This window comes from Spermophilus citellus (assembly GCF_964194105.1).
Source record: "Spermophilus citellus genome assembly, chromosome: 7".
NCBI lineage: Eukaryota > Metazoa > Chordata > Mammalia > Rodentia > Sciuridae > Spermophilus > Spermophilus citellus.
This window is the reverse complement of record NC_138188.1, coordinates 34412885-34534780: the sequence shown is the minus strand read 5'-3', so window position 1 is coordinate 34534780 and position 121896 is coordinate 34412885. Positions and strand designations below refer to the sequence as shown.

General features: G+C 36.5%; 2 protein-coding genes and 1 pseudogene across 5 annotated transcripts; 1 reads left to right on the top strand and 2 right to left on the bottom strand.

Moving 5' to 3' along the window:
- Positions 1-376: 376 nt before the first annotated feature.
- NCK1 (NCK adaptor protein 1) lies at positions 377-81049 on the bottom strand. 3 transcript variants are annotated; one of them, XM_081300897.1, is made up of 4 exons: positions 80912-81049; positions 19582-19825; positions 5496-6208; positions 377-3484 (listed from the first exon to the last, which is right to left on the bottom strand). In XM_081300897.1, the coding sequence occupies exons 2-4, from the start codon at positions 19805-19807 to the stop codon at positions 3290-3292; spliced, it is 1134 nt and encodes a 377-aa protein (XP_081157023.1). In that variant the 5' UTR covers positions 19808-19825; positions 80912-81049; the 3' UTR covers positions 377-3289. The 3 variants fall into 3 exon arrangements, with proteins under 3 accessions (XP_081157023.1, XP_081157024.1, XP_081157025.1); XM_081300898.1 differs by lacking the exon at positions 80912-81049 and adding an exon at positions 80583-80722; XM_081300899.1 differs by lacking the exons at positions 19582-19825; positions 80912-81049 and adding an exon at positions 17599-17745.
- A 6727-nt stretch (positions 81050-87776) lies between these two features.
- SLC35G2 (solute carrier family 35 member G2) lies at positions 87777-89015 on the bottom strand (the record flags this gene model as incomplete). The annotated part of the gene is made up of 1 exon (XM_081302396.1): positions 87777-89015. One exon carries the CDS (start codon positions 89013-89015, stop codon positions 87777-87779), a length of 1239 nt encoding a protein of 412 aa, XP_081158522.1.
- A 3872-nt stretch (positions 89016-92887) lies between these two features.
- On the top strand, positions 92888-112777 carry LOC308652765 (phosphatidylinositol N-acetylglucosaminyltransferase subunit P-like; annotated as a pseudogene). The gene is made up of 3 exons: positions 92888-92989; positions 112202-112460; positions 112611-112777. The product of its transcript is annotated as a phosphatidylinositol N-acetylglucosaminyltransferase subunit P-like (transcript).
- The last annotated feature ends 9119 nt before the right edge of the window (positions 112778-121896 follow it).

Genomic DNA, 121896 nt, shown 5'->3' with positions numbered 1-121896 from the left:
CTCACAGGATCTCTTGCCTCAGCCTCCCAAGTAGCTGAGGCTACAGGTATGCACCACTCTCCCAGGTTTCGTTCTTTTTATTTTATTTTTTTTATTGATTATTTAAAGCATTACATAGCTATACCTTTATTGTTATGTGGTACTAAGTGAGCATCAAAACCAATGCCTCACACATGCAAGGCAAGCACTCTACCACTGAGCTACACCCGAAGCCCCTCATTAATTCTTTCAAGCACTGTATGGTCAACTAGTACTCCTATAAGGCCACTATGTTTGGTTAAAACCTGAACAAGGCACTCTGTCAAGACGAGGGGGTAAAATTCTGGATTTCTTTATAGGAAGGGTCTGGGCCTGCTGGGAGAAAAAGGTGCCTTTTCCTACTTTTCACAAAGGAACTACATAGACAGTGGCAATCTTGCTTCTTTGTTACCTTTGGATAACATGACAGAGCATTACAGCTAGAAATAATTCATATGACATTTATCTATAAGGATGACCTTATTCTAACAACCCAGGTCGCTCAACTGCTAGGCCTTTTTATCCTTCTGGTAATGGCAATAGATTTGCACTCACCCTTCCTGCTTTCTGCGAAACAGTCTTTAATACCACTAGGTACATGTGTGAACATATATATCCAGCTGAATCCTAAGGACCTACAAACAAATAAGGGTTACAGCAGCAATAGCCATTCTTCTTACTAAGCTCCTTCCTAGATTTTGGAAAAGTTATTTGTAGAAGTGGGTTGGGCAGGGCTACATGTGTTAGGTACATTTAAATTTGATAACTAATCACCTCCTATATGATAGAAAACTTCACTACTTTTCCTAGGACATTCCTCCTAGTCTAAAAGTAGCGCAGAGCAGTACTTTCTGATACACACACCACCAGTCTGGGTATGAGAAAACTTGGTTCCTAACACAAATCCTATTATTACCTAGCTATGCAGCTGTTTTGTAAGGTTGTTCCAATTCCTAAAAAAATTGCTTCAAGTAAAATTTACACTTATAAAAAGTCATTGTCGTAAGATTAACAATGAAGTTCAAAGTACTTCCCAGTAAAGCTTCTATCCCATAATGAGCACACAATAGGTATTACTGGCACGTATTACCTGGGAACTCTACATGGCATGGGAACATGTACCTTGCTTCCAGGGTTACACCACTTCTAGCTACTTCCTCAAAATCATGCTCTATTAATATCAGTTCAGTGGGGGATTTGCTATAAATAGTTGATATTTGTTCATATAAATTGCTCCTTTTAAAATTAAGCATTCATCTTCATTTTTCATAATGAAGAGTTGGTAGAAAAAGAGAAAGCATCATTAAATGTTAAAAAGGATGTTTACTATCTAGTCATTCTACTCTCTTACAACTGTTTTCCTTAATTTATATTCATGTGATTTTACAGCCAAAAAAGCATAAATAACTTTTATTTCCGTTAAACTTATCTAATAATTTAATAAAGCACTGAGAAAGATAATATGAACTGAAAGATTTTAAGAACAGATATACACCATTGTCTTAATTATATTTGCTGACTTTTGTTGCTTAGTGGGAAAAGCCAGGGCTGCCACCCAGTGGCAACATTAGTCTTCAAATGATTTTAAGATTTAAATAATTTTTTTAAAATATACATTTCACAACTTAAATTTTACCATCAATAACTCTGATGTATTATTTGTTTGTAATAGCAGAAAATGGAAATATTCATATACTTAGGTAATATAGGAGAAATTTCTGAAAATATGACTTTTTAATGTTTCCTAGTTATGTGCTTTTAATAAGTATTTTGAATTAAAAAAATGATGGTTACTTTGCTTAGTAAATTTTCAGCATAATGAGAAGTATGACCACAAAATACAATGGTTGTTTCCTGTGGCCTACAGCAGTAGATTCAATACTTTACAGAAGGGCTGGGGTTGTGGCTCAGTGGTAGCGCCCCTGCCTAGCATGCACGAGGCACTGGGTTCGATTCTCAGCACCACATACAAATATATAAAATAAAGGTTCGTCAACAACTAAAAAATATTAAAAAAACAAAAACAAAAAAACTTTACAGAAGCCTGTCATCCATTCACCTAAACTACAACTTGTTAAACAAAAATAAGACTTTAAAAATAATGTAATTTTATCTAACCATAAGCACATTCCATTTCCCCCACTCAGGTTTATATCAAATTTAGTGTCTCAGTCAATAAAACTCAAAGCTGAAAAGAGGAGGTGCTTGGGGAGCAGCTTAGTAGTATAGCACTTGCCAACATGTATAGAAGGCCCTGGATTTGATTCCAAGCATGGAATTGGGGTGAGATGGGGTGGACATTGAAAGAAGGAAGTAAAAATAGGAAATACTATCTCTTACAATGTATGTTTGGAGAGGAATAAAACCAAAACGCCCTACATATCTTATTGTCTCCTATTTCCCCAAAACTTGTTCATAATTTATTTCACACAGGCATCAATATAACATGTTCTAATACAAGATGCTTTGGTAAAGTAACACTAGGAAAAAGAAAGTAACACAGAGCAGCCATTTATATTTTTAAAAGCTCAGTATCTCAGAGATTGCTTTGTTCTCGAGTAATAAGAAAAAAAAAAATCAAAAGAAAATTCTTAAGAATCGAGTGATATTTTTTGTTTCAACAGTTGTAATTAAAAATTATGTTAAGATGTTTCTAACCCATGCCCCATCTGTTTCATAGTACAGTGAAAATAATGAATGAACTTTTAAAAATAACAGCATACACAACATACTTGGTATTTACAATGGCTTGTGACAAATACATACCTGAAAATAATTTCTAATTTTCCATTTATTATTGCTATTTAGTCACAGAAAAGATTAACACTCTCCAAGAAATTTATTTGAGCATATGCCATATATAGATATAATTTTATATGAAGAGAAACCATGGCAGAACTAATGGGGTGCCTTTACAAGGAAATCAGTAATGGGAATAAAGAAATTCTTCCATATAAAGACTTCTGATCTGTATTACTCCTTTTTTTTTCCTCCAAAATATAAAACCTTAATATTAGAAGCAAAGAGAAAAACAGCAAAGAAGGAAACAGTAAAATAGAAGACCAAGGATAAGAACTGTTCTATGCAGATGCATTGCATACGTAGTATATAATAATGTATGGGCTGAGTTATAATAAAAATACTTATGTATTATAGTCAATTCTGAGAGTTAGAAACAGCAATTTCCAATCAAGCATGATTGGACTGACACTTCCTGTCTTCAATTACATGATGAATTAAAGCTGTAGAGCAGTCATTTTGATCAGCAATATCATGATAAATGCTTGACAAGATATAATTTTTCTCCTTGTTCACTTGTAAAAATTGGTGCCTTTTTGTAATGTTCTACAAGTTCTTCCATGGTGCTGAATTTACGCTGCCCAATGCAGTAGACAGTCTCTTTTAGTTGGACTTTAAAATGCTTGTTTTTCCCCTGTGCTTTTAGTGATACTGAGAAATCATTTGGCTAAAAGAGAAAAAACAAATAATAGTCAACATTTTGAAAGTCATATATTTGCATTTTCATATTAAACTAATAAACTGCTAAACTCCAAGTGCTTAATAAGTACAAGGCACTATGCAAAATTTTACATTATTTCTTTTACCTCTTAAACTCTTTTTACAGATGAGAAAAATGAGGCAGAAAAGCCAACTTGCCCAATATCACCCATTTAGGTAACAAAAGAGGACTCAAAACCATGCAATCAAGAGCTTCTGAACATCTTGGTGTCCACAGCATAACAACTACAGTAAATATTTTAGTTTAATATCTAAGGCACAATAACTGTCTTCTCTCCAGGCAGTCTACTGAAGAAATACAGGAGAAAAATCTCATACATCCACCCCATCTCCTTTCGATTTGTAGCTAATAGTAGGTGACGAAGAGGTAATACTCTGAAGTCTCAAAAATAAAAGAAACAAAGTGAGTGAGAATCAGTCTAAAGTCTAATGGAAGGTCACAAACTCAAAAGCCTACAAGGGCCAAAAAAGTAATGTAAACAGGTGTCAAAAGTGGATGGACAGAGAGAATGAGTGTACAGGCCAATCTAAAGCAGACACTTGTCATCTGTGATTGTTGTCCTGTAGAACAATATTCAATGTTGGCAGGTCTCATCATCATAAAAGAAAATTTTGAAGTCTGGATTCTTATACAAAATATACCTATTCAAAACCTCTACCTTAAAAATTATATTGCTCAAAATAAGGGTATATTTTGTCTTATATCTAGCTCTACCCACAAGGAAATACATAGTATTCTATACTCAAGTTCATTCTTTTTTAATTAGTGGGTTTTTTGTTGTTAGGTTTAAAAACAAAAGCAAACACCAACCAACCAACCAATCTTCTGAAAAATCTATATCAACATTGGAAGCCTCTTTTTATTCCCAAAGTTTCAAACAGTGGGCCAGACCAGACATCTGGCCACTACTCTATCAACCACCTGATCTTCTGAAGGGTTAGGTACAAGCCCCATCTCCCGGAACTTCCCTAAGGAAGTTCAAATAATTTTCTTTTCTCTTTCAACCTTTTATATAAATATACCTTCATTTTTGTATAAATTATGCTCACCAAAGTCAATACTAATCATGACTTGCTAAGTGGAAGAATAGTGCTATCAATTACCAAAGGAAAAGAGGTAATTTTTAAGGAAAATTAGTGTCAAATTTTAATATGTAAGACAATACCAAAAGAGACCAAATAACTATATTCTTCCTCAATTTTTATGGTTTTATAGTTTTATCATTTTACTAGTACTGTAATATAATTTACTTTTTATTGCAAATGTATTTCTAACAGTGTTAAAATATAATTTTTTTGCTTTTGTTTTACTGTACTAGAAATTGAACCCAGTATCTCAAACATGGTAAGAAACTGCTCTACCAATCTTTTAACTCTGAAACAGGCCTTCCTTCCTAAGTTGCTCAGGCTGGCCTCAAACTTTTGATCCTCCTGCCTCAGTCTCTCCCCAAGCCATTGAGATTATAGTGTGTGCCGCCTCATCCAGCACTAAAATAGATTTATAAAATATATAATAAAAGTGTATTTTAATTTTCAAATAACCAATATGAAGAAACTTAAATATCAATTTTTAAACTTAGGGAATTTCTATGTTTTAAAGACTACAGTGATTATTTTCTAATATATTGCATCTGATAGCAATTTAAGAAATATTTTCCTGGTTTTATCTACTGCATTATTCTACTTTAAATGAAGATGTCAATGTTTAACTTTCTTCCTTTTTCTGTTTAATGCAACAGAACACATTCCAGGAACACCAAATCAACACAACTGGACAAGGCCAAATAAATTCAGTATAATATCACTGCTATAGCTATGTTTTATTCAAGATACATATAGTTAGAAAAAACAGCAACTTTACCTTCAGAACATTTATGCTTAGGTCTCAGCATACAAATTCTCTTTATTTATTTAATAACCACAGCTCTGTTTCCATTTACCTTTGAAAATCAACTTACCGAAGATTCACTATCACGAATGAGGAAATCCCCTTCATGCCCTCTTTCATTTAATGCCATTTCTGCTTGATGCCTGGTGACTTTGCCATAATACCAAGGATTGCCAGCAAACTTTCCAGTGAGTGAAGGCCTAATGTAATCACACTGTGGAGGTGATGGCTCCAAACCTGAGGTTAATGGATTATTCTGCATAATGGTAACGTAGTTTTTTGGTACCAGACCAACCATTCCATTGATCTTCCTGCATTTCCACCATTCTGGGTCATTTTCTGGTTTTTCAATAACATCCATTACATCACCTTTCTCAAAATTAAGTTCTTCATCATTGGATGAGCTGAATGGGTAAAGAGCCTGTACCACATGCAACACTTGCCCACTATTTAAGTTATTGACAACTGCTGCTAATTTCTCTGACAGAGAACCCACATGGTCACCCAAGGGACTGTCACCTTCTTCAGTTACATAGTTTGAAGGGAACCATCCAATTTGTCCATTGTAGCTACCTCGCCACCACCCATCACTACATTTCTCCATGACGATCACTTTTGTCCCTTTTATCAATGATAATTCATCCTCTCTCTCAGCCATGTAGTTAAATTTCACATAGGCAGGCATATTGAGGTCATAGAGACGTTCCCCTGGGTCAACAAAGCTATCATCAGCAGGAGATGCAGAATCTGGAACACTAGGTTTTCTTTTCACTTTTCCAATGCCTGTTTAAAAGAAGAGAAGGTAATAAGAATGTAAGTGACTACCAAAAACACCAATTTATTATTTAAAAAGAATCCTAAATTCTATGTAGTTTTTTTGTTTTGTTTTGTTTTTTAGTTTAAAGCCTTTACATGCAGATAACAAATGTCTGTGTAGTATAAACATCTTTTCGGAAATGAGATAAAAATTCTTTCCTGGCACCAAAACAGGCTGGCAGACCAATGGTACGGAATAGAGGACACAGAGACAAATCCACAAAATTACAATTACCTTATATTAGACAAAGGTGCTAAAAGCATGCAATGGAGAAAGGATAGCATCTTCAACAAATGGTGCTGGGAGAACTAGAAATCCATATGCAACAAAATGATTGAATTCCTTTCTCTCACCATGCCCAAATATCAACTCAAAATGGATCAAGGAGCTAGGAATCAAACCAAAGACTCTGCGTCTAATAGAAGATAGTTGGCCCTAATCTTCATCACGTGGGGGCAGGCCCCAAATTTTTTAATAAGACACCTATAGCACAAGAATCAACAAATGGGAGGAATTCAACTAAAAAGTTTTTTCTCAACAAGAGAAATAATATGTGAGGTGAATAGGGAGCCTACATCCTGGGAACAAATCTTTACCCCTCAAACATCAGATAGAGCTTTAATCTCTAGAGTATACAAAGAACTCAAAAAGTTAAACAACAAAAAAACCAAAAAACCCAATCAACAAATGGGCCAAGGACCTGAACAGACACTTCTCAGAAGAGGATATACAATCAATCAACAAATACATGAAAAAAATGCTCACCAACTCTAGTAATCAGAGAAATGCAAATTAAAACTACTCTAAGATACCATCTCACTCCAGTAAGAATGGCAGCCATTATGAAGTCAAACAACAATAAGTGCTGGCGAGGATTGGGGAGGGGGTACACTCATGCATTGCTGGTGGGACTGCAAATTGGTGCAGCCAATTTGGAAAGCAGTATGGAGATTCCTTGGAAAGCTGGGAATGGAACCACCATTTGACCCAGCTATTCCCCTTCTCAGATATACCCAAAGACCTAAAAAGAGAATACTACAGGGACACAGCCACATCAATGTTTATAGCAGCACAATTCACAATAGCTAGACTGTGGAACCAACAACCTAGATGCCCTTCAATAGATGAATGGATAAAAAAAAATGTGGCATTTATACACAATGGAATATTACTCAGCACTAAAAAACAACAAGATCATGGCATCTGCAGGGAAATAGATGGCATTAGAGCAGATTATGCTAGGTGAAGTTAGCCAATCCCTAAAAAACAAATGCCGAATATCTTCTCTGATATAAGGGGGGTGACTCAAAATGGGATAGGGAGAAAGAGCATGAGAAGAAGATTACCACTAAATAGGGAAGAGAGGTGGGAGGGAAAAGGAGGGAGAAGGGGAATTGCACGGAAGATGGAAGGAGACCCTCATCGTTATACAGAATACATGTATGATGTTGTGAGGAGAAAAAAGAAAGTGTGTCACATTAGATTGGGTAGAGAGAAGTGATGGGAGGGGAGGGGAGGGGAGGGGAGGGGAGGGGAGGGGAGGGGAGGGGAGAGGAGGGGAGAGGAGGGGAAGGGAGGATAGGAAGAGTGACAGAATAAAGTAGACATTATTATTGCTGTATGTATACAGATGACTGTATGACCAATGTGATTCTGCAACCTGTACAATCAGAAAAATGAGAAATTGGGCTGGGGATGTGGCTCAAGCGGTAGCACGCTCGCCTGGCATGCATGCAGCCTGGGTTCAATCCTCAGCACCACATACAAACAAAGATGTTGTTTGTGTCCGCCGATAACTAAAAAATAAATATTAAAAGATTCTCTCTCTCTTTAAAAAAAAAAAAGAAAAACGAGAAATTATACCCCATTTGATTCAAATGTATGAATTGTCAAGATCATCGTACTGTCATGTGTAGCTAATAATAAATAAATAAAAATTGTGATACAAAAAAGAGAGAGAGCTCATGTATAATGACATAATTTGGTGTGAACATACTTTATATACGGAGTTACGAAAAATAGTGCTGTGAATGGATAATTATGAATGTAATGCACTCCACCATTGTCATGTAATGAATGAACGAATGAATGAATGCATGAATGAATAAATAAATAAATAGATTGATTCTCCTTTCCTAATCACAGATTTAATCTCAGCTATGTGAAGGTTTACCTTTTCATCTTGGTTCCTGTCAAAGACCTAGAAGCAACTACATAATTATAAAGTTGTCATACATTAATAGACTTCCTCTTAAATGTTAATATACATTACTTTTTCTCATAGCTATAATCTAAGCATAAAAAAGGCTCCACCAAACTCATACTAATCTCATTAACCTGGATTTTATAATTAGCTGTATAGACACAAAAGAAAAACTTAAATTAGAACTTAATATGAAATATAAAATTGTAGTAAGTGATGTCTGAGTGGGTAATCTTCTCATTTGCTTTTTTAGTTCCCAGAACCAGCAAACTCTATCTCATATTTATTTTAAAATGATGTATTATTTACTTTTTTGTCTCCCTCCACCCATTCACATGTAACCTCCACAAGGGCAGGGAATTTTGGTTACAGACATAATTCCAGGGACCTTATTAAATGCTCAAAACTAGCAGATATTCATTTATTTTTGAGAGAGAGAGAGAGAGAGAGAGAGAGAGAGAGAGAGAGAGAGAGAGAGAGAAAATTTATTTATTTTTAAGTTTTCGGCAGACACAACATCTTTGTTTGTACTTGGTGCTGAGGATCGAAACCGGGCCGCACTTATGCCAGGTGAGCGTGCTACGGCTTCAGCCATATCCCCAGCCCCAAACTAGCAGATATTTAAACTTCTAAAATTCCTTCCTACTGTCTCAAAACTTTCTCATTACCCTCACTCATTTTCTTCAGCCAAGTCCCTAAACTTTGGTCCTTTTGAGTTCAAAATACAACCATTCCTCTTTTGAAACTCTTTGGCATCCTTGTTTCCATCTTATTCAATTTTGTTAAGTCTACAAACATATTAGAATCTTCTACTCCAAAATAAAGTCACTTCTGCTCACAAACTCTTGAGAATCTGAATCTTTATATCTGCCAGTGCTATCAAAATTACCCAATTAAAACATTATGAAAATTGTGCCATCACCTTACTGCCAAATCTGAATCTTTTAGAGTCCCCAGTCTTCTCAATATCTTCATGCAGCAACCAAGATCATAGACCTCTCTCTCCAGTATGTTTTCTTTCTCTGAACTTTCCTCTGAGTATCCTGTTCTCTCTCCTGACTACTTACATATTCTTTTTTTATTTTTAAAGGAAAAGCATTCTTTTTTCTTAACCTTTATTTTTTTTTAATTTATTTTTATGTGGTGCTGAGGATCAAACCCAGTGCCTCATACGTGTTAGCCAAATGCTCTACCACTGAGCTACAACCCCAGCCCCTACTTAAATATTCTTGTATAGCCTGTGTGGGTTCCTCTAAACCTTGCTATTATGATGTACTTGTGTGTTTTCCTTTATATGAAAGTGAAATTCTCGAGGACAGAAAACTAAATCTTATTCCCTTGTATCTCCAATGCTTGGTAGTACCCACATTAGTAGTAGGAACAAAGTGAATGTTTACTGAATAAGTAGGTGAATAGGGTAGGTTCCTGGGTTAAAAGTATTTTCCAAAATGACATACCTGGCCTCCCCTCTATTTCAAGGAAATTATACACTTTCATTTTAACTTCTATGTAGAAGATGCTCAGATCTATTTGCAGCTCTAAGCTCTTTCTGGAATTCAAGCACCAGAATTCCAATTGTCATTAGATAGCCACAGATTATATTAGCATCTCAAACCCAGTACTATGTCCACATAAAAATAATCTCTTTTATACTCATAAATCAATTTTCTCTCCTCTAGTTTTCTGACTTTTGGTTAACAGTTTCATCATTCTTAAAAATTTCTACATCAGAAGTAATTATCACAGTAGGGAACTCCAGGGCTCCCACTAAATACTATCAGATTTAACTTTTGCAAAACCCTGAAACTTATTAAAAAAATGTATAAAAACTAGGGCAAGGATTAGTGAAGAAAGCTAATGCTGTGTGCTGTGGGTCATATTAAAATGCCTGCCTACCATTCCCCACACTCCAAGTCAGTATAAGGCTGTAAGGGCACCAACCTGCACTCCCAATGCCTGAGGGAGTGACACAAATTTTTAAACAATTGTGATTGTGGGTTTCAACTTGTCTGGCAATTCCCGGAAGAACTGGCACAATGGTTTGCCTTGGGTTTGCCTTATTGGAGCATTCCCAGGGTTAGGGTGTCTTCCTGGGTGGCTTTTAACTAAATCTTTGCATTGATTCAGCAGCCCGAGGCAAGGAACAACAATTGAAACAAGGAACAGATCACAGAAAGCCTGAAAAGGAAGATGATGGGAAAAAATATACATAGAATAATAAGGGATTTTTTTAAAGCTCTTGTAAATACTAGATGTTATGGTTTGGATGTGAGGTGTCCCCCAAAAGCTCACATGTGAGACAATGTAAGAAAGTTCAGAGAAGAAATAATTGGGTTATGAGAGCCTTAACCCAATCATTGAATTAATCACTTGATGACTGAAGGAAGGTGAGGTGTGGCTAGGGGGAGGTGGGGCACTGGGGGTGTGGCTTAGAGGAGGTGGGGGCACTGGGGGTGTAGCTTTGGGTGCACAGTTGTATCTGGCAAGTGGAGATCTCTCTCTGCTTTCTGATGGAACCACTTCCCTTCACCACACTCTTCTACCATGATGTTCAGTCCCACCTTGAGCCCTGAGGAATGGAGCCAGCTGACTATTGTCTGAGATCTCTGAAACCATGAGCCCCCAGAATATTAAGAAAATTCCATGTATAATGGCATTTAGAAGAATAAAATAATATAGAAATAAATTTAGCCTAATAAGTATAAATTTACACAATTATAAAATACTGCTGAAAGAAATCAAAGAAAACTAAATAAATAGACATCCTGATGCTAAATTTCAGATTTGGCAAGGGACTTTAAGTAGCCAAAACAATCTTGAAAATGGAAAAGGTGAAAGACTCATCAGTTTTGTGCTCAACTTACAACAAAGCCAAAATAATCAAAATAGTGTTGTGCTAAGATAAAGGCAGACAGATGAACAAAACCAAATTTTGAAATTCCTGAAACTCATCAGCTATGGATGAGTTGTTTTTGTCAAGGGCACTAAGACCATTTGATAAGGAGAAAGAATAATCTTTTCAATGAATAGTACTGGGGAAAATCCATATACAAAAGAATGACACTGGACTCCACATCATATATAAAAATAAACTCAAAATGGACCAATGACCCAAATTTTTTAGAGCTAAAACTATAAACTCTTAGAAGAACATACATCATGATTTTGGATTTAGCAATGGATTCTTAAGTTATTGACACCAAAAGCACAAGGAACTCTCCCTCTCAAAAGAAAGAAAAATTATTTTCTTCATTGAAAATTAAAAACATTTATGCACAAGGATACTTTCAAGAAAATGAAGCCAGATGTTGTGGGGCATGCCTTTAATCCCAGTTACTCAGAAGGCTGAGGCAGGAGGTTGGCAAGTTTGATGCCAGCCTTAGCAACTTAGTAAGACCCTGTCTCAAAAAATAAAAGGTCTGGGTGGGCAGGCCATTGATAGAGTGCACCTGAGTTCAATCCCTAGTATTGCAAAAAACACAACCTACAAAAATAGGTTGTATATTATAATTCTGATTAACAGTCTAGAGCATAAAAAGAGCTCTTAGAAGCCAAAGATAAAAACAATTAGAAAAGGATACATAAATAAATATTTTTCCAAAGAAAATATACAAATAGTCAATAAGCACAAAAAAGTTGCTGAACATCATCAATCATTAGAAAAATGCAAATCAAAGCCATGCAATAACTTCATACACACTAGGATGGCTATAAACAAACAGATAAGAAAGAGAAATGTTGGAAAGGATATAGAGAGACTGGAACCCACTCACGGTGCTGGGTAGATGTAAAATGATATTACAGGAGACAATTTCACAGTTCCTCAAAAAGTTAAACAATTACCATATATTCCAGCAGTTCCTTCCCCAGGAATATACCATCAAAGAACTGAAAATAGATATGCAAACAAATACTTACATATGAACATTCACAGCATCATTAATCATAATATCCAAAACACGAGAACTTGAATTTTTAAAGAGTACAATTCAGTGATATTGTCCAACAGATAAGTAGAAAAACAAAATGTGACATCGATCCATAAAATGGAATATTATTCAGCAATTAAAGGGATAAAGTACTGATACATGGATTAACATGGATTAACGTTGAAAGTATTATGTTAAGTGAAAGGCACGAGATCATATATTGTATGGTTCCATTTGTATGAAATATCTGGAACAGGTAAATTCAGAGAGACAGAAGGCAGATTAGTGGTTCCCAGGGGCTAAAAGAGAGAAGGGAAGTGGAGAGTGACCGTTTAACAGGTACAGGGTTTCCTTCTTCAATGTTGTTTTGGAATTAGAAATGAAAGGTTGTTGATGTTTATATTCGATATTAATGAATTGCATATTTTAAAATGGTTAATTTTATGTTACATGAATTTTACCTCTTCTCTTTTTAACCCTTGTACTCTAATACTAAGTTATATCCCCATTGCCCACCCCTACCAAAATTTTTTAGGTGTCTTAAAGCAAATCCTTAAGAGTTTTCTTACCATATCTCCTTAGTATCAACACTGTTTCCATTACTGTCCTTCTAGTTCAGGCCTATTATGTAGTACATGACCTTCAATACCCTTTAAATGACAGCAATTTCCTTCCTAATCTCTCCCTAATTCAACCCATCATGCATCCTCATCAACCAGTCTAATCATTCTATAAATACAGTTACAATCACACTAATACCACTGCTCAAAAGTCAACAGTAGGGCTACAGATGTAGCTCAGTGGCAGAGTGCTTGCTTAGCATGTGTGAGGCCCGGGTTCTATCCCCAGCACTCTAAGTAAGTAAATAAGAGAAATACTCTGCCTAGAGTCTACTGCCCTCTCTGTAGAGTGTTCTCAACCTTCCTTTCCAATTCTATGGTACAAACTATTTTCAAAAAGCATAAATGTTGAATCAGCCTTTGAGTTTTAATTCCAGCTCTACTACCTAATTAATTATGGGATCTTGAGCATGTCATTCCACTTTTTCTGCGCTTAGAAATATAGAAAATGCCACTTATCACATAAGAGTGTTGAGAGTTGAATAAAATAACACACAATAACTGTATAGTAAATACAGCAAATGTCAAATAAAAGCATATTTCTAATAATGCTCTTCACTAAATCTTAATGAAAGTGGGCTGGCTTTAAATTCCCTAAAATGTTTCCACTCTTCATGACTTAGTTTACCCTGTTTGCTAGTTTCTTTCCTAAAACCTCATTAAAACTCCAGTCTCCCAACTCATAGTCATTCAAAAGCATCATATCAAATAATAACTTTATTATTAATATTCTTGCTCCATGTTTCTCAATATCCTTCATTTTCCATGCCTACTCCCAATGACATGTGTTAAGCTCTCCTTTTTTTTTTCAAATATCCTAGCACCCTGTATTTCTGAGGCACCTGCATTAGAGACATTGGTCTTTTAAGTCCATCTACTAGAGCATAAGCTTTCCAGGAAGAGTGTTGTATGCCTGGCTGATCTTTTGCATTTCTTATACCATCAGTGTCTGCACACAGCAGACACTCATACTACATGTTTGTTAAACGGAATATGGGTATACAAATACAAAAATATTTTTCTGAAAATGAAGACTAGTGTAGAAATAATTTTTAATTCTGAAAGAGATAATGTCTAAGATGAATTATATATGATCAAGAAAGGAATGAAGAATTTTTGGACAAATTCAACAACTAAAATGTTACGTGAGAAAACATCAGGAAGAGCCTATTTTACTCTTAGAGGCCAGAAATATTTCAAAGAAGAACATAAACTTAGAATATTTGTTTTCTATACAGCACAAAACCCTTTGTGATGTCTTCAACCTCAGACCCATTTCTCCCTGACAAAGACACTACAACTAATTTGCCACAGGAAGCTATCAACCTCCTCAGGGTTATTTAAAACCCATGCTCTTTGAAGGGTCTGGGGCTTGTACTTGATGTTTTTCTGCCTAAAACACTGCCCATCCTCATTCTCCAAGAAGTAGTCTAGATTATCTACTCATTGAAGATTTCTCTCTCCCCCTGCAAAACAGTTCATATATTATTCCTTTGTGCCATTACTATTCTTTGTATTTTAACTGGAAGACCCCCTATATACCATTATTTGCTTCCTTGAGGTCAAACATTTAATTACCTTTCTATCCTCTATCCTCTGTGTCTGACCCATATTCAATGTTCTTTAAATGTTTATCATGTGACTAACTGAACAAATGCAAGCATACTGGTAAGCAATTTTTGAGAAGGGTCTGTATATCAGTCTTTGTTTCCAAAATGATGGAACTTCCAATCTCTCATCATCAAAGTATTTCACAAAGCTGTATAAACAAAATGTGTTAGCATCTCTCAGCTTCTCAATTATGTTATAATCAGCAACAATTAGATCTTTTCACAACAGGTCTTCCTTCAATCAATATATTCTCTTTTCTAAATCCTTCCCTGTCTTGTTTGTTCAGGCTACTGTAACAAAAATATACCATAAATTGGGTAACTCATAAACAAGTGAGATTTACTTCTCACAGTTCTAGAAGCCAAAAGTCCAAATTCAAGGCACTGACAAACTATATCTAGTGACAGCCTGTTTCTCATGGATCGTACCTTCCTTTAAATGGCAGAAGGAGCAAACAAGGTCCATTGGGCCTCTTTGATAAGGTCATTAATACCATTCATGGCAACTATGCCCTGATGACCTTGTCACCACCATTTAACACTATTACATTGATGATATAAATTTCTGAATATACAGCCTGGTTATTGTTAGCTTTGCTTTTGAAAAAAATAGTATTAGTACAGCCTCCAATCTTTTCCTCACTACTACCTACTAGTCTTACTTCTCTATTTCTATAGCAATGTTTCTTAACCATAACAATGCATTATAAGTTCCTCAAAAGTTTGTAAGAATCTGGATAAGCACTGTGAATGCTTCACCTTATGTAATAGCCATTCCTATTCTAGGGCAAATCTTTGTACCAATAACTCTTCCCCTTGTACCTGGTTTCTAAATCCTTGATATACTGGATGCCAGTATTTGGTAGTATCACAGTTTCTCAATAGCACTGTTAAAGTGTATCTATCCAAGTGGATAAACTACATCATGCTTTAATTAGCTAGCACACATAAAAGGGAACCATTGCATCCCTTCACCTGAGTATCTCTATCATGGACTATGATGAAATTTTAGCACTTAACATTACCACAACAGCTCTTACTAAGTCTTTACTCATGTAAACTGCTACCAGGCTAGGGCCTCACCAATCTTAGTTTCTTGTAATACTTACTGTTCCAGCATCAGGTCTTTCTGGCTTGAAGCATGTCATTTTTTTCTACATCTAAGTCTCTGAGTAAATGTTCAACAGAATGGGTCCACAGAAAGTATCACTTATGCTTTTTCAAATTCCTCAGTAAAACTATTATATGTTCTTATTTTGCTACTTCTTTAAGACCAATTTCACCCTCATGGATTTCCCCTGATTCCTATGATACACATAAGACCACTTAAATTGTTTACCAAAACTGTAAGACTTTTAGAGTTAGAAGGGACTTTCCAGGATCATCTAGTCTTGCCTAACTCTATTTACAAAGAACAGGAAATCAGAAAAGTTTAGTATCATACCCTAGGCTAGTAAGTAGTTTATCTGGGAACAGAACTAAGGAATTCTAAATACAAGTATGTGATACTCTTTCCATTACAGGCTTTCTTGTATTTTTACTTAAATGAAATAAACTATTGTTTATTATTATTTGTTTTATCTAAAACAATGTTCAATTTTTGTTTTAACAAGTATTCTGGTTACCACCCAAAGAGAGCACATATCCTGTTTCCTTTACTTATTTAAGTCCGTTCAGGGAATAGGTGAATGGCTAACCTATCTCTACTCTGAAAAGCTGGCAAAATAAGCAGAAATTTTAAGGTGCCACAGGGATTGAGGAAAGGAATATTTTGGCTACAAATCTTAGATCCTGGCCCTGGGACTATAAATATATTTAAGAGTAACAATTAACTTCCTAAGACTCAGACAAGAGAATAATTTTATCATTTTATTAATAAGATGATAAATACTAAATCACTGTATCACAATAATTTTTATACCATTTCTGATTGATTTATGGTCAACATTACTTATGACCACACCTACATATAGAATCCATTGTATTGGTAATAACTAACAACTATCATCTACCTCCCTATCAGAAAATAAGCTGTGTAAGAGTTAATGTTAGTTTTTCACTCTGATTTTTGCCTGCTTTGGGTAGACGTACATAAATGTTTTCATAAATAAGTTCTCTGAAAAGAAAACTAGTCCCAAATCTGGAAATGTACAGCTAAAAAAATGTAATAATTCTCCAAAAAGTGAACAGAAGTTATGAGACATTCCACAAAAATACCTCATGTCCTAGCCACCAAAGCTAACAAAAGAAATAAATGAATCCTCATATTAAAATTATAACATTCTTTTTCAACAAAGTGCTTACTCCTCTTCGTTTTGCCCTTTTCCCTGGAATCTCTCGTCAGGTTACCCTTTGTTTCCTTAGATTCCTTGTGCATAAGAGACTTCTACAACAACTCCTCTGTTCATTTTTTAGAAATACCAAGCAAATAGTCAAGGAGATCTAATAAGTTCACTCCTAAGGATCATAAAAAGATTATCAGCAGACATACAGACTAGACTTTTTAAGTTAGTACAAGTATTTTACTAATGCTTTTACTAAATGTTACTTTACACAGTTTCTACAAAATCTAGAAGTAGCAAAACACTATCATGTTAATTAATTCAAAGGATGAGGATACAGGAATTTGTTCACTCAATCACTTTTTCTAATGTTTTTAGTATGTTTACAATTGATTTATTTCACTTCAAATGTCTGTGCTAAGTTGAAAATTACTGAATTAGAATTAACTGCATATAATCCAAAACATTGGATGTCCTTTTCCTATTTGTTAAATTTTCAGACCAAAGCGTTTTAAAATTATTTTATTTAGTAAGTCAAAACTAATTCTTGATATATTACCATCATTTAGCTTACATTACATAAACAATACTAAGTACTAACTTATATAAACCCAAGTTCTTTCCATAGTCTCCCTTAAATTCACCAAAGTGAAAAATCTAAATCAAAAACAACAAAATTACAGATTAAAAAAAAAAAAAAAGAATAACTTACTGAAAAACTCTTTTAAGGTGTTTAACCAATCCATCTGAATAAAAATCCTGTGTTCTCTTGTAAGTTTGTTAACACAGCTCAGGATAATTCTCAGTCAGCTTCCTGGTCTGTTCTGCAACACTGAAACTTCCCACACCCAATCCATGTGACCTGGCTGACACCCAAGCAATAGAAAGTTTTTCTGAGGCTTCTCTCTTTCCAAAACCCTCCCCCAACCCCAAAGTAGAAAAGAAGCTATAAAGCAAGTAAATCATCATGGCCAAAAATGTGACCTTATTATTTACAATTATTTTGGAAGAAGAAACATTATAGCACATATATATTTTTTAATAATTAAAAATATATTCACACGTTCATCCTTTTGTTTCCTCCTTTTCCTTAACTCCCAAACATTTTAACTAACTAGTTAGACTAGTATCTATACTAGTATAATCACTGTGAAACAAGTTAATTATATGGGACATTTAAGTTACCAAAAAGGGGTACAGGGCTGGGGTTTAGCTAAGTGGTAGGGCACTTGTCTAGCATGCATGAGGTCATGGGGTTTGATCATCCCTCGTACCCACCCCACCAAAAAAAAAAAAAAAAAGCCAAAGGGGTGCAGAAACTCTTGAAAAAAAGGAGAAGGCAGACAGATGCAAAACAAGATTCATATCCTTATACAGGCTAACTACAGATCACTAATGTAAAGCCATGTTTCTGAACACCCTGGAATATAGGTAGCAATAACTATAATATTATAATAAAGTTAACAACAATTTCTTAAAATAGAGATAAGTCTTTGGCTCAGAGACTGACATTATAAATACTTAATGGAATTCTAACTTTCAATTGTACTGTATTTTAGCTTTCGCTGTACCATAGTTAAAAACATTAAACATTTGTTTTATATTGCTGACAGTTAAAAGACCTAGAATAACAATACTGTTGAATAAGAAATAAAAACTAATATAAAGCAGTGAGTCAAATAATTTTACATATTTGGGGACTGGGGTTGTGGCTCAGAGATAGAGCACTCGCTTACCATGCGTGAGGCACTGGGTTCAATCCTCAGTACCACATAAAAATAAAATAAAGATACTGTGTCCATCTAACTAAAAATAAATATTTAAAAATTAATAATAATAATATTGCGTATTTGTCAATCATGCTACAATGATCCCAAACTATCTTTTACAGGAGGAATTTTTCTTTTCTTCTAGAACAGTTAAGCAACGGCATTTCTGCCTGAATAACAAAATTAATTTCTATCCCTCCCAATTCCTTCCTGTCAGCTAAGAAGAATTTAATTAAGAACATTAAAAAAAAAAAAAAGCCAGTCTTCAACGGTACATATTTCCTTCCTATCAGCTTAGCCAAGTCCAGCGTGAAGTAGCTACTGCTTGCTGCCTCTGAGCCTCACTTAAAGCCAGTAAAATCAACAAACTTAGAGGAAGAATAGAGGGGGTAAAAAGGGAATCAAAATAGGAAGGATATCAGACTTTTAGATGCTAATGATCCACAAATGTTTTAAAATAAAATGGTTTGTCTTTTAAAGTGAAGTTCAAAATGTCAATTCATTAGATATTAAAATTTAGTAAAGTGCCATTTAAAATAAATTGCCTCGATTCCCAAGAAGGCTATACTGTGTTGTACTTACTTTTCCCTGCCTCAATAAGAGGCACAATTTGCCTCTAAGTCTAAACTCCAACAGGATACTCCGAATCAAGGAGCTATAAGGTCAGAGTTAATTCTGCTCTTTAGTACCACTTGACCTTTGAACTTGGACCTGGATTTATAGAAACTACTAACTCTTATGACTGTCACAAGTCTCCTAGCTTGAACACCTGCTATAAAACCAAACTTATCTAATGATTAACTGAAATTCCAGTCCTGGCCTTTTCAAGTCAATTTTTCCCACTGGTGTCAATTTTGTACAGTGAACCAAGTTCCAGAATCCATTTAAAAGGAATTTGTTTTTCTTTCAATACAAAAGCAACTTACCTAAAGTGTCCTTTAGGTTTTTTACAATAGATGCTTTCCGAGCACTGTTTTTTCTTTCCACATAATTAGAAGGCACAAAACCTGTTTTATTCATGGAATTTCGAACTCTCCACCAGGATTTAGAATCATCCAGAAGCCATAATCTCTCATTCTTCTTGATGTCCAACTCTTGTTCTTGCTGGGCCACATAATCAAATTTGGCTACTACTACCACTTCTTCTGCCATCTTTTAGCAGCTTTAGCACTGTAAACAGAAAATATTTTTATATGAAATTCAAATAGTGGTAGTCTACATGCTTTTTCAAAAAAGACATCAAGACTACTGAAATCAAGGATATTGAAAGGCTAAAAGTAAAACTACAGAAAAAAATACAACAAATAATAATTTTAAAAAACTTGTAGTGTTATATTAACAGTGATGTTAAATTAAGGCAAAAACCATTACTAGCTATGAAGTTCACCAAACAAATGACAAAAAGTTCTATTCATATAAATAAGATCAAAACTTTTATATACCAAATAGCAGAAACCTGAGCAGTGTTTTTCTTTCCACATAGTTTGAAGGCACAAAACCAAAATAAATATACTGAAAGAACCATAAGGAGAAACTGACAAATCTATAATTACAGAGGGTAATTTTTAATATTTACCTCAGTAATGAAACAATCTAAGAGACAAAAACATTAAGGAACTGATATCACAATAGTAAGTTTGATCTAATAGACATATACTTCTAAACAGAAGAACAGATATGGAACATACCACAAAAATAGATCAAATACCAGGCCATAAAGCATGTTTCGCCAGGCACAGTGACACGCCTATAATCCCAGCAGCTCGGGAGGCTGAGGCAGCAGAATTGTGAGTTCAAAACTAGCCTCAGCAAATGAGAGATACTAAGCAACTCAATGAGACCCTGACTCTAAATAAAATACAAAACAGGGCTGGGGATGTGGCTCATTGGTCAGGTGCCCCTGAATTCAATCCCTGGTACCTCAAAAAAAAAAAAGTCTCAAAAACTCTCATGTAAATAGTATCCCCTTCATCCATATTCTCTGGCGACCATTAAAAAAAAGAAAAAAAGACAGCTTTTTAAGAAACCTTTTTGGAAACATCTAAAAACACATGAATTTAAGAGGGAATCATATAGGGTTTGGAAAGTACTTAGAAGTAAATGATAATGAAGACTATAGTCCCACTTTGTTGATGCAGCAAAGGGACTATGTAGAGGGAGATTTTAAAATAGTAAAAGAAGAAGAGCTAAACATAGGGCTGAGGAGTGTAGAGTGTAGTTCAATGGTAAGAGCCTACATTTAATATGCTTGAGGCCTTAAGTTCAATCCTCACCACAAAAGAAAGGAGGAGCTAAAAATTTAAATTAATGAACTGAGCACTTATCTTAAGCAGTTGGAAAAATAAAATCTAAAGAAAAATAGGAAGGGGGGCTGGGGATGTGGCTCAAGCGGTAGCGCGCTCGCCTGGCATGCGTGCAGCCCGGGTTCGATCCTCAGCACCACATACCAACAAAGATGTTGTGTCCGCCGAGAACTAAAAAAAATAAATATTAAAAATTCTCTCTCTCTCTCTCTCTCTCTCTCTCTCTCTCTCTCTCTCCTCTCTCACTCTCTCTTTAAAAAAAATTATTTAAAAAAAAAAGAAAAATAGGAAGGAAATAATACAAATAAGAGCAGAATTGCAGAATTTAATGAAACAGACAATAAAGATATACTAGAAAGTCCCAATAAATTGAAAATGTAGTTCTTTATCAAAACTAATATTTGAAAACATTTCTGAGGCAAAACTGATCAATTAAAAAAAGTACACCCAAATACCAGGAATAAACAAAGAATCACAATTATAGATGCTGAAAACATTCAAAAGATCCAGCACTACTATAAGCAATTCAAATCTGAAATCAAGTGAAACACAAATTTATAGAAAAATAAAAAGAAATAATACTAAATCAGTCATTAAGCAATCTTCCCACAATGCAAATGCTAGGTGATTTTTTAACATTTACCTCAGTAATGAAACAATCTAAGAGACAAAAACATTAAGGAACTGATATCACAATAGTAAGTTTGATCTAACAGACGTATACTTCTAAACAGAAGAACAGATATGGAACATACCATAGGTAAGTTCTAGGAACAAACCTTTCCAATTTATATAAACTATTTAAGAACAAATAAAAATAATTATAAGCCAATTTCACTCCTGAAACCAGATCAGATCTTTGCTTTCTTCAGAGATTTATTTGTGTGTGTGTGTGTGGGGGGGAGCGGTAGTGCTTAGATTGAACCTAGGGTCTACACATGCTAGGCAAGCAATCTACCACCAACCTGCATCCCCAGCCTGAGAGATACTTACATAAACAGCCACCAATTGCCTAGCAAGCAAATAAATTCAGCTTTTTATTTGGATATTGACCAGTAATCTCTTTTCAACAACCTTTGAAGCAAGTTTCTTTTTTTTTTTTTAATATCCTTAGAAAAATGCATTTTGATCCAGAATTAAAATGGCAAGCAAAGCCTCAAAATGAGTCACACATTGTTTACTCTTAAGCATGTAAAAAACTAATGCAAAAAAATGATTTGATATTCAAGAAACAATGATGAGGGCTGGAGTTGTCGCTCAATGGTAGAGTGCTTACCTAGCATATGTGAGGCTGAGTTCGAGCCCCAGCACCATATAATATTTGGAGGGATTATACAAAAATTTTAAAAAAGGTATTATCTCTACAACTAAATAAACAAAAAGAAACTATGATGAGCAGAGAAATCAGGAAAAAAATTATTTGTATTACTGCAACTTGATTTTGAAGTAATTTCAAACAGAAGATTTTCAACCAAGTAATTTTCAATTACTGGTACACTAAGGGAAAAAGTTACAACAATAAGCAATAGGCTATCTGAGAAAATGAAAAGCTAGAAGCAGAGTTTTTTTTTTTTTTTTCAAAAATACCTGGCAGCAACTCTGTGCCCCATAACCACCCATTTAATCCATTGGCTTAATGAAATTCAATTCTAGGTCCCAAGAGAATCTATTTTGAAACCTGACAAACTGATATGAAAATTTATCAAGAAAAGTAAACATGTAAAACTGGCAACAAATGTTCTGGAAAAAATGAGAATTGGTATGCTAACATTACAGGTTAGGTACCCAGCATTTCACAATGTCTGTTTTCCAAAATACCCTTCTACCAGCACCTCTTCTGTCACTAGCTTAGTCATGCAAGTTGGGAGGTTGATTCTACTTATAAAAGTAACTCTATAGACTAATCCAAGCCCCACCTGAATATTAGAATCACTTCCTGAACTTATCACAGGAGACCTACTGGGAAGTAGAGCCAGAGTTGCTAAAATAAGCACTGAAAGCTGCCCCCTGAACCTCCAGTTACTTGAGCTAATAAATTTCTTTACTAAGATAACTTTAATTGGATTTTCTGTTATCTTCAGTAAAGGCAGTTACCCTATCAGATATCAAAATGTGCCTTAAAAAGAAAAATGGAAGTCCCAAAAAACCAAAAGCCAAATGTTGTCTTTGATATGAGAATACAGAAGCATAATGGCAACTGGGTGGGGGAGGGGGGAAGCATGGGAGGATCAGAGGAACTTAGATAGGGCAAAGGGGAGGGAGGGGAAAGGAGGGGGCAAGAGGAACTTAGATAGGGCAAAGGGGAGGGAGGGGAAAGGAGGGGGCAAAGGGGTAAGAATGATGGTGGAATGAGTTAGACATCATTACCCTAAGACATGAATGGCGTGAAAATATTCTGTGTACAAATCAGTGTCTTGAAAAATTGTGCTCTCTGTGTAATAGGAAATGAATTGCATTCTTCCATCATGTATAATAAATCAGAATAAATTTTTAAAAATAAAATATTTTTTAAAATGAAGTAACTTAAAATAAGATGATACTAGTACAGAAACAAATAGACCAACAGAATATTCATTGAGGTCTACAAAATACACACATAGGTGGCTTTAGAAGCCCTCTTCTCTAATATACAAGTTTTGAGTTCTTATTTAGGCTTTTTAAAAGTAGAGTACTTCAAAGTAGGTGATGTATAATCTGAATATAGAAAAAGACATCGGTGTATAATCCCTCCAAATATTTAAATGTCTCTCCTAGACCAAATTCAAAGCAAGTAACTTTTTACAGTGATTTCCTCTGGTAAGTTGTTTCAAATCAATCAATCTAGTTTTCACAAAAAGAATTCTCTAATTTTAGCACAATTGTTTTGTTGTTTATATCATACATAAAGTTTTGACAAGAAGCACCTTTGAAGAAACTTTACATTTGAATCCCGGTGAGCAGATTCAATTTAATTGGGGAGAATCAAAATATGCCAATGTTATCAACTTATTATGCTTCACAATAGAAATGGATAGAGTTAGGCAAGTCAGTTAAGAAATTTCTACTCTGTACATACAAACATGAGAATTTTATATATGATAGGTGGCATTTCACCGAGAAAATTAAGTTATTCGCTAACTGATACTAAGACAACTGGTTATCTATTTGGGAACACACACACACACACACACACACACACACACACACGACAGAGGACTTTCACTTCTGGGAAGTGAAATTGTGACACAGTGGTCAACTCCCTAGGTTATATTTTTACCCGACTTGAGATGAAGGTCAGTAAAATAGACACATAAATTGGCACATACAAAATAATAGCAACCTGTGCTCTCCAAATAATGGGCCAAAAAAGAGATATCCTGGCAAGACAGAAATCTTTTAGGCAATAATTGCTCTGACTCCAGACAAACAAAACAGAGAAAATGTGGCCCCACCCACACCAGCAAAGTCCACGTAGGAAACCTAGACTTCCAACTTTTCAGAGGCTGTAATGAAAAACTTCAACCTCCTTTTTACCTACCAGACAAAATCAGCAGATATCAAAGACTTCAATATATTCAACCAAAGGATCTATTTAATGTTTATAGAATCCTCTATCCCAAAATAGCACTTTATCAAGTGTCCAACAAATAAATACCAAGAGAAACCATAGCTTGGGCCATAAAATAAAACCCCACAAAATTTAGATGAATTGAGATCACACAGTGTGTTCTCCAAGCACAATGGAATCAAACTAGAAATCAGTATTACAAAGTGCTACGGGTTGGACTCTACTATCCCCAGGATTCATGGGACTTAGTCCCTAATATGACAGTGTTGGGGTAATGAAACCTTTAGGACGCAGGGCCTTATGGTGGGTGATTAGATCATTAGTGGTACTGCCCTTGGAAGATACTAATGTAATTCTCACTGGAATGTGATTAGCTCAAGCAAAGATGGGTTGTTATAAAAGGAGTGAGACTGGCCCCTGAATCCCTCTGGCTTCATGTCTTGCTATGTGGTCTCTCCCTCTTGCAGACACCTGTTATGATGTAATTTGCCACAAGGTGACACAGTCAACAGGACCAGAGTACAAACTGACAGGACCATCAATCTCGAAATTTTAGCTTCCTAAACGATAAGCTAAACCAATCTCTTTATAAGTACCAAGCCTCAGGTATTTGTTTTAGTAACAACAACAACAACAACAACAACAAAAAAAACAGACTAATATACAAAGATAACTAATATACAAAGAAAATCACTTGGAAGTAAACAACAAACTTCTAAAGTAATTAATGGGTCAAAAAGGAATTTTTCAGGGAAGTCAAATATTAAACAGAAATTAATGAAAACAAAAATACAATCTAGAGACATTTGTAGGACACAGATAAAATGGAGCTAGGAGGAAATTTTATGGCACTCAAGGCAAACACAAAGAAGAACATCCTCAAATCAGTAATCTCACCCGCTTATACCTCAAGAACCTAGAAAAACATGAGAAAAATAAATTTAAAGCAAACAAAAGGAAGAAAATGATTAAGAGCAGAAATCAATAAAATCAAAACAAAAAAATTCAAAAACCAATGAAACAAACTGGTTCTTTAAAAAGATCAATAAATTGACAAACTTATCAAGAAATTAAAAAAGCAAATAACTACCTAAAAATCAAATAGGTGATATCACTATGGACCCCAGGATAATAAGGATGCATAATAAAAGAATACTACAAACAACTCTACACAAATTTGACAACTTAAGAAAATGACAAATTCCTCAAAAGCACAAATTACCATTACACATCCAATATGAATTAGATTACTGAAATAGTTCTATAACTGTTAAGAAAATTAAATTCATAATTTTAAAACCCCTCCCCCAAAGAAATTCCCAGGTCCAGATAGTTTTACCAAAGAATGCTACCAAATATTTAAAGAATTATCACAAATTCTACATAGTCTCTTCTAAAAAATTAGGAAGACACTTTCTAGTTCATCTTGAAGGTTAGATTTACCCAGATGTCTAAAGTAAATAAAGACAGTATAAATAAGAAAATCACCAATCAATATCCTTCAGGAATCTATATTCAAAAATCCTTGATAAAATATTAGCAAAGGGAATTGAGCAGTATGTAGAGAGATTTGACATTCCATGACCAAGTTGTTTTTTTCAGGTTTAATATTTTAAAATTGATAAGTAAATTTACAACATTAACAAGATAATATAGAAAAAAATCATATGAGCACATTAACTGGTACCAAAATACTGACAAAATTCAACACCCATTCATGATAAAAGCTCTCAGAAAAATATGGGGCTGGGGATGTGGCTCAAGTGGTAGCACGCTCGCCTAGCATGCGTGAGGCACTGGGTTCAATTCTTAGCACCACATAAAAATAAAGATATTGTGGTTCCACCTAAAACTAAGATAAAATAAAATAAAATAAAAAAGACAACTTCCTTGATTTGATAAATGGCATGTTCAAAAAAAGGTACAGTAAATATCATACTTAATATAGTAAAGAGATCAAATACTTTTTCCTCCTAATAACAGAAAAAAAGGTAAAAATGTCCACTCCCATCACTCTTACTCAAAAAAGAGATTTTTGAAGTTTTAGTTGGTTCAGTAAGGCAAGTAAAGGAAATAAAGGGCACCTAGATCAGAAAGGAAGAAATAAAACTATGCTTATTTGCAGACGATATGACTGACAACACAGAAGCGTCTAAGAAATCTAATTTTTAGAAACCCATATCCAACTCCTAATACTGTTCAAAATTATTAAATGGAGGCAATTAAGACAGAGGTAGCTCTAAAGCCCTGGGAAACTATGCAAGTAAAAAGAAATCTAACAAGAATTTTAAAAAAAAAATGAAACTTAAGCTCAGCCAACCACAGGCAGCCAACTGGGCTGGGCTATCCAACCTTTAAATTCCCACTGGGATGGTCCAAATAAGGCTAACTACAAAAACCTTAAACAAATTTTTAAAATTTCTTTGGAGTCAGGTCTCACTAAGTTGCCAAATCTGGCCTCAACCTCCTTAGCACAACAGATCCTCCTGCCTTAACCTTCAGAGTAGCTGGAACTAAAAGCATATGCCGTCATGCCTGGCTAACCTATCTGTTCACCTGTTTTTATTATGGTATTAGAGATTTAACCCAGGACACTCTACAACTGAATTACACCCCCATCTTTTTTTTTTTGTTTTTATTTTTAGACAGGATATTGCTAAACTGCAGAGGCTGACATCAACCTTTCAATCCTTCTGCCTCAGACTACAGAGCTACTGGGATTATAGGGATTTACTGGGATTACAGGTGTGAACACCATGCCTAGCTTAACCCAATAATTTAATGTGTGATTTCAGCAAGGTCACAGGACACAAGAGCAACCTGCAAAAATCAAATGAAGTTCTATGTACTAACAATAAACATCAAAATTAAAATACTATTTAAATCACTCAAAAATTTTTTAAAAAGGTAAATTAATGAAAATTTGTATGTTGGAAATATAGAATGATAATGAAGACATCAAAGAAGAGCTAAAAAGAGCTAAATAAAAGTGTTTATAGACTGGAAGACTAAACATATAAACACACACACCCCTTACGCAGTTTAATGAACTTCTTAACAAAATCCCTGCAAAAATTCTGTATAAGCAGATAATATTCTATATTCTATAATATTAATTCTGTTAATATTCTATAAATTAAATGGAAAGGCAAAATATTTAGAATAGCTAAAATAATTTTTAAAAGGAAAATTAAAGTGAGAACTGGGATCCCAAATTTCAAAACTTCTTAAGTAGCTACAGTAATCAAGATTATGTTGTATAGGCAAAAAGGATGAATGTGCAGATCAATAGAACAGAGAACCCAGAAGTAAAACCACAAATAATAAGCCTAACTAAATTTTGACAAAGGTGCACAAGTAATCCAATGGAGGAACACTGGTTGCTAAAGCAATTAAGCAACAGGACAAAAGATAAAAAGTAAAGTACCTGGACCTAATCTTGGGTCTTACACAAACACTAACTCAAAATGGATCATAAGCCAAGCTTGTGGCTTATGCCTGTAATTCCAGCTACTTCAGAGACTGAGGCAGGAAGACTGCACATGAGATGCCAGCCTGGATAATTTAGTGAAGTCCTGTATCAAAAATAAAATTTTAAAAAGAGGGCAAGGACAGATAGAATGTAGCTAAGTGGCAGAGTGCTTGGCTATATGAGGTAAGGCCCTGATATTTCAAACCCCAGTTGGTGGGAGGGGAGGATCAGTCTTAAATGTAAAACTATGAAAATTTTAGAAAACGATGAGGGAAAATCTTCAAGATTTAGAGCTAAACAAAGACTTTCACCCAAAGCAATACTCATAAAAGGAAAAACTCAACCACACACAAAAAAATTTTTAATTAGAAAAAAGAGCAAATAAATGATACAATCACTGAAAAAGATGTACAGATAGCACAAGCATACAAAAGATAGTAAGAAAATGCAAATTAAAACCACATTGAGACATCACTACATAAACATATCCGAATGGCTAAAATAAAAGATATTAAATGTTGACAAAGATATGCTGAATCTGAATCACATGTTAAAAAAGTAAAATGATACAGGTACTCTAAAAGATAGTTTAGAAGTTTCTCATAAAATTAAATATGCAGGTGGCTGGGGTGTGGTTCAGCAGTAAAGGGCTTGCCTCCCACATGTGAGGCACTAGCTTCGATCTTCAGCACCACATAAAAGTAAATAAACAAAATAAAGATACTGCATCCATGTATACCTAAAAAATATTTTTTTAAAAATTAAATATGCAATTACTATATAATGCAGCATTTGTACTCCTGGGTACCAAAGAAATGAAGACAAAAACAAAAAACTTTTACATGAATGTTTATAGCAATTTTATGTGTATTAACAAAAAATTAGAAATCATCCAGATGTCCTTCAACAGATGACTGATTAAAAACAAACTATAGTACATCTGTACCAAAAATGAACAAGACTAATATACAAAACAATCTAGATGAACTGATGGGGAATTATGCTGAAGGAAAAAAGCCAATCCCAATGATTACTTACTATAGGCTTTGTTTATATAACATTCCTGAAATGACAAAACTGTAGGAACAGTTGAATAGATTAATGATTGCTGGGGTTAGAGAATAGGGGAAGGAGGGCAGTGGGTATAGCTATTCTATTAGTTACCTTTCTGATACTCTAACAAAAACCTGAGATAATCAACTTATAGATAGAAAAGTTTTACTTCTGCTCATAGTTTTGAAGGTATCAGTACATGATCAGTTGGGCCCCAGTGCTTTAAGCCTATAGAGGTACAACATGGAGGAGTATAAAGAGTAAAACTGCTCCCCTCATGGTAAGGAAGCAAAAAGAATGAGGAAGAAGGGTTAGGGTCCACAATCCTCTTCAAAGGCATATTCCCAATGACTCAAAGACTGTAAATCCTACCTATTAAAGGCTCCAGCACCTCCCAATAATGCCACTATATTAAGCGACCAAGCCCTTAATATAAAGACCTTTGAGGGACACTTATCCAAAACACAGCAAGTATAAAAGAACATGAATGATTTTTGTGGTAAAGGAAATGTTCTGTATCTTGACTGTATCAAAATTAATATTCTGGTTGTGATGCTGTAACTATACTTTTGCCAGATGTTACACTGGGGGAAATATTTCACAATAGGTACATATTACTTAATTCTTCTACAATTTACTGTAAAAAGAGAGAAAGACAACTAACTGAAAGCTAGCTATTAAGAACTGTCACCCAGAAAATAAGGTAAAGATGAGGTAACAAGTGGGGAAATAGAGGAAGGAAAAAAATATGTTACAGAAATAAACAGGTATAAAACTACATTTACAGGAGAACTGCAACTACAATAATTTAAATCCAGCATATAAAGAAAAAAATGGGGGCAGATGGGGCTGGGGCTCAGCAGTAGCACACTTGCCTGGCATGTGTGAGGCACTGGGTTTGATTCTCAGCACCACATATAAATAAATAAAGGTTTATCAACAACTAAAAAAATATATATATTTTAAAAAAAAGACCCTTAAAATATAACTTTCCTTTGATGGCCATTTCTTTAGTCATGCACCAGATAAAAGAGGTAATTTGAATGTAAGTTCTAGGTAGCAGGAGACAACAATGCACAGTGAATCACAGTGACCTGAGTGTGATGGTAATCTCAGTGGCTTGGGAGGCTGAGGGAGGAGGACTGTAAGTTCAAAGCCAGCCTCATCAAAAGCAAGGCACTAAGCAACTCAGTGAGACCCTGTCTCTAAATAAAATACAAAATAGGGCTGGGGATGTAGCTCAGTGATTGAGTGCCTCTGAGTTCAATCCCTGGTACCAAAAGCAAGCAACCAAACAAACCAGAATGAGATAAAACAGCTTACACTGTGAGGACAACAACTGTCTCAAGCATGCTCTGGAACAAAGCAGAATGATCAAAGAACGTTTATGCTATTTTAACAGCCTTTTTTTCCTTTTGCTCTCTTTTGGCTAAGCTAGTTCAATTTATATAAATTAAATATGAAGTGATTTACTATACTTTGATCCAGCCCAGACTGGTTGTCCATTAATATTCTATATTCTCCTACTAAAGCTTCAGGCCCCTTTTTCCAACTGCACTGATGATTATTTGCAGTTAGATGCTTTCAGGAACTGAAATTGTATCTGTCTGTGTCTCTGCATCCATGTACCTAGCACCTAAACCCAGGGGCCCCAAATACCACTATCCAATTCCTACTTGCCATCAAGGGTTGGATTTCACCTACAAAACCTGAACTACTATCTTGATCCCTACTGACTCCCTACCCTGCTCTAATTAAGTCTGAAGTCCATAATGTTGGTATAATCTCAATCCCAAATTACAGAACTCACAACCATCCTGCCTGCCTTTTCTTACTTGGACTTATTTTCTGACCTCAATTTGTTTTTCAAATTCACCTCAAATCATCCCTAACTGGACCTATGCACAATCATATTTCTGGCCTTTTCTGATCTGGTTATCAGAAGAATAGAAGCCAAATTCAAAATAAAAAACTAAATTATTTCAAGATGTCACTACAAAAAACAAAAAAAATTAATGTTCTGGAGATCTTCATAAATTATATCATTCCCTATGACTGCACAGGAATCATCAGATTAAGTTGAAAAATACCTATTGGTTTAAATCAAAGGTCTGCATCCCCTCACAAAGGCTGCCAAAAATATGGCAACCTTAACAAAGAATATTTATTGAATGTCCATAATCCAAACATTTCCTAACACTTCCTCACAATAATCCTTTAAAGCTTTATCATCATTTCAGAAAGTATGATTCAGAGGTGAAGTTAAATGGCTTTTCCAACTTGGAAAACAACTGGTGGAAACTGCAAGTTAAATGTGTGTACTTTTAACTTTCCCATGTACTTTGACTTACCCTTCTACCTCTCAAAGAAAAGTAGTATACAGAGAAACCTAAACTATATTAGTGATCCCAAACCTTTTGGTCTCAAAAATCCCTTCACAAGACTTAAAAATTATTAAAGACCCCCAAAAAGCTTTTGTGTATATGAGTTATTATTAGAAATTAAAGTTGAAAAAAAATCAATGATTTATATAAAATATATTTAATCCAACACATTTTAACATTTTTATAAAAACATTATATTTTCCAAAACAAAATCATTAGTGAAAAGGACATTTAAAAGTTTTGTAATCTTTTTAATGTCTAACTTCAGAGAAAACAGAAAGGGTTTCCCATTTATGCATTTAATGTTTAATGTGCTGCAATATGTTGTTTCGGTTTAAGTAAATGAAGAAAACTTGGTCCTATACAGAAAATGTAATCGAAAAAATGAGTCCCCCAAATACATGTAGGAAAAAAAACTATAAAACTGATAAAACTTGAAAACTTCACTATTACTCTCAGTAATCAAACTAAAGACAAAAAAGCAGAGACACAGAAGTTCTAAACAACATCCTCAACCATTTGACTATTTTTACATAGCACTGTATTCAAACAAAAGCAAAATATATTTTCAAGTACACATGGAATATTCACAAAATCATATTCTAGACCAAAAAACACATTTTAATAAATTTCAAGGAACTAACACACAGCATAATTCCTTTCTTTTACCATTACAGAATTAAACCAGAAGTTAATCAAAAGCTACGAAAATCTCCTAGCATTTGGAAATTAAACATAACTTCTAAATAATTAATGATTCAAAGAGGAAAATAGAAAATACTTTGTACACATAAAAAAACCTGTTAGAGGCAGCTACAGCAAAAGAAAAATTATTGCATTAAAATGTGATAAATGTTAGAAAAGAAGGTTCTGTATCAATAGTATAAACGTCTGCCTTAAGTCTAGTAAAAGAAGGGCATATTAAATCTGAGGAAAGGACATCATAAAGATGAAAAATCAGAGACACTGAAAACAGATTACAGAAAAATCAAGGAAAACAAAAGATATTCTTTGAAAAAAATCAAGAAAATTAAGAACCCTCTAGCAAGAATGATCAAAATGACAAATTACTAATATCTGAAAGACAAGATATAATTACAGACCTAAAGATATAAAAATAACAAAATTATACTATGAAAAACTTTTATAAATTCAACAATTCACATAAAACAGAAATTTTCTTACAAGACACACACTACCAAACCTCACTCAAGATCAAATGTACATAGTTGGATACAGTGATACACACCTGTAATCACGGCTTCTTAGGAGACAGAGGCAGGAGGATCCTAATTTCCAGGCCAGCCTGGGCAACTTCACAATAACTTGTCTCAAAATAACAAGCAGCTCAGTGGTAGAGCACCCTGAGGTCAATCTCTAGTACCATAAAAATAAAATACATAACCTAAATAATCTATGTACAATAAAAACTCTCAACAAACTAGATAAAGAAATTCTTTAACCAGATAAATATAACATACAAAAAAACTTAGAGCTAATATCAAATATAATGATGAAAGAATGAGTGCATTCCCACTACAATCAGAAATAAGATGTCAGCTCTATTCCTATTTAATTTCATACCAGAAGTCATAATCACTGTGATGAAGGCAGAAAAAAGAAATAAAAAAATATAAATTGGAAAAAAAAATTAAGCTAACTTTATTCACAGATGACATAACTGTCTAGGTAGAAAACTCCAGGGAATCTACTAATGTTTTTAAAACTAACAAATAAGTTTAACTGCATGGCAGGATACAAGTCAAAAATTTGTTTCTAAGTACCATTTATAATAGCACTGAAAAATCAAATATTTAAGGATATAGCTAACAAAATATGTAAAGAAAAAGAACTACATAAAGGGAATGACAGATAATTTGTGCTCATGGATCAAGACATTCAATTTGAGGGAGAATCCAGAAGAAATATCTGTAAAAATCAACAACTCTTAATTAAAATTTATATAGAAAAGCAAAGGAACTATAATTATTAACATAATTTTAAAATAGAAGAACACTGAAGCTCTCATCACCTGATCTCAATTAACTATACTACATTAGAGACAGTAGCTTCTGGCTAGATTCAGAGATCAATGGGAAGTAACAGAGTCTAAACACAGGACCCCCAGTATGACCAGCTGATTTTTGACTATGGTACAATGACATTTAAATGGTCAATAGTCCTTTCAATAAATGGTGCTGGAACAATTGGCTATCCATATTTCCAAATAAGTGATCCTGGACATAAAACTCTTATTTTATACAAAATTTTAACTCAAAACAGTAACAGACTTAAAAGGTTAAGAAAAAAAAAAGTTGTACTCTATAAAAACGTAAAACTTCTGGGCTGGGACTGTGGCTCAGCAGTAGAGCACTCACCTAGCAAGTGTGAAGCCCTGGCTTCGATCCTCAGCACCACATAAAAATAAACAAAGTAAAGGTATTTATTGTGTACAACTAAAAAAATGTAAAACTTTGCCCTGAGACACTGATAAGATAAGTCATAGAATGGGAGAAAATTTTTGCAAGTCATAAATTTGATGTAGAACTTATATATTCAGAATATATAAAGAATTCTCAAAAGTTGCCAATAAGAAAATAAGCAACCCAACTTAAAAATGAGCAAAGTAACAGATACTTCACCAAAGAAGATATACCGATAGCAAATGAGTACATGAAAAGATTCTCAACACAATTACTAATTACAGAAATGCAAATTTTAAACCACAAAATGATAACCACTACATAGCAACTAAATATCTTACAGAATAGATGAGGAGACAAAAAGAATAAAAGGAACTGACAGTACCAGGTGCCAAAGGGGATGCTTAACAATGGGAACTGATGGTGGGAATGCAAAATAGTTCAGCACTATGGATATTTACCCAAGTGAGATAAAACACCTATGTTCACACAAAAACCTGTACTGAATGCTTATAACAGTTCTAATCACAAGCACCAAAAGGGGAAACAACCCAATGCCCTTTAACGGGTAATGGACAAACCAGTTATGGATTGCTCCACAAAATGGACTACTATATAACAGGGATGAATCACAAATGTATCACGCTAAATGAAAAAGCCAGATTCAAAGGCTACATATAACATTTTAGAAAAGGCAAAAGCTGCACAGACAGACTAATGATTATCATAGCTAATGGTGTGCAGAGGGATTGATTACAAAACACAAAGAATTTTTTTTTTTTTAAAGAGAATAGTAGAACTGTTCTGTATTTAGATTGTGGTAGGGAATACATGAGTTCTAAATGTATTAAATCTTATTCACACCAAAAAGTGTGAATTTTTATACTATGTCAATTAAACAAAAACATGCGTTGGTCTTTTAGTTTAATGGGCCTGTTCTGTTCCATGCATAATATTATATCATTGTTTAATATTTTTCACTGAGTTTGCAGGTCTTTCAAATGTTGACAATTACCACTGAATTTCATGCAGCCTCTAGAACCTCCAGAGTGAAAAAAGAAAATTAACATACCTAGTATTATGAAAATAATTTTGGTTTTCAGACCCTCTAAAAGGTTCACTTTAGAAAACCTTAGAAAACTACCAATCTAAATATATGAATAATACAAAACCGAAGACTTTTAAAAACATGTTCTTTCTCATAGCTATTAATAATACTAAGTCTGTCAAATCATTTAATAAATCATATTATATATGATTTATAAATGCTGAGGAAAGATACTGTTTGCTATTGTATATAGGTCATGATAGATAAACCTTTTTGGCATAACAGTTTTTATTTTCCGAGGAAAAGGCAAGGAATCAACTAGTAGGAAAATTTCTAGAGGGAAATCTGTCATGCAGCTACAAATGCAATTTTAGAATCTGCTGTACTTTAACACATGTCTTGACAATTTCCTGTTTCTGTTAAGAATCAGCTAAGTAACAATACCCAAGTGACTAAGTCCGGAAGTTTGGTTGGGTTACAAATCTCTCAGTAAACAATGAAGGGAGAAAAAAAACCAAATAACTAACTTTGATATGTTATAAGTAAAGCAGAAAGACAATTCATAATAAGATGATTCTTATTCTGTTCAATTTTTAAGCCCCAATATCTTGTAAAGTAATTTTTACTATTAACCATTCATAACTAATAAAGCAAATTCCAACCATTACGAAAAAAAATCACAGGTCAGTTAGAAATGAAAGCAACTTAAAATCGATGTTTTTAAGATACAGGTCAAATAAAATGCCACCTTATTCTATTCACTTTGGGAAATAACATTTTGAAAACACCTCCAAGAGAAAGCAAAAAATTATGACAAACACAAAAGTACTGTGCATATTAAAATTCATTCACTTATTCATTCAACAAATGTTTACTGAATAGTTATTATACACTTGAGGAGACTTAGCTAAGGACTGAGAATAAAGAAAGGTATATCAAGCCAAAAATCTTCTTACTCTCAAAACAAACAAAAATCTCAACTATAATCTTATTTCTTCAACAAACTTATTAATGTCTTATATATACAAGGCATTACTCCCTATATGATTACTTTGCCAGGCATCACAAAATTTTACTTATTATCTTCTCTGAATTACAATCAAGATCACATTAAAAACATATCACCATTTTATAACAAAGAGAATATTACATTTTATATTACAATTTTTAAAAGCCATTATATTACTACCCAAAAAAAGCAAAATATCTTGTTAATATATGATGAGCAGACAGGTATAAACCACCAACTTTGAAAAAGTTTAACACTTTGAAGAATGTCATAATTAACACATGAGCACATTAACTGTTCTAACCTTTACTGTACTATAGCAATTAGATAGAAATGAGCTCATAATTGACTATAATCATATTTTTTAATATTTATTTTTTAGGTGTAGATGGACACAACACAATGCCTTTATTTCTATGTGGTGCTGAGTATTGAACCCAGGTCTCACCCATGCTAAGCGAGCGCTGTACCGCTGAGCCACAATCCTAGCCCCCATATTTTTGTTAATTGTGGTGAAATAAATGTTATGGACTGAATCTTCTCTCCTTTCACATTAAGGTATTTGAATACAGGATCTTTAAGAGGTAACTGCTAAAACTTTTTCACTACTGTAACTAAAGGACTTCACAAGAACAATTTTAAGGCAGGAACAGTTTATTTGGGGGCTCATGATTTCAAAGGTCTTAGTCCATAAGTGGCTGGCTCCTTTCCTCAAGGCTCAAGGTGAGGCAGGACATCATGGTGGAAGATTGTGGCAGAGGGAACCAATTCACATGATAAGAAAACAGACAGAAAGACTCCACTTGCCAGATACAAATATATACTCTAAAGCTATGCCCCAATTCCCACCTCCTCCAGACACACTCTAGTGCTTCCACTCAGTTAATCCTTATCAGGGGATCAATTCACTGACTGGGTTAAGACTCTCTTAACCCATTCATTTCTCCTCTGAACCTTCTTGTATTTTCCAAACATGAGATTTGGGGGGACACCTCATATTCAAACCACTGCACGAAGGTAAAACAAGGTCATAAGTGGGTTCTAATCCATTATGACTAGTGCTTTTAAGACATCAAGACACCAAAAGACACAGGGAGAAGAGAGCCATCTAAAAGACCTGAAGAAGAAAATAAGCCAAAACCCAGAAGAGAAGGAGGCTCTCAGAAGAAACCAACCCTGATGACACACCTTGCTCTCAGATTTCTAAGCCTCCCTAAACTGAAAATTTCAATAGAAAAGTAATTTCTATTGTTTAAGTCACCCAGTCTGTGGTACTTCATTAATAGCAACCCTGATAAATCAATATAATACACATGAAAATTACCATATGAATTATTTTTTGAGGGCTGGAGATGTGGCTCAAGCGGTAGCACGCTTGCCTGGCATGCGTGCGGCCTGGATTCGATCCTCAGCACCACATACAAAGATGTTGTGTCTGCCAGTAACTAAAAAAAATAAATATTTAAAAAATTCTCTCTCTCTCTCTCTCTCTCTCTCTCTCTCTAAAAAAAAAAAGAATTATTTTTTGAACCAATTAAAGAAAAAGGTTTTTGTAGTTGTAGATGGATAGAATGCCTTTATTTTATTTTTATGTGGTGCTAAGTGCCTCACACATGCTAGGCAAGTGCTTCGCTTCTGAGCTACAGCCCCAACCCCTTGAACCACTTTTATTTATTTATTTATTTATTTATTTTGGTTGTAGATGAACGCAATACCTTAATTTTATTTGTTTATTTTTATGTGGTGTCAGGGATCAAATCCAGTGCCTCACGCATTCGAGGCAAGCACTGAATCACAACCCCGGCCCCCCTTGAACCACTTTTAAGTGTATAGTTCCATGGCATTAAACACATGCATGCTGTCATGCAACCATTTCCACCATCCTCAGAATACTTTTTATCTTGCAAAGCTCAATCTCTGTAACTATTAGAGGGTAACTTTTTTATATATAGTCAAACTAACAATCAAGTGTGAAAAAAGAATGAAATCATTTTTAAAACATGCCTTTTCAAAAATTTAATTCCAACTTATTTGTATACTCAGGGAACAACTAGAGGTGACCTAAAAGAAAGGAGAGGTGACCTAATGAAGAAAAGCGGAGAGAATTTCCAAGATTCGAGTAAAAGGAAATCTAGCTATGAAGCAGACTTAGAAGAAATAGGTCAAATCGGAGTAGGATTCCAGAAAAAAAACAAAAAGTGAATAAATCATGTGACAAAAATGAACATGTGAAAAACTATAGAAATGTAAATTTACAGAACTGCTGAAAGAAAGATATAAGACAGCTTTAAGTTCAAAGAAAGCGAAAAAAATTTTTACAATGAGAATTTCATAAGTTTTAAGAAAAATTAGATTACAAAAGGAAGGAAATTTAATCACAGGAGGTAGATCAGCTGTATAACACATGGTCACAGTAATGAAAACATCAAATCTGGACATGTTATTTCATGTAGACAATAGGGCTAACAAAAGTATTTTTTTAAATGAATATCTTCATTTATCTTAAGAGAAAATCAGAAAATGTGTAAACTTAATGAAAATATAATATAGACAATATTACTAAAACTAGTCTAGACATATTCAATTTGCTTTCTCACGAAATACTTCATTTTTAGTCACTGTTGTGCCAGTAGCTATGATTCAGGGCACGTCACATCAACCTCCCTGACACTCTTATTTCCTTATCTGCAAAATTAAATATCAAAAGCCTTTTTATCTTTTATTTTTAGTTTCCTTTCTGATAACTGTTTCTTCCCATAGCTTTACTGAGGTAAAACTAAAGTTCAATAAAATGCACATATTCGAAGTATCTAATTTGATCAGTTTCAACATGTATGTAACCAATATAATCAATATAAAAAGCATTTCCATTAGTTTTTAACTTGAAATCATGCAGTCCATGTTTCCTTCATGACTTATTATATTAGAAATCAATCACCTTAAGCACTTTTCTTGTGCTTTCTTCCTTGACCTCAGAAAAGTAAATAAAAAGCACTTTGAAATATTGATTATAAAAGCTTAAAATATCAGGATCTCTGGGATGAAAGAGTACTCAGATGAACATTTAGAACTTAAAGTACTTATATCAGAAAGAAGCTAGAATAACCATCAAATTATTTTCAAATTAAGTAGTAGGAAGAAAAAAATAAGAGTAGGAAAAGAAATATATAAAATAGAGAATAATACAGGTAAAATTTGATAAAAATCAAACAAGTCTAATCCAGAAAAAAAGGAACACAAAAAAATTTGTATCAGTGGAAAGGGAGCTATCAAAATAACCCTGCAGATGCTAAAAATATATTAATTGTATGCCAATATGTGTAAAAGCTTACATAACATGGTCTATTAGAGAAGGATCTGTGTACTGCTGAGAAAGTATATTCAGTCAGTGATAGATGAAATATTCTATATCTGTTAAGTCTAAATTACTGATTATATTATTTAGTTCTATAGTTTCTTTGTTTATGTTTTTGTTTGGAAGATCTATCCAGTAGTGAGAGAGGTGAGTTAAAGTCACCCAGTATTATTGTATTGTGGTCTATTTGATAACTGAAGTTGAGAAGGATTTGTTTACTATACATAGATGCTTCATTGTTTAGAGCATCAATATGACTGTTATATGACTTATTGATGTTTAATTCCCTTAAACAGTATGAAATGTCCTTCTTTGTCCCTTCTGATTAACTTTGGCTTGAAGTCCACTTTATCTAAGGATAGAAATCCCTGCTTATTTACATGATGCATGTGAATGATATATTTTTTCTTATCCTTTCAACTTCAGTCTGCAGATGTCTTTGCCTATGAAGTGAATCTCTTGGAAACAGCATATTGTTGGGTCTTGTTTTTTAATCCAATCTTCCAAGTCTATGTCTTTGATGAGTTTAAGCCATTAATGTTCAAAATTTTTTAATATGATTTGTGTTCCTGGTAATTTTGGCTTATTAATTTGACTTGGTTTCTCCTTTAATTGACTGTTCCTTTAGTGTAGTTCCTCCCTTCACTGGTTTCCACTTATTTTTTTCATTTCATCTTTTTTTGGGGGAGGAGACCTAGAGATTGAACTCAGGGGCACTCGACCACTGAGCCATATCCCCAGCCCTATTTTGTGTTGGTTTTGTTTTGTTTGTTTTTTTAAGAGACAGGTAGCACCTGACTAAATTACTAAGACTGGCTTTGAACTCAGATCCTCCTGCCTCCGCCTCTGGAGCTGCTGGGATTACAGGTATGCCCCACCACACCCAGCCTTTCATTTCCTCTTCATGGAATGCTTTGTTGAGAATATTCTGAAGTGCAGGCTTTCTGTTTGCAAATACTTTCAATTTTTATTTATCATGGAAGGTTTTTATTTCATCTTCAAATCTGAAGCTTAACTTTGCTGGATATAGGATTCTTGGTTGGCATCCATTTTCTTTCAGAGCTTAATATATGTTATTCCAGGACCACCTAGCTTTGAGGATCTGGGTTTACAAATCAGCTGAGATCTGTACTGGTTTCCCCCTATATGTTATATGATTTTTTTTTCCCTCAAAGGCTTTAAAATTCTATCCTTATTCTGTATACGAGGCACTTTCATTATAATGTGCCTTGATGTGGGTCTGTGGTAGTTTTACATATTTGGGGTCCTATAAGCCTTTTATATTTGATTTTCCACTTCATTCTTTAGATTTGGGGAATTTTCTGATATTATTTCATTAAAGAGATTGTGCATCCTTTGGTTCATCTGCCATGCCTTCATCTATCCCAATGAATCTTTAAATTTGGGTCTTTTCCCATTATCCCATAACGGGATTACTTAACATTTTTCTCTCTGTGGTCAACTCTATTTTCAGGATTATATATTTTGTCTGCATTGCCTGAGGTTCTGTCTTCCAAATGGTCTAGTCTGTTGGTGATGCTTTCTATTGAATTTTTAATTTGGTTTATTGTTTCCTTCATTCAAGGATCTGTTGGGGTTGTTTTTGTTTTCAGAATCTCTCTTTATTGAAGTTATCTTTTGCTACCTGTATTTGCTCTCTTATATTGTCCTTTACTTCACAGATCAGTTTAACTATGTACATTCTAAACCTCTTCTCTGACATTTCTTCCACTGTGGTATCCATGGATTCTGTTACTAGAGTATCCTGATTTGCTTCGAGAAATTTGTTCCCTTGCTTTTTCATGTTGTTTGTGTGTCTACCCACGTAACAGAGTGGGCCTAAGTCAGCAGTTTCTACTCTGTGAATTATAATGTCCCTGAAGGTTTCCAGCACCTGCTTAGGTGGACACAAATAATAATAACCAATGCAAATAGCTTACAGCATTAAATCAAATACTTCCTACTAAGATATCTGCAATGTTATTTATCATAATAAGCAGAAATGATATGATCAGTTATTGCCTATAATAAAAACAGCAAGTTTGCAAAAGCATTTACATTTTCAAATGGTGGACTGGGAGACAACAGAAGTGACACAGGATGTGATGATTATGAGGGAGAAGACAGAAGAAAAAGATTAAAGGAAGAGTGAGAAAACAATAGACATTGGCTGTTGGCAGAAAAAAAGAATCAAGGGAAACAAGAGAAAAATATATAGATAAAGCAAAAATTTTAAAAAATTTAAAAACAAAAATACAAAACTAAAATTACCAACCAAACATCCTAGTTCACACACGAAAAAACTAATTCATGTAAAATAACTGACTTCAAAAACACTAGAGAAGGAAAAAAAATACAAAGGAGACTTTATAAAATGTCCATTACCAATAAGGTCACAATTAAACCATGAAAAAGAATTTTAAAAAGAAAAAAAAATCTTGATGAAAAGTTAAGAATTCTTTCTGTGGGGAGTTCAAAATATTGTCAGCTTCTCGTCTCAGCAGGTTTAGGTGGGTTCTCCTGGATTGCTAGAGTGAGAGTGTTAATCCCATAGGCGGCCTTCCTGGAGGCAAGGTTTAGGCTTAAGAAGGCTCCAGGCTCTTTGCTGAATGCTAACTGGTCTGGAGATTTTAAATTAGTGTACCTCCAGTACCCAGTACTTGCTGGTCCACACTGAAGGATTGTACCTTAAGGATCTCCTCTGGTTCCCACTCATGTGGTGGGGTAGGTACCCAATTCTTAGTCCCCTACATCACCTGCAGACCCCACGAATCAACAAATGGGACTTACTTAAACTAAAAAGTTTTTTCTCAGCAAGAGAAACAATAAGAGAGGTAAATAGGGAGCCTACATCCTGGGAACAAATTTTTACTCCTCACACTTCAGATAGAGCCCTAATATCCAGAATATACAAAGAACTCAAAAAATTAGACAATAAGATAACAAATAACCCAATCAAAAAATGGGCCAAGGACCTAAACAGACACTTCTCAGAGGAGGACATACAATCAATCAACAAGTACATGAAAAAATGCTCACCATCTCTAGCAGTCAGAGAAATGCAAATCAAAACCACCCTAAGATATCATCTCACTCCAGTAAGATTGGCAGCCACTATGAAGTCAAACAACAACAAGTGCTGGCGAGGATGTGGGGAAAAGGGTACACTTGTACATTGTTGGTGGGACTGCAAATTGGTGCAGCCAATTTGGAAAGCAGTATGGAGATTTCTTGGAAAGCTGGGAATGGAACCACCATTTGACCCAGCTATTCCCCTTCTCGGTCTATTCCCTAAAGACCTAATAAGAGCATGCTACAGGGACACTGCTACATCGATGTTCATAGCAGCACAATTCACGATAGCAAGATTGTGGAACCAACCTAGATGCCCTTCAATAGATGAATGGATAAAAAAAAATGTGGCATTTATACACAATGGAGTATTACTCTGCATTAAAAAATGACAAAATCATAGAATTTGGAGGGAAATGGATGGCATTAGAGCAGATTATGCTAAGTGAAGCTATCCAATCCTTAAAAAACAAATGCCAAATGACTTCTTTGATATAAGGGGAGTAACCAAGGACAGGGTAGGGACGAAGAGCTTGAGAAGAAGATTAACATTAAACAGGGATGATAGGTGGGAGGGAAAGAGAGAGAGAAGGGAAATCGCATGGAATTGGAAGGTGAGCCTCAGGGTCATACACAATTACATATAAGAGGAAAGGAGGGGTAAGAGAAATATAATACAAGTGAAGAAATGATTTACAGTAGAGGGGGTAGAGAGAGAAAAGGGGAGGGGAGGGGAGGGGAGGGGAAGGGGGATAGTAGAGAATAGGATAAACAGCAGAATACATCAGTCACTAGAATGGCAATATGTAAATCAATGGAAGTGTAACTGATGTGATACAGCAATCGGTATATGGGGTAAAAATGGGAGTTCATAACCCACTTGAATCAAATTGTGAAATATGATATATTAAGAACTTTGTAATGTTTTGAACGACGAACAATAAAAAAAAAAGAATTGTAATGCAAAAAAAACTAAGTACATGTATAAAGGCATAAATTGGCATGAACATACTTTATATACAGAGGTACAAAAAATTGTGCTATATATGTGTAATAAGAATTGTAATGCATTCCACTGCTGTTATGTATTTAAAAATAATAAAATCAATTAAAAAAATAACCTGTAAAAAAAATAAGGTTTAAATTATGTCAACTCTTTTAGCAACCAAATTCTCCTGATACACACAAATTTTTGGTTACCTGAAGTTCCAGGCATATTTAACTTGTTATTAATCATAACTAGTGTTTTTCTTTCTAATTGATGTCATTAATTCTAATTTCCCCTCATGTCTTCCATATGCTTATGTATTATTCAAAAATGTTTCAGGGCTTTACCAGTTAGATCTATTTAAAGTTTATCATGGGTTGGGGATACCGCTAAGTGGTAGAACTTATGCTTACAATGAACAAGGACCAGGGTTTACTCCCCAGCACCAGCACACACCCACACAAAAAAAACGTTTATCATGCACCCCATTATCCTTTTGGCCTATACATGCCACCAGACCTATTAGAGTTACAGAGAACCAGTATGCTGTTAGAGATGCCCTGGGGTGCCAGAAGAAATCAAACATGTGTTCTAAAGTGGGTGGGAAAGGCAAACCTTTACTTCCAGCAGAAAGGCGGGCTATGAAACCTGGTTAGCAAGGGCTCTCGGTGGGCAGTCACCTGCTTTTATATTGAACCTAATGCTGCTCTACCCTTCACTCTGACTGGAGGAGCTGGGGTTACAATCTATGCGACTGGCTAGTTTTAGAATTAGGGCAAACAAAAGGGAAGGGCCACAATTGGTCCAATTAAGTCTGAATACTAGATTTTGAAAATGAACCACCACACTTTCTATTTCTCACAACTATTACTTTAAAATCCTGGCTATGAAAGTGCTTTGTATATTCTACAGTATGAGAAACTGAAAGTCCAGTGGTCCATTTTCAGAATATGGTATTTAACCTTAAATGTAAAATTACTTGGGGAAAAGCAGCAGAAGGGGAGAGCAGAGTGGAAAGTTACAAGGAGATAACACCAGAGTACGAAAAATTCACAGTCCTTGACAAACAGGAGTTGAGGGTAAAGAGATCTCCCTATGTGCCAAAAGGCACTCAATCCAAAAAGTCCTTCCTGAACAAGAGAACAAAGAAAGTAAGAACGACTAGGGCATATTTCTTTAAATAACTCAATAGGAGACAGTTAAACCTAGGCCACTTTGGGGAAATGTATGCATCCCACAGTACTCAGCCAATGAAGAATCAAGGTCCTCTATATGACCTCGTACTCCAGGGAAGGGAATAAAATGCTGATTCTACCTGCACTGGGGTATGCCTACTTCCCCCAGACACCTGATCTTGTAAGATTGCCTTTTTGCTATACCCCTTTTCTCTTAGTCTATTCTCTGGGTTTGGACAGGTGTGTTTCTTACCTATAGTAGTAATCCATTCACCTTTCCCACAGACATTCTGTTTTTATGTTCTGTAACTGGATCATCAATCCAATGATGTGGATTAAGTCACCCACACATCTCAAATCATGCCCTTTACCTTCTTAAAAATAAAAATGAGCTACATGGTCATAAATGAATCAAAGTACCTCACTACTATTAAAGTAGTCTCTTCTATGTGACCTCCCTATTTCTGGTCTCACCCTTTCCTAGTTATCTTATAAGAAAGGGGGGGGGGGGAATCTGATATGCGAATTCTTTTTTAAGCACTTGCTAACTGACTTGAAAGTTAAAGAAAAGGTCTCAAACATAATGTGAGTTACAATAAACTTACCATTCTTGGGTTCCACAAAATTAAGGAGGAAGAGCTAAAGGCTGTTCTAACTCTAATGGAGCTTAAAAAGTCATAAAAGGGGTCTGGGGTTGTAGCTCAGTGGTAAATCACTTGCCTTGCATGCGTGAGTACAGGGCTCGAATCTCAGCACCACATAAAAATAAATAAATAAAGATATTGTGTCCATCTACAATTTAAAAAAATCTTTTTAAAAAAAGTCATAAAAGGACTCTAGAAAAATGGCAACAAAAGAAGCAACAAAAATCTGTCTCTCCACCCAGAAAACTATTGTACTATCATAATCTGTCTAATTTAACTATTTTGGAACTCTGGATCTGGAGTCTATTCCAAGACAAATTCCAGGAGAAGGCTTGGAAATAAACTGCTGTTAATTTTAGCTCTCAGTTGGGCAGTGACTGACTTGACTACCCCATTCCCCAACACCCAGGAAGCTATGCATGTATTCCACAGTTTGTGGAAGGCTAGGATGGGCAATAAAGATCTTGTCCTCCAAATATCTGGAATCTGTGTTCAGATAAAATGGATTGCTGCTTCTCCTCACTGACACAGAGGCAGGCAGCCATTGTTTCACATCCTCCAAATTGTTGTAAGCCCTTCCCCTTTGGGCTAAAGGAGATTTAAGAGGCCAGTACCTTTTATTTTCCCTTCCTCCTTCATTTTTCTGTTTTTCCTCTTTGGGAGTTAAGATATTAAAGAACCAGGAAATTCAAAAGCAACTGCATAATTAAGAAATTTAGAAAGTCACCATGATTGCCCAGGAAAATTGCAAGCCCAGAAAAGACACAAAAAAGATCTTTGAGTTTTTACATACCTTTGACTGATTCCCAGCACAGAGATCACCTATAAAAACAAAAAATTTAAAAAGCAAGAAAGGAGGGAGGGATGAAGAGAAAGAGGAAGACAGGTAGAAAGTTAGGCAAGCAAATAATAAAAGCAAACCTGAAGAGGGAGAATCTGATTCCTAGAGTTACCACATTAGATTCAAATGTACAGTTTTAAAGCACAAAAGATACCAAGAAACAAGAAAAAAAAATAGGCCAACAGAAACCTTTCCAGAGAAGGACAAGAAGATGGATCTACTTATTTGCTAGACAAAAACCTTAAAAAATCTGTCTTAAAGATGTTCAAAGATCTAAAGGGAGACATGGAGAAAGTTAAAAAAAAAAAGATGAACAAAATAGAAATATTAGTAAGGAGATAAATGATGAAAAGGAAACTCTGGAACCAAAAAATATAGCAAAAGAAAAATTCACTGGAGGGATTCAATGGAAGATCTGAGCAGAATAAAGAACCAGCACATATGAAACAATAACAATTTAAATTATCAAAACTGAGGAACAGAAAGAAAAGAAACTGAGAAAAGTGAACAAAGGCAATGGGATCTGTATGAGAGAACCAACGTATGCATGTGAGCATGCCAAAAGGAAAAAAGTAGCAAAGAGATTATTTGATAAAACTTCTCAGATTTATCAATGACACGAATATATACACATCTTAAATAATAAGTTCAAGGAACTCCAAATTGGTAGGATGAACTTAAGAGAGATTCACACCAGAAGCATTATGTCAAAAGCAGAGAAAATCTTGAAGAGGCAACTCATCACATACAAGGGATCTTCAACAAGACTGTCAGCAGATAATCAGGCCAGAATGTAGTATACTGATAAATTTAAAATGCTGAGGGGAAGAAAAGGGGAAAAAAACTCTCCGCTAGTAATCCTGCATCTGACATAATTTCTTCAACAATGAGGGAGAAAGTAGATTTTCCAAGATAAACAAAAGCTGATAAAACTTATTGCCTTTAGACCTGCTCTGCAAGAAATACTAATGGGATCTAACTAAAATGCTTTTGCATAGCAAAGAAAACAATTAAAAATGAAAAGGCAATCCATAGGACTGATAAGGGATTAATGTCTTAAAAACAAAAACAAAACAAAAAACATAAGGAATTCAAACAATTACAGCAAGAAAAGCACCTGATCAAAAAATGGGCAAGCATTTGAGCAGACATTTCCCAAAAGAAGACATATCTTCAAATGGCCAATGGGTACATGGAAAAAAATGCTCAGCATCACTAATCATCATAGAAATACAAATTAAAATCACAATGAGATATCATTGCACATTTGTTAGAATACTTTTTATAGAAATAAATGTGTTGGCAAGGATGCAGAGAAAATGTACTCTTTGTACATTTTTGGTGGGAATTTAAATTAGCACAGCCACTAGAGAAAATGTTTTCCAACATGCAACAGGGTCTTGTTAAATTGTCCAGGCCGACCCAAGTTGCTGGGATTTTAGGCACATACCACCTAACTCCTAAATATTCTTCAAGATTCAACTCATATTTGTCGTCTTTACATCATTTCCCCAGATATCTCTGAGCAAAGTTAGTCACTCCCTTCTCTGTGATTCTAACTTTTGCCTCTCTCTTACTGTCCTAATCCATCTCATTCTGCTACAACAGAATACCTGAGACTGGGTAATGAATAAAGAACAGAAATTTCCTCACTGATCTAGGAGCTGTTAAGTCCAAGATCCAAGACACTACCATCTGGTGAGGGCCTTCTTTATTGTGCTATCACATTGAGGGGAGGGATGAGACTACTCCCACAATAATGCCTTATGTAATCCATTCATGAGGGTGGTGGCACCTTAACCCAAACAACTAACATTAAGCTCCACCTCCCAACGCTCCGAAGTGGGGATCAAGTTTTCAACACATGAACTTTGGGGGGAATACATTCAAAGCATAGCATTTACTATAGTTTTTCCACTGGATGTAAATTTCTCTTGTACTGTTCTTATAATTTCTACCTTATGCATTAGTTATCTACCTCTGAATCTGTTCTCTTCCCCCGAAGTAGCAGAACTACCCACTTTTGGGTAAAGCAGATAGCAACCACAATGTGGACAATCCCTGACTTAACAATGTTTTACTTAAAACTATGCAAAAACTAATACATACTCAATAAAAATTGTACTCAAACTTTGAATTCTGATTTCTTTCCAGGGTGGAAATATGCAGTCTAATACTCTTCTCCTGATGCTGAGCAGTGGCAGTGAACCACAGATCTCAGTCAACCATTACTGTAAACCATGTTTTCAAAAGTAAACAACCAATATTTCATGGTGTACTTCTGTGTTGCAGAACCATGATATTCAGTAGGTTAGGTATATTAAAATGTATGTTCAGCTTACAATCTTTTTGAACTTTCAATGGGTATATCAGAATATAACCCCATCTGTTTAAAAAAAAAATGTTATCTGCATCTTTTTTGGAGTCAGATATCACCATAAAAGAAGCAGTCAGTTGCAGTTAGTATCCTTTAACAGGTGGGGTAATATATCCCCATCTCTGGTTTTACTAATTGTCCCTAACTCTGATCTCCAGTTTCACGTGTGACTCTTTCAGCACCCATGATCTTGCAGGAAATAAATTCAGAACACCCAAAACCTTATTTCCATATCTAAATCCTAGAATTATGGCTTCAATTCTACTTACAAACTGAGCTTCTAATCATCCACTAACTACCACTACTATTGATAAAGGTACCTCATTTGTGAGTAAGGCTTTATGTTTTAAAACTTTATTTTACTTATCATTGTTTTAATTTAGAGTAGGAATGCATTACCCATTCTAATATTTTTAAAAGTATTTCATGATTGGGGGCTGGGATGAAACTCAATCCCTGGCACCAACCACAAAAAAAAAAATGTGATTCAATATCAATTATTAAAACTATAAAGGTCTCTGCAGATATTGCTGAATGTGTATGACAGTGATGAGGCTGTGTAGAATATATACTTTTGTAAGCAAACCATTTTACTATTAGAAAGAACTACATGCTTTTTTGTTCTCAGAGTCATATTTATCATTAACTATTTCTTTACTATTGTACATTTTTTTATTTGGGGTATCTCCAAATGGTAAGCACTTAATTATATTTTCAAGTATTGGACTACCAGGAACATCATACTACTAAGAAACAATATTTCTTTTTTTGAGAGAGAGAGAGAATTTTAATATTTATTTTTTAGTTTTCGGCATGCACATCATCTTTGTTTGTATGTGGTGCTGAGGATCAAACCCAGGTCGTACACATGCCAGGCGAGCGCACTACCGCATGAGCCACATCCCCAGCCCAAGAAACAATATTTCTGAAGAGAACAAATTATAAAATGTTTGGTCAAAGATGTTGTCTCTCTTGTTTATCAGTGGGTCACCAGTTCCTACCATATATTAAGCACACAAGGATCTAGAGACTGAAACTGATGCCACATAGACAGACAGTACTCAATAATCAATTCATGAAAAAGCAGGAAAGGAGAAGCAAAGAAAAAGCATAGTGAGGGGCTGGGATTGTGGCTCAGTGGTAGAGTACTTGCCTAGCACATGTGAGGCCCTGGGTTCAATCCTCAGCACCACTTTGAAAACAGAATAAACAAATAAAATGTATTTTAAAAAAAAGAAAGAAAGAAAAAGCATAGTGAAAGCAAACCAAACAAAAAGTCAAAAATAAGTCGTTATGTCATTATTAAAATAGATATAAACAAAAATTTCTAACAGATTACAAATTATGTAAAAAATAAAACACAAAATTCAACTAAAGCTACTTATATCAATCAACTAAAACATTAACAGAAAAAAAAGGTTAATAATAAATGAAAAACTATTTTGGCAAATACTGTCACAAAAAATGGTGGTATGTAACTTCAGATAAAACAATTTTAAGGCCACATTATAGGTATGGAGAGAGATGTTTTATGTTTTATATATAAAGTAATAAAATAATAAACCCCAAAGCCAAAACATTATACATACCTCTCAAAATTAATAAGTCAAAGAGAGAATTCCAAGGGGGGAAAAAAAAAACTTCAACCTCCAATTTACTTATATTAGAAACTGATAGATCAGAAAGTCAATATATCAGAAACGATTGAGAAGACTTGACTTGCAAAATTAATAAATTTGACCTAATGGTTACATAAAGAACGCTCCATCACACACAAAAAATAATAATATAACTACTCAAGAACTTGATCATTCATTAAGATCATCATAGAAACACAAAAAACTTCAAGAAACTTTTATCTAAAACGACATTCTGGAGTGACAGAGATGGCGGCGGGTAGGGAGGGAGCACGGCCGTGACCTGCGCTGCTTCACCAGCAGTGAGTTCAGAAGGGCTGGATGCTGTCTTGTCAGGATATTCAGCGAAGTTGGGCTACATGGAAACCTGAGGCAAGAGTCTGAGCATTTGAGGGCATGGACGTGGCTTAGACGAGAGAACCGGAGCCACCCGTGCGCTGCAGCTGGAGGTGATTGAGCACTGCAGAAGATCTTCGGATCCTGTGAAGATCTGCCAACCGCACCGGACCGAGATCTGAAGTTGGGACTTAGTGGAGAAACGGCCCAGGTCTACCCTCCTCACCGGTCACCCCAGGCGGAAACCAGAGGCCACAATATTGGAGAACTGACGTCATCAGCTTTCGGCAGATCGGATCGCTCTACAGCGAGTTTGGTGACAGATCAGGTGTGTGACCCCCCAGATCCCCCCTCCAGACAGCTGGGATAACTCAAAGAATCGATCCCCAGCAAACCGAAAAGGCACCTGACCTCCAACTCCCCCTCTCCCACCAGCAGCGAAAACTATTCTCGCCAGCCCTGGGGGGGGGGGGGGGGACGCGAGGCTATCAGAGGCAATCAGACAGAAAAGGTCAAGGGTTTCCAACACCCGCTCTCGCTCTCCACAGCCATGAGGACTGGGTGAATAACAAACAAAGAGAGCAGGGCATCCAGGAAACTGCATGCCCAGAGTGTAGCTAGAACTGTGGAGAAGTGCCCCAGTAAGTGGGGCCTGGCAGACAGAAGAAGCAAAGGAGCTAGAGAACAGGAGCAACCATAAACTACCGGGATTAGAGAGACACCTGGCTGGGGAGGGAGAGCCGCCTCACAAGGATTGCTTCCTACATCCTGAGGGCACAGACTTAGCCTGGGGTTTTTTTTTTTTTTTCTTTTTCTTTTTTTTTTTCCTTTCCTTCCCCCTACCTTTAAAGCCTCCCAAGCATTACCACTTCTACTACATGTAATTTACTAAATGCAAATAGGTGAATGTTTACAGGCTATCTATAGTGCTCCTGAGTACTTATCTACCCCAAAATACTCCTGTCTGTTCTCCTGTTAATATCCCCCAACATCTCTAGACACTGTCTCCCATCACAAAGAAGAGATCTTGGAGCTATACAAAACCAAAACAAATTTATAGGAGAAAATAACAACACAGCAGTCACACAGAGCTGGAAAGAAACGTGAGCATCATGAAAAAAACAAGGAAGAAAAGGAACACAAACAATGCAGGACAGCTTAACTTTACAGGAGATGCTAGACACAACAGAGAGATGGTCAGATAAAGATTTCAAGACATACTTGATTCAGTTGGTATGGAGTCTTAAAGAGGACATTAGACAGCAAATGCAAACAATGAAAGATCACCTCGACAATGAATTACATAAACAAATCCAAGAAAGGGAACCATTCACCAACAAGACATAACAATCATCAATATATATGCCCCAAACAATGGTGCTGCCACGTTCATAAAACAAACTCTCCTCAAGTTCAAGAGACAAATAGACCACAACACAATAATTATGAGTGACTTTAACACACCTCTCTCACCATTGGACAGATCTTCCAAACAAAAGTTGAATAAAAAAACTATAGAACTCAATAACACAATAATAACCTAGACTTAACTGACATATATAGAATATATCAACCATCATCAATCGGATATACTTTTTTCTCAACAGCACATGGATCCTTCTCAAAAACAGACCATATATTATGCCATAGGGCAACTCTTAGCAATTATAAAGGAGTAGAGATAATACCATGCATCTTATCCAATCATACAAAAGGATAAGAAAGGATAATGGAATGAAACTGGAAATCAACGATAAAAGAAGGAAGAAAAACTCCTATGTCACTTGGAGAATGAACAATATGTTACTGAATGAACAATGAGTTACTACGACATCAAGGAGGAAATTAAAAAATTCTTAGAGATAAATGAAAACACAGACACAACACATCAGAATCTATGGGACACTATGAAAAGCAGTACTAAGAGGAAAATTCATTGCTTGGAGTTCATTCCTCAAAAAAAGAAAAAACAACAACAAATAAATGATCTCACACGTCATCTCAAAGCCCTAGAAAAAGAAGAGCAAAACAGCAGTAAATGCAGTAGAAGGCAAGAAATAACTGAAATCGAAATAAAAGAAATAATTGAAAAATTTGACAAAACTAAAAGTTGATTCTTTGAAAAAATAAATGAGATCGACAGACCCTTAGCCATGCTAACGAAGAGAAGAGAGAACTCAAATTACTAGCATACGGGATGAAAAAGGCAATATCACAACAGACACTACAGACACTACAGAAATACAGAAGATAATTAGAAATTATTTTGAAACCTTATACTCCAATAAAATAGAAGATAGTGAACGCATCGATAAATTTCTTAATTCATATGATCTGCCCAGATTGAGTCTGGAAGATATACACAATTTACAATCCTACCAGCTGGGTAAATTAGTGTTTCTTTTTCTGTATGTCTTCTCCAGCATTTATTATTTGTATTTTGGTGACTGCTATTCTGACCAGTGTGGAGATGAAATCTCAGTTTTCCCTAATTGCTAATTGGATACTTTTTCATGTATTTGTTGACCATTTGTATTTCTTTTTTTGAGAAGTCTCTGTTTTAGTACATAAGCCCATTTACCCCTCACATTTCAGATAGAGCTCTAATCTCTAGAGCATATAAAGAACTCAAAAAGTTAAACAAAAAAATAAATAACCCAATCAACAAATGGGCCAAGGACCTGAACAGACACTTCTCAGAGGAGGATACACAATCAATCAACAAATACATGAAAAAATGCTCACCAACTCTAGCAATCAGAGAAATGCAAATTAAAACTACTCTAAGATACCATCTCACTCCAGTAAGAATGGCAGCCATTATGAAGTCAAACAATAACAAGTGCTGGCAAGGATGCTGGAAAAAAGGTACACTCGTACATTGCTGGTGGGACTGCAAATTGGTGCAGCCAATTTGGAAAGCAGTATGGAGAGTCCTTGGAAAGCTGGGAATGGAACCACCATTTGATCCAGCTATTCCCCTTCTCGGACTATACCCAAAAGACCTAAAAACAGCATACCACAGAGACACAGCCACATCAATGTTTATAGCAGCACAATTCACAATAGCTAGACTGTGGAACCAACCTAGATGCCCCTTCAATAGATGAATGGATAAAAAAAATGTGGAATTTATACACAATGGAATATTACACAGCACTAAAAAACAACAAGATCATGGCATTTGCAGGGAAATGGATGGCATTAGAGCAGATTATGCTAAGTGAAGTTAGCCAATCCCTAAAAATCAAATGCCGAATGTCTTCTCTGATATAAGGGGGGGGGGGGTGACTCAAAACAGAGTGGGGAGGAAGAGCATGAAAAGATGATTACTTGGGGCTGGGGATGTGGCTCAAGCGGTAGCGCGCTCGCCTGGCATGCGTGTGGCCTGGGTTCAATCCTCAGCACCACATACAAACAAAGATGTTGTGTCCGCCGAAAACTTAAAAAATAAATTAAAAAAAAAAGAAAAGATGATTACCACTAAATAGGGAAGAGAGGTGGGAGGGAATTGGAGAGAGAAGGGGAATTGCACGGAAGATGGAAGGAGACCCTCATCATTATACAAAATACATGTATGTTGATGTGAGGGGGAAGAAGAAAAAAAAGAGAGAGAAATATGTCACATTAGATTGGGTAGAGAGAGGGGAGGGGAGGGGAGGGGAGGGGAGGGGAGGGGAGGGATAGGAAGGGCAGCAGAATAAAATAGACACTAGTATTGCTGTATGTATTATAACCAATATGATTCTGCAACCTGTACACTTGGAAAAATGAGAATTCATACCCCATTTGATTCAAATGTATGATATGTCAAGATCATTGTATTGTCATGAGCAATAAAAAAACATTCTATGATTATAGTATAGTGTTTAAAGAATAAAACATTTTTAAAATATTTGGAAACTTAAAAGTGGACATCTAATCAGGAAGTTAAAAAGAAAACTCTAAGAGAAATTATAAAAATAAGAACTGAACCAAGTGTGGTGGCACATGCTTGTAATCTCAGCTACTCAGGAGGCTATCTATGACAGAAGGACTACAAGACCCCCAACTCAAAATTTTTAAGAAGAGCTGGGGATATACCTCAAAGGTACAGCATTTGTCTACTATGCATAAATCCCTTAGTTCAATCCCAAGTACCAAAAAAAAAAAAAAAAAAAAAGTAAAGTTCAGCTAAAATTATGGCCTTACTAATGTATGTCAAAAAACAATAAGATGAATTCCTAGAGATAGGTACATCACAGGCAAGTTACTGGCTATGATATTCAACCACCCAATCCAAAGCAGACCCCCAAACTATCATCTTTAACTCGCACATCAAGCCAATATTCCTCCTGTCATAAATCATCCCAGGGCCAGATACCAAACAACTAGGATCCACCCCTACAGGCTAAAACCTACCAGAATTATTCAAACAATCCAATCCTAAATTTGCTCAAGTTTGCCTAACCTGCTCACCCATTTCTTCCCACAGAAACCAAATGAAGACCAGGCATGATGGTGAATACTTGTACTCCTGCTACTTGGGAGGCTGAGGCAAAAGGATCACAAGTTTGAGGCCAACCTCAGAACTTAGCAAGACTCTATATCAAAATATGAAATATAAAGGGCTGGAGATGTAGCTCAGTGGTAGAGGGCCTTCAGGTTCAACTCCCAGTAGGGTAGGGTAAGGTAAGGTAAGGTAAGGCAAGGCAAGGCAAATCAATGGGTTCTGGCCCATTCCTTCCTCCTCACTCCTGACTCCAGATCATCATTGATGCTTCTCAATGTAGCTTGCCTCCTAAACACAGGGCATAAGAAATTCTTCATGATATTCTTTTTGGTATCTGCCTGTCTCACTATACTTTGCTTTAGGACAACAGGGAAATAAAGGGCAGAAATCAATGAAGTAGAGAATAAAAACACACATGTGTGTATATATATGTTTATGTATGTATGTGTGTATATACACATATACCATACATGTATATCATACATATATATTTATGTGTATATAAATATACATATATATCTCCCCCATAGGGAAGTTTCTGAAACTAAATCACCAAAAGTACAAGCCAGAAAGGAAAAGACAGATACATAAATTAAATCCTCTGCTTTAAAATCAACTTTGAGATGTAATCACATACAATTCACTCATTTTAAGTATAGAGTTTAATGACTTTTGACAAATGTAAACAATCATATAAACCACACAGTCGGGATCTAAAACACTTCCATCACCCAAAAAAGTTTCCTAGTGTCCCTTTATAGTCAATTCTTTCCCTCCTGGCAAGCACTGATGGGCTTTCTGTCATTAGTTTGCCTTTTCTTGAATCCATATAAATGGAATCAAATAAATTGGCTATGTTAAAATTTAATAAATCTGTCCATCAGATTCTGTCATCAGAAACATCAACTTATATTTTTTAGTGTTATAATAAAAAGTCTGAAGAAACAAAATTCTAATATTCGTATCAAAACAGAATGCAAATAGCAACTGGTCAGATATAGAACTGATCAGGTAAGCATGATTATGTTGGGACTCTTGCATTGTATGGAATTTATACTCACTCTAGAAAGAGGTTGCCTTCCCTGAGTGTGTCTCAGCACTTACAGCATCTCAACAGCTTCAAAACATTTGCTTTACCTTTACATCATCTCAAATCAAAAGATCTATTAAATAATAAAGGATAAACAACATCCAGCATTTGACCATGGCCTCCACAGGTCCTACCACATATTACAACACCTAGAAACTGCCAGACTAACCAAATGAGTGATGCATTAAGAACTCAAATAAAAAGTTGTCTTGCTGGTCTTTAAGATATCTGTACTGAACCAACAGATGGGGTGTTATGTCCTGATACCTAGAATGCACAAGTCCAGAAACCAAGAGTAAAAGCTGGATCAACTTTTTTCACTAGCTCCAGTAACTCATTTATAGAATGTCAGTTTCCTATTTACACAATTTAGAAATCTGTTTTACTAGATGTCCTAAGGGGAATGCTTCTACTGGAAGCCATGGAGGCTATCTAGTAAAGGAATTCACTGAGCATAAAGGTACAACCACTACCTATCACTTGGTCACACTTGGGCTCCTCATGCTGATGGACTAGCAGGTAAGAAAAGAATAAATATACTAGCAGTAATAACTAACCCTGATTATCATTAGGCGCTGCTGTACACAATGAGAGCAGCAGCAATCTTCTCTGGAACTTAGTACTATGGTAAATAGCAAATTGCAGCAACCATGGTCCAAAAAGAGCAAGGAAACCAAGGGCTCAACTCTCTCAAGGAGGAAAGTCTAGGAGTAATAAACAATCAAGACAGCTCAACTGGGGGCTGGGGATGTGGCTCAAGCGGTAGCGGCCTGGGTTCGATCCTCAGCACCACATACAAACAGGGATGTTGTGTCCGCCGAAAACTAAGAAATAAATATTCTCTCTCTATAAAAAAAAAAAAAAAAAGACAGCTCAACTGCTGGCCTAGTGTAAGAAAAATCAGAATAGGTGGAGAAAGAGAAATAATGAATATTAATTCCTGCAGTAGATAATGTTAGGTACAGAACAGGCTGAACTATGTTATCTGCTGGGCAGGCTGAACAAATGTTAGCTGCAGGATGGCCCACGCACTCAAACCCCCCTCTGTCTGGTCCTTTATCACCTGTTTGCGTCAAAGCTGAACATTCAACCCCCACTCAAGGCTGAACACTCAACCCCCTTTGTGCCAACAGGCAGCTTGCAGACCCAGAGGCCCCATTAGATTTGGGCTATAAAAACTCCCTCCTAATGGGCCCCTCTCTCTCTTGCTCTGTCTCTCTCTTGCTCTGTCACTCTTGCTCTTGCTCTTGTTCTTTCTTCTCTCTCTCTCTTTCTCTTTCTCTCTTTTGTCTTCTGTTGCACTGCTGCAGTAAAGATCTCTTGGTCACTCCGAGTGTTGTGGTCACTTTCCTTTCAGATAACCCCTGGATTACACCACTAATCCTTAAATTTCTAAGAGACTGCAACTTGAAATTAGAGACACAGTAATGGATTACAATCAATGCAGGGTCCAAACCAATCTGAGCAGAGAAGGTAGATTTTATCAAAAATCTCTTATATGTCATCTTTGCACACTCTTTTGATTCTAGCTGTATTAGTTTCCCATGGCTGTGCAATGAATTACCACAAATTCAGTGACTTAAAATAACACAAATTTCTCTTACAGTTCAGAAGTCTGAAACAGATCTTAATAGAGTTACATCAAAGCCTGCATTCCTGGGGAGAACCCATTCTTCTATTCCAGTTCCTAGAAGCTGCTCACATTGCTTGGCTACTGGCCACATCATCAAAACCTGTGCTTCCATAACCACATCTCTTTTTTTGATTAACATTCCTGACTCTCTCTTTTTGGGGGGATTGAAGGGAGGAGGAACTGGGGATCAAACCCAGGGCCTCATGAATACTAGACAAGCACTCTACACTGAGCTATATCCCCAGTCCCCTAATTCTCTCTGTTATAAAGACTCATGATTATATTGGGTCTACTCAGATAATCCAAGACCAAAAGCACAGGCAAAAAGAAAATAGGTAAACTGAACTTAAGGAAAATTAAAATTTTTTGTGCAAAGGATACTATTAATAGAATGAAAAGGCAACCCAGAGGAAGGGGAAAATATTTTGGAGTCATATCTGGTAAGGGACTGATATTCAAAACATAAAGAACACTTATAACACAACAACAACAAAAGTCCAACACAAAAAATGAGCAAAGGCAAAAAAAAAAAAAAATACATTGGAGACATTCTTCAACAAATGGTAGTGGGAAAACTGGATAACCACATATAGTACATTAAAGTAGATCACTATCTCTCACCCTGTACAAAAACAACTAAAAACATATCAAAGACTTTAATACAAGACCTAAAACTTGGAAATTATTAGAGGAAAAAGAGGCAACAATTTCCTAAAAGCTCAGGAAATAGAAGAATTGACAAGTGGGATTACATCAAATTAAAAAGCTTCTGCAGAGCAAAGGAAACAATCAACAGAGTAAAGAGACAAGCTACAGAATAGAAGAAAATCTTTGTCAGGTATTGAAAGGACTAATATCTAGAATATATAAAGACCTCAAGAAAATGAACCAAAGTAGTAACCCAATCAACAGATGGGCAAATGAACTAAACAAACACTTCTCAAAAGAAGTATAAAGGGCCAATAAATATAAGAAAAAATAACATATTAAGCCAGAGAAATACAAATCAAAACTTCATTGAGATTCCATATCACCCCAGTCGGAATGTCTATTCAAAACACAAAACAGCCAGCATGGTAGCACATGCTTATAAACCCAGCTACTTGGGAGCCTGAGGCAGCAAGATTGCAATTTCAAGACCAGCCTGGGAAACTTGGCAAGACTCTGTCTCAAAATAAAAATAAAAAAGGCTGCGAGTGGATGTAGCTCAATACAGAGCACTTGGCTAATACACAGGAGGCTCTGGATATTCAATCCCTAATATCACCCCCCCTACAAACACACACACATGAAAAAATAAATAAGAAAGAGAGAAAGAATGAATGAATGAATGAAAAGAAAAAAATGCTGGCAAGGATGCACAGGAATCCTTATATGCTCACTGTAGGTAGACACGTAAATAAGTACAGCCACTATGAAAAACGGTATAGAGGTTCCTCAAAAAACTAAAAATAGATCTACCACAGGATTCGGTTATACCATTCCTGGGTACATAACCAAAGGAAATGAAGTCAGCACATACAAGACAACACCTGAAACCCATGTTTATTGCAGCACTATTCACAATAGCCAAGATATGGAATCAATCAGATAAAAATTATATGATATACACAGTGGAGTATTATTCAGCCATAACAAGAATGAAATCATGTCATCTACAGGAAATGGATGGAACTGGATAGTACCATGTTAAGTGAAAATAGCCAGATGAGAAAAATAAGTATCATGTTTTCTCTCGTATAAGAAAACTAAAAAAAAAAAAAAAAAAAAGATGACCTGAAGATAAAAATGAACTATTAGAGAAGGGAAAGGGGATCAGGAAAAGAGGAGGGAAAGAAGTTACTGGGGAAAATGCAATCAAAGTACAAAGTTTGCATGTATGGAAACGTCACAGTGAAAACAACTAATATGACTGAATAACTATAAAAATAATTTTAAAAAGAAACAGACTAAAAAACAGCTTTGCCTCTACAAAGATAAAATGAACCTTTTTGCAAACATTGGCTGGCTATGGGTCAGCAGACAAGCATCAAGTCCCTAGGCAAGAATTTTCCAATGTTTCAAAAAATTCACGCATGATGATGATGATGATGATAATAATAATAATAATAATAATAAAACACCAGGCATGGTAGTACATACCTGAAATCCCAGAGATTTGGAAGGCTGAGGCAAGAGGATCCCAACTTTAAGGCCAGCCTAGGCAATCTGGCAAGACCCAGTCTCAAAATTTTTAAAATTTTAACAAAGGGATGGTGATAAAACTCACTGGTAAAGCAACCCTGATTATAGAAGAGAGAAAGGGAGAGATAAAGAAAGATTAAATATTCCCCCATCCCGCCCACCCCCCAAAAATGGACAAAGGACTTGAATAGACATTTTCCAAAGAAGGTATACAGCACATTTAAAAGATGTTCAACATCACTAACCATTAGTAATGGAAATCAAAGACAAAATAAGACATTACTAGCTTGTATTTACTGGAATGGCTATTATCAAAAAACAAAAAATAAGTTTTGGTAAAGATGTGGAGAATGTAAGATGGTGAAGCCCCTGTGAAAAACACTATGGCAGTTCATTTAAAAATATGAAATAGGGGGCTGGGATTGTGGCTCAGCGGTAGAGCACTTGCCTGACACAGGCAGGACCCAGGTTCGATCCTCAGCACCACATAAAAATAAAGGCATTGTGTTGTGCCATCTACACCTAAAAAATTAAATAAATATTTTTTTTTTAAATCTGAAATAGAATGATCCAGCACTTTCTGGGTATATACTCAAAAGAAGTAAAACTGAGGACTCAAATATTTTTACATTGATGTTTGTGACAGTATTGTTCACAATAGTCAAAAGGTAGAAGCAAGCAAAGTGTCATCAACAGTTGAACAGGTAAACAAAGTGTGTATATGGAGTCACTGGAATACTGTCAGCCTTAAAAAGGAAGGAAATTTTGATACAGGGTACATACAATATGGATAAACCTTAAAGATGCTACGTTAAGTGAAACAAGTACTCATAAAAAGTCAAATACTATAGGAGTCCATTTATATGCAGTTTCTGGAGTGGTCAAAGTCAAAGATGGAAAGTAGCATGGTGGTTGCCAGAGGCTGGGGGATGGGAGACAGAAATTAGTGTTTGTGTGTACAGACTTTTGTTTGCAAAAATTTGAGTACTACAAATAGAGGTAGTGATGTTTGTACAATGTGAATATGCCTAAAAATGGTTAAAAGGTAAAATTTATGTTATGTATATTTTGCCATAAAAATATGGCAGAATAAAAATTTAAAAATAATAATTAAAAAAACATGAACATGTTCATAGTAGTATTCATTATAGCCAAATGCAAAAGGGAAAACAACTCAAATGCCCATTGTCTGATAAATGGGTAAATAAAACATGGTATATTCATAAGATGGATTATTATTTAGTAATAAAAAAGAGTAAAGAATTGATAAATCCTATAACATGGATAAACCTTAAAAACATTAGGCTAAATGAAAAAAAGTCAGTCACCAAGCACCAAATACTATATGACTTCATTTATATGAATTGTCTAGAATGAGCAAATCTATAAGGAGAGAAAGTAGATTAGTGGTTGCATATGACTGGTACATACAACTAACAAGCAAAGGGTTTCCTTTGGGGATAATAAAAATGTTCTAAAATTGTGGTGATGATTAAACAACTCTATAAATACACTAAAAGCCAATGAAATATATACTTTAAATGAATGAATTATATCCTATGTGATTTATATCTTAATAAATCTTTTTTAAGCCAACAAGACTAATAACTAAATGAAGTCATAAAATGAAGCACAGGGATGAATAAAAGTATAACAGAACAGAAACATTACAATTTGAACTCTTGCTCTGCCACTTATTATCTGTGTGACATTGAGCAATGATTTAACCTTTCTGTACTACTTCTATAATACCTACCTACAAGGCTGCTATAGGAATAAAACAAAATAGTATATAAAATACTTGTATAGCACCTGCTACACAGTTATCCTCCACTGCATTATCTTTCTATCTAAGGCTAAAAATCGCACCACCAATTTTACAGAAATAAAAATTCAGACAGTTGTATTTGGATACTGTTTGATTTTATTAAATTATGCTTCCATTTTTAAAAAATATTTATCTTTTAGTTGTAGTTGAATACAAGAATTTGTGTTACATCTGTTCCAGGTAGTAAATAATCTAGTTACCAATTATAGGGTACTAGAAAAGCAAGTTTCAATTATGAATTTACTGCAAGTTGATACCTAAGGCGAAGGGAAAGATAAACTTTAGATGATTCTTTTCACAAATTTTTTTCAACTCCCTTTTCTCCTCCCTTCATTTTTAAAAAATATTTATTTTTTAGTTGTAGTTGGCCACAATGCCTTCATTTTATTTATTTATTTTTATGAGGTGCTGAGGATCAAACCCAGGGCCGCACATGTGCAAGGCGAGCACTCTACTATTGAGCCACAACCCCAGCCCCCTTCCTTCATTTTTAAACTATTCTTTCCTCACTTACCTGTCTTTTTACTTTATCCTTTATTCCTGACTACTTATTCTTATTTTTTCCCCCATTTCATGTTAAGACAGAAAAGAACATGATTATTCAAGCTATAGGACAGTTCAAACTCTACCCAGGTAACTCATCAATGTTCCCAAAATAGAAAGATGAACATACTAACAGTGGCACACATCTGTAATCCCAAGCTTGGCAGGAGGATCACAAGTTCCAGCCCAGCCTCAGCAACTTAGCAAGTCCCTGTGTCAAAATAAAAAATAAAAAGGGCTAGGGATGTGAATCTATGGTAAAGTACCCCTGGGCTAAATCTCCAGTACCTAAAAAAAAAAAAGAGAGAGAGAGAATGCAAATGGACGTTAATGGCTCTCTTGTTTATCAGAGACAAAGTCATATAATATCTATAGGCTGGCAATGGAATCTTTCAGTATACTATCCACCGCCAAGTTTTACTACTGAAAAAAAAAGAATGAAAGGAAGGAAGGAGTAAGGGGCTTTAAGAATGTTAGTAACATTTTATTAAATTATGCTTCCATTTTTAAAAAATATTTATCTTTTAGTTGTAGTTGAACACAAGAATTTACAGGAGCTGGCGTTGTGGCTCAGTGGTAGAACACCTGCCTAGCATGTGTAAAGCACAGGGTTCATTTCTCATCACCACATATAAATAAATGAACAAAATAAAGGTCCATCGATGTCTTAAAAAATATATATTAAAAAAAGAATTTATGGGCTGGGGTTGTGGCTCAGTGGTAGAGCGCTCGCCTAGCATGCATGAGGCACTGGGTTCGATCCTCAGCACCACATAAAAACAAAATAATGTGTCCACCTAAAACTAAAGATACATAAATACTTTAAAAAAAAATTACAATTTACTCTGAAACTATTTTAAAGGTCAATGCATTTCCAAGAGACATTTGCATTATAAATGATTCTAAAACAAAATTATGTGTTGTGATTACGAAGCGTAAACAGATGCACTACCATTGTAGTGCTAGAATTTTGTACACTTTCAGATCGGAAAATTCCAATTAATAATATTTCCAAGTAAATCATTAAATATTATTTCAATAAAGCTTTTTATTTATTTTTACTTACTGGAACATTCTACAAAGAATTCTGTAGCCCTGTCCTCCTTATCCACAGGGTGGTATGTTCCAAGACTCCCAGTGGATGCCAGAAACATGGAGAGTAGCAAACCTTACATCTTTTCTTATACATACATAACATAAAGTTTAACTTATAAATAAGGCACAGTAAGAGATTAACAATAGTGATAAAACAATTACAACATTATACTGAAAAGTTACAAAAATGTGGTCTCTTTTTCAAAATATCTTTTTTTAAAACTTTTGTTTATTTATTTTTATGTGGTGCTGAGGATTGAACCCAGCGCCTCACACATGGAAGGCAAGCACTCTACCGCTGAGCCATAACCCCAGCCCCAAAATATCTTATTGTACTGTACTTACTTTTCTTATGATGTCAGATGACACCATCCTACACAAAGAGATAAAGTAAAATCAATGACATAGGCATTCTGATACAGCATTAGGCTACTACTGACCTGACATACATCAGAAGGAAGACCATGATGCCAGGATAATGTCTGTTGATCACAGGTAACTTGATACCTGGGAAAGGCAAAGCCATGGATGGCAAAAACATGGATGGGGGTAGGAAGGTACTACTGTGTTTCTCTTTTTTAAAGAGTTGCTACAACAAACCCAAAAATCTTTTCTTCCTCTGCAAACTCTTTAACCTTGAAGCCTAACTATATTGTCTCACTGTGTTGCACTACAAAAATGTTTATTGGACACACAGTGCACAGAGTATGTATGCTAAGTACTTTTACTAGAATGTTATTAATCTCCACAGCAACATATGAAGTAACTATTTATATTCCACTTTATAAGTGAAAACTGTACTGTTTAACATTCTCACCATACTATACTTTTTTATAGATAGAAAAACACCCAAGGCACCCTGTAACCTCAAACTACTTCATGAAAGATTAACATTTCAGAACCTTTACAGGCATATCACAAGGAATAGCCAAGTCAAGTGTCTTTCTTGAAACAATATGCTTGCTTTTATTAAGCCTACATTAAATTGATTTTCTTACCTTTCCACTTACTCCTGGTTTCAATTTTTGATTACTCTTTTCCCTCCTCCTGAGTTATTTCCTCTTCTCAATACATATCCTCTGTCTCAAAAGCTTGCCCATGTTTAAGGCTTTCTCATATTACCTTTGACTGGTTGATTCCCAAATCTGTAATTCTGATTGTGTTCTCTCATCCAAGTCATCGTTCAACATTTCTACTTGTATGCTATCTCATCACCTCAAACTAAACAAGCATCAGTTGCAGCTCATCATTATTCTCATTTCCAAATTCTAGTTCTTCTAATCTTTATCAATCTGTAAATTACAAATTACTATTTTCTCACCCAGACTCCCTTTAAAGTCAACACATCATTCCTTTGAAATGTCTCTCACCCATCCTTTTCTGTTCCATTGAAACTGTCACCACTAAAATCCAACCTTTAAGCAATTCACCTAATTTACCCTGAGAGCCCTTGATTGTAATTCTCTCTCTCCAATCTCTCTATTTCAGTGTGTTCTACATAAATTCATTCATTCCTACACCATAATCACTGAATTACCAGTGCATGCTAAGCACTGGCTGGGTGCTGCCAGGAATCAACAGTGAGCAAGACAGACATCCTTTTCTACCAAAGGACATATTTAAGAAAATTAATTTTTTCAAATAAAATAATGATAGATTGTGATATATGCCATGAGAGAAACACCTTAATATTATAAAGGACAGAGAAAAGAAAGGCTACTTTAGTTAGGGCTATTAGTTAAAGACAGAATTTAAGCTGACATTTTAGGGTTGGAAGAGAAAACAATCATGAACATATTTAGAGTGTTCCAAGCAAAAGAAACTGCAAAGCACACGTATTCTAGGAGGAAAAAGCTTTTTATGTTATGGAAAATGACCTAGTTGAATGTGGCTAGAAAATATTAAGGGAGAAAGGTGGTATAATGTAAGAAGGATAAAACAAAGGCAGAGGCCAATTTTATTCTACATGTATTAAGAAGTCACTAGAGGGTTTTAAGCAAGAAAATTACAATTCAATATACACTGACAGAGATTGTTGATGCTTATTAATGCCTGTGCTCTTTTCTTTATTATTATACTATTATATTACTTTTCCCAGTCCTCCTTCAGTTAAGTAGGATCATGTGACTAGCTATTACCAGTACAATGTAGGTGAATGATATATGCCACTTCCAGCCTGTACCCTAAAGTCTTCCTTCATACACACTTACCCTCTGAAACAAATCTCAAAATTATATTATATAATTATGGTGGTAAAATAAAGAGAAAGGGAAGCCTTAGTCCCTAGGCGACTGCAAGGAGCTAAGGTGTCCCCAAGACACACAATGGACTAAGATGTTTAAAAGTAATATCAAATTTACAATGTGTTAAGCCATTAAGCTCTGTTTCTTATTAGAGTTGTTAGCATACCATATATCATATTTAATATATCTTAAAAACATTTCTCTATCTGTTGTGTTCAGAAGGAGATAAGAGTGGGAAGGAAAAAAATAAGGCTCAAGAATAAAAACAAACTTTAAAATGGGCAAAAGACTTAAACATTTCTCCACATATATACAAATGACCAATAAGTATATGAAATGATGGTTATCATCATGAGTTATTTGGAAAATATAAATCAAACCTACAAAGAAATATTACCTCAGGGCTGGGGATGTGGCTCAAGCGGTAGCGCGCTCGCCTGGCATGCGTGCGGCCCAGGTTCCATCCTCAGCACCACATACCAACAAAGATGTTGTGTCCGCCGAGAACTAAAAAATAAATATTAAAAATTCTCTCTCTCTCTCTCTCCTCTCTCACTCTCTCTTTAAAAAAAAAAAAAGAAATATTACCTCACATATATTTGGATGGTTACGGGGGGGGGGGGGGGACACAGAACAACAAGAGCTGATAAGGATGTAGTAAAATCTGAACTTACTTCCTTTTTTTTTTTCTTAAATGTACTGAGGATTGAACCCAGAGTTGTTTTGCCACTGAGCTAAATCATCAGTGATTTTTTTGTTTTGTTTGTTTTTTTGGAATTAGGGTCTCACTGAGTTGCTGAGTATCTTGCTCAATTGCTGATATTGGCCTCCAATTTCCAATTCTCCTGCCACAGCCTCCCAAGTCACTGGGATTATAGGCATGCACCATCATATCCAGTGAAAATTAGAACTTTTGTGCACTGTTGATGGTAATATAAATTGTACAGCAGCTGTGGAAAATGGTATCACAATTTCCTCAAATAATTTTAAAAAGAATTACTATATGATCTAGCAAATCTACTTCTGGTATATATCCGAAAGAACTAAAAGCAGGGACTTGGAATAGATATTTGTACACCCACATTCATAGCAACATTATACATAACAGCTCAAATGTGGAAGCAATCCAAGTGTCCATTGATGGATGAATGGATAAATAAAATGCCATCTATACATACAATGGAATTTTATTTTGAGATTTAAAGAGGGAAGAAACTTTGATACATGCTACAATGGATCAATCTAAAGGACATTAGCTGAGATAAGCCAGTCACAAAAAGACAAATACTATATGATTATGCTTATATGAGGTACTTAGAGTAAGTAAAATCACAGGAAAAATAAAGCAGAATAGTAAGTGGCTTCAAGGGCTAAAAGAGAGAAACAGCTATTTAATGGGTACAAAGTTCCCATTTTGCAAGATGCAAAAGTTTTGGTGACTGATTACCCAACATGTGAATGTGATTAGCAGGGCTAAACTATACATTTAAAAAGGGTTAACATGGTAAATTTTGTGCTATATGTAGTTTACCACAATTTTCTAAAAAAATCAGTTAAGAGGCCAACAATCCAAATGATGATGGCAGCTCAAACTTGAATGGTATGTTGATGCAGATAGAGAAGAAATCAAGATACATTTGGAGGCATTAAAAAAAATAAATTACTGCTGGACTGGAAAATCAAGGGCTAGAGTAAGGAAGATAAAGGTATCACGTACGACATCTTGCTTTTAGCAAATGATGGATGGAAACACCATTTAATGAAATGGGAAAGAATAAGGAATGAACAAATATGTCCAGGTGGGGTTAAGGAGAAGACTCAAGTACAGTTTAAGAATAAGGAAATTAAATGTGTTTTGGCTATTTTAAGTTCAAGATGCCCAGGGAGATATCCAAATGGCAACATCAAGGAAACAACTCGATATATGTGAAATTTTATCTTCTAAGGATGGTTTCCATCTTCACTGCCATACTAAAAGTTCTTCCTACTATGTGATGCAGACCCCACCTCTCAATGGGGAGAAAGTCACCATCCCTTTCCTTGGCTGTGGCAACAAAAGGTATTAGAGCTTCTGTTTATTCTTGAAGCCCAGTTACCATGCTATAATGAAGCCCAAGCAGACCTGGTAGAGATCTAACCCATAACCAAGGAACTCCCAGGCAACTGTTAACACCAACCTAATAACAATGAAAGCCATCTTGAAAGTGAATCACTACTGCTAGCAACAGAGCTAACCCAAATGATATAACATGGAACTGAGAAAAGCCATCTCCATCTAAGCCCTACCCAATCTGCAGACCCATAAGTTAAAAAAAAAAAAAATTATTGTTGTTTCAACCACTCAGTTGGGGCCAAGGATGTAACTCAATGGCAGAGCACTTGCCTAGCATGGAAGAGACTCTGGTTCATTCCCAGCACCATAAAAACAACAAAATCTCAGTTATAAAGTGGTTTTTAAACAGAAGTAACATAACTGATATATGACTCTGAGCTCAGTGCACAGATACCTAAAGACATAAATCTGATAATTGGTTACTCATCAATACTATTTTAAAAATCATTAGAATGAACAATATCACCTATGGAAGTGCATGAGAAAGAATTCCCAAATGAAGCACTAAAACCAGTATTAAAAATTAAGCAAATAAAAGACATCGTCAATTCAACTATCAACTGCAAATTTCTTATGTATTCTATTAATTTCATTGTCATAAAACTTTACAGAGGAGCTGTGGATGTGGCTTAAGGGTAAAGTGTTTGACTAGCATGTGAGAGGCCCTTGGTTTGATCCCCAGCACAACAAAAACAAGACACTTCATTAGAACATTCTGATATGCTCAAATCTGGGCTCTCTTTAATTTGTGATAATTTAATATTCAGGGAATTCTCCTGTCACAATCAGGTCACTACCTAATGATACACAACTGTGCAATACACATTCTTTTCATCAGCACATGTGACATTCTCCAGGATACGCCATATGTTATGCCATTAAATAAGTTCTAGCAAATTAAAAAAAAAAAAAAAAAAAAAAGAAACTACAGCTGGTATCTTCTGTAACCACAAAGGTATAAAAGCAAAAATCAACTTTAGAAGTTGTACAAATACATGAATGTTAGACAACATCCTCTTGAATAAGCAATGGGTTATCAGGAAATCAAAAGGGAAATTTAAAAGTTTTTTTAAACAAATGAAAAAGAAAAGTACAACACGCCAAAACCTACGGGATTCAGAAAAAGAACAGTACTAAGAGAAATTTATAGTAATAAGTACCTATATCAAAAAGTAGATTTCAAGTCAGGTGTTGAGGTGCACATCTGTAATCTCGGGTACCTGGGAAGTTAAGGAAGGAGGATCACAAGTTCAGGGCCGGGCTGGGCAACTTAGTAAGACCCTGTCTTGAAATGAAAAAAAAAATGGAGGGGGAGCTTTGGCTAAAGGTCAATGGTAGAGCACCCCTGGGTTCAATCCCCAGTGCCAAAAAACCCCACCACGTTAACATTCAAATAACTTAATGATGCAATACAAGGAACTAGAAAAGAACAAATCAAACCCAAAACTAGAAGAAAATTAGTAAGCAAAGATATAAGTAGAATTAAAGTCTAAAAACAAATTTTAATCAATGAAATTATTTGTAAAAAAAAAAAAAAAAAAAAAAAACCTTTAGTTGTATTAAACAAGGGGAAAACAGGAGAAGGTAGACCCAAATGAATAAAATCAGAGATGAAAAACCAGACATTAAAACTGATACTACAGAAATAATACTATAAAACCTAGAAAAAAAATGGAATAAATTTCTGGACACATAACCTACCAAAATTGAACCATTAGCACATGGATAATCTGAACAGACTAACAATAAAACTCTCCCAAAAAAGAAAAACCCAAGACCAGATGGTGCCACTACTTTTAGAGAACTATGCCAATTTTTCTCAAACTAGTCTAAAGTATTGAAAAGGTGGGAAACTTTCCAAACTTACTAATTGCCAGCATTACCTTATATCAAAACCAGACATGGACACACACACAAAAGAGGAAATTATAGTCCAAAATCTCTGATGAAATGGTTTGGGCGTGGAAATGTAAGTAGTAGATCACTTGCCTAGCATATGCAAGACTCTAAGTTAAATCAGCAGTGCCAAAAAAAAAAAAAAAATGTTTAATAGTTCTGGGAAAATCAAATATCCATATTCAGAAGAAAGAAATTAGATCCCTCTTACCATATACAATAATTAACTCAAAATGAATCAAAAGACTTAAATAAATATAAGCCAGAACTTACGAACTACTAGAAAATATAGGGGAATCCTTCTAAACATCAATCTAAGCAAAGACTGTGTTAGCCAAAAGCACAGGTAACAAAAGCAAAACCTGATACACAGTCTACATCAAACTAAAAAGCTTCTATGCTAGATTCAGTGGTGCACACCTATAACCCCAGCAACTTAGGAGGCTGAGACAGGAGGATCACAAATTTGAGGGCAGCCTGGGCAACTTAGCAAGCCCCTGTCTCAAAAATAAAAAGGTCTAGAAATGTAGCTCAGTGGCAGACAGTCCCTGGGTTCAATCCTCAGTCAGTACTGTGTTTAAAAAAAAAAACTAAAACAAAAACAAAAAACCTTCTGTACAGTAAAGGAAAACAAGTGAAATGAAAAGCTACAGAATGGGAGAAATATTAGCAGACTATTTGTCTGACATTCATTTACATAATGTATAAGGAACACAAGCAAAAAAGAGGGCCTTTAACAATGGGTGAATGAACTAAACACCTGAATACATATTTCTCAAAAGAAGATTTATAAATACTCAACAAATATATGAAAAAACACGCAACATCACTAATCACCAGGGAAATGCAAATCAAAACCTCAGGATATCTTATCCCAGTTAGAGTGACTAGTAACAAGAAGATTTTTAAAAGCCAGATGTGGTGGTACATACCTGTAAGCCAGCTACTTGGGAGGCTGAGGCAGAAGGATAGCAAATTCATGGCCAACCTGGGCAACTTAGCAAGACTGTCTCAAAATTAAAAGGGTTAGGGATGCAGCTCACTAGTAGAGTGCTTGCTTAGCATGCAAGGCCCTGGCTTCAGTCCTTAACACCTACCATATAAATAAATGAGTTTTTAAAATAATATTAAATGCTGATGAGGATACAGAGAAAGGGGTCTCATACATTGTTGGCAGGAATGAAAAATAAGTTCAGCCACTGTGGAAAACAATATGGAGTTTTCTCCATAACACTAGAAATAGAACTATCACATGATCCAGCAACTCCACTATTGGGTATATATCCAAAGCAATTGAAATCAGTATGTTGAAGAGACATCTGTACTCACATGTTTACTACAGCAACACACACAAGAGCGAAGACATGGATTCAACCTAGATGTTCACTGGCAGATGAAAGGATAAAATAAAGTATGGTATGTACACATAATGGAATTTTATTCAGCCATTTAAAGAAAAATAAAATTCCGTCATTTGCAGCAACATAGATGGAACTGGAAGACATTATGTTAAATGAAATAAGTCAGCACAGAAAGACAAATATCACGTTTTCACTTATATGTGGAATCTAAAAATTCATCTCAGAGAAGTATATAATCTTAGAATAGTGGTTACCAAAGTCATAGAAGAGTGGGAGTAGGAGGGAGAGAGAGGGTGGTTAATAGGTACAGAGGTACAGTTGGGTAGGAGAAATGACTTCTACAGCTCAGTAGGATAGCTGTGGTTGATAATTAATTGAATACTTCAAAGTAACTATGAGGGACCATTGCTCCCAACACAAAAGAAATGATATATAGTTGAGGTAATAATATGCCAATTACTCTGATTTGATCATTAAACATTGTACATAAGTATTCAAATGTCACACTGTACTCCATAAATATATGCAATTACTATGTGTTTATTAAAATTAAAAATATATTCTTAAGAGGACTGGGGTTGTCCCTCAGCACTAAAGTGCTCATCTAAAATGTGCGAAGCCCTGGGTTCAATCCTCAGCACCACATATAAAATAAATAAAATAAAAGTACTATGTCCAACTACAACTAAGAAATAAATGAATATTTTTTTTAAAAATTATATATATATACACATACATATATATATATATATATATATATACATATATATATATATATATATATATATATATATATATATATATATTTGAACTATATCCCAAACCTTCATATTTCTTTTTTATTTTAATTTTGAGGCAGTGTCTCACTAAATTGCCTTGGCTGGCCTCAAGCAGGTAATCCTCCTGCCTCGGTTTGAGTAGCCAGGATTACAGGAGTGCACAACCACATGCAGCAAAATAAGAAAAAAAATTTAAATAAATTTTTCATTAAATAAGTATCCATCTCTTTGATGATATAGTAATATCCTACCAATTCTTACTCATAATTTTCATGACATACCCTAGACTAAATTAAATAGCTTCAGGAAATTCTAAGTTTATAAACTTCAGTTTCTTTGTAGGAAGAAAAGCAGCAGTCTAGAAACAGCTTTATTTGAAAACAGAAACTGTCTAACAAGCACAAAGTGGGCGAAACTTTTTTATATAAACAATCAGATAGTACATATTTTAAACTTTCTGTGGTGCCACACAGTCTGTCACATATTCTTCTTTAACAATCCTTTAAAACATTTTTTTTTAAGCAACAAAGTTTCAGAAGCTAAATGACAGGTGGGCAATTGGTAACTAAATTATTTAGAAAATTTCAGAAAGGTGAAACCTAAACTAAGAATGGAAAACCCAATTTATGCCCTAAAATTCTCAAAAGATTCAGGAACTGGCAGAACACAGTACTCTCTCCCCACCACCATGGGGGGTTGGTACCAGGGATTTAATTCAGGGGCACTCGACCACTGAGCCACAACCCCAGCCCGTTTTTGTATTTTATTTAGAGACAGGGTCTCACTTAGCACCTAGCTTATGCTGAAACTGGTTTTGAACTCGAGATCCTCCTGCTTCAGCCTCCTAAACTGCTAGGATTACAGGTGTGTACCACCTCACCAGCTAAAAATTGAAGAGGGAGCTAAATATTTGAAGACTGGGTAAAAGCAGTCTGAGAAGCAGTTGAATACTTAAGTTTCTCAAATCTACCTGTTATCTACCTTACCCTCACTAAGAAGTCTATTGGTTTATTCTCTGAAAAGTGTTTCCATTTCTTGTTTAAGAATCCCAGAAGTAAACCTGGCACAGTGGCACATGCCTGTAATCCCAGCAATTTGGGAGGCTGAGGCCAAACAGCGAGTTCAAAGCCAGCCTCAGCAACAGCAAGACACTAAGTAATAGGGAGACCCTATCTTTAAATAAAAATACAAAAAAGGGCTAAGGATATGGCTCTGTGGTTGAGTGCCCCTGAGTTTAATCCCAGGTACCTGGCTCCAAGGGGGAAAAAAAAAAGAATCCCAGAAGAAGAGGTCATCAGATACATTTGATATCTGTGTACCTTATCAAATATGGGGGAAAGAGAAATACACTCCCTAACTTCAAACATACCAAACACACCAAACCCCCCCCCCCACACACACACACACACCCGAGAGTCAATCTTCAGTCCTAAGGTAAATTTAAGTTTTCCTACATGTGCATGGCCCAAAAGGAAATACCTCTCAGACAACAAGTTTTTTCCTCCAAAAAACTGCTCATTTTAGAATATCATGCCATGAAGTTCAAAGTCAGTAAATTCCAATTAATAGGCTTTTTAGTTACTAATCACCCAAGAGTTATTCACATCTAAAGCCTTAGACATAAGAAAGACAAAAGGAAATGGAAGAAAAAAAAATTACGGGGCTGGGGATGTGGCTCAAGCAGTAGCGCGCTCGCCTAGCGTGTGTGCGGCCCGGGTTCGATCCTCAGCACCACATACAAATGAAGATGTTGTGTCTGCCGAGAACTAAGAAAAAATAAATAAATGTTAAAATTCTCTGTCCCCCCCCCTCTCTCTCTCGCTCTCTCTTTAAAAAAAAAAAAAAAAAAAAGAAAAGAAAAAGAAAAAAAAAATTACAAGGAACAGTCTGCAAGGAGGTAAAAAAAAAAATTTTTTGGGGGGGGGGTGTTTGTTTATTTTCTTTTAAAAGCTGTTTAAGTCATGTGTAGTAGCTCAGACCTATAATCCCAGCAACTCAGGAGGCTGAGGCAGAAAGATCTCAAGTTTGAGGCCAGTGTGGGCAACTTAGTGAAACCCTGTCTCAAAATAAAAAATAAAAATGGCTGGGTGTGTTGTAATCCCAGTGATTTGGGAGGGTGAGGCAGCAGGATGCAAAGTTTGAGGCCAGCCTCGGTAATTTAACATTTAAAGAAGAATGAAAAATAAAAATAAAAAAAGGGCTAAGGATGTAGCTCAGTGGTAGAGAGCCCCTGGGCTCTATCTCCAGTAACACCAAAAATAAATAGTCACTCATAGCCTCTGAAATCAAAGATACTGCATCCATGAAAAAGCACAGTATGTTATACTAAAAGGAATTCTTCAGAGAACAAAAAAAAAAAAGAGAGAGAGATCTTGGGAAATCAAAATCTTGACAGCAAAAATAAAAAATTCAACAGAACATTTAGAAAATAAAGGCCATCTTCCAAACAGCCAAAACTGGGAGATAAAAAAGAGAAGAAAAAAAGAAAATTAGAAAACTGGTCTAAGAGATGCAAATAAATGACAAATTTCAGAAAAAGAAACAAAAGCAGAATCACTGTTACAATCCTGTCTTCCCCCAAATTCTTATGTTGCAACTTTAACCCCCACTGTGACTGTATGGGGAGACAGAGCTTTTGAGGAGAATAACTAATACTAAATGAGCTCAAGGAGAAGAACCTTAAACCAGATTTCTCCCCACAGAAAAACCAAGGAGAGACTTCAACAGAAACTAATCCTGATTACACCTTGGACTTCTAGCCTCCAAAACTATGAGAAAATAAATAACTGTCAATGAAATAATTCAAAAAAAATTTTGCCAGAACTAAAGAACATAATTTCACAGATTTAGAAGAGACAACAAACATCCAAGAAAACACATTAAACATAGATGTATACCAGTTATACTCTATTTGTGTATAATGAGTCAAAATGCATTCTACTGTCCTGTATAACTAATTAGAAGAAACTTAAAAAATAGGTGTATACCAAGTCACAACCTCATGAAATTTCAGAATACAAGAAATACAAAATTCCAGAAAGGAAAAAGAAATTTATGATCAAGAATCAGAATGTCTTCAGAATTCCCAAATGGATGATGAGTTAGAAAAGAATGAAGTAATGCCTTCAGAATTCTCAAGGAAAATTATTTTCAACCCAGAATTTGTTATCCAACCAAATCAAGTAGAAATACAAAAACAACAAAGATTTCAGTGATATAAGATCTGACTCTTTCACAGGAATTTACTGCTACTGCTTGATATATTCTACCAATGGAGAGCTAAACAAAAAAAGACAATAATAAATTTTATGGTAATTGGAAAAATTCCAGAAAGCTCCAATGTATCAACCATAAAGGGTGGTTCAAGTAGGTTCAAAAACTGTTGGATAAGGATATAAGAAGAGCTCAATTCTATTCCCAAGTATACATACCCAAAAGAAATAAAGCCTCAGTGGTAGAGGGCTTGCTTGCGGATTACGCAGGAAGCCCTGAGAACAGGAGGATGGAAAGAAGTATGTCCACTAAAAAACTTGTAAACAAACACTCGTATCAGCATTATTCACAATAGCTAAAAACCTGAAACAAACCAAATATCCATCACTGGTATACATTTTTTAATTACAGTATATTTATCCAACAGAATACTATCATCAGTGAAAAAGAACTACTGTTGCACCCAACATCGTGGCTGAAGGTCATAAACACCATGTTGAGCAAAAACAGCCAACCACAAGAGTGTGTGTGTATGGTTCTACTTATATTAAGTTCAAGCAAAAATAATTTATAGTGATAAAAGTCAGAAGAGTGATTATCTCTGAGGGGAAGATAAGGAATACTGATTAGGAGAGGGTAGGACATAAAGACCAGATACACTCTATGTCTTGATCTGGACCATGGGTTATATGATTGTCTACAAATAGGAAAATTCATTGAGGTATATATTTAAATAAGTTTACATGTAATAAAAAAATTAAATTTTTCAATTGAATACAATAGGAATATATTTTTTTTAAAAAAAGGAAAAATGTTTAAAGCCTTATACCAAAGATCTTTATTTCAGAACTAGTTAAAATAGCAAAACATACATACACACATGCATACACACACCCACATACGCGCACGCGGAAATAAAATTCAATAAATTAATGTCATGCCAACTCTGGATTTTTCTGGCATAAAAGCAAAATTGTTACTTGGCATCTTCCTGTTTCTAGCAACCAAACTTAATACCAATTAACCAAAGAGAACTGTCTGGCCAAAGGGAAAAGTATGTTCACTGGCTCCAAGGCAAAAAAGAGCTTGGATAGTCAAGGCCCTAAAAGAAAAGGGAGAATGGCTAGAGAAACAACCTAGAAATCAGCAAAAGCTGTATCATGAGAGGACTTATAGGGCTTTCCCTAAGGACATGGAAAGGAAATGAAAACAAACACAGAAAGCAAAAGTAACTGACTAGAAAGCTCAGTATGGAGTTTATGACCTTCAGCCATGATGTTGGGTGCAGTTCTTTTTCACTGATAGTATTCTGTTGGATGAATATATTGTAATTTATTTATAGGGCTGCAAGTCAAGTTATTGGGACGGGGGTGGGTTGTACAAGAAATATTCTAAATGTTTCCAATTTTTTCCCTTATTCAATAACAGAACTGGGATGTAATTCTATGACAGAGAACTTGTCTAGCATTCATAAGACCCTGAGTTTGATACCAAGCACAGCCAAAAAAAAAAAAAAAAAAAAAATAGTAGTACCTGGAAGTGATCAAGCCTTATTATTATTATTTTTTAATGTTTTCTCCTCACAGGATTGAGCTACACCCCCAGTCCTTTTTAAAATTTTTTATTTTGAACTATGTCTCACTACATTGCACAGGCTGGCCTGGAATTTTCTATCTTCCCATCTTGGTAGCCCATGTCACTAGGATCACAGGCTTGTGCCACTACACCAAGCTGATCGACCATTTTCAAGGAATATTTTCCAATATCCTAGTAAACTAATGTCTTTGCATTACAGTTGAAATACTTAAAAAGTGCAGAGCATATTGATTTGGGGAATGTTTGCTGAAATCTTAGGAAGAAAAGGCTGACTCTTTTTTCAAAAATGTTCTTGAAAAGCACAGTTCTTTGAAAAATTTCCATATATTCTGTTTGCTTTACTCAATTGGTCTTTCTAAACAAAAGCAGAAATCCTTCATACCATAATCAAATCCAGTTTGCCAATCCGTTAAGTATAACTTAGAAAAAATGAACAAGAGAATTGGTATTTCAACTGTTTATTTTAGGTGGTAATTTATTTAAACAAAAACAAATCATTAGGGGTTGGAATTATGGCTCAGTGGTAGAGCACTTGCCTGGCATGTGTGAGGCCCTGGGTTCAATTCCTCAGCATCACATATAAATAAATTAATTAATAAAGGTCCACTGACAACTAAAAAAAAAAATTTTAAATCATTATTAACAACCAAAAACTAAGTGAAAAACAACTTGTTTCAGACCAAAAGAGGAAACATTCACTCCTAAAAGATTTTGCCCAGAAGTTTTCTATGCGGTTTTACACCATTCAACTCTTGTTACTTAGATGTAAGAAAAATACCAAGACAACTCTCACTGCCTCTATTAACAGAAACTTTAAAGTTAAGAGAGGGGGAAATATGAGGAAAAAATACATAAAAGCTAACTCCCCAAAATGGAACATGACTTTTAGAATGTTTTGCTCAACAAACAGATGTACTTATGGTCCCTGACAGATGAAGAAGATGACAAAAAGTAGCAAAATGTGAAAAGTGCTTTTCTAATGCTAGTACTACCTAGCTCTACCTAATCTACCTAGATCATTTTTAATTGTGTGATAAACCCTCCAGGTTTTCTCCAAACCTGCAATATTCCAATCCTTCTGTATTACCTTTGAGGACCCCGACTCATTCTCTTTACCAAGAAATTCAAATAAAAAAACTAAATTTTAGGGCTGGGGCATAGCTCAGTTGGTAGAGCGCTTGCCTCGCTCGCATGCACAAAGCACTGGGTTCAATCCCCAGCACCACACACACACACAAGAGAGAGATTTCATCCCCTTTTTAGTGGATCACAGGACTCAACTACAGAGATAACGGTATTATTTTTGCTAATGCTCTAATGCTGTTAACACAGATAACAAGCATAGAAAAAGACTGTAATACACATATAGCCAAGTGCATTGGTCCTCACCAGTAATCCCAGTGAGTGACTCAGGAGGCTAAGACAGGAGGATCACAAGTTCAAGGCTAGCCTCAGGAATGCAAAGCCCTAAGTAACTTATTGAGACCTTGTCTTAAAGATAAAAAGGGATGGGGATGTAGCTCAGCAGTAAAGACCACCAGGTTCAATCTCTAGTAACCCCCCAAAAATATATATGTATACATACACATATATAAATAATAAAGAAAAAGTTGTGTATGTAGATTTGAAAACATTGGTTGTAATAATTTATAATGAATTCACAATGCAAATCATGAAGGTTCCCCTGCCCTAAAACACAAAATAATGTGAAGTAAACAATACAAAACATTACAAAAGATGAGTAGTAGTACAGTTTTATAAATACACCAAACTTGAATAAAGAGATTAAGTTTACACTCACAGCAAGATGTATGAATTTTAGTGCAGTTATTTTATATGGATTTCAATTTCCCTATCTATAAAACAAAAAGTTGGTTTCTAATATTCCTGCAATAATGTTCTATAATGCTATTATACAAGTAGACATAAAATCATGATTAAAAAAGGATTATAAGTTCAAAGAAAAGCAACATCACAGGAAACACTTGGAAGGCTATACTGAAATATCAAAAATGTAACTTCAACAAAATTTTATTTCATTTGAAACCTGGGTAAATTAACGGGAAATTTTTATTTTTAAAGAATAGGCAGCCTATGCATCAATATTCAAAGTTTCAAAAGATATCAGAAATACAAAGAGAAAATCAGAATGATTACTTTAGTTAGAATGGACAGTTCCTACAGAGAAATAGTACTGGCGTTAGAAAAGTAGGTCTTGAACAGATTGTTAGAAGGCTATGAATTCTGAACTGTGCTCTGTAGATAATAGAAAGATATCACTGATTTCTCACAGTGAGGGATGTGTTCAAAGCATTATTTTTTAAGATCTAGCAGCAGTCATGACATAGTTGAGAAAAGCCAGACAGAAAATCCAGTTAAAGTTGGTGCGCAATTCAGAGACAAAAATTAAAATAGGGCAAAAATTTTGTTGAAGAAAAGTATATCTTTCTTTTTAAAATTTGCAGTGCTGGGGACTGAGTCTTGTACTTGCTATCTAGGTGTTCTACCATTAACCTACATATCCCACCCAAACATATATTATAAAGAAAATGAAGAAGAAAAAGCAAAGTGAATATTAAGTTATGTGGCTAGACATGAAACTAAGGTGTGTGTCTGGATAACTAAAAGCATACTGTTATACAATGTCACTAAAACAATCAGCATATGGAATGTTTTGAGGGAAAAAAGGTCTAAGTCAGTATTTGGAGATAAACTGTAACTATATAGGTTAAAGTAAGGATCTTTCAGAACCAATTGCTGCCTTAATTTATCTTTAAATGCCATATTCAGCCTGTCAGTTGTCTTCCTAAGACAGCACGAAGTACTTAAGAAAAAACTTTTCAATGTTCAATTATTTCAAGAATTCTCTTCAATTTTACTTATCAACTAAATAATAATTTAATTTTCTAATTTTGCTGAAGAACACTTTGGCATGTTTCCATATTATCAAGGTAACTAAATTTATTAAGTTTTTCTCACAAGATATCTGTTTACAAAAATAATCACATCAAATCTTCCTAAACTTTGGAAAGAAAGCTCTCAGGGCTGAGGTTGTGGCTCAGTGGCAGAGCACTTGCCTAGCATGTGTGAGGCACTGAGTTCGATTCTCAGCACCACATATAAATAAATAAGGTCCACTGACAATTAAAAATAAAAATAAAAAAGCTCTCAAATGTATTTAAAAAAAGAAAAGAAAAGAAAAACAGCAGCATAAAGTACCAAAACATGACAGTATATTTCCAGTTTTATTTACAGGAACCTGAAAAATACTTAGAAAAATAAAGCAAATATTTTAAAATTTAATATGAGAATACAGGCAGAACAGACTTTAATACTCAGCAAACTATGTTTATTGATACTAAGCCAAATTCTCCAGATCCCAACTTTCCCAAAGAAAATCAATTTCACCAAAAATGAAATGAATGTAGTATTAATCAACCAATGCATTGTTGAGTTACTATCAGGATGTGAATTGAGCATTATTAACAATTACCAAAAAACTTTCTTCTTGGGTTATTTCCCCACTTACTTTGTGACCTCACTGAAAGCTGAGACTTTAGATACTATGATTTCCAGGTGTTTAAGAAATCGTTATGGTTGGTTTGTCATAAAGCTATCAAAGTAACATTTTAAAAAAAATAAAGACCTCTTGCAACACTCCCTCTTTTTAGCCAGACATTAGGCTTCATTGCTCCCCTCCCATCATGAGGTTAGTTCTCTGAACCTCACCTCATTCTTTCCTAACTCTTAAGGATTCTTACCTAATGTAATGGGTAGAATTACTTTCAGATGATTTCAGTTCACGAGTTCGACATTAACGGAGCGCCTACCTTATGGTTCTCAGTTTTAAACAAAACCCAGCCTCCCCGGCTTCAAACGGCGAATTAACTTGTATGAAAACACATATAAGAGAGCACAAAACCAACCTATCGAAAAAAAATGTGTTTTTTTAAACCGGACATGCAACAACTCATGTCAAAAGCTCAAAGCCCAAGCAACTCGCGTACAAAGCTAAAGGAGGTCCTCCCCGTGAAAGTTAACACCCAGATTTCCACCAGAACCGGGATAACGGCCGGGGGCGCGAGGGGGAGGGGCGGCGGGCGCGCCCCGCGGACGTCCACCGCGCACGGGGCACCGCTGGCTCCCCGGCTCGGGGCTGGGGGTGAGAGCGCCCTTCCTTCCCCACCGCGTCCCTACCTTCCCGGCCTCGGGTTACGCCACAGCTGGCAGCCAGACTTTTTCAGGAGGAACACCGAGGCAGCGCACCGCGCTCTCGACCTTCCAGCCTCGCAGGGGCGGCGTTCCAGGAGCAGGAGGGAGGCCGCGGGGTCGCCCCGAACCGCGGCGCAGACGCCCAGCCTCCGCCGAGCGACCTCCCCGCCCCCTCCGGCTCCGCTCCGCGCCGGCAGACGGCGCCCCCGGGGCTAACTCTGCCGGGGAAGAGGAAGCGACGCAGCGAGAACAGGCTGTGTGGACCGACGGGGGACGGAAGAGACTGTGTGTGCTCGCCGGCAAGGCCCTCTCACCTTCCCTCTGCCGAGCCCAGCCGGCTCGAGTCACTTGAGGAGGGCACAGGGACACCGCCGCGGCCGCCGGGATGGCCGTTACGGCACGAGGCCTGCGCTCCGCCGCCGCGTAGCTCTCTGGAGAGGGGCGGGCCGCGCGGCGAGAGGGCGGGGCCGCGCCGGCAGGAAACCATTTCCCGGCCCAATCTGATACGCTCAGTACACCCTTTCCCCGTCCCCGACGCGACAGCGGTCTGCGCCGCTCTGGGATTGGGCGAGCCTACCTGTCAATCAAGTGCTGTGCTGGCTGTTGAGGGAGCTGAGGCTGCGCTATGGTAAAGACAGACGTTGAGGAGCCCTGGGCCTGGTGGTGTCTAGCGGTTTGCCTCCCCGACCCCACTGGCTCTGACCTTCATGCTCCTGCTTAGCGCTGCTGCAGAAACTCCACAGCAAAACCCGGCTGCGTCCGGTCCGGAGTTCAGCCCTAACTGCCTTGGTGGTTACCTCCTGATTTTTGCACCTGAACAGGATCCTCCCAGCTGAAGATTCATAGCGGGAGGGAGCGACAAAGAAAAACAAACTCCTGGAAATGGAAAACATTTTTTGTAAGACTTATGCTTAATTTGAGCCACAACTAAAATAAACTTGAGTCTAAGGGTCCTCAAAGCGTCCTTGTGCGTGTTTTCCACTCTCAGCTTAACAGCCCGGTTAAAAGGACTGTTACCCTCGGATCTAGATCTGCCCATTCTTAACAGCCTGGCTCCAGCCACCTGCTGGGGCATCAGTAAATTGCCCCGCCCCCCATGGACACACGCACACTCCACTACTACAGTCCCATCACCTCTACCACCAAAAAAAAAAAAAAAAAAAAAAAAAACCTGCCTCATTCCTTCCTAAAGATCTTTGTGATTTAGTTTAGGTGTCGCTGTTCAGGGAAGCCTGCAGGGTTAAGAACCTTTCTAGGAACAGGTATTGCCCCATCTGAACTGTAGCCCTTCCTAGATTGTAAACTCTATTAAGTCAGGAACAATGTCAGTTCACTTTTCCCCAGTGCTCAATTCATGACACGTGGTCAATATTTTTGTTGAAGGCATTAATATATTTTCTTTTTTTTTTTTTGATCTTGGACCTGACTGTAAGTCTCAAAAGTTCACAGTTTTCTGTGTTCAAAACTATTCACTTGAGTGCTAATGGATATATGTGGTTAACTTGCCTTATGTAGGATCACAAGGAAAAGCACAGATTAACTATGGCCCCTACCTAGTCTCAAATTTGCTGAGACAAGTAGACTATAAAAATGGAAAGCAACTACTGTCTGTCTACATTCCATCATTAGTATCCAAATTGAATAATGCCTGTGAATTTTGGATTTAAGGGTTTAAAGTTGAGGGTTATCATACCTACCATGGACTGAATTATATCCCTGCAAAATTCATATGCTGAAGCCCTAACCCCCAATATGACTATATTTGGAGATAAACTATATTTGGCGATAGACCTTTAGAAGATACGTAAGGTTAGGGCGGGGCATAATGGCATTGGCCTATAATTTCAGCGACTCAGTAGGCTGAAGCAGGAGGATAGGGAGTTCAAAGCCAGCCTCAGCAACTTTGCCAGGCCCTAAGCAATTCAACGAGACCTGTCTCTAAATAAAAATACAAAATAGGGCTGAAGATGTGGCTCAGGAGCCAAATGCTCTTGAGTTCAATCCCTGGTACAAAAAAAAAAGGAGGGGAAGCCGGGGGTATAGGGATGTGGCTCAGTGATTAAGCGCCTCTGGGTTGCATCTCTAGTACAAAAAAAAAAAAAAAAAAAAAACAGTAAGGTTAAATAAGGTCATAAGGATGAGAACCTAATCATATAGGATTAGAGACTTCCGTCTTTAAAAATTAAAAAAAAAAAAAAAAAAAAGAACCAGACATGTTCTCCACCATGTGAGAACACAGAGAGAAAACAGTCTTCTGAAGCCTGGAAGAAAGCCCTCACCCAAAATCAACCATGATCTTGGACTTTCAAGCCTCCTTTACTGTGAGAGAATAAAATTCCTATCATTCAAGCCATCCAGCCTGTGATATTTTGTTATGGCAGCCCAAATTAACACATGGTTTTCTTGATACACTTTATGAAGTTTATCGGTTGAGATACTATTATCAATTTTGAAGAAACCATTGTCCAGAAGTTAAAACTAGTTCTCCAAAATAGTGAACTTAGCAGAACGTGAGTCAATTTCAATTCTAGTCCCAGATTCAGCAAGTGATGGAAGCAGAAGGTATAAATACAAAAAACAAGAAATAAAATAAATACTTGACTTCGCACTAATTAACCCAGAAAAAAAAATGTGTAAATCATAAATTTAGGTTTTATTTTGGGAGAGAATCTGTATTTTGAAGGAGCCAATGATCTAAGTAGACCCTTTACAAGATTTTGATCCAGATCTGTTGGCTATTATATGCCATCTATTTAAGCAATAAAAGATGTGTGGGGCTTTGTATGGGGTGGAGTCTCAGTGTAGAGTGTTTGCCTAGCTTGCACAAGGGCGTGGTTTTGATCCTCAGCACCATAAAAGAAAAAAAAAAAAAGCAGCTCCAAATGAGCCAGAGGCTCAAGGCCAGTCACCAGGACTTGGTGAGATCCTATCAAAATAAAATATTTTGTTTTAAAAAACACTAGAGGCTGGTCACAGTAGTACACAACTGTAATCCCAGTGGTTTGGGAGGGTGAAGTAGGAGGATCACAAGTTCAAAGCCAGCCTCAGCAACTTAGTGAGACCCTGTCACAAAATTTAAAAAAGGGCTGGGAATGTAGCTCAGTGGTAAAGCACCTCTGGGTTCAATCTCCAGAACCAAAAAAAAAAAAAAAGAACTGGGGATGTAGTTCAGTGATGGAGCACTTGCCTAGCATGTGCTAGACCCTCAATTCCCTGTACTGCCAAAAACAAAAAGACAGATGTGCATGTGCACACATGCCAAGCACACATACACACACACACAATATATATATATATATATATATATATATATATATTGTGTGTGTATATATGTAATATATACACATATATATACATACATATATATATGTGTGTATATATATATATATATATATATATATATATATATATATGCAAGAGGAGTTGAAGAAAAGGAAACAGTGAAAGAGAGAAGCATAGACTGGAAGGATAGATAGTCAGAAAGTCTTGTTTGAATTACACTTAGAAGAAATAAAGTCGTGTTCTTATGGGTTAGAAGTTGTCTAAGAGACTTAGTTTCACACACTCTTATCTTCCCAGCTTCCAAACAGGCAAGTGGCTTAAGAATCATCCTTGTTAATTAGTGCTGAATGGACCAGAGACTAACTAGAATTAACCAACAACAAACTTGGGTCAAAACTCAATGACCTGGACTGGGGATGTGGCTCAAGCGGTAGCGCGCTCGCCTGGCATGCGTGCGGCCCAGGTTTGATCCTCAGCACCACATACAAACAAAGATGTTGTGTCCGCCGAAAACTAAAAAATATTTTTAAAAAAATTCTCTCTCTCTCTCTCTCTCTCTCTCTCTCTCTCTCTCTCTCTTTAAAAAAAAAAAAAAACTCAATTACCTACCCAGGTGTGATGATACATGCCTATGACCCCAGTGATTCAGGAGGCCAAGGCAAGAAGATCATATATTCAAAGCCAGCCTGGACAACTGTGTGAGACCCTGTCTCAAAATCAAAAAGTGGCTGAAAATACAACTCAGTAGTAGAGGATGCTTGGGCTCAATCTCCAGTACCACACACACACAAAAAAAACTTGATGACCTATGGACTGGATGTAGGTAGCAAATGTCTAAGATAAAGACATGCAGACAGCTTCCTTCATTAATCCCGAAAGAAAGTATCACAGAAAACAAGGAAGTGAAAAGTGAACCTTCATGTCTCAAGACCTTTCCCAGGAAATTATTGAGGGCTTATAGTCAAAACTAATTGGAGAGAATAACTGTCAGACATAAGTATTTAGGGGAAAAAAAAAGTCCTACGTACCAATTAGCAAGGCTGGACTATAAGGTATAGAAATTACAGACTCCTGGTACTAAATTTAATTTTTAGATTCAGCACTGTTATGCTTTTATGGGAATTAATATAATAAAAATGTGTTAAGGGTTCACTCAGTAGTAGAGACTACAGTAGGTACTGGATATCTAAAAAACACTTAAAGCATCTTATAAGTGCTCACGCCAGTGTCAGAAATTGAGATTTAAGTAGACATTATTATAACAATAAATAACAATATATGTGTATAAGGAGGACATTAAGACCAAAGAGAACAAATTGTGATCAAGCTAGTGAGACAATTAACTAGGCAAAAAAAAAGATTTTCTACTTAATAAAAGGCACTAAACAACACTATTTGCTGGAGAAGAAGATGATTAGAATAGTAAGCAATAGGTTATGGAAGTCAAGAACCTTAATGTTTATCCTAAGGACAATGAAAAGTCATTGAAGGGCTTTCTTACAGTCCTTTAAAACTTCTCAGGACTGAGGATGTAGCTCACTGATAGAGAGCTAGTCTCATGTGCACAAAGGCCCCAGGTTCCATCTCCAGTATTACCAAAAACAAAACCAAAAAAAGTCGCTCTGTTATTTTTTGGCCTCCAATGTGTCCGCCGAGAAGCTAATTGTAATTCTTGACATTATTTTCCCTATATCATGTGTTTTTCTCTGGTTGCTTTTAAGATTTTATTTCTTTATCTTTGTTTATCAGCAGCCGTACTGATAATAGTAGTTATACAGTTATCAACAGTTACACTGGTTGTAGGTATTATTTCTCTTTGCATTTATGCTGCTTGGGGTTTACTTAGTTCCCTGGATCTCTGAGTTGGTGGGTTTAACTTATTTTCTTTCTTTCTTTCTCTGCTTTTTTCCTCCTTTATTTCTTTTATCAAATTTGGAAAAAGAGTAGTCAATATTTTTACTGCCTCTGAATTTTTTTTCCTACTTCATTCCCTCTCTTTTCTTCTTCTGGGACTATAGTTACAATTATGCCAGATTTCTTAGTTCATGTCATTCAGGCCCTGTTCTCAGCCCCACACTCCCTTTAAATCTTTTTCTGTCTGTGCTTCAGTTTGCAAAATTGCTATTGAGAACCAATGTCTAGTAATCCTTGAAAAATCTAAATGTTGACATTTTCCCAAAGTACAGATGCCTTATAATTAGTGACTGTGAATTCTTTGGAGGAAGATTTGGAGACATATTAATCATGAAAACAAAAATCACAAGATATTACAACAGAGAAAATTTAATTTGGGCTGTTGATGGACAGGAAAAAAGGGAACATGAAGTAACCCAGAGGTGATAACTGCATGGAGCAGCTACCACCCCTATGGCCAGGGAAAAGGATAATCAAAGTTGGATTATCAAGTCTCAGAAGCTCAGAGGAATGAACCAGAGGAACCACAGCTCAGACCCCTGAGAAGAGGCTATCAGGCTACTATTTTTTTTTTCTTTTGGTCCTGCTACTTCTGGGAGGGATTTGATAAGGCTAGTAGTTTGCAGGGAGGGGCAATGCCAAAAGAAGCTCAAGGCTAAATTCAGTACCTCCTGCTGAAGCAAAGAGTGCTTGCTAATGGCTTGGGTAACAGTGACAGGAACTATAAGCAAAGGAAGTCCCTTCTCCCCTTTCATTTTCCAGTCTCCCTCTAGGGTCCTTCATTGCTGGAACCTAGGAACACCAGCTAACATAGGAAATTTGTAGATTGTAGGTCTGTGCCATGGCATTCTACAGGAAAGTATAGAGAGGTGAGCTAAGAGAATTTGCAGCTAAAAGACAATAGTTTAAAAAAACAGGCCCATTTCAACATTTGTGCAGAATTAATAGTGGTGCCATTGCTGGCCTAAAATAAAGTCAATGCTTTTATAGACTTTGGGCCCTTTTGAAAAGGATCTTAGGACACCATGTCAATTTTCTGCTATATTATGATTATTGTTGATAATCATCAAAAGAAGTAACTTTGCTGGAGCTCACTTATATACCTGCCATGAAATCATGAACAAGGGCAGATTTGAAAGATAGCTAAGGATAAACAGATCCTGCTCCAATGTTAGGTCTCCCACCATCAGGCACATGAATTATGTAAAGCTGGCAAGAATTCAGCCTTCTTCCTATATCCCTTTCCCATGCATTGCCTAATGTGGCTGTAGCAAGGGAAGGACCAATTTCCTGTTCTAACATTGGAACCTTGTCATTGAAAACCAGCTCCTTTCCTTTGTTCTCTCATTCTTGCTTCAACTCAAACTCTTTTACCCACCTCTGTCATCTCTAGTTTTCTAGTGCAAGTAGATGACAAAATAGCACTTAGTGTTCAACATTTGACCCTATAGTATTCTTTTCACAAATGAAGATTTTGAACATTGAAGGGTTTTGTTGAATATTTGTAAAACTTTGGATGTGAGCATTTTTCAAATTTGGGAGCTTGTGGGACCACAGAAGTTTCACCTGAAAAAGTCACTTCTTGGGGCTGGGGTTATAGCTCAGTAGTAGAGCACTTGCATATGTGAGGCACTGGGTTCAATTCTCAGCACCACATAAAAATAAATAAAGAAAAGATATTGTGTCCATCTTAAAAATAATCTTTTAAAAAAAAGTCACTTCTTCGAGTTTTGTGACCTTTGCAGTGGAAATTAACATTTCACAATCACCCTGTGTTAATAAATGTAAAGACACCATGTTCTTGACATATTTTGCATATTTAATATCTATATTTGAATATATTACACTATAATAATTTTCTACTATATTTATTATATATTATATAGCACTCTGAATTATATAACATAAAGACATTATAGGTAAACATTAAGTTGGCAGTGTACAATTAATAACTGAGCATTACAAAATTACAATAACCAGGTATTATTTAATGGGAGAGTCTAGTATTTCCTGATAATCTTGCCTTTTTAAATTCCTCCAATAAAGTTTATAGCCAGCGAGGACAAATACACTAATCATAATGATCACCCCTCCAAAGATATCATACACACTAGGAAATATGTGTAACACTAGAAGCTGCAGGACCATAGCTACCACAATCTCCAGATGCTGTACTGTGCTGACCAAAGCTGGATGGAATTTGTCCAAGGCATAATAAACTCCTAAAAATGCCACAGTAGAACAGATGCATATAGCAATGAGATAACTCCATGTTTCTCCATCTAATGGAATGATGGGTTCTTGAAGAACAAACATAGTAGACACTCCCCAGATTGTCCCAGTCCAACCAAAGGTAAACAGTGCAGTCCACATGCTGATCTTCTCCCTGATGGATCTGTATACTATCATAGAAAGAGCAGTGGTCAGTCCAGCCATCACAGTCATAGTGTACCCAAAAGCTTCTTTCCAGGCATTTAACAAAGAATTGTCTTCATCAACAATGTTGGGAATCATGACAAGACAAACACCTAAGATGCTGCAAACAACCGTTGCCATGTCAACATAAGCCATTTTCTCATCTACAAGTAAAAATGCCAAAATGGCACTGAACACTGTGGTTGTGGCTCGCCACATAGTGGTGCCATTGCTGGGAGGAACTATTGAAAATGATGTATAAGCACAGGTGATAGAAATAACATTGCATACACCATAAAAGAAGAGTCGTAATCTGTATCCACTGGGTCCAAAGGGAGGTTCCTGGTAGTAACACACAACTAACACAGATAAGACTTGCATGACAGAACGGATAAAAATCAGTTCTAAAGATGGAACTTTAGAACGGTCAGAAACAAGCCTAGTGATAAGGGCTACACATCCATGAGCCAAAGCAGATCCAAACAACACTATCCACATTTTTCGGGATTGAAAAATATTTTTTTCTGCAAAGCTCTGAAATTGTCCGATCTCATTGGTCATTGGGTCTTCTGTTGGTGGAGGCTGAGTATCCATGGTTCCAAAGAAAGTTCTTCCTTTTCTTTTCATTTCACTCAGCAAACCTTTCTTTGGATTTTCTTCCATAAAATTTCCATAGTCTTCATTGATTTCTTCATATCCATCTTCCCCAGGCTGGGGATAATGAGAAGTATATTTCACCATCACTGTGTTGGGATGTATTTTCACCCGTTTTTTAACTGGATATTTTTTGGATGGAGAAGTATCCATTTTTTCAGATAATCAATTCTATTAAAAATAAAAAAGACAAATGTCATATTCATTTCATTGAATAAAGAATTTCTGTTATAATAATATGCACCACTTCAATGACAAAAAGAGATTATAACAGGAGTCTATAAAAAAATATAGGACAAGATGATCTGGAAATATGCTTATCACATGTATGGAGCACAATGGAATCTTCTACCCTTTTTTTACTCCCATCTTAGATTTGTCCCAATTTCTCATCCTGCTTATTCTTGTCTGATCCAGCTTTATTTCTCAGCTTTACATGACATAATATTTTTTCCATTCTTTCATTCCTACCCATTTCTCTATTCATCCAAAAACACAGAGAAATCAATAACAACTTAAATCAAACTTTTCTTTTTCATTGTGACCATTTGTCTATGTTATAAATTATAAGTAGATGAGTCCAAAGTCCTTTGTGTAATCAATTTGGTATAATGCCGGAATCCACCTTATATTACCAGTTATAGTGATTTTACTCTATATTTGTCATACACTTTCAAATATAAAAATACACTGAAATTAAAAAATAAAATGAGTTTAGTAGTATATGAATTGTTGGTGAGAATAAAAAATGTACAACTTTTCTGAGAAGTAGTTGAGTAACATATATTGATATCCTGTATTAAGCAATATCCCTACATCATATATTGAGATCCTGTATTAAGCAATATCACCATGAAAAGGTGATTACAAGATGCTTTTTACATTCTGAATAAAAGAGAAGGGAAGGAAATAGAAAAGAACTGGTTGTGATGATGTGTACCTATAATCCCAACTACTTGGAGGCTGAAGCAGGAGGATTGCAAGTTCAAAGTCAGCCTGGAAACTTAGTGAGATCCTGTCTCAAAAAAAAAAAAAAACTTTTAAAATGGGTGGGGCTGTAGATGCCCTGGATTCAAACACAATTACCACCAAAAAAAAAAAAAAAGTAAGAAAACTTATTTATATTTCCTTATATAACAAAATTATGGCTGAATATAAACAAAATAAACTAATAGTGGTTGGGGTGGTACAGGGAAGAAGAATAGAAGAAAACCTTTTTGTAGCATACTTTTACATATTTTTATTTTTGAATCATGATATTGTTAAAAAAATTAAATTAAAAACTAATGTAGGGGCTGGGATTGTGGCTCAGCGGTAGAGCGCTTGCCTAGCATGGGCAGGACCCAGGTTCAATCCTCAGCACCACATAAATAAATAAATAAATAAAGGCATTGTGTCGTGTCCATCTACACCTAAAAAAACAAATACTTAAAAAAAAAACTAGTGTAAAATTTCATCTGTTACTTAAGGAAAAAAGAGCATACAAAAAGTGTGAGGAGGTATATGCAGGATCATTAAAGCTAACAAAGATAACCCTTTATACAATGGAATATTATGCTATGGATCCATTAAAAATGACAATGTGGATCTTTACTGACATGGAAAGATGTCTATGACATGTTGTTGAATAAGAAAAATATTAAGCTTCATTTTGTTAAATAAGGAGTAAAGAAATAATGCATATAAAAACAAGCCACAGTGCCAGCATACAATAAACTCTCAATAAGTATTAGCAATAAATTTGATTTATTTCATCTATAATTATCTTATGAAACATTATGTGTTTTTACACTGGGTGATTCTTTCTTTTAGACCAGTATTTGCTCATTCAGTTATCTTTCTTTCCTTCCTTTCTTCCTTTGAAAAATTTCCTAATTCCTTTCCAGTGACTCCTTTTTTTTCCCACTAAAAAATAGAAAATGAAAGAGAAGAAAAAGAATTTTTTTTTTTTTTTTTTGTCCTCATGACTCCCTGGTTCCTTGCCCAAACTCATCAGTTTCAGGATCTTAAGCCATGGCCCAGAAATCAAATCTAATTCTGTTCTTTGACACCATCTGGAGAGCCAACTGTTCTATTCTATTTACTCTTTTTTCTTTTAAAAGGGACTGCCTTTGGCTGGAAAGTCATGGGGAAAAAAACACCATCCATTCCCCCAAGTCCTTCAGTTTCTTAGCATGGACCTATCCCTTGCAGCCCTTCCAATATGCCCCTATCAGACTAATCTGACTATTCTTTATTTCCAACTTCTAGAACATTCCACCTCAAATCATGGTTTCAGCTTTAATAACCTCAAATTGAATTAATAGCATTGTTCTCCCAAGTAGATTTTCCTTTCCTATTTTCTCATTTATATTTGTGATGTCACCATTCTTTTAGACCCTCAAACTAGAAATCAAAGCATACTCTAAATTATCATTTCTGCCATTACACTCCCATTTGGTCATCAATATTACTGTTTTTGTCTTTGAAATATTCCTCAGATTTTGCCTTTTCCTCCAATTCCATTTTACTTTTATGATTCTGGGTCAAGTTATTGTCCATTCCTATCTAAAATAACTGCAACCACATCCCATTACAGTTGGATATGAAAGAAACCACTGAAAAGCTTATGTGTTGGTAGCAACCAATATTAATAGGTAAACTGATTAAATTATTATGGTTGTAACCTCATCAGTGGATTGATCCATTTGATGGATTATTAATTTGAATGGTTTAATAGGTGGTAACTGAAGACAGGTGGGACAATGCTGAAGGAAGCTGGTCACTAGGTATATGCCCTTGGGGATTATATCCTGTCCTTAGATCTTTGCTCTCTTTCTCCTTCCCAGCTGCTATGAGCTCAGCAGCTTTCTTCCACCATGCCCTTCCTCATTTCAGACCCAGAGCATGGGGAAAAAAACAAACAAACAAAAAAACGCCATGAATCAAGCTGACCATGAAGTGAATCTCTGAAACTATGGGCTGAAATAAACTTTTCCTCCTCTGAGTTGCTCTTATTAGGTATTTTAGTCACAGTGATGAAAAGTGGACTAACACAGAAATTGATATTGAGAGTGGGATCATTGCTGTGGCTAACCTGACCATTTGGTTCAGAAGCCTTTGGAACTGATTTATGGAAGGAGTTTGGAAAAGTTCAGAGACACAGGCTGGAAAGACCTTAGAATCTTGTAAACAAAGCTTAATGAGCAATTCTGGTGAGAGCTCAGAAGACCACAATATATATAGGAATGTGAACAGTAAAGACTGTGCTCATGAGGTTTCAAAAGGGAATGAGGACTCTATTGGGAATCGGACTAGAGGCCACATATGTTACTTTCTGACAAATAACTCATCTACATTTTGCCCATGTCTTGAGACTTTGTATGTGAGGCCCAAATTAAAGGTGATGGACTTGTTAATCTGGTAGAGGAAATTTCAAGGCAGCACAGCATTCAGGAACTGGCATTGATATTGTTGGATGTTTGTTATCAGGTTTACTATGAGAATAACCAGCAGAAAGCAGAGAAGATTTTAAAACTTGCAGTTTGACCATAAAGGCATGTGAAAAACTGGATACAAAGAAGGTGTGGTTGTTGAAGAAAATACCTCCACTAAAAAGAAGCCAAGTACCTTCCACAAAGAAAATAGAAAATATGCCTTGAGGGAATCTCAGCAATCAGCAAGATCACACCCACAGCAGGCTCAAGGGTAAAACCTCTTTCTCTGATAAAAGACCGTGGATGGGGTCACCTGCTCACACAGTGGTGAAGAGAAAGTTGTCTCCCCAGGATTAATTTTACTGCATTCAGCTGCCCAGACACTCAGATGCCACTGCATCCATGGTCCAAAAAGACCTGGCCACTGCTTTATCTGGTAGTATATCTTGTTGGTTCTGCAGGAATGCAGGACGCTAGAGGTTTAGATTCACAAAGGAAGACCTGGGAGGCCAAGCAAAATGTGACAAGGTCTAAATCTCTGTGAGGGCAATGCATGAAACTGTGAGAATTAAGCCAAAACTGTAGTGAAGACCCCCAAGGATGCCAGTAATGTGGAACATCTGCAAAGAAAAGCTGTTGGCTGCAGAGAGAGCTAGCCTAAGAGGAAGGTCATCTGGGCTGCATCTAGGCCTTACCAACAAGGCCATAAAGGTGCGACAGCCCAAGCCCTTTGGAGTTCACATCTCATCACCAGGTACACAGGATCCCAAACAGGGAATTACAGAACCTAATGTTTACTTGGCTGAGTTTTGGTCTTGCACTGGTTCCATCCCTTCTTTTTAAGCACTTATTCCTTTCTTTTGGAATGGGAATTCTTATTCTTTGCCACTATATATTGGATGCATGTAACTGGCTTTTGATTTTTTAGGGTCTCACAGCCAAGAGTTTGCTTTGAGTCTTGAAGGAGACTTTGGACTTAGACTTTGGAGGCAATGCTGGAACTGTTAACACTATGAGGACTCTTGGAGATGAACTGAATGCATTTTGTACTGTGAGATAAACATGAGATTTTAGGGGTCTGGGGCAAAATATTATGGATATGAAGTGTTCCCTCAAAAGCTCATGTGTCAGAAATATGATATCCAATGTAACAATGTTCAGAAATGAAATGATTAGATTATGAGAGCTTTAGCCTCATAGTGGATTAATCCATTTGATTAATCTATTTGATGAATTAATAATTTAAATGGACTACTGGGTAGTAACTATAGGCAGGTGGGATGAGGCTGAAGGAAGTAGATCACTGGGAGTGTATCTTTGGGGATTATTTCTTATCCTGGGTCAAGTTGCTCCTTCTGTTTCCTGGCTGCCATGAATTGGGCAGCTCTCCTCTACCACACACTTCCACCATAATGTTTTTGCCTCATCTTTGGCCCAGAGCAATGGAGTGGCCAATCGTAGGTTGAATCTCAAAAACCATGAGCCCAAAATAAACCTTTCCTTCTCTAAGTTGTTCTCATTAAGTATTTTGGTCACAATAATGAAAAATAACTCAAAGACATCCTAACTACCCTCTTTGAATCCCAATCTTTCTCTAAAACCCATCTATATTTTTCCACTGTCACATTACTCTGTTTTTAAAAGAGTCAAACGAAACAAAAACTTTCCTCAAAGCTTTCCTCAAGGAAAGAACCTAGAGTTCATTATAGACCTACTCTCTACCTTATCAAATTTCAACTCCTCTGCCTCTATCTCAATACTCTGCTTAATATAGCACCTATCAATAATTAGTACCTTAACACAAAAACTTTGCTCTGAGCAATTAGTCCAGCAATCCCTGACCTCATTCCATATGTGCACATATCATTTCCTAAGCCTTTATTCTCACTGACTCCCTTTTGCTCAAACTTTTTAAACACTGCTCATCTTTTAAGGTCCAATACAAATTCTATCTTTAGAAACAAGCTTTTCCTGACTTCTCCAGCCATTTGTTTCCTCCTCCTCCTCCTCCTCTTCCTTTTCTTCCTCCTCCTGCTTTTTTAAAAAATTTTTTAGGTAGAACACAATGCCTTTACTTTATTTATTTATTTATTTATTTGTGGTGCTGAGGATCAAACCCAGGGCCTCACACGTGCTAGGTGAGTGCTCTACCACTGAGCTCCAACCCCAGCCCCCTCCTCCTCCTTCTTCATGTTTAAACATCTGCAGTAGTTAGTCCCATCTAATTTTCATAATCTAATAATTTTGTTATCTAGTTGATTCAACTCAGTGCAATTTTGTTTCCAGTTACCATAACCAAATATGCTACGTCACATTTCCCTTCTTTGATGGACAAAAATGATCTTCATCCTATCTTAGTTAGATTCCATAACTTTCCATTCACTGTTCATTGTTGAAGTTTTATTTTATATCCATTCAAAGCTTTCCCTTTCCAACTGCAAGTCAGATCTATAGGTCCAGGGACATGAAGAAGGAGGAGCTGTGGTTGCTATTTCATTCCTCCTAGTTCCTCCCTTTGAAGGCCATAGAAAGGAGACAGATTTCTCTCAAAAGCTTCTGTCTCCTTCTTCTAGGCTCTATCTCCCCTAGTGTACCGGCACATATGTACTGCTGTCATATAATGAATTTTTGATCTGTAAACGTGGCTAGACTGAACTACAGTCCCCAGTTACTTAAGCAGACACAAATCTAGGGCTGAAGTTGCTCAGAAGTAAAACCCTTGCCTAGCGCTTACAAAAAAACAAAACGACACTAATCTAAATAATATGTGAAGGGATTTTGCAGATGTGATACAAGTCCCCTATCAGTTAATTTTATGAAAAATAACTAAAGTGAGAATAGGCCTGACTTAATTAGGTCAGTCCTTTAAAAGGGAACTAGTCCTTTCTTAAATTCAGAGATTTCAAAATATTTGAGTTCTAACCTGCTCATGATATATCTTTTCTTACTGCTTGTGGACAACAGACTTCAGCCATGCTTATGGGTTTCCAACTTGCTTCCTGCCTTATGGAGAATTGAACCCAGGGCCTCCAGCATGCCCAGCATCAACTAGTTCTTAATCTCCCCTTCCTGCCCACCTGCCTGCCACAGACTTCAGACTTACTTATCCAGGCCCACAAGAGCATATGCCAATTCCTTATAATGAATCTCCTGCTGGTTCTGCATCTCAGATTGAGCGCTGGCCTGGATACTTATTGGAATTGTCCCTCAGCTCATGTCTTTATTGAGATATCCTCTAGGTTGCAAGCATGCAAATGCAGTTTATATCATGTAAATTCTCTAGGCTCTCCTCAATGCACACATCCCTCTTATGGGAAAACCGTATCCTGAGGCATATAGTCCACAGATTTTTGTTGTTTGGCCTCCTGGCTTGTTCAGAAGCTCTCCTGGGGAGAAACTAACAGTCAGTACTTTCTTGGCCCCAGGAAACTCACCTCTCCTTGCCACTCTAAACAGAGTTGATAAGAATCACTTATCACTGGACTCCTCTCCTACATTCTCTGTGCTCAGGAAAGCAAAGGACAATTAAAATGTGCTGTCTAGGCAGATTTCCAAGTGGGGAATGAGAAGGCACACCCAACAGTTACAAATAATGATCTGGTGACCTTTCCCTACATGGAAAAAGCATATTCTTCTTAGAACAAAGCCCCATGACTGTTAATATGATCCCTGTGAGAATCAGAGAATCAGTAATCTCGTTTCTAGTATCTCCCATATTATGTTTGGGTTTAAAAATAGATAGATAGATAGATAGATAGATAGATAGATAGATAGATATTTTTAGTTGTCAATGGACCTTTGTATTTACTTGTTTGTTTATTTATTTATATGTGGTGCTGAGAATCACACCCAGTATCTCACACATGCTAGGCAAGTGCTCTATCACTGAGCTACAATCCCAGCCCCATGTTTGGCTTTTTTTTTTTTAATGTTTGACATATTTAGATAGAGAGGAGGGGAGGGTCTATGTCCCTTCTCATTGAAAGTAGACAGGCTTTCATGACTGTTTCAGGCAACATAGTACGGCAAAAGTGGCACACTGAGTCTTGGTCCCAGAACTGTGCCTTCCTGGCTGGAATACTCCTGCATGTAGCCCTGAGCTGCCAGATAAGCAGTCTGACTGCTGTGAGGAATCTCAAACTCGCCCATGTAGAGAAACCACATGAAGAGGTTTTGAGACAAAGAAAGAAATACCCGGTCAGCCCCACTTACTACAGCCCCCTGCTATTCCAGCCACCTACCTGTATGCAAGTATATGAGACACCCAGAGTCAGAATCACTCACTCACACCCTTTCCAAATCCCTGATCAGCAGAAATCATGACAGATAATAAAGTACCTGCAATAGATAACTGAAACATTCACTTCCCTCACAGAGTTTTGTTTTATGTTTTTCTTTACTGGGATTTGAACCCAGGGCCTCAGGGCCTCACACATGCTCTACCAATTGAGCTATATTGCCAGCCCTCTCCCCAATATATTAAAGAATGGGAAGGAAGGTGGATATTCTCCAGTGATAGTTAAAATTGGAAGATCTCTTAGGAAGTATCATCTGGCCCAAACTGATTGGCTTTGGAAAGAGGAATATTTTGTCCTTCTGTTGTGGGATTCTAGATGTGATTTCTGAGGCAAGAGGAAAGTCATATTCAACATCCTCTTAGGCATTCCTTAGTTTCTTTGTTAGTCTAATAGCACATATTAAACTGTCATTTGTATTGCATAATTTTTGTTCATTTCTCTCAGTAGTCTACAACAGATTCCAGCATTTCTCAATGATGCTAATATTATATTGTGTCCCACTGATGCAAAAGTCATCCAAACTAAAGAGATAGATATGAATCTTCATCAGTCTCTCAAATATTCATCTAATTCCAGAGTTTCATGAATAAGTACTTGAAGAGAACCTGGAATCCTGATGGGCTCTTATATTTTGCACATCTTTGAGTCTTTCAACTCAATTAATAAAACCAACTGAGGTACATATCTCAGCACCATGATAGGTGCTAGAAATATGAAAATAAATAAAAGAGATAGTCTTTGTCCTCATCGACCTTACAGACTAGGGGAGATGAGATGTAAATTACATTTAGTATTTTAAGAAGTAAATAAAGAAAGCCAGGGAAGTACAGGAAGCTGTTGGAGCATAGACAAGAACTGTTTTCTAGATAGGAAAGGCACCTGAATTAGAACCTTCAGCATGTGTTACAAGCAGTCAGGTAAAAAGAAGGAGCAAGAAAGGTAAACAACTTGAGAAATGTGAGTTCTGACTCTGCTCCCAACAAGAGTATAAATAATAATTATATCTATTTTAAGAGAGTTTGGGATGATAACTTGTAGGATCTTTTGACTCAACTCTTCATAATTTGTCTGTCTGTCTCTCTCTCTCTCTCTCTTTTTTTTTTTTTTTTTTTTTTGCAGTGCTAGGGATTGAACCCAGGGCCTCACACATGCTAGGCAAGTGCTCTACCAATAAGGTATATTTCCAGCCCACAGTTTGTCTTTTAAATGAGTATTTTGATACCTCTCCCTCCCACGCAAGACTACGGTGTAGTTGAGTGACCATAACTTTATGAGCACCTGCTTAAAGTACTCGGACCAATGTGCCACCTTCCTCACAGGGTTCCTCTAATAGGGGTTTACACAGGGAGGACCCTCCAAGGCATAGGGGTCCATTTGGGCTATACAGATCAACTCAGCCACGTAGAGATAACATGAAATAATACCAAAGGAGCAGCATGCCTAGGTACAAATGTATCAACCTGAAATGCAAGAAACAAATGGATTAAAAGGGTAAATTGTTTGGCATCCACTTGAACAATGGGCATAATTCAGTATGGAAAGCTTAAAACCAATAATTTTGTCCACTATCTTGGTTTTAATCCTTAGGACAATCCTCTTGTAATGCCGGCAGTAGATGGGAACGAATAAGTGTTGGGGGGTATATATGGAGGAGGGAAAGAGGGAGGTAGGGAGGTAGAGAAAGAGTTGAGGAGGGTTTTCAAGATAGTGGAAGAGAGAAAGTCACTTTCCTGGCTGCTCCATGGCATGAAACCTAGAAAGCAGATAGGCAGCTTCTCAGCAAGGTGGGTGAACAAAAAAAGGGGGGAGGGGGCATTCTTTACTGGAATTTAATATTTGATATTCAAAGCAGGGGACTCAGGAGACTAGATATAATAAAATAAGAAATAAATCCCCAGAGCCACAGCTGCTGCCACAGTTGGAGGCACCAGCCAGAGTGGTCTATGTGTGAGCAAAGCAGAGGGATAAGCCCTGAGGTGTGTCTGGCTATGGAGAGTATTCTACCACGCGGCCTGCGCAGTGGTTTCATTAATGAGGTTCTAGGCATTAAGTTAGTTAGAAGAGATCAAAATAAAACACACAAACCAGTACCTTATTTTACATTGCTAGGTCCGAGACGGCTCGCCTCCCTGATTCCCGCCTCTAGCCGCCCAGCAGGGCAGCGAGGATTACTCTGGGCTAGCAGGAGAGAGAGAGAGCGAACACGCCGGGGAGTAGCCTTTTATTTGGGGGACAAGAGATTCAGGGGAGAATTCCATCCAATGAAGGTTGAGGGGGGGCTGCACTCCAAGGTCAGGGTCAGTGATTGGGTCTCCGGGGTCAGTGGTCACGCACACCCCCACACGGATGGGCTCTCTCATCAGGAAAGGGTCGGGATAGCTCCGACACAGCCAGAGCGCCTCAGGCCCTTAACGGGAGTCACCCAATCACGTGTCAGAATGGCTCCCCACATATTCCCCCTTTCTTTTCTTAACAATGAGGCGGCGGTTCACTCTCTGGAGTTCCTGGATTCTTGATTGGAGGACTCGCCATCCTATAGTTACAATACAAAAGAGAATTAACAGCAAAGAGAATAATCCAATAATGTACCAAGCGGAGTGTTTAAGAATATTTCCAGGGTTGAATCCATTTAACTCCTTCAATATTTGGTTAGCCAAAGAAGAAGGATCTGAAAAATCAGCTCTATTATTTTGAATGTCTTGGATATGGTGATGAAGTTCCAGAATATCCAAGCTATTATTACTATTTTGCCAAATACCTAATAAATGGTTTTTAACCTTCTCCCAATCCCAGAGAGAAGCATTGTACTTGGCAGCTGTAACACATACATACTTATAATTAGCATGGCATTTAAGCCTTTCCTTAAATTTTAAGGCTGAAAGTTCATTACCAATGTTTATAACAGTCGCCTCTAAGGCGTTTAATTTAGTCTCAATCCTTTCATCAATATTTACTTGATTACGCAGAGCCTTGGAAGTATTTTGAGCTAAATTATTAAGAAATTTTGCATGCTGAATATTCTGAGACAATGTCAGAGATGCAGAGACAGTTGAGGCAATAAAAGAGACCAGTGCTAAAACACCAACAATTATGACTCCAATAGCACGTTTAGGTCTTGTTAGCTGGGCATGAATCTGCTGTAAGACTTGTAAACCAGCATCAGCATACCATGGCTCTGAAATATTAGCAGGTAATAAAACAAAAGAGGGCTGATGAAGTATCAGCACTCCTTTTCCTCCATTATACCTAGAAATACAATTGGTTAGGTTGCACTTATTACAAGTAACAAAATATTTATCATTTATCCATTTAACTTTTACATTTCCAATAATTGAAACATAAGGAGATTGGACACAGGCTCTTAGGCCATAGCAAGATCCCTCTTTACAGTTCTTGCCGATAAATTTTGGTAAAGGTTTATCTGTAAAATGTAAATATTCTGAGGCAGCAATTAAACGCCAAATATCTCTTTGAATGCCTCCTTCACTATAAGTCAAAATATTACTAACAAATCCTGCAGGTGTCATAGCAGAATTTCTTCGTAATTGTCTCTTATCAATTTTTGGAGACCAGTCTAAAATATACCCACTAGCTTTAGACACCTTATGTTGTACAGGAAAGGTATTTACACAATCCATCCATTTAGGAAAGGTGCCAATTTCAATTGTAGAACTATTTGGACAGTGGGGTATCCGTGGAGGTTTTGCAGAAATGACTGGCTTGTTATGGGAAAGTCCCATCTTAATTACTGATCTAGTATTAGGTTTTAAGTCCCATAAATAGAATTATTTGTCAGTCTAGGTTTATTAATCACTGTCTTTTCTTCAAATGATACTTTCAGACAGCCAGCATGTTTATCATGTGACCAACACAAAGGTAATTGGGCACTGTAGCCAGAATAATTAAATCTAGTCACATGATTGGGAGTAATATGAGCATCTGTAAATCCTCCCATCATGAATGAGTCATTAGTAAATACTGGAATAGATTCTCCAGTCCACACAGCTGGGTGTACCAGGGGTGGATCTGGGAAATATGTCCAATAAGTGTCTATTTGATTCCCTTTTACCTGACAGCCCAGTAGGGCAATTACTGTCGCTACCATCAAGACTGGGGTCCTGTTCTTTCCTAGGCGTCGAAGTATTTGGGAAGCCTGGGTTGTCAATTTCTTCACATCTTTCCATGAAATCAGCTTCTCGGCTGGTTCAATCTGGTCTTTCTTCATCTTTTTCCGATATCTCCTCCTTCTGGGTTGTGGCTCCTCCAGGTCGATCCTCAGTTGCTTGAGTCTGGGTTCTATCTCCTCCATGTTTGATAGCACGTTCAGGCACCCAAATAGGACGGAAAGCACCTTCTGGAAAAATACAGGCATGCCCTCGGCCCCATGTTATTACCGGGTTCGGCCCCTTCCACTGACCAGTCTGTAAATCTTTCCACAGAACTCTGCCTAAAGGGCCTGTCACTGAGGGAGACATTTGCCTCTCAGCAGCAGTGTGACCTTCTGTGTCACAGTTTAAAAAATTTAAAACAAATAAGGCATGATTAAGACTATTTTGGGGAGTCACTATCTTATTCCCCCTTTTTAATTTTTGTAATTGAAGCTTAATAGATAAATGAGCTCGTTCTACAATGGCTTGACCTTGGGGGTTATAAGGAATTTCTGTTTTATGATTAATTTTAAACTCTTGGCAAAATTGTTGAAAAGAAGAGCTTACATAAGCTGGAGCATTATCTGTTTTAATCTGTATAGGGCACCCTAAAATGGAAAAAGCTGCTAAGCAATGAGAAATTACATGTTGAGTATTTTCCTTAGTACGTGCTGTGGCAAAAATAAATCTAGAATAAGTGTCCACTATGACATGCACATAACATTGCTTAACAAATTGAGGAATATGAGTTACATCCATTTGCCATATCTGATTTGGTTTTATTCCACGGGGATTTACCCCTGATGGCAGAGATGGAGTGTGAATAACACACTTAGGACATTGGCTTACAATCTGACGAGCTTGTTCTCTGGTAATACTAAATTTTTTACGTAAGCTAGAAGCATTTTGATGATGCAAGGAATGGGAAGCTAGTGCACAGTCATATGAAGACATCTGTTGACAAAAAGCTACTAATTTATCAATTTTGTCATTACCTGCAATTAGGGGTCCGGGAAGGTTAGTGTGCGCACGGATGTGTCCAATGAAACATGGGAACTTTCGCATTAGCACTGTCTTTTGTAAATTATGAAATAATTTAAATAACTCCTGTGATGAAGTAAACCCAATAACTGAGGTTTCAATATTTTTGGCAACTCCGACTGCATATAAGCTGTCAGAATAAATATTAATAGGCTCATTTGAAAAATAATCTAAGGCACAAATCAGAGCTTGAATTTCTGCCCTTTGGGCAGAAGTATAAGAAGTTTGTATTACCTCTGTGTGAACACGGCTGAAGAAACCTGCCTTACCAGAGTTGGAACCATCCGTGAACACCAATAAAGCTTCCTCTATTGGATGAGAATGTACAATCTTTGGAAAAATAAGTGATGTTAATGATGCAAATTGTACAATCTTATCACGGGGATAATGGCTATCTATCTGGCCAGGGAAATCTGCAAAAGCTATTTGCCATGAACTAGAAGTTTGAAAAAGCCAATTAGTCTGTTGAACAGAAAATGGAATAATTATGATATCAGGCTCAGATCTAATTAATTGTAAAATCCTAGTTCTACCTTTAATTACTAATTGAGCTATAGAATCATGAAAAGGAATTAATGTTTTTTGAGGGGAATGGGATAAATAAATCCATTCAATAACTCCTAATCTTTGCCATATGGCTCCTGTTGGGGTATGCTCAGTTGGAAATATTAATAAATACATTATTTCTTTAGGATCTATTCTAGTAAGCTGTGCATTTTTAATTGCAATTTCCACTTTCCTTAAGGCTGTCTTAGCTTCTAAAGTTAGTTGACGTGGAGAGGTTGGAGAAGGATTTCCTTGTAATATCTGAAATAAAGGACTTAACTCAGAAGTAGTTAACTTTAAGGATGGTCTTAGCCAGTTAATATCTCCTAATAGTTTTTGAAAATCATTAAGGGTACGTAACTCCTTAACTCTTATCTGAAGATTTTGAGGACGGATTGTACTCCCTTGAATTATCTGACCTAGATATTGAAAAGGAGATACCTTTTGAATTTTTTGAGGAGCTATACATAAACCCATTGTTGTAAGTGAAGTCTCTAACTGAGTAAAAATTTCTGAAAGTACTTCTGGATTAGCATGAGCCAGTAATATATCATCCATAAAATGAATAATATAGGCATCAGGGAAGCTATTTCTAATGGGATCTATTGCCTGGTCAACATATTTTTGGCACAGTGTAGGGCTATTACGCATTCCCTGAGGAAGCACCTTCCAGCAGTATCTTTTAACAGGTTCCTTAAAATTAATTGCTGGGACAGTGAAAGCAAATCTCTCACAATCTTCAGGATGTAACCTTATAGAGAAAAAACAGTCTTTTAAATCTATTACCATCAAGCTATAATCTAAAGGAATGGCTGTGGGGGAGGGAAGTCCTGGCTGTAATGATCCCATAGGCTGAAATATCTCTCTTAAAAGCCTTGAAAATCATTAGGGGTTTGTACGGAAACTGTGGTTCCGCTCCGGTAAAATTAAAGATGGCGGCCCCCATGGTAGGCATGGAAACTGTTTGTTTTGCTCTGGTAAATCTAAAGATGGCGGCCCCCATGGTCGGCGCGATGACGTCACACTGTGCGACCGTTCTTGGAATTCCCGGGCTCCCGCCAGGAGGAAATGCCAGCGGTGGCGGCGGTGAGAAAGCGGGCTGATCCGCGCCATCTGAATTCTCCGCAATGGGTCGGAGAACATCCTGACAGATTTTATTTGCGTTCTCAAAAGCCAATTGCCTAACGATAAATTCGCTAGCTCCTGGGTCCCTGATGGACCTGTTCGCAGCCTGATACAGTCGGGCTACGAAATCTGAATAAGTCTCACTGGCACCTTGTCTGATTTTGGTAAGAACTAAGTTGGACTGGTCCTTGGAGACAATTTGTCTCCAGGCACGTTTTGCACAATCAGTTATTTGATTGTACACTACAAAATCATAATTTAACTGTCTTTCTAAATCAGCGAAATTTTCAGTCCCTAAAAACATCGTTACTGGAGTCTCTATGCCCTGTCTCCTGTTTTTTTCTGCCTGTTCATTACAAAAATCAGTCCAGTAAGTTTTCCAAAGCAAGTAATCTCCCCCGCTCAGACAAGATCTGGCTAAAAAAATCCAATCACTAGGAGGAAGGGGTTGTGAGCAAATATTTTCTATCAGACTCTGAACAAAAGGCGAATTTGGGCCGTACGTTTCACATGCATTTTTCAATTCCTTGATAGTTTTAAAAGGGATTACAGCATGAACTCTAACTCTCTGATCTTGTTCATTAGTTTGCTCAAAAACTGGAAAGAGGTGAAAACCAGTAGTATCCTCTCCCATTTCTTGAGCCTTCCTAATACCTTGCTGAACTGGGGTAAGAAAAGTCATCTTTAATTCAGCACACCTGTTAAATTTGGTCCTTCTAGCAGGTACCAGCCGAATTTTAAAAGCTTGGGCAGGTGGTGCTAAATGCAGTCTATTAAAATTTCTCTCTAAATCCTGAGTTTCCACGTCTAATTCTTCTTCCTCAGATTGTGAGCTGCTATCAGACTCTGTACTATCGCCATTTGGAATTTGGGTTTCTAACTCACGTGGCTGAGAAGAAACCTGAGCCCCTCTAGGAGTTTCCTCTGTATTTTCCTCTCCAGGAAGATTGTTTACCACTTCCGGAGGGCTCTCCAAGATTAGAGATGCTTCTTCTTTATCATGCTGTTCTGTACAATCTGTCTGCGGGCTAGCTTGCATAATTTTAACCTTTGTTTTAGCTCCTAGCGCTTTTGTTTTAAAACGGCTCAAAGGAAAGGAAATTAACTTAGCCTCAGGCTGATTTTCCATTTGAATAGACCTAATAGCTCTTTGAATGCCTTTCAGAAGGTCTTCTGGCGGCCACGAACTCTGGTCCATGTATTCAAAAAGACAGACTTCTAGGGCTGTCCAAGTTTTCTGTATATTCTCTATACCTCCAGGTATTTCAGTTGAAAGACAGACTCTCTGTAACTTTCTTCCTAATTTCTCCCAAGTAAGTAAATTTGGAGACTCTTGGTCACAAAACCAAGGACAATATTCACCTACAATCTTTAAGAATTGTAATAACTGAGTTTTCTTTATCTGTTTTCCTTTCTGATTAATTATACTGTCTAAAATAGTCAGATACATTTCCTTATCCGAAGAAGTAGAATTTCCCATTTTAAGTAATTTAACGTCTCTTTCCTTCAATATCTCCCGGTACTTTTGTGACCCAAATGTCACTTCTTCCTTTTCTTTATCTTTATTCTTTATCTTCCTTATTCTTTATTTCTTTTTCCTTATCTTCCTTTTTATTCTTTCCCTTAATCTTTTTAGCGCGCGCTCCCACTCAATCTAACTAATTCAGAATGCCCCCCTCGTGGGCGCCAATTCTACCACGCGGCCTGCGCAGTGGTTTCATTAATGAGGTTCTAGGCATTAAGTTAGTTAGAAGAGATCAAAATAAAACACACAAACCAGTACCTTATTTTACATTGCTAGGTCCGAGACGGCTCGCCTCCCTGGTTCCCGCCTCTAACCGCCCAGCAGGGCAGCGAGGATTACTCTGGGCTAGCAGGAGAGAGAGAGAGCGAACACGCCGGGGAGTAGCCTTTTATTTGGGGGACAAGAGATTCAGGGAAGAATTCCATCCAATGAAGGTTGAGGGGGGGCTGCACTCCAAGGTCAGGGTCAGTGATTGGGTCTCCGGGGTCAGTGGTCACGCACACCCCCACACGGATGGGCTCTCTCATCAGGAAAGGGTCGGGATAGCTCTGACACAGCCAGAGCGCCTCAGGCCCTTAACGGGAGTCACCCAATCACGTGTCAGAATGGCTCCCCACAGATAAGCCCTGAGGTGTGTCTGGCTATGGAGAGTTTAGCAATCAAAGACACTGCCCCATTCAACTGAAAGAAACTGCCCAACTAAACTTTTCCTTGTGCCAGAAAGAAGCCAAACATATCTCGACTGCATGTGGAGGACAGAGGAAGAAACCATTTTGCAGTTGAAGCTGATTTCTGGCAAATCTTAATTTGGTTCAAAATACAGGCCTGGGAAACCCACACTGCACAACATGGAATGTGCCTAAGGAGAAAATCAAATGTGGAGAGAGACTCACACAGGGGATAACAGGTCAAGGAAATGCACCTGGTTCTCCCTCTCCCCCTCCAAACCATCTGCTTACAGAACTGGCTGAGAGAGACTCACCTGGCTGGGATTCCAAAAGAGTACGGGTGAGAGATATTGATTTTGGAGACTAAACCAGAGACCAGGAAATGTGGGGTCCACAGGTAATGTAGTAACTAAGAATTGGCTCCTCCACCACATGGAAGCCAGGGGAGATCTTTGGGGTATAGTCCTCCAGCGTATAGTCCTCCAGCAACTGGCAATAGCTGGGCCCTAGAGGTGTGCTGATTTAAAATCTCCAGACTAAATGGCATTCAGCGAAGAACGTGGAGCCTACCAAAGCCTAAACCCTGACTCTGGGAATTCTGCCTATGGGATTACCTCTGTCACTCCAGCAACCTAACCCTGAAGTGAGCAAGCATCACACTCCAGCGACCCACCTAAAACTGCTGAGAAGGGAAGCTGAGAATATTTTGAACTCCAACAGAAACAACTCCGTAACTTTTCATCAAGATCTTTTTTTTTTTTCCTTTTCTATGTTCAATTGTGATCTTAATGGTTCATGGACATTCATATTTGGTACTGTTTCTCATTTTTAGAATTTTTAATTATTTTTTTCATTTGTTCTAATTAGTTATACATGAGAGTAGAATGCATTTGAGGGGAGGGTACCAGGGATTGAATTCAGTGGCACTAGACCACTGAGCCACTTCCCCAGCCCTACTTTGTATTTTATTTAGAGACATGGTCTCACTGAATTGCTTACCTCCTTGCTTTTGCTGAGGCTGGCTTTGAACTCACGATCCATGCCTGACCAGACTGAATTTTTGATGTAAGTTATTTTTCATTGATCAGTTTTTTTGAGGACTAGGAAGTTCAATTAGTATATTTCAGTTATTTTTCATTCTTTTATTTTTAATTTTTTAAATGTTTGTGTGTGTGTATGTATATGTATGTATGTATATATATATATATATATATATATATATTTCTCTCTTGTCTTCTGCTAACAGCCAATCTCTATTATTCTTGCATTCACTCTTCCTTTAATTTTTTACTTCTGTCTTTGCTCTTCTCCCTGATAATCATCACATCCTATAGCACTTCTGTTCTATAAATTGTGAACACTTTTTGAAAATTTACTGTGTTTATGGTAAGGGAATAAAAATAATTTTCCAATAATAACATTGAATGTAAATTACTTAATCTCATCAATCAAAGATATAGACTGGCAGATTGGATTAAAAAGCAGAACCCAACAATATGCTATCTCCAAGAGGTTCACCTCATAGGCAAAGACATCAACAGACTGAAGGTAAAAGGACGGGGAAAACGTATCATTCATATGAATCTCCTAAACAAGCAGAGGTTTCTATATTCATATCAGATAAAGGGACTTTAAGCCAAAGTTAATCAGAAGGGACAAAGAAGGCCATTTCATACTGCTTAAGTGAATTATACATCAGGAAGACATAACAATTGTAAATATTTATGCCCCAAACAATGAAGCATCTACATATATTAAAACAAACCCTTCTTAATTTCAAGAATCAAATAGACCTCAACATAATAATACTGGGTGACTTTAACACACCTCTCTCACCACTGGATAGATTCTCCAAACAAAAACTAAATAGAGAAGCTATAGAACTTTAAAAAATACCATTAATAATTTATACTTCACAGACATATATAGAACATTTCATCCATCAATGACTGAATACCCTTTCTTCTCAGTAGTACCTGGATCCTTCTATAAAATAGACCATATCTTAGGACACAAAGCAGCTCTTAGTAAATACAATAAATAGAGATAATACTTTGCATTCTATCAGATCATAATGGAATGAAATTAGAAATCAACAATAAAATAAAAGATACAAGCTACCCCAACACCTGTAGGCTAAATAATATGCTATTGAATGACCAATGGATAGCAGAATAAATCAGGAATGAGATTAAAAAAATACTTAGAGGTGAATAAGAATAGCAACACAACATATCAAAATATCTAGGACACTAAAAGGCAGTGCTGAGGAAAGTTCATTGCATTGAGCTCATTCATTAAAAGAATAGAAAGTGAACAGTTAATCCAGGTGCGGAGGTGCATGCCTATAATCCCAGCAGCTCAGGGGGCTGAGACATGAGGATCGGAAGTTCAAAGCCAGCCTCAGCAAAAGTGAGATGCTAAGCTAGGGATATGGCTCAGTGGTTGAGTGCCCCTGAGTTCAACCTCCGGTATCAAAAAAATAAAAAAAGAAAGTCAACAATTAAATAACCTAACATGACATCTAAATCCCTAGAAAAAGAACAAAGCAACAACAAAAGCAGTAGAAGACAGAAAATAATGAAAATCAGAGCTGAAATTAATGAAATTGAAACAAAAAAAAATCCAAAAACTGAAGAAACAAAGAATTGGTTCTTTGAAAAAATAAATAAAATCAATAAACCCTTACCCAAGCTATTAAACAGAAATAGACAGAAAACTCAAATTTCTAAAATTCATGATGAAAAGGGAAATATCACAATGCACACTATTGAAAAAACTATTTTGAAAATTTATATTCCCATAAAATGAAGACATCAAAAAAATTTCTAGAGACATATGAACTATCTAAATTGTATCATGAGGACATAGAAAATTTAAACATATCTGTTTCAAATAATGAAATTAAAAATGCCATCAAAAGCCCACAAATAAAGAAAAGCCCAGGACCAGACATATTCTCAGCCAAGTTCTACCAGACTTTCAAAGAAGAACTAACACCAATCCTCCTCAAATTATTCCATGAAATAAAAAAGGAGGGAACCCTTCCAAACTCTTTCTATGAAGCCAGTATCACCCTGATACCAAAACCAAAGACACATCAAGGAAAGAAAACTTCAAACCAAATCCCTGATGAACACAGATGCAAAAATTCTTAATAAAGTCCTGACAAATTGCATACAAAAACATATTAAAAAAATAATGCACCAGGATCAAGTGGAGTTCATCCCAGGGATGCAAATTGGTTTCAACACATGGAAATCAATAATTCATCATAATTCATCATCAATAGACTTAAAAACAAGAATCACATGATTATCTCAATAGATGCAGAAAAGGCATTTGACAAAATACAGTATCCATTCAAGTTCAATGAAAAACTAGGAATAGTAGAAACGTACCTCAACATTGTAAAAGCTATATAGGCTAAACCCACGGCTAACATCATTCTAAATGTAGAAAAAAATGAAAGCATTCCCTTTAAAAACTTAACAAGACAAGGATGTCCTCTTTCACCACTTCTATTCAGCATCATCCTTGAAACTCTACAGAGGAATTAGAAGAAAGAAATTAAGTGGATACAAATAGGAAAAGAAGAAGTCAAACTATCACTGTTTGCTGATATCATGATTCTATATTTAGAAGATCCAAAAACTCCACCAGAAAACTTATAGAGCTCATAAATGAATTCAGCAAAGTATCAGGATATAAAATCAAGATCCATAAAGCAAATGCATTCCTATGTATCCAGTGATGAATCCACTGAAAGAGAAATTAGGAAAACTACCCCATTCACAATGGCCTCAAAAAAAAAAAAAAAAACTTTGGGAATCAATCTAACAAAGGAGGTAAAAGAACTCTAGAATGAAAACAGAACACTAAATTAAGAAATTGAAGAAGACCTTAAAAGATGGAAAGATCTCCCATGTTCTTAATAGGCAGATTCAATACTATCAAAATGGCTATACTACCGAAAGCGCTATACAGATTTAATGCAATTCCTATTAAGGTTCCAATGGCGTTCTTCATGGAAATAGAAAAGGCAGTCAAAAAATTCATTTGGAAAAATAAGAGGCCCAGAATAGCCAAAGCAATCCTCAGTTGGAAAAGTGAAGCAGAAGGCATCACAATACCAGATCTTAAGTTATACTACAGAGCTATATAACAAAAACAGCATGGTATTGGCACCAAAATAGACACGAAGACCAATGGCACAGAATAGGAGACACAAGGATAAACCCACATAAATACAGTTATCTCATACTAGACAAAGGCGCCAAAAACATACATTGGAGAAAAGATAGCCTCTTCATCAAATGGTGCTGGGAAAACTGAAAATCCATATGTAGCAAAATGAAACTAAACCCCTATCTCTCAACCTACACAAAACTCAAAGTGGACTAAGGACCTAGGTATTAGACCAGAAATCCTGTGCCTACTGGAAGAAAAAGTTGACCCAAATCTCTATCATGTCAGCTCAGGAACTAAATTCCCCAACAAGACTCCTAAAGCACAAGAAATAAAATCAAGAATCAATAAATGGGATGAAATCAAACTAAAAAGCTTCTTCATGGCAAAGGAAACAATCAAGAACATGAAGAGAGAGCCTACATAATAGGAGAAAATCTTTGCCACATACACCTTAGATAGAGCATTAATCTCTAGGATATACAAGGAACTCAAAAAACACAAAAAACACCAATAACCCAGTCAATAAATGGGCAAATGAAATGAACAGACACTTCACAGAAGAAGTCTGACTGGTCAAGAAATACATGAAAAAATATTCAACATCTCTAACAATTAGAAAAATGCAAATTAAAGCTACACTGAGATTTCATCTCACTATAGTCAGAATGGCAATTATCAAGAATACAAGTAACAACAAATGTTGGCAAGGATGTGGGGGGGAAAGGCACACTCATACATTGCTGGTAGGACTGCAAATTGGTGCAACCACTCTGGAAAGCAAAGCAGATTTCTTAGAAAACTTGGAATGGAACCACCATTTGACTCAGTTACCCTACTCTTCGGTATATACCAACAAGGACTTAAAATCAGCATACTACATGATTACTACATTGATGCAGCGACATCAATGTTCATAGTAATCCAATTCACAGTAACTAAGCTATGGAACCAATCCAGCTGCCCTTCAACAGATGATTGAATAAACAAAATGTGGTACACAATGGAATATTATTCAGCCATAAAGAAAAATAAAATTATGGCATTTGCTGGTAAATGGATGGAACTGGAGAAGTGAAATAAGCCATGCTAAGTGAAATAAGCCAAGACCAAAAAACAAAGACGAGATGTTCTGATATATGGATGCTTACACACAATAGTGGGGTGGGTAGATTAGAAGTTCATTGGATTAGACAAAGGGGAATGAAGGGAAGGGAGGGAAGATGGGAATAGAAAAGACAGTATAATGAATCAGATATAACTTTCCTATGTTCATATATGAATTCACAACTAGTGAAACTCCAAATCATGTACATTCACAATAATGGGAAATTATATTCCATGTATGTATGTCAAAATACATTCTACGATCATATATAACTAAAAAGAACAAATAAAAAATTAAGAAAAAGAAATAGGCAAGGAGAAAGAGATTGATACATTTTGAGGAATGGGCTCATAAAATTTTGGAAAATGGGCTGGGGTGGTGGCTCCGTGGTAGAGTGCTTGCCTTGCATGCATGGGGCCCTGGGTTTGGTCCCAGCACAACATAAAAATAAAGATATTGTGTCCATCTACAAATAAAAAATTTTAAAAAATGGGCTGGGGATGTGGCTCAGGCGGTAGCGCGCTCGCCTGGCATGCATGCGGCCCGGGTTCGATCCTCAGCACCACATACCAACAAAGATGTTGTGTCCGCCGAGAACTAAGAAATAAATAATAAAAATTCTCTCTCTCTCTCTCTCTCTCTCTCTCTCTCTCTCTCTCCTCTCTCACTCTCTCTTAAAAAAAAAAATTTAAAAAAATTTGGAAAGTGGAAAGTCCAAAATTTCCAAATTAGGTATCAGGATAGAGAGCTAGAGAAGAACCAGTGTTGCAGTTCCATTTCAAAAACTGCTGCAGAATTCCCTCTTGCTGGGGGAGGTTATTTATTTATTTATTTATTTATTTATTTATTTATTTATTTATTTTTGTCCTGTTTTGATTGGTTGGTTGGTTGGTTGGTTGGTTTTGTTGTCGTATCCAGTATCAGGGAATTAAACTCAGGTCTTTGAACATGTTAAACAAGCACTCTACAACTGAGCTACATCCCAGCCCAGTCTTTTGTTTTATTTAGGTTTTCAACTGATTGGATGGTGCCTACCCACCTTATAGCCGACAATCTATAAACCATCAATTTTATTTTTCCTGCTTCTTTTTTTCCCCACATTTTTAAATTGGTGGATTACAGTTGTACACATTGATGAGATTTGTCATTATATAGTCATACATGTACACAATGTGACAATATAATTTGACAAATATAACTTCTCAGAATCTCTCTCCTCCCTCTAACCTCCCACCCCTTAGTCCCTTTCCTCTACTGATCTCCCTTTGATTTTTAGGAGATCCACCCCCATCACTGGGCTTTTATTCCTGAATGTTAGCTACACTCATTAGGCATAACCTACTGGCATCAAAATATTGGGCAGACGAGTTACCTGTTTACCTCCTTATTAGTATAGGAATGGGTTATGTATTCTTATTTGGAATTAACATGATGAGTACTTCTCCACTCAACTCCATTCATACTATCACAGATAACTATACTATATCAACAGCAGAAGAAATACCAAGCAGAGGCCACCCCAGCATTAACAGAGAGTCCTAGGGACTGGGGTTCTGGCTCAGTGGTAGAGCACTTGCCTCACATGCATTAGCCCCTGGGTTCTATCCTCAGCATCACATATAAATAAACAAATAAAATAAAGGTATTGAGTCCATCTACAACTGAAAAAAATTTTTAAAAAACAGAGAGTCCCATTAGTAAAGTAAACGAAATGTTCTTTCTTGCAGCCAAAGAACTTTACACCAAAAACTGAGTTGCATGTCAATATGCTAATATCAAGCAAGATGTTTTGACAGAATAATTTTGACCACAATTATCTATTTTCTCTTATTATTGCTCAATATTGAAATGTAAAAAATTGAAAGTTGTTCTTCCCAAGTAAATTTTAATGAATATTGTAAATGTTTTTAAATATTCATCATTAATAGAATAAATAAAATACAGCATTAAAAATAAATAAATAAAATTGAAGCATCTGCAATCAATTATGAAGCACACCGGTGATCCACATCCTTCAGCATCTCCAGGCTGAATTTCAGTTGCTAGTTCCCTGCTTCCCAGTGCACACCTCACAGTTTGGCCCAGTCAAGTGAATCCCAGCACCAGAAATCCACAGTGGCTCTGCATCAGGACTTCCCAGTGGTTCAACATCTGGGCTTTCTTAGAACAAGCATCTGATTCAGGAGTAGTTTACCACCATCATATTTCTAAATAAGAAAAAGACATTTTTCTTATTCCTACTACAAAAGCAATACATAATTATTATAAAAAATCATAAATATGAAAAAGCAAAGAATATAAAAATCACTCATAATCCCTACCTCTTGGAGAAAACTACTAACTCTTTCAGGGATTTGTTTTTCAAAATTGATATGGAACAAGGTATACTATTTCATAACTTTTTATTTATACACATTTTTCTATGTCATTAAATATTTTATAATCTTGTTTGTGCGTGTGTGTGTGTGTGTGTGTGTATTGTGCCAGGATTAAACCCAGGACCTTGCATATGCTAGGTAAGTCCTTACCACTAAACTATATCCCCAGCTCTATGCTATCCCTTTTTAAGGACTGGCTAATATGGATGTAACAATGAGCTCTGAACCCAACAGACCACTCATTAACTTCATCCTTTTGAAAGCTGAAAGGCAAATAGGATGACCAACTATGGCACTCCCTTATTCAAGGGAAGACCACAACTATAGGAAAAGCCACATGTGTGAAAGTGAATGGACAGTGATTTCTTAGTTTTTCCTTTGAGTGTGGATTTTTTTTTATGATTAGGAGAAGATTTCCATTTTAAAATAGAAGAAATCTAGAATATTCATGTTTGCCTCTTTGTTCTCTAGACAGAGAACAATGGGAAAAAATAGCTGTAACTAAAAGTGAACTAAAGTATCTTCATTTATATTTTATGTGTTTATTTAGGATCAATACACTGTTTGGTTTGGGAAGGATTTAAGGCAACCATTCAATTAAAGGAAAAATGAAACCACAAGAAATATCAAGCACAGATGCTCCCAGTCACCTGGGATGTGGATTGGTAGTACTGACTATGGGTCTAATTATAACAGTTAAGGTTATTTAGCACTTTTTCTGTGCCAGGCATGTGCTAAGAACTTTATTTTCTCATTTAAAGGTCAAAACAGGGGTCAGGGTTAGTGACTCAGTGATAAAGTAATTGCCTAGTATGTGTGAAGCAGTGGGTTCATAAATAAATAAAATAAAGGTCCATCAACAACTAAAATTTTTTTTAAAAATAAAAATAATTAAAGGTCAAAACAACTCTGTGGAGCGTACAGTTATAATCTGTCTCCCACCCCTCACCTCCAGCCAGTTCTGGAGATTGAACCCAGGGTCATGTAAATGCAAGGCAAGGACTCTACCACTGAGCTATATCCCCAGCCCTGTAATCACCTATTTTTATTTATTTATTTATATTTTTTAGTTGTGGATGGACATGATACCTTTATTTATTTTTATGTGGTGCTGAGGATCAAACACAGTGCCTCCCATGTGCTAGGCAAGCGCTCTACCACTGAGCTACACCCCAGCCCTTTAATCACCTGTTTTAAGGGCAAGGAAATAGGTTTTGAGAGGTTTAGTGACTTGGCAGTGGGAGACATCCAGTTGATGGCAGAGCCAATGTTCAGATCAGCCTTATTTTAAAGCCTGGGTTCTTCTATGCCATACTGAAAAGTAGCCATCCATGGTGGGCAGAATAACGCCCACCCAACCAACATGTCTACCTTCACATTCCCAGAACTTGTGACTATGTTGCCTTGTGTGGCAAAGGGAATTGAGGTAGCAGACGAAATGAAGGCTGCTAAACTAGTGGACCTTAAAACAGGGAGACTATCCTGGATGATCTGGTTTGACCCAGTGTAATCACAGGGGTCCTTAAAAGTGAAAGAAAAGTTAGAGCACAACAGAAGCCAGGGTAGAGGGATACAACCTGAAGACTCAGCCTGCCACTGCCAGCGCTGAAGGTAGAAGGGAGCCGTGAGCCAAGGGCTGAGGGCAGATGCTAGAAACTGGAAAAGGGGAGAAAATGGATTCTTCCCTAGAGCTGGCTGACACCTGGGTTTTGGCCCAGTGATACCCATGTTGGACTTCTGACCTACAGAGCTACAGGAGACATTTATGCTGTTTCAATTCACCATGTTTGTGGTAATTATATATCATCATTCTGTCAATGTCTGAAAACCAGACAGAAGAGCCGCAGTGTAGTACAGGTGTAGACAAAACAACTGCCTGCAGGTAAACCCATAATTTTCCTTATTTTATTTATTTATTTATTAATTATTATTATTATTATTATTATTATTATTATTATTATTATTATTTTTTGGTGCTGGGGATTGAATCCAGTGCCTTGCACATACTAGGAAAGCACTTTACTACTGGACTATACCCCCAGTCCTGAATTTTCTTATTTTCTGAAGTATCTATAAATAGGATCACAAAGATGTGGGTCAAGTGACATAGACAAGATGATTTTAGCCTGCAGGGAAATAAATGATTTGCTGGCTTGCTAGTCCCCTGTGACCTTGTGAAACTTCTGAGGTTTTGGTTTTTATTGTTTGCAGTCCTGGGAATTCAATCCAGGGCCTCATGTATGTTAGCCAAGTGCTCTCCCACTGAGCTACACCCCTATGCCTAAAACATTTGTTTTTAAAAATTACATCCTCAAGTATCATCTAGGAAAAAAGTGAATTGTAAAATATGTTTCAATACCCGAATGAACTGGCTTGCTGGATGTAGTTATTGAAGAAAGAACTTTGGTTGGATGTCACCAAATTTGAATTTTGCCTCTATCATTTCTGTTTGTGCATACATGATATAATATTTGTTTTCTATTATTTTTTTATATGCGGTTCTGAGAATTGAACCCAGAGCCTCACACATACCAGATAAGCACTTTACTACTGAGTTACATAATTTTTCTAAACTTCAATTTCTTAATCTGTAGGATAGGCTGAAATTACTATGTTAAAATATGGTCAATAAAGATTTAATGATATGACGGTCAAGAGCACTGATCAATGTGCCTAGCACAGGGTAGGTGCTCAATAAATACTAACATTATTCCTTTCCATTAGTTAAATACTGTTCAGACTTTGTCACTAGCATTGAAGAAATGCTGGTTTTTCTCTCAGTTCCCTTTCTATGACAAGAAGCTTGCATACAGTTTATAAAATGCTACCAATAATTTAGATTAGAAATAAAGAATAAAATAATGTGGGCCTGGGGTTGTGGCTCAGTGGTAGAGTGCTTGCCTAGCACATGTGAGGCACTGGGTTCAATTCTCAGCACCACATAAAAATAAAGGCATTTTGTCCATCTACAACTAAAAAAAATTTTTTTTAAAGAATAAAATCATGTATTCTAGAAAGTATGCATGGAGGTCAAACTGGAAATGTCCTAATCCAGATTTTCCAGTGATTTTAGTAACTTTTGGTTCCTTATATTCTATCTCTGATCCAAAAGGCTAAAGGATTTTTGTTACTACAACTAAACTTCATCAGATACACTGGCATACCATGTAACATTTAAAAATGAAACTCATCAATCAATAAACCTCTCCTACTTCTTAACAATACTTTTTTAATACAAATATTAATAAAGCATTCACACTTTGAGAGAGAGAGAGAGAGAGAGAGAGAGAGAGAGAGAGAGGAGAGAGAAAATGAATCTTTTTTGTAGATGGACACAACACAATGTCTTTATTTTTATGTGGTGCTGAGAATCAAACCCAGGTCCTGCCAGTCCTAAGCAAGTGCTCTACTGCTGAGCCACAATTCCAGCCCCATACTTTGAAATTTATGAAAGAATATTGATTCATATATAATGCCTGTCTAATGAATCAGACTGACCACAATACCACTGATCTTTTTTTTTTTTTTCAGGTACCATACACTCAACCACTGAGCCACATCCCTAGCCCTTTCTTGTATTTTATCTAGAGACAGGGTCTCCCTGAGTTGCTCAGTACCTCACCATTGCTGAGGCTGCCTTTGAACTTTCGAACCTCCTGCCTCAGCCTACTGAGCCACTGGGATTACAGGTATGCACCACAGCACCCAAATCCAGTGATCCTTAATGGCTTTAGAGTTATTGAGTATTTTCTTGATAGGATAGTGTATAACAGTAATTCATAGTAAACAATTTGCCTATATTTTGTTCTGATGTAGTTATTGTTTTGGAAAAAATAGTCTATATGATATCAAGAACTCTAGAACGATGGTTGGGGTTGTAGCTCAGTGGTAGAGTGCTTGTCTAGCACATGTGACACCCTGAGTTCAATCCTCAGCATCATATAAAGATAAATAAATAAGATAAAGGTATTGTATCCATTAAAAAATAAAGTGTAGTAAAATTAAAAAAAAAAAAGAAAAAGAAAACTAGAATGGATTTTTTTAAAGAATCAGCCAGGTTTGGTTGGTAACCAAACTTTGGTAACATAGGATTTCCTTAAAGATGAATGGATGGCATTTTGAGCTCAGTATACTGAAACAATACACATCAACTGTGACAAATTAGGATTTAGGGTCACCATTTGAGAGTCTGAATAATTCCTCCAAGCAATTTTATTTTTAGGTGATGCTGAGGATCGAACCCAATGCCAGATGCATGCTAGGTGATTGCTCTACCACTGAGCCATAGCCCCAGCCCTCCAAGCAATCTTTTAGTAGGGAACCTTTTAAAACTTATGTGATTATTTATATAATTCTCTGGAAATGCAGTTGTGAAGAAAATTTTATTTTCTTATAACTCTCTTGCACATCCTATCCACCTCCCAATCACTTCTACTCAAATCTTCATGTAGGTCCATCTAGCCTAGGGAGAAGAGGGAAGGAACAGGGAGCAAGTACTGAAATTTACTCAGACCTCTCCTTTTTCACATGCTCCTTCTGAGAAGACTGAGAACCACAAGGAAGTCAAGAACTATCACAGTATGACTCCACTTCTTCCCACAACCAGGCTAAGCAGGATTTATAAGCATATCTCGAGACTTCTGAGTTGTACAAGGCCCAAGGTGGCTCCTTTAATCAGTCATGTCAACTCTTCAACAGATCCAGGTATAGGATCTGTAAGTATATCTTTAGGCCTATCTAAAGGGAATAGGCCAAATCATAGCCCCCTTTGTAGCCTGTGTGTTTCAAGAAGCCAACAGAAATTTCATTTGTATTTGTATTTGTGGCATACGGCACACAAAGCACATTTAATAATCACTGATTGAGCAAAAATACTCAGTCATGAACTTCAGCAATCTACCTCTGCTTCTTGAACTTTGTTCCATCCTGCTATCAGCTATTAGAGGCTCTCTACTCATTCTCCTATTTCCATCCTGTCCTCACCTCTGTTATTGTCCTGACAGTGTTAGCTTTGCCACTTCACTGCAATTCTGTGCTGGGGACACTGTTCCAGATCCCTAAGGAACCACTCTTCAGTCTGCAGAGGCCTGCCCTAGACTCTATACTGGTCCCATGCTGACTCAACCTGGTCAGAAAGGTCCAGCCATGATTCAGGAGAATTAGCAACTGTGCAAAGTTTTAAGAAAATTCTCAGTTTGAGATACATCACTGTGTCAGTCTACTTTTTGTTGCTATGACCAAAATACCTGACAAGGACAACTGAGAGGAGGAAAAGTTTATTTTAGCTCAGTTTTAGAGGTTCAGTCCATGATGGGCTGACTCTGGGCCCAAGGTGAGTCAGGAAATCATGGCAGAAGCGTGTGGCAGAGGACCATGTCTTCATTTATGACTGGCCAGGAAGCAGAGAGAGAAAGGAGAAGGGGCCCAAGGAAAGATGAACACTTCCATGATATAAGGGGGGTGACTCAAAATGGGATAGGGAGGAAGAGCATGAGAAGAAGACTACCACTAAATAGGGAAGAGAGGTGGGAGGGAAAAAGAGGGAGAAGGGGAGTTGCACAGAAGATGGAAGGAGAACCTCACTGTTATACAGAATACATATATGATGTTGTAATGAGAAAAAGAAAAAAAAGTGTGTCACATTAGATTGGATAGAGAGAAACGATGGGAGAGGAGGGGAGGAGTAGGAGGATAGGAAGGGCAGCAGAATAGAATAGATAATATGACTGATGTATGTACATTCCATGTATGTATTATATATCAAAATGCATTCTACTGTCATGTATGACTAAAAAAATAAATAAATAATAAAAAAAGAAAGATGAACACTTCCAGGGCACGCCTGGAACAGGTACAGTCCTCCAGGTACAGTCCCCCTGCCTACTAGGCTGGGCTGATTAGGTTGTATTCTCATAATCCATTTCACCTTTAACCAATCCTGGATTAACTCAGGAGTTTTTGAGGGACACCTTATAAAGGATAACAATAATTTAAGAACTTTCAATCTGAAAACAGGCTTTGAACCCCATTACTCATACCTCCTTGTCATGTGAAGCAGATCCCAAACCACTCAGCAAGGAAGAAATAAGGAAATAGAAATGGAATTGGATCAAATGACTTGAGTAAGGTTGGATGAAAGGTTGGGTATATCTGGAATATTAAAGATAAGTTATTAGTTTGTACTACTTTTTTCTATTTTCAAAATGTTTTTGTGGCTAGAGTTAGGCATTCTTGGAATTCACTTAAGAGCAATAAATGTAAGCATATTTGAAGTAGTTTTATGAAATATGGAAAGTGTCTATTTCAAAATACTTCAAGGTAAGTCTTCTGATTATTTACCAGAAATATTATGACAGTTTATTAAGTCCCATATTAAAAATGATTGTTTGGCCTGGTGCGGTGGTGCATGCCTGTAATCCCAGCAGCTCGGGAAGCTGAGGCAGGAGAATTGCTAAGTTCAAAGCCAGCCTCAACAAAAGCAAGGTGTTAAGCAACTCAGTGACACCTTGTCTCTAAACAAAATACAAGATAGGTCTTGCAATGTGGCTCAGTGGCTGAGTGCCCCTGAGTTCAATTCCTGGTACCCCTCAAAAAAGCCTCAAAAGTATCTGCTTAATTACTTAGTACTTTATAATAGCCAGAAGTGATTATATTACACATTTTAGATTTTTCAGAGTGAAAAAGATATAATTTTAGACTGGATTTTAAATTGGCTATAAACTAGGGGTTTTCCCACACAACCGGGGATTGAACCCAGGGTACTTAACTGCTTAGCAACAGCCCCTGCCCTTTTATTTCTTACTTGAGGACAGGGTGTTGCTAAGTTGCTGAGGCTAATCTTGAACTTTCAGTCCTCCTGCCTCAGCCTCCTGAGTAGATGGGATTGAAGGCACCTTGCCCAGCAAATTCTGACCTTTATATAAACATTATTGACAATAGAAAACTGATATTTGGTTCAAAAATTGGGCAGGATATTAGACCAGGAGTGGTAGCCTATGCCTGTAGTCCCAGTTGGAGATCAGCCTGGGCAGCATAGCAAGACTCTCTTTTTGAAAAAGTAGTGGGAAAGGGCTTTGGATGTAGCTCAGTGGATGAACACTTGCTTAGCATGCATGAAGTCCTAGATTTAATTCCTAGCACTGAAAAATAAAAATTAGTGGAATATGAAGTATTTTACTTTATCCATGAGCTTCCTGTTCTTGAGAAAAAATTACTAGGTCAGAAATGATAAGCTTGTTGCATTTTGTAATCTGGCTTTGGCTTTCTGACCCTGATAGTCCAGTTTTTAGATAGGATGCAGCTCTGTATTACTGAAGCAATTGCTAACTTTTGTTTCCATAGCCACTGACAGACCTCCTGACCTTGATAATCATCTTGCAAATACATTTTCTTGCTTAGAAGAAGTGGGGGAGGAACATGAATGAATTAATCCAAATCCATCAACACTGTACCTTGCTGGTGACAGGTCTGTGGTGACATCCTCTATGAGGATAGCACCCTGCAGGGCTTAACAGATGTACAACAATACCAGAACTAGATGACAGCTCACTTGATCTAGGTTAGAAAAAATTCAGGGCACACAAGGCTGAAGAAGTTTTTCACATTCAGCTAAAATCAGCTTAAACAAGGGTCATCTGGGTGAGAGAGAGCACTTATTCTGGACTAAAAAACAGAAGCTTCCCCCAGAGGGTGTGGGTCAAGGATGTTTTGAGGGAGTTGAGCTAGCTTTATGCTGAGGGTGTCACCAGCTGAGTTGGGGACAAAGGCTGCATATTAGTTGAACTAGGAAAGGTGATACTGGACTCCAGAGTGGAGGACACTGGGAGGAGCAAGTAGTATGTGGTCTAAGGGACTAAGAAGAGTTGGGCTGAGCTGAGCTACAGGAGAATGGGTCTATCTGGGTTGTAGGAGGGGGGAAAAATATCATACCTAAGGGACTTGGAGATGAGATGAAGTAAGGAGAGAGGCCCAATGGGATTGAGCAAGGAGAAGAAGTGAGACGAGATGCACCAAATAGGAGGGCTAGCCCAAGTTTGAGCTAGAGACTCAGGTGGCAGTTCTAGAGCAGTAAGTTAGGGAAGGGACAGCTAGGAGCTGCCTATCAACTGTGCAGGAGCTGCAAAGAGTCAACAGCTAGCTCTATAAGGAAAAAGATTCAAAAAAATAAAAAAGAAAAGAAAAGAAGAACAGAAGCTATTGAAAAGGAGAGGTAGAGATGAGTTATCAATCTGGTTAGAGCTGAGCTAAATATTCAGTTTCCCATCATCCTGAAAGCAACTGAACTTGCTCATTGAGATACAAAGCCTGGATCCTCAGTACTCAGTGGTTAGTGATTTCAGTAGACCATAAACCTTGTATTACCAGGAAAGGAAAAGGTTAAAAGGGACTTATGTGGCAGTTTTCAAACAACTCAGTTGATTTGGCTTGTATAAAGGGGATGATGCCTGATTTGGAACAGAGCAATCTATGTTGTGATGCTTTAAAATCCATCCTGGCACACTGCTGAATGTGTCAGCTGGCAGCTAAGAACTTGCTGGAATGCAAGTTTTTAACCATTTATAATTGACATTTCCCCTTCCAGAAAAGAGGTTTT

Bases quoted from the DNA above. Each gene is read 5' to 3' on its own strand.
- NCK1 (XM_081300897.1), bottom strand. From the start codon at position 19,807: ATGGCAGAAGAAGTGGTAGTAGTAGCCAAATTTGATTATGTGGCCCAG. The intron at 6,209-19,581 runs GTAAGTTGCTTT...TCTTTTAAACAG, and splicing joins AAACCTAAAGGACACTTTAG to GCATTGGAAAAGTGAAAAGA. The intron at 3,485-5,495 runs GTAAGTTGATTT...TTTCTCTTTTAG, and splicing joins TTCGTGATAGTGAATCTTCG to CCAAATGATTTCTCAGTATC.